We start from the raw sequence: 144,179 nt of genomic DNA, 5'->3' as shown, positions 1-144,179 counted from the left end.
CTTCAATGGCCACACGATAGCAGGCATGGACTGAATTAGGAAGCCCATCTATTCTAGCTTTTCTATCTTTTTCTATTCATCTTTACATGAAAATAGGTAAATAGTATTTCCTCTTTTTCTGAGTTTCCCTGGCCGTGCAGAAGAGATAATGATAATTATCTTTCTTTTTATGATGCTTTGAGATCTGTAATGAAAAAGTCAGTGCTTAGACAAGGTGACGGCGTAGGAGACTTTCTCACTCAGTCTGTTTTTCCTTCTACGTGGTGTCAACCTATGTTAGGTGCCCTTTTGAACACTGTCACCATTTCTACAACTACTCATGTTTCTTTTTAAATGACCTCAGGTCTCTTAAGGTCTGTGTCTTTTCATTCAATCCCTCTGTGAGTCCCATTTGCACAGGTGACCAGTGGGCACGTTTCTGTGCTGTCACACGATCCCTGGCTGTCACCTTTGGACTGATCAGACTCGTTGTGATGGGTCTCTTCATGCACTTGCTTGAGGGCAAGTCTTACATTTTGAAATGTATCACATCTGCGATAACGACCCGAGTTGTGGCATCAGACAGGGAAATGCATTGGTTTTGTGATTCAGATTTAGTTCTACAGTAGCTGAAAGGCAGACTCTTGCAGGGCTGGAACCAGACAGTTTTTAAACTAACCCAGTTCTTTTTATGCCAGGTAAATAACCAGCAGATTTGCTGGAGTTTGTGTGCAGCCTTCCCATGTTTGGGTAGGTCTGAAATGGAGTAAAACCCACTCCCATTGGTGCTCTCCAGTCTAGACTGCACTGTGTTCTTGGCACACATAATAACTATTTTCACTGCATCTTTGTCAGCTTGTTCTTCCAGGAAACGCATTCTATTTCCCATTAAATCCTTTTTGCATAAAGTAATGCTTACATCAGGTAGTCTGCCAAGATTTATTTATCCTTGACTGACCTTTGCTGGGTTAGTCTGGCTAATGCCTCGTCTATCAGCTCCATTACCCACAGTCTGGTGCCGTAACTGAGGGCAGTGCTTTCCAGGAAACACCGACATAGCTCTGCAAGCAGCAACTTCACTCATCTAATATCCTGATGAGATCTATGCGGTGTCAAAACCTTCATGTCTGATCTTAAATGAGAAGCTGCTCACATATTTCTGTCCCCAGTGCAATGCTCCAGTTCTGAAGGCTGCATTTCCAGCCTCCTCTGGATCGGAACAGGTCTGCAGCAGAGCCAGAATGCTTTGTTCAGATGGGGCTGTGCAAGATCTGTGGCAATTGATGTCATCTCAATCCAGTCTTTAGGAAGTGCATGCCCAATCTAAAAGCACTGCTGTTTTGATGATTTAACTAGAATCTTGGTTGCTCTAAATGAAAACTGTACAGATTTTTGCTTTCTGCCAAGGAGCACCGGTAAGTTTATAGCCCTGCAGGATCAAGGAGGTCATTCTGTCTAGCACCTTTTATCACACAACTTTGTGAATTTTATCCAGCTCAGGTACTGAACCCATTACTGTCATTACTGTAACCTTTCCCATTTGCTAAATAGTACAAAAAATTAATGTTTCAGGCTACCAATAGGCAGTACCACAGTACGTGCTTGGTTTTGAAATGAAAACAATACAAAGACATGTAAAAGAATGTAAATTGCATCACTGCTGAGAATCAGGAAAGCAACTCGAAGATTCCTTGTCTTTGATCTGCCTTGTTGTGTATTACTATATTTCTGAAATGACAGAAAAGATTATCATTCCAAGGCACCAAAATGTCTGAACTACGTAGGAATTGTCACCTTGAATCAATTCTGGTTTCATATACTATCTTCACAGGCATTGCTTCTTCCAAATCAATTCCATCTCTAAACTAACTGTTTAAAAACCATGACTTCATTCCCATCTTAAAGGAATATCTGTGGCTCTCCCAATTAAAATAAAAATATTTACAATAGAGCACACAGTGGTACTGATAGCAGTAAAAGTTTCTACACGCAGGTCTTTCGCTTTTGTGCATGCACAAAGTAGCTTTCTAAAGTCTGAAGTACCTATGTTAGAAAAACACAGGGTACCTACTTTAGCAAGAAAACCAGACATCATTTATAATTCATGTGAGTGTATTGAAGCTTTCCACAGCCATCCAAGAAAGACATTTTGAAATCTATGGAGTGCAATAAGCCAGTATTCTGTGTAGTAACTTCTATATATCTCATATAGATTTTACACAGGAGATCATTTCTGTACTGAGATCTTCTCTTCTGCAATGTGATACATTCAGAACCATCACTTTCTCTGCATATCTATCAGTGCTAATTTGTCAGTTTGTGCTCTGTGTTATTTTCATAAAGGCTTTAGGGACATGGATTTGTTAAACAGACTGAAGATAGAGTTAAATGGAATCCAGGAGTTATCAGAAGCAAGAGCAACCGTTATCTCAATATTACAACTATAGTTTTATTCATATCCAATATAAAATCCAAAGAGAAATGAATTATAGCTCTGATCAATTCCCACTGCACTGATGGCCTGATGCAAAATTGCAGCATATAACTCAGCTATTTCCTACAACCACACAGAATTTAAAAGCTCAACAAGCCAGCTGCTGATCTAAGGGAAGTTCGTTTCTGTTCAACCACAAACAATTCAGTCCTACTCAAACACAGGCATAGGTTGTATTTTCCAGCATGAGAAATTTGAACTACAACATCCTGCAAGGCATCCAACATATCCAAGACTACTTTATAACACAAAAGCAATTCCATTTTCAGCTCATTTTACCAATTCTCCAAAACATGCAGTCTGTTAAATAATCCTCTGAAAGTGGAGGGTTGATGTTAGATTATGTCTTCCTGTATAAAATCAAGTTTTACACTTTGATCAAAACTCCTGGAGAATTTGATTTCTAATAGAATTTCCCTCCATCGCCACAGCTGGTGACAGTATTTAGCACAGAGCAGAAAAGGCTACATACTGTATAATGCATCACAAATGACTTTATTGGCTGCCGTGTACTTTTAAAAAGCTTTGTTAGGCGCTTGATTAATTTGCAAAGCTGTTTATTTCAGATATTGAATCTGGTTGTTCTAAAAGATTATTAAAATGAAACAGAAGAAAGTATCCACTATTACCTAGAGATAATGAATGCAAAAGAGGCAGGCACTCGAGATCCAAGGAGGAGACATTAATGTTCAACATCTTGAAAACAGCAGCATATCAAATTATTGATGGAAAGCATGTGACGACTGTCTTTAGGAGGCAGGGACTGTCTAGATGTGATCAGATATCAAAGTCTACGAGTTTTGTGATCTGATTGTTGTGTTTCCTTTTTGCCAAGGTAAAGAGGCACCTGTCAGTATTTGTCAGGCTTCAGACACAATGATTACAACAACAACTGCTCTCCGTAGTACTATCATCCTCTGAATAACTTTGTCAGAACTCTGTTGCAGTTTGTTGACTCGTTTGTTCAGTGGTTTGTTTGGTTTTTATCTCTGATGGCAGGTAACGTCTGTGAATTGCGACTCTGCAGTCCCCATCAGACAGGGATTTAAATACAGACCCCAAACCAACCTAGAACCACAATGGAGACACTAAGTGGCAGCACATGTAGAAGGTAACTTATAAAATATTCCAGATCAGGTAAGTTATGCCTTTTTAAATTATTATTATTATTATTTATTTGGCATAATGGATGAAATCTGACTTAACTCTTCATGTGCACCAGAGAATTTCTCCTAGCTTCTCGCCTCAGGGTTGCTGAGCAAAACACAGGCATGATGATTATAAAAGTAACTCCTGTTTTTAACAGCAGCCTCTGATAATAGATTTCCAAGTGATATGCTATAAATTTAGCACATGCCAAAGGCAATTTTAGGAAGCACTGTGTGCTACTTTTATAATTATAATTCACTATATCTGTCAGTGTTTGCTTTTTTTCCCCCAAACTCCATAGTTGTCCTTTCGTCAACAGAAAATGGCAATACTTTCCTCCAAAAGAAAATTCAAAGTCAGATCATCATTGAAGTATGTAGAAAACACAAGATAGATGAAGCTACAATGAAAGCATTTGGTTTGTTTTTTTCCTTTGTAGCAGGTTGTGTGTACAGACCTTGCTAAGGTCAACGTGCCATGTTATGTGCCATACATAAGCACAAATCCCCAACTTGGTATTAGTGTTTGATTTGATTTAGGCAATGATGCTGATGTCATCTGAATGAATGCCTATGAGAAAAATAGGATAAGACAGCTGCTTAATGGGAGATTAAGTGATTCAACGTGGAACATCGCAACTGTAGTCTAAAGAAATAGAATGTGTTCTGATTCCTGAAACTGAAACTGTCAACACTGTATTATGTCCATAATTTTATTTTATATTGTCGTCTCCAAGCTTTCAAATGCCTCTTAAGTAATGCCATCACATGATGCTGTGTTATGACATTTAAGCCTCTGGGTAAGAATACCAAGCCTGCATCAAGTCATGCTGTCTCATACCCTGATGTTAAATCACATGAAGAGATTTTCAAAAGGCATTAAAACCACACTGTGCCCAGCTACTACTTATCCTTGGGAGCTGGAATTCTAACTCCACCTCTATGAAGACTGGTCTTCCCACTCATGAATCAATTTGAAAATACTGGAAAAATGATACTGTTCCCTCTTACCAAGAGGCCTTTAGACAACTGGTCAGTAGCTACTGCTTGTGGCAGCCAGTACAATCTTCTAGTAGAAGCTCAGAAAAATCAATACAAATAGGCTTTGCAAATCTCACCTGTAAAAGGTGTTTCTCAGCTTAAGGAACCTTTAGGGGTTAACCAGGGTGTTTGCATTTTGCTTTGCAGAGCCAGTGCTCTGCCTTGTTGAGCATTAGATGCACACGCATTAGGAAAATGTACTTGCCCTTATGAAGTTAACTATACAGATTGATCAGAAGGCATCCTATTGTCCCATTTCAGAGCAAGGAAATCAAAGGCATTGTGTGAAAACTGTAGCAGAGGCAGGAAGTAAATTCACTTCTAAATATGCACAAGTCATCTTTCTTCTGCATGAAGTGAGGGCAAGATAAGGAAAAGCTGTGAAAACTGCAGGTATTTAGGCAACTGGACAGGATTGAGAATAACCAGCAAGAGTCCTGTAAGCTTCACATTCAGTTGAAGTGTAACTGCTCTGAGGTCTGCACTCCCTGAAACTCATGGCACAATCCGGAGCCCTGTTGCTCAAGGTCTGAAATACAACGTTGTCACCGCTCCCGTGCTGCCTGTGAGCTATTCTCAAACCTTCACAGTTGCCATTTCTCTTATGGATGCACCCACTGGGATTTAGGTGCTTAAAGGTGCAATGGGCCGTATCTGATGTGTAGCAGTAGTGAATCCCCACATCACCTCTACTCACTGCATGACAGCCTGACTCACACAGAAGAGTAGGTATCAAATATGTTCCAGACCTCACTGGAACTTAAGAGATTGCAGCAACAAACCACTAGGGTGGTGGGAAGGGTCAGGAACTCAAACTGGCTCTAGTCCCAAGTAACATCCCAGCCACATAGAGTACAGCACCGAAGGCCTGGACCCACTCCTCTCCTCCCACCTTGCCAAACAACCCTCACAACATTGACTGTACACCCATGGGCTCCCTAACAGTGCCCAAACCACTGGGGGATGAAAGAGAAACTTGAAAATCTTGGTGTGCTTGTACATTTTTAAAAACTTTTACTTGCACAGCCAAAGTCCCAAATGATTCTGAATTCTGCAGCTCAAAATGCAGTGCTTTTTAACTAGCCTATATGTAGCTGGATTCCTACTTAGTCAAAGGTCAACCATGTCAGTGCTTGATGCACATCTTCCTTTCTAACTGCATAGCTTTGATTCACTATGGACTTCTGATACCTCCCGAACTTCTGATCTGTATTATGAATAATGACAGGTAAGCAGATAACATTGCCAGGCTGCCCTACATCCATCCCCATGCAGTGAACTTCTGCTTGTCAGTAGAAACACTGAACGCTTTTGTTTCTGAAAAAGCCTTCATCTATTAACCCCTTCTTAATGAGAAAAGCATGGCTAACCCCAAATGGGAGGGTTTATCATGCAAAGTTTACAACACAAAGACAGGAGTCATTATTTTCAAAGTTAGTTTATAGCATTGCACACAATTGACCACAGATGTCAATTGCTAGGAAGAAGGGCCACAGGATACTTCATGAAATCACAACTGCTGCTCAGGGGCACTTATATTTGAGTCTTTCTGACAACATCTACAACACTCTAATTGAACTGCCTGGACATAGAGGAATTGCTTCTTGCTACTGCAAAATAGCTAGCAGAATTACAAAAATGGTGTTCCAAAAAAATGTAGTGTATTTCCAAGCTTTTGAAATGTCACACTCCTGGGCACCAATTTATCTGAGTTACATTGCAACATTACAAATAGCCAGCAAGTCCTACAGGGCCATTTTTCACAATAAAAATACTTCCCTAACTGCTATTTTACTTCAGTAATGATTGTATAGATCTGTTTATTATGCATTTATGTTTTCCCCTAAATAATACCTTACTGTTGGCAACTTATTGAGGCAGAGGAAAGTGTAATATTAATGGGGCCAACCACTTGTTTCAATGTAAAAATATTTCCCTTTTTGTAAAAAAAAGTGGAGAAAAATAAAAACTTGTAAAAAAAATCCATAAAGAAAACAATCCGTCAGCTATTTTTCTCATTTAATATTACTTCTACTTGTATCAATTGTTTTCAGGACAATGGCCATTATGATCATAGTGAAAAGATTGCATTGATTGCAGAATGCCAGGAAAGGTACATGAGAGGTCAATAAAGAGAAGTGGTACCTCTCTGCTGGAGCTGTGATTCAGCCTCTTGAGATTACTTAAGAAATTTCCATTGCTTTCTCTTGTATGTAAGAGCACAGATAAAGTTGCCACTTTTATAAAAGCGCAGCCAAAAATACAGGAAATTCAGCTTCTGAATGCTTTAATGCACCTGTGCTATACTTGTTATACAGCACCAGTATTGGCATGGAAGCCTGTTTTTGGAGCCTTCCTTCATTAGCTGTTCTTGCTGATGCACATGCTACACTTGGCCAGGTTAGCTGGCTCCAAGGGCTTAAGCTAGGATTCCTAGCTCCAAATGCACATGCTGTAGAGCTAGAGTAAAAGTACAGCACTAGTGCTATGTCTCCTCCTTCCTCTCCTGGGAGGAAACAGCATGCCTCACCAAATACACTGATCTGAGTTTGACCATGGAATATACGTCCCTTCTAGTACCAGAAACTGCAGCAGTGAATTTACTCACTGCTAACCAAGAGCAATACGGAGCTGTGTGGTGCTAAGGAACATGGTTTTGTGGGGAAATAGTAGTAGTAAGTGAATGGTTGGACTAAATGATCTTGGAGGTCTTTTCCAACCTTGGTGATTCTATGATTTACGCCTATGCATCTAGAGCATTGTTTCCTCATGCACCTGTCCTGGAGTTACTAAGCAACAGTTATTAATAGTAAATTAACATGCAATTGGCAACAGCTAACTAATTAATACTCTAAGTTGTTTGCATGTGAAGGTCAGGACTTGATTCAATGGAACCTACATGATTCCAAATGCATCCTTTCATGTATGTCCACACTGTACATACATTCAGATTCTCCTAACATCAGGAATTAGAGGTGTAACTGACTGAACCTAACACACAATGGATATATAAGAATGGATTTAAAGTCATTTTCTCCTCAGTATACATTGAAACAATAAACTAATTCCTAATTCCTCATTCTTCTTTAGAAAGTTCTAAGCCAACGAAGAAATGAGATAAATTTAGCCTATTGTTTTCTTCTGACACACAAAGACTTTGTTTTCATCCCAGCTCATCTCAGTGTAAGCACGTAGCAGAGATGCTTGTGTTATAAGTGCAGTACACCTACATCCCTAGACAAAAGTTCTGCGTCTCCAGAAGGTGGCTCAGACTCTGTTTGATCTGAATCATACCTGAAGAAGTTAGTTTCTCTCCACTATCTACAAAAGTAGCCTCAAGGGAAGAAACATCTTAAATGCCACTTATAATAAAAGAGTATGAATACCCACTATGTCTATGAGCCAAAGTTTCTCTTACAAATGAAGGTTTGGGAAATCACTTCATTCTGGCTCCAAATGCCGGTAACTTTCTAACAGAAGGAGCTGTTAAAGGAATAGCTCTACCACTTGAAATAATGGTTGCTTTTCAAAGAATTAATTGCTGCCAGCTTGCTTGGCAGTGAGGGCAATTGAAAATAGCTGGTGTCTCTTACATAACAGCAAATTGAAATGGTTTAGGACTCCTTAGCCTCACCCTCTGATGTCACGCAGAGGTGAGAAGAGACTACAGATAAGTATTTTTTACACTGCAATAAAAAAGTTTAAGTACCAATAACTACTGTTCATTCTGTTGGCAGGATTTTAATACAGCACCCTTTGTCTTTGTTTTTTTAGAAGTGTGATACTGCAATCTGGAGAAAACATTTATTCTTTATACAGACATAAAGCAATTCTGTGCATCTATTCTAAACATATGCCTCAGCACAGACTACTATGCTGGCTGTGCATGTCTATAAAGTGGACTCTAAAATAAACTCTGGGAAGCTTCCAGACTAATTAGCAAATAAAACACATGGAAAATAGTTCAGACCATGGTTTTATATGTGAATAACATCCTCATTACAGTTTACATTTATTTTTACTTTTAAAATGTATTTTAGGAATTGTTTGAGGAATTACAACTGTTGCTATAGGGGTTTCCCCTATATGGGGACTCAGGAAGAGCCTTGGGATAATCAAAAACAAAACAAAACAAAAAAAATATGGCTATTTTGAAGTGAAACATGTGCGAATCCCACCATTTAGAGACAGGCTATCAGAAGTCATTAGTTTTCTCACATTTGTTTCTAAACTAATTTTTTGTATTTCTTTGATCTCAATGAGTTATTCCCTCTTTTTTGCGAAGAGAGAATGTATCCATGCAGCACAAAGGACACAGGCACAAATCAGGATACAGTGAGGAATGTAGAAATGAAGAGATGCTGACCCACAGTCAGTCTCATGGCTTTGAGCTTCAGAGCAGAATGCTCAGATTACTCAGAGGGATGCTGAGGCTGATATTCAGCAGGTGCCAGCCTATTCACACTTAGGAAGCTGACATTTGGGACATTTAACATGCCTTGTTTTTAGTTCCTGCTCATCCCTAGGGACAAAGGCACTTCCTGCAGCAGCTGTACCGTGACTTTGCTCAAGTTATCGTCTCTCTCACAGGAAAAAGTTTGAGTGACTGCGTGCTGCTGAAGAAACCCAAAAGGAATTGCTTACAGTTTCCTGCCCTTTTCTCTACTCTGAGTTGTGCTATATGTCTACCAAGAGACTGCATGCTTTACCTATCATTTGATGGGAAAGACATATTTGTTTTATTAAACAGTGAATAATTAAAAAGCAATATGCAAGAATGTAATAACTGTGTAACTAGTCAATTTTTTTTGTCAATGGCAATTCTGATTTCTAGAAAGTACATAATAAAAGTTTGTTTTCATTATCTACAAGATGGTTTGCATATAATAAAAATAATTCCATATGGCTTTGGGTCAGCAGATAAATATCCATATGAAGAGTTCATTGGAAGGTGATCTAGCTTAGGCACTGAACTGAGAAGTGTTATTCAGGGAAGATAAATCATAGTTTATTTCTTCAGGTCTCTAGCACATTGTGCAGAAATGAGTTTAGTTCCTTTGAGGATATCTGTCATATTCAAGCAGGGAAGAATACCTTAATAGGCTGTGCCCATTTCATAATGCATACAAGCGAGATGTCTCCAGAGGAAGGAGAGGAACTGTCTTATGTTTAAAAGTTTCTGAGAACAAGCTTTGATAGGAAAGTCAGAAATCAATTACAGAAACTAATCCACTCAATGAATTATTAGTGTTTGTTAGTAAAGCATCACTGGTGAGCCATAATTTCATTAACTATAACAATATACATGCTACACTTCACCCTAGTCTTCATTTTCTCTAGCAAGAATAGCAGCCAGTTTCTTTTAAAGCCTGACATCAGTCAATGACTGGCAACTAACCAAATCAAAGGAAACAAAAACACTAATCCTAAGGATTTTACTTCCAAAGGAATTTAAACCCAAATGGTACCTATCAGTTGCAGTGCTTGACAAGAGCACATACAAGAATAGCAAAAGCAGCCTACAGATTGAAGTGAGATACTTCCAAGCAGACCTCAAAAATGCCTGAAAACATTTCCAAAAGGATTTGTTTATGCCAAGAAAAACAGCCTTCTTTCCAAATGTTGCTCAAGGTGCCAAGCATGATACCAGATCCCAGAGACAAGGCCCAAAGCTGAACACAAGCAGCTCCTGTGTGAACTGGAACTGATCTGAAAAGTCCAGCCTGGTTTACAAAGCTCAGGCTGAGATCATAATCTCAATCTTCCAACTGCTTGAGTCAGTCTGAAATCAGGCTTCTTGCCCCAGACCCCTCCAGAGTTTGCTTTCTCTGAATGAACCTCTTATTCTGAGCAGAAACCAGGGGGTGATTTGACATGCAAACAAAAACTCTGCAGCAGCAAGCACATGAAAGATAATAAGCATAGCAATGTAAAGTAAGCATCAGAGTTTGTTTTGCATTCTGAGCAAGGACATAGTTACTGAGAGCAGCATTCCAACAGAGCAAACCTGACACAGAGGGAGATGAGGATAGAAACACTCCATGATGCTTTCTCCAACTATACAGATCCAACTAAAAGAAATGTCTGATTGCCTGTGTGTAGAGCAGTGGCAAAGCACAACATATCTCTCTCTATTTCAGCCTTCTGTATACCCTACAGAAATTTAGGCTGAGCTCCAGAAAATTGCTCCTATCCTCCCCCAGCAACCCCCTGCCTCCCTGACTGCAGTTGCACCATCCCTTGCAAAGACTTTGTACTGCCTCCAGTCATAATAAGGGAGGAAACAAATTATTACTTCCCCAGCACATCAGCAGAAGCACCACCGCTGGTTTCTCTGCAGGTGCTGCATATCTGCACTTCCATTAAAGTTACAGTGGAAATTTCACCCTGCTGAAGTCATCAGGAGTTTGGCATGCATTTCATCCCCTGCAAATGACTGTTACACCTCTTGAAAACACTGGCTAATATCTCAGCATCCCCAGGCAAGTAGAGCCAAGAACTTCTAGTTAGAAGATTATCTCACAGGTAGATTAGGAGGCTTTAGTTACAAAAAAAAGTTAGTGGGGACTGTTCAGTAAAGAACACTCTGTATAACATGAACAAAAGCTCCTCTCTCCATACCAGGCACTGCTTTCGTACAACTGCACACAAAATGTCATCAGATGACTCGCAAAAGCTCAGAGGCAAAGTGCTCAATAGCGAGCACGTGGCTGGCACAGCCCTGGCTCACAGCACACATCCGTCCAGCTGTATGCTGGATGTGGACACACACCTCCAGAGAGGCTGCATAAGGCTGCACAGCCTTCATCTGCAATACCTCCTCCTCTCTAAGCTTCTCTCAAAGGTCTCCAGCTCTGCAAGTCTATGTGTTATCTAATCCCAGGTGTTCTGGATACACCAGGCATTTTAATACACTGGGAAACACAGTGACATTTTGATGGAACATTCTCATCCACAAGCATGCAAGCATTTAAAAGAAAATGCAGCAGTGATTTGACATCTTTATGTTAAAATTAGTTAATTTGATGGTGTTACCTTCTGGCTGATGCTCATGACAATTTAGAGTTTGCAGTTACAGCCCATTATAAAAGGGAAGGGCTGAAAGACTGTGTTAACAGCCTATTTAGGACATAAAGCATCATGCAGTACACAGATTTAAATTCAGGTGCAGTATAAGGTCAGCCTTGAGTTGTATGTATAATATGTTTGTCAGGCACCCCATGTGTAAAACTGACAGCTCTAACCTAGTTGCCACAGGCTGTTTTATACAGTTGGGAATATTATGTCTTTTTGGCTTCGGTGATGTACACTTGAAAAGAAAATTGTTTTGAGGAAACTTGGAAAACCAGAGACTATTACAGTAATGAAATACAAAATATACTTTCTAGCTAAAAAGGCTACTTGGAATTAATTAACATAGCCCATGCCACAATTACATGCAATACCTACACATTAATAACAGTAATAAAAGAATAACAAAGCTCACAATCCAGATCTCCTTTTGGACAAATTTGTCACATGTGAAGCTTGCCTTTGCTCCGCTACATCACAAACGTGAGCTGAATGCTTTGAGCACTTCAGTCCCTGCTCAGTGCACAACCGAGAGCAGAGCAAGGAGCCAGCAGAGCTCACAGCTCACTGCCTCCTGAAGCACTTGAACCACGTTTTCTGCAGCATCCTGAAGTGCACACTGTGCCATGATTAAGGGATTAATTTTCCCTTGATAACTTTAAGACAGAAGTTGTTTTCCCCTTCACACCATCATCTTGCGGAGCTGGCAAGTTGTGGTCCTACTGACTCCTAGCTCAACATTTAGTAAGTTTTGTTTTGTCCTTGTTTTATACTCAGCTGTGGCAGAATAACAAGCAGTTTGAGGTGGGGCAGTGCTGTAGTCCAAGTAATTTGAATTTAAACACCAGCCCACTCCTCACCTACAGCAATCCTGCCTTTCAGAAAGGGTAGCTCAGAAGAGTGTGTCAGTGAAGACACTGAATCATACATTACCAATGGAGTTTGCCAAAGCCATATAATGAACCCAAGATAACATTTTTTCCTAATCTATGACCTCAACAGAAAACCTGATCTCCTGTGGTAATGCAGCCAGCAGGCCAAATCAGAGAAAGAACACTGAGCAGCAACTGCAGAAATGACAAAACCACGGGTTCTGAAGGACTCACCAGTGTGTCAGTGCTACGATATGTCCCTCCATTATGCCCTACAGCTCTCTTCCAGAGTACAACAATGCTGTTTCCCACCATTTCTCTCTCACTTTCTCAGAAGAAATTGCTGATGATTTATCAGGCCATTGCATACCGATTTAAAAAGTTCAGCTCTTCTTAGAATGGTCTGAAGATACCAATGCTTTTTTTTTTTATTAGCACTCCTGGCAGTCAGTTTCTCAGACGGTGCAAAACAACACTCAGTAATATCAAATAGGAACACGCCAATTTGCATCACCTGCAGATTTTACAGCTGTATTTCTTATATAAATGTTCTCAGTATCTTTCAGTCACCTCCCTAAAAGGTGCAGTTCAGATAGAATATTTATCATCCTTCTATATTTCTTATCTCCACTTTAAGATGGAATGGAACATAAGCTGTCTGCAAAGTAATCAATTGCTACAGTAAACATTACTTTAGCATACAATACAGTACTTATCTCTGTTCTCTTTAATTAAACCTGTAGTGTATGCTGTCATTTGTCTATGCAGAGTGAGTGTTCTCAACAATCAGAAAGTTAACTCAAGTAATTTAATCTTTGGTTTTAGAACAAAGTAGGCAATAGGTTGAATTAGCCTGATCTTCTTCAGATGGTTTTCTCATTTCCCATATGGCTGCAGAACAGCTATCTCTGCCCATCAACACCTCTGATGTACAGTCTGTGTTATTGATCTGAACAAGCAGAATTCAGCACTCACCTGTAATGATGGAAAAAATTTCTATAAAATAAGAAAGGCCACCTTTATGGGCTGTATTTATCTTCTCATGACGAAGAATATTCTAAATCTAATGTTTTACTGAATACATGAATTTTTAAGCTGGGAGGATCACACACAGGCACTGTGATACAAAACACTTTGCACCATTAGTCAAGGGCAAAAGAATGAACAAGCCACTCAAAATAGAGGTGAGACTGATAATTTCAAACATTTAAATGAGCAAATATTTAGATTTGAATTGCTAATATGCACAGATACATAAAATAAATACAAGTATGAAATGTAATGGTCATACGTTTAGCCAGTGCAAATCATTAAAGGTCCTTCTACACCAGAGAAAGCAGGCATATGTCAGCACAGTGTCCCATCCTATGATCTGAAGAGAGAGGCAGTGTGCTGCTGCCTGTGCAATGGCTTTAAAAAAAAACTGTAGCCAAAGCCAAGACTTCTTACCACTGGGAAAGCTCTTGCAAAGGAATTTTAACTAAAGAGTCTGGTTATTAAATCTAAGAAGTGGTTAGGAGTAGGATGTCCAGACAGAAATACATAACTTTCTTCAGTTGAGCCATTCTGCCCCTGTTCAGAGAAGCCACCCAAATGATGCAACAGCCCAGGAGCTGCACTGAAATCAATGAAAAATGAATGACACATCTAACTCCTGATCATACAGTTAGTTCTGGGACCTCATTCTGCTCCCACATACATTAAGGCCACGGCTCACTATCATACATGAAGCACAGTTTGTTTCTAAGGTCATGGGCAGTTGGACTTGATCTTTAGAGGTCCCCTCCAACCCCTACAGTTCTCCAATTCTGTGATTTATTGATTCAAACGCTGCACCACACCCCAAATAATCCAACTTCAAACAATTGGAAACAGTAACAAGTACATCAGTGGTTGGAAAACGTCAGTGCACTTCACAGGTGTGACATTTTCCTCTTGTGGAACATTTGTAACAGCGCAGTCACTCCACACAGTTAGTGCATGTTCTTGAGAGAGAGACGTGGGAAATGTGTTGTGTTCTGTGGTAGAGCCCATGGGCACTGTTATGATTTCCCTGCATCACAACAAGGCATTTGTAATATCACAGCAGAACCTATGGCTGAGCTGGAGCTGCACAGCCATCACAACACTGGTACAGTGCTGTCATTTCAATTTTTCATGCTTTTTCCCCCTGAGGAAAGCATCATCTCCCAAGTCTAATAGTATCAGCTAATAACCGCTAACAGTTGCAACAATGGAAAAAATGTACTGAAAGAAGAAGGAATGAGCTGCACTGATGAAACCAAAGTTCATACTCTTGGTCTGACCCCAAGTTGAGGGAGTGGGGCAAGAAGGACATAAAAGGCTCTTCTGATAAGCTACCTGAAGGAAAACCAGGAAGCCATGCTGTTCATTCTTCAGAGTGAAGTCGCTTAAAAATCAGTGTCACTCAAAGATTTGGGGTTATGAAACCAAAATGAGCAAGAGTGAAAACTTCTTCAGTTTAAATATTCACATCCTTATTGAACTGACATTTAGAAGTGCATTTTTTGATTTAAATTAAAATGTTTCCTATAGAGAACAGCTGCTTTCCTTACATAAGTACTTAAAACAATTGAACAATCAAAAATAAAAGTTCTGACAGAAAATTTTCATTTTTCTTGAACATATATGGATATAGCATGGTTGAGAATGGGCCCTCACAAATTTGCTGGGATATTACAAAAATGAATAGCAAAGTCACATACCACATCAACAGTCTCTGCACGTCTGTTTTCCATATCAAATTCTACTGGTACTTTTATTTGTGCAAACTCATTATCTGTTCCTGGAGTTGTGCTCATGAGAAAAAGATTCCATAATTGATCATTACAAGGGACAATACAACAGAACCTCCTTGGAAAAGTTTAATGTCTTTCACTAAGCATCTCTTTGACCTGCCTTCTCTTTTTCACCTCTTATTAAGAAATTCTAAAGGAGAAAGAATGAGATCAGACCCAGGGAAAGCACACAAATGAAGGAGCTCGTAGAAGGCAGTGCCACCTGTGCATAACAAATTGCATTTCCAAGCAATCTGCTTAGCCAGTAATGCAACATAGCAGGGAATACAGCCTTATACTATCTTTTCTTCAAGGACCTCATTGTGCTATAAAAGCACACATTTATTAAACCTCGTAACACCTGTATGAGGCAGGTAAAAGATCTGGGACTAGTTCACTTGTCTTTGATCAGGAGCCACAGCAGCTGTTTAGAAGTAGATTGCAGCATTACACATCCGAGAAGGAAAAGGGAAAGAATTAATATGCCCAGTGGAATACTTGAGGGAATTTAATTCAGACTGATCCTGCATTCTTACACAAACTATTCCTAAAGATTTATATGAATATAGGTCTCTTCTATATACCATCAGTTTCTCTGGAAGGCTCTGCTGACCATAGCACTGGGGCTCAGCTTCTCCTCCAGCTCACAGACAGGCACCGCTCGTTCTAGAATCAATTAGGCCTCCCTATGGAAGGGAGTGTACTGCATCTGACTGTTTTGTCAGTTATCTTTCTTTGTGAGTTGGAAACAGATTCTGGCATCAGCTACAACTCCTCACAGCACAAAAACCTCAAGCTTCAAACAATGGAAATAATGACCAATATCTGCATGCTCAGACTACCCCTTAATTATTCTCCAAGTAAACTTTACCAAGATTGACTTCAGTAGTTAAGGTTTAACAATAATCAAGAAAAATATGTAAACAAAATTAGATGTGTGAATGTCTAGCCTACCCTCATACTACTCATTCCTTGCTGCATAAGATGAAAAATTATGATTTCTTTCATAAAAAAATGGTAAACTAATGCACACAAAAACTGTTTGCAAGCTGCCGAAATTCTCCAATGATGCTAAATAATATTCATTGTCATTTTTACTTAGTATATTAAACTAATAAATTTGGAGATGAAATACTACATCATGCAAAAGAAAATATGTTTATTTTTCTGATAACTTCTATGTTTTTTAATCAGTTCAATGTGAATTCAATATAGCCAATTTTTTCTTGCTACTGCCTTCATTATTGAAATCAATTCTTCAAAAGGGAAGGGAATAAAAAACCAAAAGAGAATGTAAATGCCTGAGTTACAATCAATGGAAATAATTCCACAGTGCACTCCCACTCCTGAGAACCAAAGCAGCACCTTTAGACTTGTGCAAAGGTAGAAGTTTTCTTCCAAAAAAGCACTCAGAAGTGGCTTAGATGCTGGTAGGTGCAATTCAGACTGGTCAGTTAGATAATTTGCCTGGCTGCTTAAAGCACTTCTAATGACTTCTTTGTTCCCCACAGCCTTCTCATAAATAAATGCTAAATTCTTTCCTAAGTTCATGATCAAGACAATATGAAACTTCTCTCTCCTATTTGTTACTAAGAAACTATAAACCAGTGCCAGACACTACGTAGAAGAGACCAAGAGCTTTCACAATTTCCTACTGCTGGAAAAGATGGTCAATTGCTCATGATTTGTTATGACTATGATACAAAACAATTTTCAATGATTAAACAGCAACAACTCCACTCAAATAACTACTGGACTTGGTGTAATGGCTGTTGAATTACATGAGCCCTCAGCCAACTTCATACTCCATCACTTAAATGGAGACTCAAGAAGGGTAGAGAGGAATTACAGCCAAACAGAATTTTTTGGCATTTTATATTTTTTTTTAAAACCAGAACATCTCCAGAAGTTTGCTTGCTCATCTTTTTCTCAGTGTCTGTATGTTAATAGCCTTTGATAGTTGACGTCAGTTGATCCTATTCTCTTTCTACTAGAGACATTTCTCTAGAAGACATTAGCTCTTCCTTGTAAGCAAGAAAATATGTCTGTTCTTCATAATAATTAAACAAAAGTATCAAAAGGATTAGATTCATCACACTGCAACATTTGTATTCAGATATGAGTATCAAGGGAGTGAGGTGCATGCATCAGAGAGGATCTGCATGGCTCTGGAGCAGTAAGATATTAGGAGTAAGCCCACACACTCTGCTTATTTAGCTAATTGAGGACATGACATAGCAGATAGTATTATTTGCCTTGTTTTTTCCTTTTTTTTTTCCTTTAGTCTCTTGTATTGCCTCAGAATATTCCCATACACACAACACATAGTTCTGGCAACAGAATCTTCATAAATGTCAGTTCTGAAGCAAGTAGTAACAGAATTAGCCCCACCACCTTTACCCAAATGAGGATTCCCTCCAGCACGAGGTGTATTCTCAAGGTGTCAATCTGGCCAGTTAAGTTCATTCTGTACAGACTGAACTTAATGGACTGGAAAAACCTATGTTCAGTATAAGCAATTCTTATTCAAACCTAGAAGGCAGAAATTAGTTTTCCCTTTTTGAAGCTATCATCAAAATTCATATGAGGTTTTTTTTCTCCCTGCAAATTTGCCATAGCATGTAACGCTTCTTTCTCAGAGTGAAGCCCCGTGAAGGATTATAAAGAATTTCTGAAAATAATATAAAAATATTACAAACAAAGCCATTTCTGCTTACTCTCCAGTATGCCATTACTGTCCAGAAAGAGCATTTAGGGGCTTCTCAATCTTTCCTTCATGGAGTCCTGAATTTATTCCATTTTCTTCAAATCTATTAGTAAGTCAAGAGTTAGCCTACCATACATTCATCTACAGTTTGCTACTTGAAAGCATCTGAAGCCCAGAGTGAAAGTCTTGAATCAAACATTCTTGGCTGAAGTAATTTGGCTAGGGAACAAGCCATCCAGCTGGGGAGAGCTTTCCCAACAATAGTGGAAAAGATCAAGCGACCAAAGACCTGATCATCTACCAGTAATCATTAGCAGAAACGTGTAAAATACAGTGAAGATAGGAAGAAACTTCCAGGCAGCGAATACACTGGCTCAAACATTCAGCTGGTTCAATGTTTAGGTGCTATTTTCAATATGCTTTGGCAGGTAGGCAGACACCAACCACCGCAAAACAGTTGCAAGGTGGAGTGGAACACATTTTAGAAGGATTTAAAAAAAAAAAAAAAAGCAGAAATACAAGAGATTATGCTGTGTAAGGATCAAGTGATTAGCACTGATACTTTCCTGAAATGCTGAAATATTTAATAAAAGTAGCATCCCTGAACGATTTTGTCTTCACAGTCGCTGTTTATTCATTAATGTTCAATTTCTTTCATGCATTGCAGGCATTTTTGACATCTGTAGCATGCAAAAGTTAGTTGCACTCAGTCTGCACTTGAAGGCATCCTCACCTCTGAGAGGTTTTCTGAGAAAAAGCAACCTCTCCCCTCATACAGAAGTGTTTTGACTGGAGTATAAATGGAGTGAGATGATTTCAGCAGAACGGGTGTCTTTTAGAGGTAGACTCTTACATCTTTTACACCGTGTTCTTAATTTCTTTTGTGATAGCAGAAGCCTGAGTCTATTTATTCAATTACCAGGTGCCAGAGCCTACAGGCTTTGCATACTTCTGCCTAACTAAAATAACTCGCTCCACTGCTGAAATCTAATTGAAAGAGTTCTGTGCAGTCCCATTATGAATTATTCTGTGTTATGCTCAGAAGGCTAGAGATTGTGAAACTAGTCATAACAGCAAAGCTGGCATCTGATTTCATTAGCTTGCACTGTAATTGCTTTACATATGATAGGCCTGATACTACTACTGCTGCTCAGAGAATACTCACTGTCTCTGTGTCAGAGCTGTCAGTTCTACTTTGGGAGCTTATGACTGTGGTCCTGCACATCGTTTTGCTATCCAGACTACAATCAGCAGTACTACAATGTGTATCTGGCTGACAAAAATATCCCAACCAGTCAACATAGGACAAAGGACCATCTGTATGCCTAATAGGAAAAATGCTTCCACCAGTCTATCCTAGCCTAGCCTAGAATTGGCCTGCTCCATTTTGGACTGCTCTTGATCATTACAGTCCTTCCATTTCTTTAGAAAGGCTAAGTGTGACATACAGATGTGGTTAGGATGAGCTGAGGCCATTTTGCCTAGGAGAAACAGTGCCATTCTAAGCTGCATCAGTTGTTTGGGAAAAGCAAGGCTAGTCCATCTTTATAAGACCTTGAATGTCTCCTGGAATGGAGCATCCACCACCCCTCTGGGCAGCTTGTTCCCATGTTTCATTTCCCTTACCACAAAAACAAACAAACAAACAAACACAAAACAACAACGTCTTATATCCAATCTAAATTTGCCTTCTGAGTTTGAAATCATTTTCCCTTGTCCTGTCACAACAGATCCTTCTAAAGTCTGTTCCCTTCTTTCTAATAGCCCATTTCCTTGCTTTGACTACAATAATTATGTTTCATAATCCATTCATCCTTTCTAGCTCAAGGAAAGAAATCAGAATTCACAAGGATTTCTGCATGCAATCTCAAATTATAGCTGGAAGGCACGTTATTCTATTAATTTCTTAAGACTGTTCTCCAATTCTGTGTAATATTTACAGCCATCTTCTCCCACTTTCAAATTCACTGAGCTTCTGCAGCCATTATATTGTGAAAAATATATCAAGCATTTCAAGAAAATTGTGAACTTAAGTCCTCTCCTTGCTTCCATACTGAAGGAGATCACAGTATTCCTTCCTATGGAGCTTCAGATGATATGCACGAGGTCTCTTCATGTGCTGCTGACTGAGCTAAAGCTGACATGCTCCTGGGGATCTAGCCCACTAGACCATACCACCAGTACTAAGAATCACAGCAAGAATCACTACTGAACGCCTCCTAGAAGATCAACCCAAATCCTCTCAAACTAATTGGATAAAAATAGTGTGATTGCTGAAAATGTATTGCATTCTGTATGAACTCACCATCTCCTTTCAAGAATTTTCTTTCAAAGTATACACGAAGGTATAAAGTCACTGGCATCTTTAATGCATTGTCACATGGTTTCCTCTGCCTTCTATTGAACACTTAGGCATTATTTTGGTGTAGTAAACGCACAACCATTTTAGAAAGAAAAAAAAAGGTAAATCATGAATGGTTTTTTAGGCAACAGCTATAAAACAGTTTGTCATAAACCAGCTATCTGAGAACATAGGTTGCTTACAATATATACTCCATACTTACAATACATACAGAAATGTTATATAGCTGTGATATTAGCACATCTTACTACATTGTTTACCATTGCTTCTCTTGTACTCTAACTTTATTGGTATCTTCTACCTCCTCCTTCTACCACCTACATTTTATTTGACACTATGCACTTGTGGAATACTACTTTAAATTATATTTATTTCCATCTATCCTAGGATTATCCAGCTTTGTGTTTTTTTGTTTGTTTGTTTTGTTTTTTTTCCTATGTTCTACTATGAAATTATGATAGTTAATTCTTCTGGAACACAAAATAATTGAGTTGGTCAGACTGCCTCCATTTGCTACAAAAACTTGATCTAATGAGGTATAAATTGCTGATTGATCTTAAGGAAGAAGGCAGAATTATATAAACAACAATACAGTATTTCCAATGAAGAGCCCAGGATTGAGAAAAATAAGTTTTCAAGGTACCAACACCACCCTCTCAACTGATAGGGATGGCTGGCAAAGAAGTGCAGTATCACCTGAGAAAGAACATGCCTGAATCCAGAAAGATATCTTTCTGCATAGCGAGGCACTGATGGCAACATCATTAACAATGCTAAATCCAGAATCTAGCAGAACATTGACCTGCAGGACCTGAAAGCGCTCTTAAGACAGTTGGCCATCTAGATACCACATAGTAGTAAACTACCAAATATGCTCATTTTTTCTTAGTACACATTGCTATTGAATACATCCACATCCCACAGGTTCCTTCTTACAGAGCTTATTTATTTTATTGCAGGAGTAATATAACCAGTGAACAAAATAAAGGTACTCCATCTTCTCTGTGACTCAAATGCAGTAAGATTTGCTCTAAAAGAACAGTTCTAGTCCCCATCCCCACTGTTAAGATTCAGACTCTCTTCCAGGTTTTATCTGATAAAAAGCCTCTTTATCGAGAATCTGATATGAATTTATAAATCCTAGAAGTGTGCTCAGAAAAGTTCATACCATTCAACTAAAAACATTAAACAGAGCACAAAGGGAAAATAATCCTTTCAGGATAATATGATTTCTACACTTCCTTTGGAAAGAGTAACAACAGACCACAATCTCAAGGGAAACTAAATTCTCCAGGGAACAGACAAGATAGCTGAAAACTTTGGAGATTAATATTTGAATTAGAAGGTTTTAACAAATTAAATATTCACAATAGTTTTAGTTGATTTAGGCCTTTGCATTGTAACTATGTTAGACTCTAGTACAGAGATAAACAAGCAATAAACTGGAGACCTCTGGACCTAAATATATCAGCTATTTCTTCTCAAGTTTAATGACCAACCCTGTAGCTAAAAGCGGTAACAGCATATCATCTGTGGATTGGGACTTGAGAGAATAAGGGAAAGGTACTGACTACTGGCCAATAAACACTTAATCACATCTATCCATCTCTCTTAGGGTTTTATACTGCTGTCCATCACTGTACTGTGTGAGCACCTTCATGCAAAAATCAATAGCAATAGTGAATTCTCCAGAGGATGTCACAGAAACTCTAGCATGTCTTCCCTTTCTGGGTCAAACTTTGTGTTTGCACAGCCATATAGTCACGCTCTTTGATTTTAATGAGATATCCTTATGAGCTGTATTAAGGAAACTTCCTGTAACGATACAAACATTAAACTATTCCTCCAAATATTGCTGCCACCAAGAAGGAACAGGTTCAAATACCACCATCTTTCCTTAAAACTTAAAAACACATCCAGAATATAACTTCAGAAATCTTGAAAAAGCTAAAGCACCTTCTCTGAATTCCCCAATTCTTTCATACAAATGAAGCTGAAATGGAATTCAGCACTGATTTGCACCACATACTTAGCAATGTTTCTACAAAATGTTAGTTTTGTGGCACCTATGCAGAGACTTACACTGCGTATTTTGGTACATTCTATCACTTAGTTTGAACATCTGATGAACAAATGATTTCATAGTTTGCCCATCAGTCGCACCCTCTTCATCATTTATTATCAAAAAAAGGAAGAGACAGATCTAAAAATGCTTTCAAAAAAGCTGTCTCATTTCATAGAGGAAGCAATTTACTGTCTCTGCCATTTACATCCTTTGTCAGTGTTAATCCTGTATCATCATATCTAAATGATGCTACCATCATCTACAGTCAGATCGATGTCTACACTCCATTTCTCAGCACACTCAATGCATCACATCAGTTATGAACACATGTATTTACACATAGAGACTCAGTTTCATTTAGTATCTATTGAGATACTGAGGTTCCAGTATGCTAACCCTTCATGAGATTATATTTAAATACAATTCTGATTTTCAACAAATATAACATTATTTCATTTCTTTAAGTTCCCAGATGTTAACGATTCTCTAGAAAGAAAAAAAAAATCAATTAAGCTGCCTGTCAGGAAAACGGTGGGCAAATAAATACACCAATAAAGTATGTACATACTTCTATTCTTTGCTGTAATCTCTCAGTGAGCTGAAAAGAAATCCTCCCCTAAGCTTCAGAGCTGTCATTTTCATACCTGTATTTTGTGAACACAATTAGATATCATCTCAGAAGCATAACTGAAAGCTCTGATAACAGCTGAAAGATTTCTTCATGAGACAAGGCTTTGTCTCTTGCTATTGCCACATATGAGGAGCAGGTTAATATGACTATTGATACATTAACAAAACACCTTTATGAGCCTGGGTTGAAAAGGACCATAATGGTCATCTAGATTCAACTCTCACATAGACACTCCTCAGCTGTTATTCTGTTTTCCTACTGAAGTCACTGGTTACTGGAGAAAAAAAACAAAAGCTTGAGATTCCTCCCATTTCAGTGAAGGCAAAGGCAGACGGGATTCACACATAGGCAGCCTACAAAGATGCACAGATGCAAAGCAGCTGTCTGAGCATCTCTCCTTCCTGGGGCTGGTCAGTTAAGGTACCAGCAAATATGAGCAGTCCTCCAGTACTGTTGCAGTGAAGCAGAGGGAAGCCTTCCCTTAGCACTCAGTTCATTCATTACAATTCTGCTACTTAGAAACTGGATGGGAACTGAGTTTTTAAACCTCACAAGCTTAGTTTTAAGGCATGGTATCTGCAATCAAATACTTCATAGGTTTGTACAAGTATTTTCTGGATACTTGCAAGGGAATCTGGCAATCATTTTAGTTTCCAAGGTGCAGAAGAATACTTAATATTGATGGAGGAATCTTCAGTGGGTTTGCCTCTTAAAATGGCTTCTAACATATAACAATACTTCAGTAACTGAAATGGGCTGCCCAGAGAGCTGGCAGAGTCCCCATTCCTGAAGGTATTTAGGAGAAAGGTGGACATGGCTCTAAGGGACACGGGTTAGTGATATGACTCGGTAGGTGGAGGATCTTGAAGATGTTTTCTAATTCAGATGATTTTATGATTGCACAATTCCTCACCCTGCTTTTGCCATTTACCCCAAAGGGAGACACCTTGTTGCATGGAAGGAGGAGCCTTCAATCTCTAGCATTCCTTTCTCCTAACCCCAAAATTAGAGTTACATGTGCTCCTGTTTGCATGTTCCTTCTTTCCCTTGCTAATCACCAAACTTCTTCCCAGAAAAGTTTTGATAAATTTTTAGGGTTACAAAACTGCAGAAAGAATGAGAGAAAAGCAGTAAAAAAACATTACAGCATATCCTCTTGTCTCCCAGCACTCAACCTTATAATCTCTGTAATTAGAAAGCATTTGCATTGCTTTTTGTTTTTCTAGAATAACTCAACTTTAAGCAAACAACATACCTGGAAATATTTCTATGTTCTAAACATAGAAATAAAAAGTTTTAATGCAAGTTAAGCTGCACTCTTTCCTATAGCATTCCCCACTGTGAAGGTTACTGTTTTTAAAGGTCTGTTTATACTGCACCATCTGTTAGACTTCTTTAAACTCACTTTATCCTTTATTGTGTGCTGTAATTAATGCGGTTTTCTGTATTATTATCATGGTAGCTGATGTTTTCCTTTATAAATGAGAAGCAATAGCTCCCTGATGAAAAATTCAGCTTACTTCTACAAATGAGGGGAATTTCCTTGAGCGAGGACCTTTTTGCTTTGGTGCCATTGTGGTATCTGAGCAGAAGCCTTAGCAATAGTGCAGACCACCTGCCTAGAGACACCATGAGAATTAAGTTATAGATGAGCTGGATTCAGTTAGTATGGCAACATCTGCAAAGGAGAGTTGTCATGTATGACTACTGCATTGTTTGGCAGATAACAAAAGCAATGAGGCAAAATAAGTCAACATCAACCCCCCCCCCGTAAGCTTTTGCTTCATCCATGTTAAGTGGCTTTGAAGTACATCACAGAGATAAGGTCATGCTTCTAAAAGCCTTTTTTACTAGGATGACAGTTGCTGCATGCTCTTGTCCTCTTTTTTACTTTTTTTTTCAAGTTGCAAACCATCTTATCTTCCTAGGATACAACTGAGTGCTTACAACTACACCAGCATTCTTTGTAAGAACAGAAACTGAATACCAAACATGAACACTGGTCCAGTTTCACATAGCTAAGGGAGGAAAAGTGATTAAATGATTAAATTGAAACATGATTAAACAATCTCTGCTTTTCACTTCATCAATAAGCACACTACCCTAGAAGAGAGAGCTCTTCTTTCCCTTGAATTTGACTCTGACTTCATCTCTTTTCTTTAACTTTCATCTGTTTTAAGTACCCTTCACTCTGCTGTATGTAAGAGACTTTTGAACTTTCCATTTAGTGTTGGCTAAGGCCTAAGACATAATCAACAGTCTTAAATGACCTCTGATAGTTGCCTTTCAAAAACTTAACAGCCTACCTTCAAAAACACATTTCTCCATCTGCCCATCAAGAAAAATGACCTCTGATGGTCTACACTCACAGTTCACTGAGGGCTGATTTTCCCATTTGGGTGGGGTTTTATGGAGCTGATTCTCACTCTCTCAGCCCTTCAGGATCCTTAAGTACTACTTACTGTTATACAAGTTCAGTTTGAAATCACTGGACTTGATTAACAACATATATATGCAATTAGCCCTCACTTCGCCAGTAATAGCTAAAAAATTAGGGGTACACAGAAAGAAAATGGAGGGATTACAGAAAAAAATATTGCAGGCCTTCTTATGTCACAAAAAAAAAAAACAGTAAAAGAGATTTTTTTTTTTCCTCCTATATTACTATAAAAATGTCCTATCAATAAAGGACTGCATTATATATAAATGCACACACATAAAAATACATATATAGTGCTTTATAGAGTGCCAGAAATATTTGGCTTACTGCTCCCACTAGCCTGAAAAGAGTAAGAGGCTTCACCAGGATATAGTGATATAGAGAAGGAGTATTGCTACTACTCTGACCTGTACTTCTAATATAAGACAGCTTGAGCCTAGCTGTTCTTTATCTTGAGATATGAGACTTGCATAAAGACTCACTGCTGCTTCCCAGAAACTCTGGACAAGAGACAAATCTCTTGCCAAGCCTTTTCTCTGCCTGTGTATTGACTAAAGCTTGTATTTATATGCTGTATCACAAAATTATATTAAGTATTAAAGCTGACTGATTAATTCATAACAACTATTGCTAAACAAATTATTCTCTTCACAGAGCACTGAAGTATTTTTCAGATTCCTCAGTTACTCGTTGTTCTTAAATAATGAACTGAGTGTTTTCAGTTTCACAGAACAAGAACAGCTATGTTTTCAGTTTGAATGTCATAACCACTTGCATATGTTATTCAAGTCACACAGTACTGTTTCTTACTTTTTTTCTTGTACAGCAACATCATAGATGACTATTAAAAGAAATACTTATCAACTCTTACACAGAAACAAATTCCATTGGAATCTACAGCAGTATTTACTGGCAATATATTTGCAATTAAAAATATCACCTGATAACTTGGCACAATGCTATAATAACACGATAACAGCAGAACAACTGAGAACAACACCAAATGCAGCAGCAGCCACAGATGCAAAAAAGAGAAGAGCTGCTTACCTTTGAAAGGTGCCTTAAGTAGGTACAAATCTCCAGCAAAAGACATTTGCCTTCACTGCCAACCCTTAAATGAGGTCTGGGAAAGGGTGGATCCTGGCTCCACCCCTTCCATCATTCAGGTACACGGCATGCAGCTGAGCTCCCCTGGGTTGGCCCTGTGTTCTCACCAGGTGCTCCATCACTGGTTCAGGTTGTGACTTAGCATTTCTTCTGCGCTATGGTATTCCTACTGTTAAACTATAGGTATGCTCAGATTCATTTCAACTGGTTAACTAACACAAAGTAAATTTAATATTATGTATATATGGTTCACAAACACTGTAACAACTATGCTCCCAGAGACAAGCAGAGATAAGATTATCACATTTGTTGTTTCAAACTCTCCCATTTCTTGGGAATCCTCTGAATTGCATAAACCATGTGTAGCCTTGAGTAACGCATAGGCACCTTTCAGTATATAGCTTAACATTCACTAAAAATAAGTTAAAAATCTAAAGAAGCCAAATCTAGAGAGAATAAAACAAGTAATTATTTCAGAATGCTACACTTTAAATGCACATCACCTTAATTCTAAACATAAAATCATCACAGCCTTTAAATGAGCTGTCCTTGTAGATTTTCAATTGTTTCCCTGAATTTTTATTACTGTTTGCATTTTGAGCTGAAACGATCCTCAAAACAAATCACATTCCTCCTATGGCAGTTGTTTTTAATGAATTGGTCTTCACTGCTTTTCTGCTTAAGACAAAAATCAGCTTTTTCTGAAGCACAGCCAGAGAGTAAGCAAATACCCACTGGGGTAGAATTTTGATTGTAGACTCATTTTTATGCATCAAAACACATCCAGGCTTCATAAGGAAACAAAACCATCAAAATATGCTTGTTAAGGACAAACAAAACATTTATTAAGGACAAACAATCCATATAGCAGAAGCTATATCTGATTTGCGTTTAGGTTTTAAGACTTTTTTACACAGTGCTGCAGTTCTCCGTTAGGCTATTTAAAAAGTTTATGGTTTTCATGAACTTCCATAATTACTGAACCACTTGCTGATGTCCAGCCAGTTGTAATGAAAGTGAAACCTCCATCTATGCCAGAAAGATTTTATTGAAATAGGAAGACACAGCAAGCAATCTACAAAATCCACTGAAATGGTACCCCATGACCCCAAACTACCTAGCACAGAAAGCTACATTTAAATCAATACTTAATTCGGCAGAAAAATCAATTTCTCTCCCTCTGCAATCCATAAAATTCATCAGGAAAAAATTACCCCTCACATGTTATCAGTCCCTTCAGTCTACAGGTTTAGAATTTAATTAGAATAGGCAATTTCAAGCTCTGTAACAGGTTGGGGTGCTATGCTATAAGGTATTTTGTGATGAATCAATTAAAACATAGATTAGATGTGATGCTGTATGGTAACTGTTGAGTCACGGCTTGAACCTCTGATTGAGCACCTGGGGAAAGGACCTGGCCAGCCCTGGGAGCACAGGTGAAGGCAATTCAGCTGTGCAACCAGAAGGGATGGAGCCTGACTACACCTCTCTTAGATCTCATTTAAGGGCTGACTCCCACCAGGGAAGGATCTCTTCCTGGAGATCTCTTCTTGGTGAAGCTTTTCTCTGTAAACCTGCTATCTTCTGATATGGTTGAACAATCTTCTTCCTTGATAGTACCTCTCTACTGTGTTAGCCCTTTTGTTATCACACCTTTGTTGTAGCACCTTTCCCATTATATTGACCTGTACAGTTGCTACGGATGTGGGCACCTACAGCTTTTATAATTCTTCTAACCTTCATTTACTAAAAAAGCAAACATTGCTCATAGGAACACTTCAGTTTGAGTGGTCTGTAGTATCATGCTAAGTCCAGGTTCCATTTCTGGAAAATGCTCAGCTTTTTGCAGAGGCTGTGTAGGACTCAGACCATCCTATCTAACAATGAATCTGTTAAGATTTAGCTTCTCTTAAGGTAGGCCACTTTGCCTTTATTCTTCTAGATGACAATTCTAGCCCTACTGTGCAATAGTTAAAGAGCTTAACTGCTTGGTACGTGCAGAGACCTCCAATTCCTATTGGTAAGTATGTGCCCTTGGGTATGGATGTTACACGCTTAACTGGGCATCTTACTCATTTATGAACTTTCCTTTGCACTCTAGTTAGCTCGCTGTTAAATACATTTTTAAATATAATGTCTTAGTGATAATGTTTTAATGTAACTTACAAAATAATATTAATCATTCTGTTTCATATTTGATTAGCCAGTGGGGTTGTTTAGAATGCTTATCTCAGTAACAGGCTGAATTGCTAGCACATACATGATAGAGCCTGCTCTCTCATTACATGACTGTTTTGATGCTATTCTAACCTTCTGTCCTTTTCCACAAGTAACTCTTTACCTTTCCCTCTCTCTACTTTTTTGGGGGGGCTGTTAGATATTTCTTTCCTGAATTTAGATTGTCTATACTTTTCAAGGTCTTTGTGTGGATAGAGACACATCTTATCAAAGAGGTCCAGCCTCTGAGAGTTTTTCTTCCATTGTATCCCACAGCTCAGATCTCTACATTTTTTTCTATTCACAGTCCTATATTGTCTCTGTCAGAAGTTCAATAAAATTGTCTTTCTATCCACAGTATCAGGATTCTCAACATTGTGGGAACTGAGTGTTATAGACCTATAGTCTATCTCTGCTGAGAAACCTGAACTCCCCTGCCTGCCCTATTAGAGAGCAGGCCTCTGGCAAAAGGAAGATACCACTTGTATACTGCTGCATCACTTCTACTGTTTTCAGTCAACTAATTTATGTTATAACTCCTGAATGTTTCCTTTCCACACAGTCAAATGTTTAGATATCAAAAAGGAGGAGTTCTGCTGCTGCCATTGGTATTGCCTCTTTTGCTAAAAATAATTTTAAATAAGGTTGCTTTACTACCTTGTCTTTATTACTATGCTTTATTATTTAAAACCTTCCTCAATTTAGTCACTTATTTCCTGCTTCTAGTATTAACTATACAGTAATCACACAACGTTACAACATGGCACCTTGACTTCCACCCTAACAAACACAAAGTTCAGGGACTGTTTTAAGTCTCACTTTATTCTTTTGCTCCTAGTCACATAAGAGCTCCAGTAGATATGTCAGAAGTGCGTATAATTTGAAAATGAAAAATGCAAACTGTTATTTACATAGACAGACTGGCAATGCAGTAGTAGATAGAGCTCCATCAGCTCTATCTACTATGTTCAAGCCTGCAAGCACAAAATCCAATCCTACCTAGCCCTGAAGTATTCCACCTTTCTAGCTTTCTGGATCCCTTACACTATACTTGAGTAATTTTTTAACAAATGGGAATTCTGTGGCTGTGTGCAGTGCCAGAACTCATTGACCTAGAAGGTCATTTACAAATTCTAAGATTCTGTTTTTCTTTTTTAATTTTCAGTCTTCTTTCGTGTTCTAGCATTGAATGTGAAAAAAAACTTGAATTTTAACCTTCTTTTACCCTCCCTGCACTCACTGGTATATTTACCACTAGCCATGAAATTTTTCTCTCTTTTCTTAATTTTGTATTTGGAGGCAAGACATGAACAGAGGAAAGGGATGAGGAATGTGTGGAACTAATTCAGTGTTGCAGGCTGAATGGTACTTGCACATCACAAGGCTTGGTCTGTGACCTTATTTTCTGTTTTTCAGTCACCTTCAGTGGTACCATTCTGGTGGATTTCATGTAGTTTCACCACACCTGCTTTACTCCTGGGAATGCTGTGTGTGGAATGCCTTTTACACAGAAACACACTCTTTAGGAAATGCACGTGGATGTGAAGACTGTTCTGCAGCTGACACCAGTATGATTACTAAATAATATGTACACAGTGAAATGTCTTTCTGTTCATTGTTAACAATGTTCTGAAAACCAGGTTGCAACTCATCAAAAACAGATTAGGGCAACTCTATAATTAGTGGTAAAAAGTGCAAGTGTGAGGGATCATCTGACTAGGTACTTCACTGAAGTTGTAAGACTAATCACCTGAATAATGAAAGATTATTTGTCCCAATTTTATTTCAGTCTAAATTAGAAGACTATACTTTCTGTAAAAACACGAATGTTCCATGCTTTATTGCTGCAATAATGGTTTTGTTCCTGACATGGATCAGCATGAGCTCAGATATGTTACTTGGGAAAAATTAATAAGAAAAAACTCCATTCAGCTCTGCAAGCTATAATGAGCCTGTATTTGTCAAATGGCTTTATGGTGAAATGAAAAATTAATCATAAACAACCTTTCTGAACTGCTGGGTACACCATCCATGTGCTGGCTGTGAAGTCCATCTTTAGCAAATACTGTTTCGGGAGGTAATCTGTATGGGTGAGAAAATAAAAGCACAATTTCATTGTTAACAAGTACAGATGTAACGAACAAGAAATGCAAGAGCATTAAAAATATGCTTTTCTTTACCTGTGCTAACTTCTGTGTGTGTGTTCTCGCTAAATACTATCAACTACGTAGGATTAGGGATCAGATCATAAGAGCATTATAACATGCATTGTACAAGACCTTATTGAATTTCAAAAACATTACGGGTTGTTTTGCTTTAAGTGGACCACTGCTAAAAAGTTTAGCTACAATCTAGCTTCATATGCATTCTAGGGAATGCATATAAAGTGCTGCACTCCCAGGACAGGTACAAGGAGGAGTACTTAGAAGCCCAGAAGAAATGCGCTTTGAAATCAGTCTCCCTTGACTCTATTTTTATGTTGCTGTGAGGATAGTGCATTGGGAATGATCCTTAACTGATCTCAAAGTAGTGCACCCTAAGTGAGTTTCCCAACAATAATCCATACTGGCTATCTCATCTCTTAAACGTTGACACACATAGCCTTCTATCCCACACTGCAAGAAAGCTGGCATTTGCTTGCTTTGCTAACCATGTAGACCTACTTAATCTACATTTCTTTGGTTTATATTTATAAACAAGGAGACTAAACATGAAGACAGTTAATCTTTATACTTTTTCTCTTCATACTTCAAGAATCAGATATCTTCTACCTTAGCAATACACAAAAAACATCTCTCAGTGACTAATACAGACTGTGTGTTTGCAGTGTTTTTCCATTTACCAAATCTAAACAGTAGAAATGTAGTAAAGAAGGTTCTCCACAATTTATATTAAGCAGTGAAAGTGCTCCATATAGTATTAAATGATAGCGTTGCATGCAATCTATGCACATTATCTGAAGGCTTATATACCTGTTATATATCTAAACCTAATATAGACAGCCATAATAGTTTGTATGAATAGGAAACACTGTGCTTATTGAGCCACAGTTATGAAACTAAAAATGAAATTATATTCCTCCACCATAATAGTGAAGCCAATATATAACATTTTAAAGAACAAGCACACAGTAATACATAGGTTAATACTGGAAGCCACACATTATTGCTCAATGCTATCAAAAAGCTGCATCTTCAGATTCTTTATTGAAACATATTACATTACTTAAATTGTTGAGACAAAGACAAAATGTTCAATTTCAGCTTCTCCCAGATTTCTGTTTTTATGAAATTGCAGATTATTTTTTTTTTCTAATAGAAGTGTAATTTATTTCCTGATTAAATTCATCTAAAGATGTTCAGTCCTGATTTTTTTAAGGCCATATTTAGGAGCACAAGCCCTCAGCAGTGACAGCAGAATTCTCCTTTGCTCCCACTCACACCCTACATTAGAATTTTATTCCTCCTTTCATTACCAAACACTGAACAAATAATGTTGTGCCTTCTTACAGTGCTAAACTTTGCATTCTTTCATATAGGCGAAAATCTGAGCTGTTGTACAGATATCTCATTTGCTACTCAATTTTTCATGTTTTTTATTTTTTTTTTTTATTTTTTTTATTTTTTAAATTAATCACCAATGGTATGAATTGTTTGTACTCTCCATTCCACAAGCACGGATTATCCGGTGTGTTACCCAAAAACACACCTGGCTTCATGCAGGACCTTTGCCAAGACCCAGCCATGCAGGCACGTCACACCTGTGCTCACTCCATCCCCACGTGGATGCAATGAGGCGTTTTCACAAATTCAGCTGCTGGCATTCACTTTTGTGCCTGGGAACTGCTACATTAGACTTTATTTCCACATGATGAGCTACCAGGACTCTGATGTTCTGTACCGTCCTGCAGGAGGGCTGCAATTCAGCACCTCAGTTTGGGCGTTGAAGAGGTTTCACCTATGGGCGAAGCACAAACTGAGGCTCTTCTTGGAGTTCGAACGAAAGCGACTGCAAAGAGTCCCCAGGCTTCCAGCCACGCTTATTAGGGCTTATCAGCAAGAGTTAATTAAAAGGTAATAATTAAAGGAGTGCTTTTAGTCACGAGAACAACTAGTGCAGACAGCGCGGTACCTGTAGCAGGTGACCGCACCGTTCCTGCCGGGCTCCAAGATGTCCTCCCGTGCGCCCTCAACGCTGCCCCGAGCCGTGCCCGTCCCTCCCCATCTCCTCCCCTACGGAGGGATAGGAGCCCTGGGACCGCGCAGCGCTTCCGCCCGGGGAGCGGGGCAGGGCGGAGACAGCGGCCGGGGGGCGGGAGGGAGTACTGCGCGGTCAAGATGGCGCTTCCCGTGAGCGTTCGGGCGGGCGCTGCCGTGCGGGACCTGGCCCTGCGATCCGCCCGCCTGCGGGGCAGCTTCCCGGTGAGTGAGCCCTGGCCGCCGCGTCCTGCTGAGGAGGGAGCCTCTGCAGAAGCCGCCCTGCTCCCCGTCCCTCTGTCTGCTGCTGGCCGTCCCTAGGAGCGTTTCCTCTCGGGCTCCCGCTGGGCTCGGGGCTCGGCTCAGCCCGTGGCTGGAGAGAGATTTGCTTTCCTCTGGCTGTCCCGTGTGGCTGCTCAGGTTGTGCTGAGCCTGAAACCCCGCTGCGTTGGGAGCGCTGGAAACAAACAAACGTGTAGTGATAGAAACAAACATGCTCGTAGCATTAGGAGCAAGCAAACTCGCCCCTCTCGCTGGCCCGGGGCGAAGGTCCTGGGAGCAGCAGAGGGTTGGAGGGCGGCTCTGCCTGAGGCGCTCGAGGCTTAAATCGGTCTCTGGGAGGAACTCGCGTGGCCTTTTGGTGCTCCTCGTTAGTTTCGTTTGGCAGTCACTTGATTGCTTCCGTAGTGCAAGTTTAAGCGGTGTCTGGGGCAGCTGCGCTTCGCTGGTGGCTCTGGCTCCCCTCTTTGGGGCTGGGGCTCTGCTGGGCTGATGGCAGGAGGCCTTGGTTCAGCTCTGCCACAAAACAGCGGAAGTGCTGAAGATGAAATGAGATACATACATTTGGGTTAGTTCTGGTGCCTTCCCCTTTATTTTGTTTTCTTAGCAGATCAGCAACTGCACACGAGTCTTCTTTGGTCTGTGCTCTTGAATGTTTTCCTAAAAGCAAAAGCCTCCTGGGGTAACAAAGCTGGTTTGGAGCTGAGTGCTGCATGGTGCTGTTGCTGGGTGCTTGGGGCTGTGTGCCATCAGCTGGGCAGGATTTACACTGCGTACCTTTCGTACGGACTGCCCTTCAGCCTGGGGAAACTTTGATTTTCTGATGGTGGGTACAGTTGAGCAATTGGTTTATTGCACATCTGTTTCATATATTTGCGTGTGCACATTTAAATCTTCGCCTTGATTGGCAGTCCTGTCAGTTCCAGCAGTGTTTGGTGCTCATGTGTTATGTTGAAGATGTGTTTCTGTCATAATGGCTCAGATGACTCTGACCCTACAATACCACCCCCATAAGCAGCTTCTTTTTGATTCTATAGAGCCCTGATTGGGACAGCTTTTATAGGGCGTATCTGCTCAGATTCTCAAAGTTACTGAGATATTAACGTGTCAGCTTCTTGAATTTGTTTGTTACTTACGAAATAGTGCTATTGAACTTATATTGTGAATGACATGTTCTTGTGTTTGAACTATCAGATAGTAAGAGCATCTCCCCAGTTATGCTGCTTCCTACAGACTGTTTTCAAGAACCCTTTCTATCCAGTGTAACAATGAGTCAATTTTTTTTTTCCAAGTAAAACATTTTTTTTCTATGGAAAGGTCTTCATTTTTGCGATGTTGCATCATGGATTTATCCTTTACCTTTGATGGTATCAAGCTACAAACCTTTCTCCTGGTGTAGAGTCTGCATTGTGTGGTGCTACAAAGTAGCAAGATGAGGAATGTGAGAGGCCTTTCATTGATATAACTGCTATCATTTGACCCATTCCCTACTTAGTGTTGACTGGAAATTGCACCAATAATTTGATTTATTTACTATAAAACAGCAAGATCTGTTTTGTCCTCAAAGCCTGACACAGCAAGAAATAATCTTATATTTTTAAAAATACTTCTTCTGGGATTCTCCTCTGTTATTTCATGTTGGGAAAGCCTCAGACTTGTGACCAGCTGAGCGTTTGCTGGAGCAGTTTGTTGGAGCTCTGGTACCAGGAGGCTCAGGCAGGAGCACAGCAGATTGGTTTTGTTTCTGAGCCAGTGCCTTCTGGTGTTTTCGTAACCCTGTGTAAGTTGATGCCTGATGAGGTTCGAAATCTTTCCTCATAAGGCTGATGGTAGGAGTGGTATTCATACGCTTTGTTGCAGAATTACTCGCTTCAAAACCATTGGTGCTGCTCACAGCTATGTTGAAACAAGGATTTCGAGAAGTTTGGTTATGTGCACTCATAAAAACCCATGTGAAGAGGTGTTTTTTTTCTCTGCAACTTTAAGTGTGGAATAAATGGTGCTTGATCTTATCACCTGAAAATATTTTATCATCCTTCAGCTTTCCCTTTGTCTCTTTAACTTCTTATAACTTATTTTTTCCCTTTTTTTTCCCTTCTTCGTGGATTCAGTTCTTTGTGCTCTTGGAGTTTAAATCTGACCAAGTGTTTCAAGAAGATAAAAGATAAATTTCAGTTGTCTGCAGTGCTTGTGGACAAGCGTATTTAGACCTGCTCTTACTGGAGCAGTATTTGTAAAGAGCTGTGACAAACGCTCCAGGGACCTTTCTGCAGCAGAATTCAATCTTGTTGGCTAGCAACAAATAGGCTCCGTTGAAGGCTGTTTATTTGAATGGGAGTTGGATTCAGCCCTTTGGGAGAACGCTGTGTTTTCAAAATAGCTTCAGATGCAGTGGATTTCAGCGATGAATATAAATAAGGAACAATTAAGTCAGAATCATAATAAAATGCTTAAGGTAACTCTCAAATTTTCTAATACAATGATCAGATAATAGTGCATTATACAGCCCTATGCTGGCCTTCAAAACGTCCTCAGTCCTACCGTAACATTTCCAAATTTCACACATGTTGAAAACATTTTAAAGTAAGAAAGAAAAGATTGGACGCAGGAATGGCATGGAATTCCGGCTTTAAAATCTACTGATTTCTGTGGGGGTTAAAAATAGTCAAGATTGTTCTCTGCAGATGCTTTCAGTTCCTAAACTTGATAACTTGTGAAGCCTCGTTAATGCTGAATGGAGGAAGTTTTGTCTTTGTTAAGGAGTTATCAGCTGTAAGTGGAGTTAATGATCTTCCATGCAAGGGAAAGCGTTATTTTCAATAACTTGTAATTTATGACTTCAGCAGCTACTCATGTGCCAGAAATCTTGCTTTTTTTCTTTATTTTCTGTTAAGTTGTTGAAAGCTTCTTGAAGGCTCAGTCTGCTTCTATATTTGGCTTTCCCTGGTTGTCAGTTTCACTATAATTTCTAATATTTTACATTTAGAGGCAGGCATTACATGAGCCTCCTGACTTCCACAAGCAATAGTTTTTATTATGTGTGCTTATATTAAAACAAACAAACAAACAAAAAAACTACGGTCCCCTCTGAACTGTAGGCAGCACTGAAATGCCAATACGCAGCAGAAGTTTGGCCCACTCCTTCCTGGCAGTTCCCTCAAGCACAGTTAGAAAATCCTCGTTGGAGGATTTTGCCATTTTTATTGGCCATTCTTTGTAGTTCATCTAAGTACATTCAGAGGATAGGGCCAGTGAGCTGAGGAGGAATGGGCTTCATGAGTATGGCATGTAGTTGAGAATTGCCTGGGACATCTATGTTCTTAAACCTGGCCATGGACCAGTACACTCTTCCATCTTCTGATCTGCCAACCAGTTCACCCAAAGATAGCCCTTGCTTGGGTACATTTAGGATTAACAATTTTTTTCCTATAAAAGCAAGTTCTTCTTTTCATTGTTCAGCCTCCTGAGGTGTTAGTAGACAAACTCTGTTTCCTTTACAGGTGTCTGAGGAATTTTCTTCTTTCCTCCTGTTCTTTTTCCCTGGAATGCTGTCAGTGTGTGTGGCAATTCTTTATTTTTTTGTTCCAGTTTTATTTACTCTGACTACCAACAAGGATGCTCTGAGGGATGCGGGAAGATGGTGATGTTCTTTTGGGAATAAAGTGAGGTGTGCATGGAAGTGCTTGAATTTTGGTTGTTTCTTAAGAATAGATAATTTTCCCCTTTTGTTTTGAATATTCATTTTTAGTTGGAAGTCTTGAGGCACTTAACGGGACAGTTCTGGGATTACTGAACCCCTCCTGATTTATTCTTTTGTTGCTGTGGTCCACACCTGCAGCAAGCAGCTCATTATTGCCTGAGACAGTCCAATCTTTCTGTGCATGTTTGAGACTATAATCTGCAGCTTTATGCATATGCCCTAAGGATTTTCTACAGAAAATTCCGTTCCTTAATATTCTCTGCTGATGAAACCAGTTTGTAGCCATCCGTGTGTCAGGGCTGAATGCTCATCTCCCACCTCAGCATTTTAATAAAATACAGGACGCAGGCAGGAGTCAGGTTATCACCGCAACTGATTGTGATGGTAACTTTGGGAATGGTAATTAAGCATTGATCCATAATTAGTAGTGAGCTACTGATCTTATTTTAACCAGGTAAAAGTAGGTATAGGTATCAAACTAAGAGGAGAAGTTAAGATGGAATACTGTGATAAGTGCTGTTTGTCTTAAGGAGGGTGGGCGAGATGCAATATTGACCTTCAGGATATGGTGGGCATTAACTCAATGTAGAGCAAGTGGCTTTTTGCACATTTGTTTGCTTTCAATGATTAAATTCTAAATGGGATGATTTTATTTGTCTGGAAATGGATAGATATTTTGAGAGCATTGGTAGCAGCAACTTCTAACGTGCATTCATACAGCATGTGCTTATGATACTGCTGGAGCAATAAGCAAACTCGTGGGAGCAATAGCTGGGAAAGATGAAAAACAGCAAGGTATTATAGGGGTAGGTAGACTGAGGAATATAAGCAATGAACAAAAGTCTCAGTTTGTATCAGGATGACAGAGATCACTCTTACTGTTGTTACTTTGCTTTGGTGTCTAATTCCAATCCTCTTAAATTCTTTGGGAGATGTGAAAATTTTGTAGGAATTGCTTGGGATGGAAAAGTTAGGAAGATGTTTGATTATATTTGGTGGAGTTGTCTTCTTGCTCAAGACCTTTGACTAAAAAATCTGAAGCTGCAAATTAAAAGCCAGGAACAAGTCACTCATGGAATGCTGCTTTTTTTTTGGTTGGTTTTCTTCCTCTGAGGGGTCTATGGGCAAAAGAACAGCTTAATTTGACATCTGCTGATTTTGTCGCAGCCAAGAAAGCAGCTACAGCCTTGCAAAGAAAAAAAAAAAAAAAAAAAAGGAACTTCTACATAATTTTGGTATGAAACTGTCTGGGAAATTACAGTTATGGGAAAGATTACATATGCAAATTATAGATAAGTGATAGGTAAAGATAACACAGATATCTATGAAAATTACAGATGAAAGCGCTATTAAAAGCGGCAGAATACTTTTCATTATCAACAGCTTTCTTGCTTAGCTGTTTAAGGTCTGAAGATGGCTTAAGAAATTTATTTTCCCCTAAATTATTTAGCTTCTTCGACTCTGCCTCTCTAAACATGTTGGGAACAGTGAAGATATTTAATTAAATTATTTCATGCAGAGTTTCGGTCTGGGTTTGTTTCTTAGTTAGATGGCTCAGTTTAAAATAGTCTACAGCAATGTTGTAAATATAGGGAACAGAGGATCTGATATTCAGAGTTTGTGTTAAACATGTTGTGAAACACAGAGAGAGATGGGGCTGGGGAATAATATGTATTCAGTATTATTATTTTTTTTTTTTTTTTTAGGACTACATTTTATTTACCTAAGATCTGTGTTAGGACTGATGTAACTCTGGGTTTTAGGAGTTGCACAGGTCTTGTGTCAGATGTCAGCCAGAAATGAAGGAACCTTGCTGCATAACCTTCCCATCTACAGTCTTTTCCCATGTCCTCTCAGTAATTACTTCTCTATGTAGTGTTAACAGAGGTTATTTTGGTCAGTCAGTTTTCTAGCTAACCTGTAGCTTATACAAGGAGACAAAATCGTGGCACACAGGAAGCTGGAGGGTTTGACTTCAAGTCCTGGAACTTGTTTTAGATTCAGGGTTGCAACCTCTGGTCGTTTCTCAGTGCTTTTTTCCACCACTGCAGAGGTGGCTCATGTCACATCCCATTGGTAGTTCCTGTTAATATCTAACTTCATTTCACTCTTATGATTAAAAAGTAAAATGTCTTTTTAATTCACTCACCACAATAACCCACCTCATTTCTTTGAAGATTTAGTAACAAAGATTCTGAAAAACCATCCGTCATTCCAAGTTGTCTACAAATTTGTTTACAGACCGCTGCTGTGGCATTGGGGCTGAGTGGATTTGGGATCCTCACACAGGGTTTGGTCACAGAGCAGTGCTGAGAGTTGCTGACCCTACAAAGTTGGTGCTTTCCTCCTTGTCCCCCTCATGCATGGGACTTGTGACTTCAGTTCATTACTCTGCTGTCTTTTACGAGCAGCCTCTTGGGTTGACATTGGCTTTATTGGTGCCTTTGGATGCTTAGTGCCTGATTAATGTTATCAGCTTGCAGGTAGGTAATGTTTCTTAAGAGCTACTTGATGAACATGTTTCTGGTGAAGGATTGCTCTCCTCTACCCCTTGGCTCACTGATGAGCTTTTATTGTGCACTGCACTTCTACATGTCTGAAAGCCTCAATCCTTGCAAACAGCTGAGCGCAGGCGATGAATGCGCCTGAGTTTCCAGAAGGCAAGAAACCTGAGGTGGCTTTGTTTTAAAGATGACTTAAAATAGACTTTCATTTGCCTGGAATGTTTGATCAGTGGTGTAAGAAATGTAGAAATAGACTTTAAGGTCAGTTCGTTTGATGATGAAGAAATAATGCTGCTCGTGGTGTCCCAGACTTGCTTTGAGATTTGAGGATGGCAGCAGGGTGAATTTTCAGAGTGAATAATGAAGAAATATTAATAATAAAGAAAAAGTGTCCCACAGAGTAAGGAAAAATGCTCATAACCTTTGGTTTCCTGTTAAAAAGCATACTTTCATCCTCCCTTCTGTGACAGGTACTGATTTCTGTGCTGCTGTGCCAAAACAACCAGGAGCCTGTCTTTCCTCTTATATGTTCATTCCTTACATTCACTGCATATAGGTCTAAGTCCTCCTAAAACCAAATGCCTTTAACTATAAAAGGTGATTTAAACAAAAGCTGTGCATCAGTCAGTTTTGTGGTGCTTCTGGGTTAGAAAGTGTTGCAGTCCATTCCATACAGTTCAGTTGTTTGGTAAACCAGTTATGACTTACGCATGTAAGACTGTTACTGCATATACTTCTATATATTTCTCTACTGCTGTGGACATTTGCATGTTTATTGCTTTGGAGTGTTATGCTGCTTAGTGCTCAAAGCCATAATCTTTGTGATGACATAATTAGGTAGCGTGGAAATTATCATGATTTCACTGCAAGTATTCAAGAGCTGGAACAAAAACTGGGATTATGTTTCGTATTTGCTTCTGTATGTTGAGAAAGAGGGCTTAGGCTGTCTAAATTGATATTTAATTGGTGTTTCTCTTAAAATATCAGTGATTTCGAATGCTTGAGGAAGTATTTTTCCAGTGCAAGAAACTTCTTTGATAGGTGTGATTATCTGAGCCCTGAGTTCAGAAACATTCCTGATCAACCTGCTGACCATGCTTTGAGGTTCCAATAACTCAGGAAGCTTAATTAGAGCGCGCTGTAGAAAACGTTCATATTGGGCTCTTTATATTCATACTCTTTATATTTCATGGTTGGTGGCAATATAGTTTTCAAGTTATTATTTCCTGGCTGTATTTAATATGTGGGACCCTTCTTCATAGTTGCATAAAAATGTGATTTAAGTCTTGTAAAAATGAGGAAGCTTAAACACTTTGTAAGGTGAGAGCAGAAATAATGCATTTAAAATAAATGACTATTTCTGATTTATGGGAGGAAGGTAGCACTGTTCCCATTTTGGAGAAGTAATGCACATCACCAGTAGTTCTCCTTCATTTCCAAAGGCAGGTAATGTATTGCAGTATTTTCTGCGACTGATGACTCAGTTGTATACAGTGGTAAGTTGATTTTCATCAGGTACTTCAAAGCCTTTATTTTTAGGTCAGGAAAGCATGCTTTTCTGAAAGCTTTCAAGTTTCAAATAAATAAAGTGGGCCTTATTTGACTAAAATTAATTACTAATGCAAAAGAGCTCTATTGATAGATAGCACACTGACAAAAGGAGAAACTGAATCTGTGAATTTGTATTCTTCTTTTTGTCCAAGCAAAGGCTCTGAAAACCTATTCCAGAAGTGCCGAGCTTATGTGGATGTACAATAAGTATTTTTAATATTGTTTTATTTACAAGGTTTAATTAAAGAATGCAAGATATTGTTTGCAAATGGTTTGTGAAGTAAGCTGAGGGCATGCTGCCCATCCAGGGCAGGGGACTGAGAGCTCAGTGGCCAAGCAGGCAGCTTTTGTTTTATTGCCATCCTACTTCTTACATGGCCTTAGCCATGTTGTTCAAACCAGCAGGTTTCTGTGTGATCTTGTAGGATGAGGAGCTCGCAGTAGTTAGGCTGTGTTTCAGAACTCAGTGATTCACCTCTCAGCTGAACTTCAGTGGGATTTGAACAGGTTCAGCTCTGTGCAGTCAGCCTTTAATTGCTAAGTAGAATGCATCAGAGAACTTGTCGGTGACTGAAATGCTCTGGCACTTAATTTGCAGCAATTTCTATTTTGGTGTTTGTAAACAGAAGCCTTGCCACTCCCCTGCATTGTGGTGCAGAGCTGTGAAGGGTTTGGCCATGCACTCCTTAATTCAGGATGAACCCATGGCTGCCAAACTGAGTGCTGAGCAACAGGTGGCAAGGTGTGGCAAAGGGAGTCCTGAGGTCAGGGGCTTCCTGATGAGGGGCTTTTCTTCCTGCGTCGCTTCTTGCACCCCTGAGATCTGCAGTCCTCAGAAAAGCGTGTCCACACACACCCATGAAGATTGTCCAGGTGGTAGCTGCTAAAATCTGCCTCATAGTGCACAAGGAGGTGGGCTCAGATGCTGGTTTTTGAGGTAAGGAGAATAAGGCTGACAGCAAGAGCTCAAGTCTGACCCTGTGCTTGTTCTTGTAGTTTACAATGGAGCTTAGTGGGTGGGAGAGTGTATTTACAGAATAGCTGTCAAAATCCCTGTGTGTAAGCAAGCTGCAAAAAAAGTCTGTAAAGTATAATCATTACTGGAGGCTTTAAATCCGCAATAATTGAAGGACTCGCTTCCAGTTCATTCTTGTCTCTGCTTCTTTGCATGAGGTGTAAACAGAAGGGTAAATCAGAAAGCTGCATTTGTAAGCATGACTTAAAGACGTACTGGAACAGTATAGTGTTCTTATCTTTTTTTTTCTTGAGCTAATGGCCCAAGTGAGGACTGCACCATAGTGTGTCATTTCTAGGGCAGAGCAGAGGCTAAACTTGGAAACAATCAGTTTGCAATCAGACTGATTATAAAGGGACAGGAAGGCGGACAAGGTAAAAGCAAAAGGATGTGGCATGGAGTTGTAGAGAAAAATGTTCAGGAACTCTTGAACTAAAAGTGTTCCTTTTAAATGTTCCTCCGCAGCTATCAGGAGCATTCAGGAGAGCTGTTAAAGCAGGCTTTACAGTTTTGTAAAACTGTTTAGTTTTTTCCAGCCCCACTTCTACTGAGAGTTCATTTACTTAGAAACTGGCAAAGCTTAACTGAGCCGTACCATTTTATCTGCAATGCTGAGAGATATTCAAGACATAACTGAGATTGCCTCTAAAACTCATACAAAGACTTGGATTTTTATGTGCACCTTGCTACGACTGAAGTAAAATGGAACAGGAACTATCCTGGGACTTTTCCTTTTCTAATCTGATCTATTTGACTTTGTAGATTTGTTTCAAAATGGAGAATAATGTCAGCTAGTTTGGTGCTGTCTTCCTGTCATGGTTCCGGAGTCGTCCTCTGTGGTGTTTGTTAGAGCACTGCTCCAGATTGCATCTGCTGGGTGAAGGTTTAGAAGTTGGGCTTCAGTGAAGGAGTAGAGCAAAAAGCCTTGATAGCAACAAGACACTTTCAAGCTGATGGATGCACTCCTGGTGTTCCAACTTCCAACCCACCAACCAAAGATGGCTAAATATGTCTTCTCTAGCTTTTCATTTAAAACAGTAACGTGCCAATTTTAGAAACAAACTAGTTTATTACTTTATTTTTCATTTGTAACTGTTCTGATGTTTCCTGCTGGGATGTGCTGTGATTTCTGCCTTCCTATCTCTCCTTTGCAGTGGCTCCTAAAAGAACCTTGCAACAAATTTTTATGAAAGTCTTCAGAGAAGAATTTAACTAATCACTGTTTTTGTTGCATGAACTAGAATTAAAATCTTGATACAAACACCTCCTGTAATCATATATATATTTTAAAAACAACCCTGTTTTAAACAGGGAAACTGCAGCCTTGTGGCAGCAGACACCTCGGCTTCTCCATTCTTGTGATTATAAGACATCGTGTTCCTATTAACATTAGCAGTGGTGCAGTAAAATGCATGGGGCAATGTCAGCATTATATGGGCAATTGGTGGTGAAGTCTCAACCAATGTTAGGTGTGGTTGGAGAAGTGCAGAAAGGTGTGAGGCAGGACTGATGGCAGGAGCAGCTTTCTGGGATGGCAGGAGCACACGGAGCAGTTGTTTGATTGCTGAAGAGTGCTACTCTGTAAAAGTCACTGAACTGGACTGAGCTGACGCACTTCTCCTGCTTAAGCATGACTTAAGGGTGGATTAGTGTATGCAGAGACAGAATGCTCAGTTTTGAATAAGCTCATTTGGGTAATTGAAAAACAACATTGAGGCAATGCTGGGCAAAGATTTTCCAGTGCAGGATTTAACCTTAGGGTTTGCTATCAGGGTTTATTCTCTCAAGGTAGCAGCTCGATTTTCAGTAGTGTGAACTTCTAAACAGAAAACATTGCCTGTTCTGCTGTTTGGAAGCTTTAAATTCACGTGCTTTAAAAAAAAAAAAAAAAGACAACTTACAGTTTTGAAACTCTTGGCCATACCCTCCACCATTTGACTCTCACTTTTGTAAACAGTTCACTGGCAAAAATCCTAATAATATTAACATTTGATGCTGCTCTTTTAACCAAACCACCACTTGTTCTCCTTTTTGTCGTGCACGCAAATAGAGTCACTTTTTATTTAATGCAAGTACCTTGTTTCAAAGAATCACAGAGGTGTTAGGAGGAGTAGTAAGAATTCCCCATCAGAATCAACTGCCTGGCTTTAGTAAACAGCAGCAAAGTGCCGTATTTCCTGTTGTGTTTTTTTTGTTGGAAGTTGTGTTACATAAACCTAACAGCTGCAGCAACAGATCTCACTCGTTCTGAAAAGTGAGTCTACAGGTCAGTGGTGTAAAAAAGTAAATTGCTCCAGCAGTTTATCGATCAAAATGCTGTAGCCTTAAAGAACTTGAAAGCGTGAATGCTTTTTCCCTCTCTTCTTAGGAGGTATAGTTCATTTTACTGTGCAGGGTGCTTTGTGTGGTGCATTCTGAGTAGTAAATTTGGAACTGAAAGATTCGAAGCTGAAGCAACACTGCTTGACATTAAGGTGATTCATAGTGTTTTGATACTGATTTTAACAAGAAATAATTTCTAACCGCTGTGGGAAAAATATGTGGAAAATTTGTTTTATGTCAGAAAAATATTCAAGGCTTTGTATGAAAGGATAAAACTAATTTCTTAACTGAGTCAAATATATCACGGAAGCATGGAATGAAGTGTTGCTGAAAATGCCCACTGCTTGATCAAGGTGGTCTCTGCTAATATCAGAGTGAACTGTGTGCTGTGTTGCGTCCAATCTCAAGTCAGCACTTTGGGGTGCTGGTGGAAAATGCTTTCCTCTGTGATTCTGAAGTCTGGGGGCCTGCTGCTGTCTTGGAAAGTGAGAACTGATTCTAAGTGATAGCCTAGATGGTGTCACCTGGGAAGGACATTCTGCATCATCTGTGTTATATAGTTGCATGGCATTGGTTATCTTTGGGGAGAAGAGAATGTGTGGTTTGGCTTAACATAGCAGACCTTGGAGCCCATCTTTCTTACCAGGAGTCTTTCTATTTTGCTGCTTAATGATTTGTTGTCATTTCCATACATTTGCATTTTGTGACTTACATGTGTGATGAACTTTCCATTCAATATACTGCATTTCTCCTAAATTTTTGTTTCTAGTCAGACTAACACTACTAATACTTTTTAACATCCGTACTGCCAGCAAACTAAGTATTCTAGTTTGTTTTCAGTACCTTACGTGGCATAACTCAAGTATATAACATAGTAAAATGTATTGCTCTCTGAACTGGTTTATAAGGAAGCCTGCTACTTAGTTGTATTTCTGATGCTCCTTTTTGTTACGAACTTCTACTACAACTTTGTCAATTACAGCAGCTGTATGTCAATAAATACAATAAAAGTTTATTTCCTGTATTGATGAATGGTATGCTGTTTCATTACTGTCATCATGGTGTATCTGTTTCTTTCATATGCGCTTGGAATTGTATTACACAAATCGAATAAACTGGAATGCTGTAGGATGCGATGGGTAAGCAAATGGATTTTTGGCTGGATGCTTTTATTTTATATAATGTAAGTTATGCACACTTCTTAGTTTTGAGGCAGGATGCATCTGAAAGATTTCCCCGTAGAGAACCAAGTTTTTCTCCCCACATGACTCCTTTGTGGTACAACCATTACAGGGTAGTCTGTATTTATGGAACTTGATGTTATGTACATTTCTCATATAATCTGCATTCATTCAGAGGCTTTGTGTTGGTAGAACCACTTCATGCTGGGTCTGTTATGCTATGTCACTTCAGTAGAGCAGCAGAGGGGAAAATTATTATGTGTTTGTATTTGACCAGCTTTACTTTCAGGTGCTTTTAAGTGGTCCATATTTGTTTCACGTAGTTAATACTGGTTTTCCTGCTATGGATGGAAAGGGAACATTGGCTATCACTAAAGTGTCTCTTGCGTTCAGCATCGGTGCAATAAAGTCCATTAAGTTCATGTAAACAGTGGAGCTGTTCAGATTTTATAGCTGTGCCAAGGGATGTTCATTTACCCCTGAAATTTGCTGAATGGTGATTTTGTTGTTGTTTTTTAATAGTGCTGATTGTGTATGGCACTTTCTGAAAGTGCAGGGTTCCACCTGAAGAGATTTGCCAAGGGAAACTATGTCTTCAAGGTTACACTTTTAAAAGGAATTGTCTAAACGTGATTACTGAACTCAGTGTGGGAAGGCAATTAATGTACATTTGTAGCCAATGTATTTTCACGTGGAATCGGGCATCAGGAGTACAACACTTACTGCAACTAATTTCTTAAGACCAAAAGTTCATAGTAGTGATCAGCGTTGCTTTATGCACCAGATTGACCTCTCCGTCCTTCTTTTCCACTTTCTTCATGTAGTTGCACAAAAGGAGAGTTCAGCATTTCATCCATGCTGAAGGAAAATACACAGTGCTTAACAGTTCCCCTGCAGGTGGCTTCACCAAGGAAGCAAGAGAATGAAGGAATGAGCTGACCCCTCAATGCGCTGATTCCTAAGGGAGAAGTACTGGTAGTTCAGTTTGAAGCTTGCATTACTGATGCTCTTATTTGTGGATACGTGGAGCATTATTCCTGAGCAATTTTGCTGAAGTAGTTAACATGCAACTTGACAACTTTTTGTGACTACATTAGGGTTGTTTCTTGTGTTTTTTAAAAAAAGCACACACACAAAAAGCGAGCGCTGCAAGGATATCTCCTGGGTCATCTGAAAGATGTTGTGCGTCAGAGTAGTTAACGGTGCATATGCATAAGGACAAAATTGTCTCTTTGTAATGTTTACTGAATCTTTTTTATGTTTTGTAACTGATTTCTGCTGTAAAATGTGCTCGTAGTTCCACTCCAGATTAACGATCTATATAATTTAGCCTATCTTTTCTGTTTTGTTTCTGTTGCTAGCTGAAGAAATGGCAAACTGAGTAGTGGAGGAATCTAATCTGGCTGCTTTCTGAATGCATTATTTGTATGCTGCTCATAGTATTTTATATAAAATAAACCAAACCAAGCAGTGGAAAAATAAGAGGTTATGTGGGTTATGTGAACAATCAATTTTTTCTGCAGCAGTAGTCAATAAACCATTACACTATAAAGTACATTGCCTCGTGAAGATGGCCAAGAAAAGATGTTTAATTTCCTTGTATGCCTACCTCGCTGATTTTAGTAGCACTGTACATATGTAATTGGACCAGACACATGGTATCTATGTACATAAAGTAACAGAACATAAGGCTTGTTGAGAACAAAACAGGCAAGTAGTTACAACTACTTGTAACAGTGCTTTTCTGAAAGCCTCGTCTGTCTGTACGTACTTGCTCCATATTTTTATGAGTCTGACTTGGTAGCAAAACTCTTGTGAAGTGAAGAAGGGAAATGAGAGTAGAAGGGAACCCCGAACACATATGCTTGGTACTTGTGAGAAGTGCCAAGCAGGAGAAAATCCACTGTGAGACTTGTACTGGATGAATTGTTCAGTTGTAAAACAGCCTTATTTAAGTTTATTAATCTCTTTGATTAGAAATTTAATCTTAAAAGCTTCCTGATAGGACATTTTAAAATTCCTCCTTAAAGCTATTATAATCATTTAAAATCGTAAGCTATATAAAATCATGGATGTATCTGGTAGTGATGCTCTGCTTATTTTCATGAACTCCTTTATTTTTGCTTCTGCCCATGGTTTAAACTAAAGAAAAAACACCCTTTTAATCTACCTGGCATATATCATTCTCAAATAAGAGTTGTTCTCCACCAATGCTGTGCACATAAGACACTAAAAGCTCATATAAAGGCCCTTTTTTTTTTTTTAAAATTGTAGTAATGTAAGGTCTGAAGGTTTGAAGTTTTCAGTAGAGCTGTGAATACTTCCATCCCTTAATCTGAATTTAATTGGAATTTGCCTTTGTTCCAGTCTGTGAAAACATACCGTCTAGATTTTCAGTTCTTTCATCTATGTTCTTTGGAGTGATTTTAAGCGAGCTTTTTCCATAGAAATTGTAGCTAACACAATAAGAAACAAAATGTCATTTAAAAAAAAAAAAAAAGGGGGGGGGACAGGGGGTTTAGAAGCATTTTTAAACCTGCTTCCCCTCTTTGGACTGTTCAGAGCTTAACATAAAAACGTTGAGGTGTATTTACAGTAGAAAGAATACATACATTTAGTAAAATGTGTTTTAAATTTGTTTTGTTGTCAGAAAAAATGTTTAAGGATTATAGCAAAGTGTCACCAGTAGAAGGTTTTAAAGTCCTTGCCATCTTCTTACCCAAGTAAGTGCTCTTTAGGGACTTAAGTCTCAGCAAAGGCTGCTTACTGTTTGCAGCGCTTTCTCCACAAGCTGCAGTGAGAGAATTCCTGTGATGAAGTTTGTACTCCTTGTATTCCAGTGCAACTTTGCCATAAACAAGCAGATAAAACGTAGGTATGTCTTCAACTGCTTAAGCATATCTGCAGACTTGTGTTGGATGTCTGAAGGCTGTGTGTCTGTGTGTTAGCACTGGCAAACGTATGTATTTCTATGCAGGATGCCTGGAAATTTATGCTGCCCAAGAAACTTACACTGTTTCAAGGCCACCTCAAATTCTTATGATTGCTCGTTGTAAATGCTTTTGAGGGGGTCAGGAACTTCATCTGGCAAGGATTTTTCAAGAGTCTGTACAGATTCTTTTTATTGCTGTTCCTTTTAAATCTTTCAGACTTTTATTGCAACCAGAACATCTTTGTACTGGGAATTGGTTTGGGGAATCATGTTTACTCTCATTTCTAACATCTTGTGGTCACTTTTTTTGTGCTGCAAGCCTAAAACAAATGTTTACAGCAGTTGTGTGTTTTCAAGATAGTCTTGAAAGAGCAGTCATCTTCAGATTCAAGGCTTTTGCTTTATTTCTTCTCTTTATTTTGTCTGTGCTTCTCAAGACATATGGTGTGTATGCTGCAAGGGCTTTAAAGTAATTTTTTCATGTTCCTTGCTCTTCGAAGCTTCTAATACAGACTGTCAGTTTCCTCAATATCTTGTACTCTGCTATGCAATGGTAGGCTGTGCTAACTCACTTGATGAAGTCTGTCATTCGCAGCCAGGAGTCTGTCTTTTGTCAAAACTCTTGGCTGAAAGTCTTCTCTTGGCCTTCAGAAGTTGGTATAACATATATACATAACACTGAAAGAGACAAAGTTGTGTGCTTTCTAACCTTACGTTTGTAGGCTTCTCTTTTCTGTGCCAAACTTTCTTTGGCTGGATTTTCTTTATCACCCTCGAGACTGCTTTAATTCTTTGGAATAAATTTTCCTCTCATTACTGGCAAGGTGTGGGTTTGTAGCATCCACTTTTGGTTGAAATTCTCTGTCCTGTTCTAATGTGGGGTTAGAATTGACTTTCAGGTCCCCTCTTGGCTCCTAGCCTTAATCTCTTTGTGGGAATCATCATGGAGCAATAGCTGCTGGAGTCTAACAGAGATCTTAACAATAGGGAAAACAAACTAGAAGTCAACAATTACAAAAGCGAGCTTAAATTGTAATTTGAAGGCACTGCATAAACATAATGACACATTGTCTCTGAGTAACGTGGAGGGAATAAAGCATGCTGAGGTGCTGGTATGATACCTGGAATTAGACATAGCCATAGAACATACTGACAATATGCCACTGTATTCTTCTAAAATTTATTAACCAAGTTGCATGTAAAAGAACTTAAAATGTGTAATTCTGGCTTTTTGTAGCTGTTTAAGCTGTGTGGGAGTCAGTTTTACAAAAAAAGAACAAAACATGATTATATACAGCAAAAGATGGGTTTTGTATTGCCTTTATGCATCAGTCTTTTCTGTTATTTTTCAAAGCAAGTGGGAGCGGGCAGAGGTTTGCTTTTGATGCAATGGAACATTCAAAATTCTAGTGTTCTGATGAAGGGTATGCATTATTGAACAACTTTAGCATGGTGGTTTTTTGTTTTGACTATAAAGTTACATTAGGATAATATTTTTTATCATGCTGTTAGAGATGAAAGTGTACTGGTATAGTAAATAGTCCTCTTTGTCTGATGTTTCTGAATATGCAGTACTATCTTGCATACTGTGCTCCTGAACTTCAGGAGGAACCAAGAGCTGGCTGTGGGCTCTGCCAGGAGGGCAGCACTTTGTCTCTATGTGGGAACAGCATCTTTCTCAGGCATAAGTTGTGCTCGCACTGTCGCCAGCAGTCAGAATAACAGGATAACTTTTTAGGAGAACTTCTCTATTTCTCTTGTCTTTCTAGTTGATGATATTATTCCTTTATATTGTAATAGAGGGGCTTGACTGGTCCATAGCAATGCCTGAAATACAGCCTGTCTTGGATGTGTTAGGTCTGAGCAAACATGCACTCTTTGTGCAATTCATGTAATTAGCAACAGTGTTTTCAGGGGCGTGCTTTCAACTTCAGGGCAAAAAAAAAAAGGTCAGTTAAAGTTTCTTGTGATTAAAACTTAAACCAAATCTACCTCAAATGTTTTTTCAGAGCTGGGCCTGAAGTGTTTATTATCCTTGTTACTGACTTGAAACTAACAAATGCATTGCAGAACTGTAGTAATAACACAATGTTAACAGCTCCTTAACTCTTGTTTTTATCTGCAACAACTCACTGTGGGTGGAGGAAGGGTCCTTTCTGTATATCCTGCTGTGAGGAACCTTGGACTTCTGAAGTATCAACACAAAACATTTTTTACCTTCAAGACAAGCAAACATGATGTGTGTGCATGTATATAACTGTTATATCTTTGTATTTGTGATAAATATAAACATATGCACACAGAATCATCTAAGCGTACATGTTGAGAATGAAAGGTTCGAATTCTCTAGCTGCTGTTGGCCTTGCATGGCTGGTGCATTTGTGCTGGTTTCTTCTACAAAACATACTTGTGACCAGCTGAGCACAGGTAACGGACCACTGAAAATATCAGTATGCTGTTTCCTATATGGTGATACTAATTCTCTGGTTGTTTTTTTTTTTTTGGTTCTTTCTAGCTGTGCTACAGTGGAAGCATAGAATAAGTAGAAATAATTTTGCCAGGAGAAATTATGTAAAATTTAGTGTAAGTAAAGATTTAATATGAAATGATTTCTTTTTAAGGTAACTTTTTAAAATAGGATTTTTACAGCTTGGGTTAACATAAGAACGTAAGTGGTTCAAATGAAGTTTGCTGCTCTGTGTTGATAACACTAAATGTAAGACAATTTAGCTAGCCAAGATCACACAGGGAGCCTTGTATGGCTTAATATCTTCTGTAGCTTTCAGAGTATTTTGAAGACAGAAGTGCATTTTCTTAACGTTTAAGTGAATCAATAACGTATTTTAGCTTTCCTCTGAAGCAGTGTTGTTTAGCTGCTGGCTTGAGGTAACCACAGGGCTGAAGAGCTCAGTTGACTGTCTGATGAACTGTTCTTAATGAGCATTATGTTATTTTCCCCTCTCATTTTTCTAGGCTGTTCAATTAACCCCTAGACGATGGCTGAATCTGCAGGAGTACCAAAGCAAAAAGCTGATGGCAGACCACGGGGTTACAGTTCAGAGATTCTTTGTGGCTGATTCTGCAGATGATGCCCTGGAGGCTGCTCAGCGACTAAGTAAGTTGACTGATAATGGGAGTAATCTGCTTCACCAGATAGCAATCTGGAAAATAAATTGCTTCCTAATAAGTTGTACACAATCTTCAGATTGATGTTTATTGAAATGGCTTGATATATTGTCCAAACCATAAATATTTATTTTATTTATGATCAGCAGTGCTTAACAGAAATATTTTCTCTGAAGTTTATTTCTTAGGGGTAGGCAACATATAGCATGGAGTCTTTAATTGATACTATCTAAGTCATTTTGCCAATTTAGAATGGAGAATACCCTCGTGAGTACATGTTGTATATTTGATAAAATTTAAGAAACCGAAGTAAACAAACTTGTGGAAAAACAAGCATTTGCTCTATTAAAAAGCAAAAGAAGAAAAAGGTTTTGAACTCTCAATTTTTGAAGATACTCAGAGCTGAGTTGGATGCAGTCTGAGCAACTTAGTTTAGCAGACCTTGCTTTGAGCCAGATGGGGTGGGCAAGACACCTGTGGAACCTTTTAGCATCAGCTATTCTATCGTTCTTCAAAGAAATAAAATGTGCAAGAGAAAATTACATACATGTTTGTCCACGCATACTATTCCATCTGAGGAAAAGAGAAAAGGTGAGTTAATTACCATCACAAAAGGATTTGACAGTGGTCAGAAGAGAAGGTCGTGGTTCAGGAGACATCTTCATTTTAGTGTAATTAAGATGAGATTGTGGGTTAGAAAGAAGTTTATGTAACACTTGTCATTATCCAAAGGAAATGTGTTCAAGTACGTTTTCCACCCATTTCTGGATGTAAAAAAGTTCTTTACTTTTCTGAAGTTAATAACAGTATTTTTTGTAGTTTTCCACTTTTGATTTTTTTTGTTTAAAATGAATATACCATAATCAACATGCCAGAGGACAAACGTTATTGTAGTCTAATTGTCTAATAACAGGAAGTTTTTTTAATGTTCTACTTAATGCACAAGCCACTTAGTTAAATGTATTTCAGTTTTACACACTAGAAAGTAAATAACACAATTGACTGATCTCAGAGATCTCATCAGTCCTCAAGTAGCTGAATAGGATTAGCATAATGGCTTGATAAATCTTTATAACGTCATGAAGGTGATATATTTTCCAGTAATCAAAACCTTCTTATGTCAATTAGAATATTTGAAAATATATTTGAAGCAAAAGCATTAAATGGTACCGTTATGGTCATTTGTTAGTGCAAAGTGGGAAAAAATGATGGCTCAAAGCAAAGCTCATAAAATCTGAGGATTTCTTTGTGTGTGGACATCTGAGAAAACCAGGAAATGTCCTATGAAGCTATGGCAGCTTTTTTCCACAAATCTTTCAGTGCTTAAACTCTCTTTTCCCTGACTGAGCTCATAAATGGATTAGCCTATCCAATAACTGTAACTATTCTAGATCCCTTTAACTATTTGCAGAAATAAATTGCTCCATTAAAGGCAGTAGACCCTTTCTGTTCTGTGATGCCAGATTTATTTTAAATAACCTTCTGTAGGTTGGTTGGTTTGCAAATCACTTCGCTCTATTAAAAGAACCTGTTGAAATTCAAATAATTGAAAAATATTTGTTAATCCAAGTCAACTGCATGCTTTTTGACTGGGGTGGCTTGTTAACACCTTAAAAATTACAAGTCAGAAGTAGCTTTCTTCATTTATAGAACTATATTCAACAGTCTGCATTGCTGTGTATTAAAGAATTGTGGTTTAGGGTATGAAAGCTATTACATGTTGAAGTGATTGACACACACCCCATTGTTCCACTAGATAATTAAGCATCCTTGTAATCATTCTGATATTATGCTGTTGTATTTCTAACATGCTTTTGAAAACTAAGAATCAAAAACATGTTCTGTTTCTGTTGTCATTGTAGCAAGATTTTATCAGATTTATCTCCTTTGTGATCCATCAGGCAAATAGTATCTCTATCAAGTATCTGCATGATGTGACGTGAGCTGTTGTCTTCTGAATGTGGAACTGCCTGGTAAAAGGTTTAGAGCAAACCAAAAACCTTCAGTTTACCACAGGCACAAAATATTCCAAAACCAAATATGGAGTGGAGGTGGCCTTGGGATATTTTTGATAGATAGACATTCTGCAGTAGAAGATAATGAAAGGAGAAAACAGTCACCCTTGCTAAGGCCTACTCAAAAATCTGGTGCTTTGGGTATCATATGCCTCAATGCAGCTGTCCTTCACTTTCACTTCTGCAGGCAGGAAGGGATGCTTGGCAGCATATTCGAAAGGTATTCATACATAAAAGGTACTTTTGGGGGAAAAAAGGTTTTTTCTGTAGGTGTATTTCCTTGAATAGAGGAGAAGCAGTTTGTTCGTGGGGATAATCGTGCAGCTTTATATGATTGTCATGGATCTCTGTATGTGGTAGAATGATGCAAATAAAGGGGCAGAAATTCCTGATATTGAAGATTTGATCAAGTGTAAATCTGAAAATGAAGTAAATTCATGGTTTTCTCAAAAAGAGAAGACTGAGCATGTTGTATTGCTGCAGTGCCTGTAGTCACCAGTTTGTTGTTGGATTTCCTGTTGATGCGATGGGATTAGACCATTTTTGCTGCTGTCTTCACTTGTCAGGAAGGTGTTTAAAGCCTTTCAAGAACACGTGCATTACTTTCACCTGGTATCAGCAGTTTTATTACAGTTTGCTCATTTCCTCTATTGCTCTGTTTTATTCATGTGGATACTGAATACACTGAATATTAATTTTTGCAGAAATATTTTCAAAACTTACCAATGGTACAAAAGGCAGTCTACAAGGAATTTTTAATGGAATTAAAGGATTGCTTTTTTTCTAAGATAAGAATGACAGATGTGAAGAAGATTAAAATGACATCATTAATATTGACTTCAAAAGAAGTTGAGTACAGTAAGGAATACAGAATTAGACCCCAAGGAATTAATTGCCTTTTACATGCTAAGCAAATTTCAGCTGTAAGTCTTGTAAAGAAGGTAGCATTTGTAGAATATCAGGAAATGCGGTTGCAAATGGCTTCATGTTTCATGCTGAATTTCCAAAGTTTTCAAGAGTGAAAGAAAAAGGTGTTGTGCTGTTTTGCTGGATCAGTAAGGTACTGCTTGATCTGCCATCTGAAGAAACACAACCTGTAAACAAATTCTTACAGTTCAAGTACCTCTATTTAATGGAAAACAAAGTGAAGTATTTGGAAGCTGAGCGTTTGCTAGAAATGTAAGGCAATCTAGCTGTTCCTGTACTAACTCTCAAGTCTCTTGATCTGATTCTCACTAAATATACATTCAGAGCTCATTAATCTGGGGAAGGAATTTCCTTTCTTTTTCACACAGTATCAATATGGGAGGGAGAAAAAATATCCTTATCTATCCATACATACACCCATGTTATTAGGATGTGAGCATTTTCACTGCTTGCGTTGGACATATGCGCCATGCAACATTTAGGATCCATCATTTTCCCTTCCCCACCAAGGGTACTTAAGTCTACTTCAGCTCTTGCATTGTGCTTTATGTTCTGTCTGATAGTGAAGTTGTTAAGGGGAACCATCGTTTTAAACCAGTAGGTGGACAAAGCTGAAAGGAAATTGTAATTATGCTGGAGGGTGTTACTACGTACCGTCAATTGGCTCTTTGAATCAGTAGAGAACTTACAGAGGTGGTTGAGAATGTTGAGTATCGTAAATGGATGGTAGAAGCTTGGCATGCTTCTGGCATTTCTTTTCCTGATTTTTAACAAAAGCAATAGAGTGCTGCCTGTTGCCACTTAGAGTGTTTCATTACATTTAGGAATCAGTCAGGTGCAGTGTTCACACTCTATCACAGAGAAATGCAATTGAATTGAGTGCAAGGCCTTTGTTCACTCTTTTTTTCTTTTTTTTCCCCTCAAGAAAAATATAAGAACATGTAGTCTCTGCATATCCTATTTCTATTGTCTTATGCATGACTGAACTGTGGACTAAAGGCAGGCTTTTTATATCAGACTAAAGAGGTAAAAGTACTTTATGAACAACAGCAGAGGATTCTGAAGCTTCTCTCTATGAGATAATTTACCTGTCAACTATTATTCACTATGTTTTACAATGTGGAGATTTCAGTCATGTGATCCCTATTCCTTCCTGTCTCATGCAGGGCTTTTTTTCCTTTGCTGTGCTTACTTATGGATAAGTCTAAACTTGTAGGTGTTGTTTCACATCCCTTACCTCAAAGTTCATCTCCAGAACAGGTCAGAAAACCGCTTGAAAGCAGTGTATGTGTAGAAGAAATCAAATATTGGTCCTTAAGTTGGTAATTTTCTTTTTTTCCATAGAAACCCTAATCCTACAATTAACCTATACTTACATGTTATTGTGTGGTTCACTGTGTAGTAATAATTTTTCACCTGTGCGTAACATTTCATTTCTCCAAAAGCCACAGGGTACTTAGTGATTTTAACTAGTTACTTTTTAAACCCCCAGGATTTTTTGCATCTGGTGAGCAATCACATGCTGTTAAAACATGCTGTTCCATAGAGCTGTGTGCAGCAGCTTGGCTTGCTGTTATGGAACTGCTCTCCCAAAAGTCCTCTTACATTCTCTGACAGCATTTATTAAAGTTCTTTGTACCTAAGTTATGTCTTTCTAGAACTATCCTTTCAGACAAGATGCTGCCATAAGTTATGGGCTAATATGATTCTATTCTCAAATGGGTAAGCATTTAGAAAACAGTCTTTTATATTTAATAGAGAGCTAGTGGTAGTAGAATTTATTCTGGACCTCATTCACCATTATTGAGAGCAAACATCTCCTGCATTAAGAATCCAGTTTATTGATGACCTCTCAGGTAATGGATTTTGCCTAGTTTAGGTGGTGAAGTCCAATACTAGAGGATACCTGCATTTTGCTGGGATTTAGTATTAGGAAATACCTATTTTTACCCTGTTGCTCCCAGTCTTCTCCTGGTGGATGCCTCTTGGATGCAGTTTTGTATTTCATCATCCTTTTCAAAGCTTCACAATTTGCTGAGGTCTGTGCTTTTGTTATCTGTCCCTTTTCCCTTCTCCTATCCTTTTCTTAGAACCTTTTCCTCTATTTTGTCTCTTTGTACTGCCATCTCACCTTGCGACTTGATTGAGAGCTGGCTCTTCCTTTTTTTGTTGTGCAGAAGTCTGCCATACTGTATCTTGTTTACAACAAATTAATGCAACAGCTGCATTCTGCTGGAAGGCACTGTGTATTCGTGCACACTCCCTGTTCTTTTTTCCTGAAGTCTTTTTTTAGACTGCCATTTATTTGACAGGCAGTTGGGATACGAATGTTCCCGCATACGATCACAGATTAAGTAAAGATCACTAGCACTTCTAATAATATTTCTCTCTCTGTTGGTTCACATTGAAATGGTTTGATTTTGTCAGATTATTTTTTCCAAGTTCATTTGTGCCAACAATATTGAAAATCTCACTCATGTCTGAAAATGATGCAAATAATAAACTTGTGTGTGTGTGTGTGTGGGATCCATAATGACCACTATGTCAGCGATCCAATTTGCTCACCCCGTCTGCTGGATGAAGAAATCCAGTAGAATCAGAGGACCTTTCTCCTGGACAGAAGCCCTAAACACCACTGCTGCCTCCTCTTCTTGTGTGTGGTTGGTTTGTTTATGAGTCTTGTAATTCCTGCTGAGTTCTGTGCAATGAAACGATTTCACAGGCTGCTGAAAAGGGGCAAAACTTTAAGCCCTGCAGTGTTTAAGCAATGTCATGTCCTCAGTAAGCCCTGCAAGGGCTCCCTCGCTTGGCTTTATGCGTACCTGCACAGAAGCCCCAGGCACCTGTGTGGAGAGGGGCAGCTTTCCAACAGCACGTGCACTTGTTGGTAGCAGCCACACGTGTTGTGTCCTGCATGCCAGAAACACTGACAACGCAATTTCAGCTTTCCTAGCTGCAATTTCGGGTTTTATTCTTTTTGAAGCAAAATAAATGAAAGGACGTTGTGCAGGTTTACCACTGCATGTTGTGGTGTTTCAAGTCGAGCCTTTCAGATCCAAGTAAAATTATCAGTTTCAATGCTTTTAATATTTTAGAGATGAGAATTCTTCAGGGGACCCTGAGTCTGGTGAGGACTTTCTGGAATAGTTAATTTCCAATGCATGGTTCTGAAAAACAAATGTTTTGTTTGTCTTACCTGCTGCTTTTGTTGGAAAATTACATGCTGAATATAAGTCAGTAAATGCAAGCTGGAAACTGCCTACAGTAGTTGGGTATTTTACAACTATTCTTTGTCATCAGATGTCTTCATATTTAATAGATTTATAGTAATATGAGTAATGGCTTGGGGGCTAACAAATCAAAATCTCATTTCAGATGTTTGACACTAATGTTGTTCTGACTTATTGTTCCCTGTGTAGGATATTTTGATCAAATTACTAAAATAGCTGCTTGGAAGTAAGAACACAAAGGAAAAAAGGCTCTAGAAATGGGGTACTGAATTTCATATTTAAAGCATGCCAGAGAAAGCGGTCACTTACAAATTTCTGTTGAGTTGAATGTATTAGTGGATTTTTGTTTATAAAAGGAGGAGGTGGCAGAAGCCATAGCTCTTGATACGAGGATTTGAAGAGGTGGTAAAGAAGTGCAGTGTGTCACAAGGAAGGTACAAAATGAGTGCTGATGCTTATTCTGGGTTGCTCACACCGTATTTCACAGTTCTTCAATGTAGCTTTGCAGCTGCAAAACAAAAACCAGATGTGTAATTGGGAAGCAGCTGCATGAAATTCTCCTTTTTTATGCATAAAATCAGAACCATTAGATGTGCTTTATGTATAAGACAGAAAAAACTAAACAACTTTTTTTTTCTCTGCAAAGGAGAGAAATCCCTCCAGTGCTCTCTAGATGCCCATTTGCTTTAAAATGTTTGGGGCTGATTACTTAAGCCAAATTCTGTTGCTCCTTGCTTCTCTGACATGCTCTGGAAATGTGATAAAGCTTGTGTGTTGTTTTTAATTTGTAAAACTCTATTGTAAAAAATCCATCTGTGACACCAAACAGCCATTTTTCAAATCCACCTGTGTTTGTAGTGTACTTTTATCCAAATACCACAGTGTATCCCCTCCTGGGGGTGTCTGCTTCTGATGGAAGATGAATGAGCTGTGCTGGATTCTTGGTTTTGTTTGTTTTTGTTTAGGATTCTGCTATCACTGACTGTATTGCTGAGTACGTTTCAAGGTAGAAAGGAATACAAATCTTTCATGTGATAGAAAGTATACAGTACTGAAAGAAATGCCAGCTTAGCTTAATGATCGTTTAGTTGTCGTTAGTGTTTTAACAAAGTATACAGCTCAAATAGTACTGTCCAGGAGCCATATGTGACTTTTACTTGAGAATTCTCTTACTTCCTCTGAAGCCTGATTAATTTTTTTAAATAAATATCACTGTTGATATTAATTATAGCTGAGCACATTCTGATAACAAACACGATGCTATTGGTTAAACCTGTGATGGAAAGATCTGCTTCTCAGCTGGCAGCATGCAGTTTGCCCTCTCTGGGGCTCATTACTACGGCTGTGTTGTGTTGTGATCTTTGGGGTGACCTTGATCACAGGAATTGCAACTCTTCTGTTTGCATGGAACAAACTCTCAGCAGGAGGCATGTTTCATGTATTAATTTTGCAATATTGGCTAGAAACTGGAAATGAGATGACAGTTCCTCAGATTGATGGCTGTGTGATGGTATTTAATCCCATGTATAGGAATGTAAAATATGTAATTGATACTTATGTCTGTACAATGTTTCATTTTTACTTCAAGCTTTTCTAATGGGAATACAAGTAGTAAAATTACGTTGAATTAGTATGGAATTTAAGAGTAAAATGATGACTGGAGATGAGAATGGTTTACAATTAATCCCTTTTTATAGCATCTCTTAGGTCCTTAGTGACTAAGCTTTTTTGTATGGTCAGCAGTTTGGTAGTAGTTGCTTGGGTGAAATAGCTTATTTATTCCTTCCTCCACACTGTGGACGTTTTTACACTTGAAACTGATTTTATTAGAGGCTGCAATTTCATCTGGAAGGGGGCAAAGATGACAGTAGCTCTGATACAGTCTCATCATTAACTGTTATCCTACAAGTACTGTCCTGCACTTGCAGAGACCCTTCCTTTTGTAATCAGAGCTCAGAAGAGGGACATAAGAAGGAGCAGGAGGAACCAGGCCAAATGTAGCGAGAGTTAAACTGAGGAACTTTGCAAAGAGTGAAGTTTGAGTAGTTATAAATTCTTTCAAATCAATACTTAACATTGCACTGGAAAAAAAAAAAACCAAACCAAACAGCTCTTGTTCAGATGCTTTTGTTTGACTGAATTCTGAACTATTGCTTTTTTTTTTTTTTTTTTTTTTTTTTTTTACTATTCCTTGTGCTGAGTCTTACAGATGTCTGTTCTGCTTATTGCCCCACTTGGACGCCTTTGTCATTTTCCTGCTCTCCACCAGCATTCCAAAGGTGACAGAATGTAGCAGGAAAGTACGGTTGTAAGATAACCACTTTCAGGATGCAAGTTGAAGAAGTGGCACCCTTTAAGTTAGTTGTTTCTGTTTAATATATTATTGTGTGGTCCTTACGGAATAGGGGCTGTTTTAGGAAGGGCTGTGATTGATGTATAAGGATATTAACCTGCTTGTTTGCTCTATGAAGATGTGCTTTTGAAACAAGCCAGAAATCTCTGTCACAGCTGACCTTGCAAGCTGTGCAATGCTCAGCTCAAAACAAGCACCAGGAACACTGCACATGATCTCCTTCCCCTCCCTTTCTCCCCCAGCCTCCTCTGGCCTGTGGAGTAAGTTTAAGTGTTATTTTGCAAAGGTTAGTACGACTTGCAGGAGCTTTTTTCGTCTTTGAAGACAGAAGGAGTTTACAACCTAATATTCTGAATACATCCAGCAATTGAGAAGTATGACCATTAAGAAGCTGAGATATTTTCTGTGCAGATAATCTCTACCTTAGATGATAGGGCAGTCATTTGAAGCTGAAGATGATCTGATGTTCCGTTAATCTGCTGCCTCGTATTTGAGAAAGTGCTGTGAATTTAAAATATGTTTATCTACATTTCTTTAAATATTTGCAGTTTAAGAGAAGTAAAACGTTTAAACACACTCATGAAAATGTAATGTGTCTTTGTAACTGCTGAATTCAGTCAGGAGATGCTATCTAACTTCATGTACCATGGTGTATTTTAAATGAGGCATTAACTCTCGAGAGTATCATCATGAAAAGCATTTTAGTTCCAGAAGTTAGCTGTGCTATTATTTAAATGGTATTTGTTTTCTTACAAAAATTCCAAGTTGACCATGTTACCTATAAGTGGTGCACTGTCCCCTGTCCTGCTGTTCAAGTCAGCTATTGCTTCTTGCATTATTGTGAGGGAGAACATTTTTCTTGCACCTCCCTTGGGCTCAATTGTACTGCTCACCTGAGTAAGATAAATAGGGCCAAACTTCAGGCTATAAATCTTCAATATATTTATTGTTCTAAATGTTTAAGAACAACTCAGGATTTTGGCAGGGAGAGGAAAGTAAGGCAACCTCGAGAAGTTTACAGTATAAATAGTAAACTATATAAATGGTAAAAGAAAAATAAGGAGGAAGAGGAGGTGGTAGATGGCAAGAAGGAAATGTTACAGCAGTGCAACTGATGCATATACAGGATTATTTTGGAAGATTTGAGGGAAAAAGTCAGATGCTTGAACAGCTGAAATGTTCTGTGAGAAATAAGAATTTTTTGTGGTAGAAGCATCATTTCATTGCTTAGTGTATTTGACCAGTTCTACCAGTTTCTCATGCATGATCTGTTAGTACTGTTTGATTCTATGCTCATTTTTTGGGGAGGAGAGAAAAATCTCTTCATTTAGCCCCATTCTAAGTCTATTAAAGTCACTGGGAAGCCTGTTCATTACTTGTTCTCTCCTCCACTCCTTGCCAAATCTCATGCCTTCATCCCTGCAGGTGTTCATCTGTGTGTTTGAGCAGCAGCTTTCTTCATCTCATTGCCTGTCAGGTGTGTGAGCATTGTGCTCCACTGAAGAATTCTGCAGCTGCTTGTCCAACATCCACTTTTGTGCCTGTTACATCAGAGGAATCTTCTACACAGGGGTTCTGGTGTGGTTTTTGTTGTTGTTTTTAAAGCTCATTAAAGCTTGAGTAAGTGTGCTTGCATTTTCTCTTGGCTACTTGTTTTTCTACATCTTACCTGTGGTATAATGCAGCTTTTGTTTTGTATGTGGTTGGGGTAAAAGTGGAACAAGAGACTTGAGGCAGATTACTGCAAATTTAACTATCTGACAGTAAAACTAGTTTCTTATACAAATCTTCCCCCATAAATAAAATATTATGTCTCTTACCATAATCTGTCATTTAGGTGCAGTACTTAACATGTATTATAAATAGCTTTTGAGTGACAGTCTTATTTGAAGTCCATATGCAGATAGTATTTATTTAAATAATTGTTTCTTTAGTCTATAAAAAAATCGTTGCATGCCTGAAGATCCTTTCTTAGTGAAAAGTCACTTTGCAGTTTTGGGATGAAAACCATTTCATGTCCCACCATGTTGCACGTTGTTCAGTTCCCAAACAAGGCTCTTGCCTCTCCTGGGTTTGTTCAGCTTTGTGGTTGTTGTAACTGTCTGATTGTTATGGATTCTGATTCATGGCTGTTTTTACACTTTTTGACACCTAGTATCCTGTAAATAGCAATACACTTTTCCACAGAGTGCATGAAGCATTCCTTCAGAAAGCAATGAGCTACTAAAGAAAGGAAGTAAATGGGTCAGCTTAAATACTAGGGAGAGACTTTAAATGGCTAGGATCAGAGGTAGCTTAGCAAAACTACTCAAGTTGTCTATATGATGTTGTACTTGTCAGTTGTGCAGAAAGCAATGTAATTAGTGCAGTCAGCAGCAGGTAGGGCAATGTTAATTATATGTTCTCTTGCCTTTCTGTGAATTGTTTTAGCAAGGTGGGTAAATTATGTCACAAGAGACATTATGGGAGTTGGCTGTGATCACTGTTTCCACAGATGTAGTTTGTGCTGCATCACATAGAGGGTCTGAACTTGATCTCGAAGTAAGAAGGCTAAAGTGGAAGAGGCAGCAGAAGCACGAGTAAACTGGTGCCCAGGATGCTTGCCTTATCTCACAGGACTGAGGAATGTCTACATGGGACAGCATAATGTATGAGGAAGGCAAAGAAAGCTTCTAAATATCCAGTTCAACACTAATTACGAGGCTTGCAAAAGTGCCCAGTGTATGCAAGGGCTCATGGCTTTCTGTCTTTCAACCAATCAAAAAGAGCCTTTTTCACTACTAAATTTTGGTTGTCTAATGCATCCTCCTTTCTGTAAGATTTAAAGAGGTAATCATATAGCTTAAGGAGAGTCGCAGTCAGTGTTCTTTGGCTTGAAACTTGTCAATGGTTTTGGTCTCATTACAGATTGCTCGGTCACAATTACACAGCATTTGGTATGCTATCCACCCACAGTTCTGAATAAATCCTGCGTGACAAATCAAATGCTGAATTGATTCAAATGAAATGCTTGGGCAAAGCTGTGTAAGCCTTCCTGAGTCCGTGGAAGAAGATTGATTAGAAGACTGGAGCAGCCATGGGAGACGGCGGATGGCTGCGCACAGCAGAACCTGCAATGGGCACGGGCTGCTCGTGCTCCCTATGGGAAATCATGAGCACGTCCAAAGTTTTTTTTGGAGCTTCAGGATCAGCTCAACACACTGTGAGCTCAGCTTCCTTCCATAAGCTACAGAATTTATGCAGTCTCCTATTACCAGTGATGCCTGTAGGTTTTAGGGAACCCTTTTTTATTTTCTGACTATGTCAGCACTTGATGCTGAAATGTAAATGTAACCACAAAGGAATTAATTCCTAAATGCAGTACTCCTGGTGATGCAGTGAGGTTAAAATGTGTATTTAATGATCTATTAGTGTGCAAAATATTTCTCATTGAACAATTAACTGCTGTTTTGGAAGGAGATGATAAATGGCATGGTCACCTGCTGGCTTAAGAGGCTCACAGAATGCAGCATCAGTATGGGGAAGCTCTAAGATTTTAGTTAAGTTAGACAACCTATTTACCTGGACTGCTGCTTTCCTGAAGTTCAGCTTCTGGAGCTCCAGCAGGTTATCGAGGTATGTGCACTCCTCCTCAGGAGACCAATTTAGGGGGTTTTTAGCCCCGATTTTTTTTTTTTAAGTTTACTGTGAAACCACAGTCAGTGCACTGAGAGCATTCCTTACCTGAAAATACTTTTTGCCAGAACAGAAACACCAGTTTCTTTTGTGTATCCATAAAGAAATAGGCTTATGTGGGAGACTGAAGGATCTTACATAAAGTATTGTGCTTTTTTTTTTTTTTTAATCAGTTCTACAGGGAAAATCAATTTTTGGTTCTTCAACTGCAGGGAAAGATCAAAAGATAGAATTGACAATCTAAACAAAGGGTGAGGTGGGATGGGCTGCTGGCGCTCCTGTTCCCTGGTGTGCTTCATGCAGGCATTTTTCCAAGCAGAGTACATTTACAGAAGAATCAAGTTGTGGGTTTTTTTTTTCCTGTATTTTTTTCATCTGAATCAATAGTGTGGGGAGTAAAAATGTAACTTCAACATAAACGTTTTAAAAAAAAGTTTGTATTAATTTTATGGACTTCTGTTGCTGTTATAGGCAGTAGTTCTGAGATATATCAGGGTTCTCATTGCACAATACTTACATTATAAAGAATTATCATTGATTTTACTTCTCTAGTATCCTTTTTTTAAGGGCAGTACATAACACATTTGATATTCAAGCCCATGCACAGCTCAGCTACTCTTACTCTTGCTTAAATGCTTGGCTGGATGCATATTTGAATCATCATATAAAAGCTAATTTCAGTCACTGTGTTTGGAAACTTTATGGAGATTGGCTTTTCTGCTTTGTATTCAATCATATTTTTATATTTAATAATAAAACGTGATTTATTCTTAGAGGCACATATTTACAAGAGGAGGATGTTAAATTGTCAACAGGAAAAAACAGAAAATGGAAGAGCGTGAAAACTTTAAAAGCCCCAAACTGAGAAACAACTTTGAAGACATTCCTTTAATAAAATGTTATTTTCTTCATAAATTAAAAATGAACAGATGTGGCAAGTTTAGCTCAGTTGGGAAAGCAAAGTTTTTGTTAACGCTGTGAGATACTGCAGTTATCTTGTACACAAAGGGGTCTGGAGGCATCATTGGCCCCTGTGACTGTGGGAGCCTTGAGACTCTAAGGTGTATGCTGAACTGCATGTGGCTGAATTGCTTTGTTGGGCAGAGAATGCTAGAAGTATTGGGAAGTTACCCCTTGACCTTACAATTTGTGTTGTGTTGTTACAGTAATTCAGCATGTTTGAGAGAGTAAGAGGTGCCAACTGCCAGTTAAAAAAAAATAGTTTTGTTTTTTTTTTAAAAAAAAAGTGCTTGACTTGAATGTGCTTCCACTTTTTGAAGTGGATTGTTGTATGGGCAACCCTGATCTCACCGTGTAATATCTTAATTCAGTGAATACTGTAAGCATAATAAATAGGCTGCTTCTGACTTGAGGTGCATCTTTGCAGGAAAATACTATTTTTAATGTATCTTTTTTGTGTCCATATGTTTGTGTCTTTACCCATGCAGTCAGAAGGTGTTTACATTTGGGACTCTGTACTTTGGCGTGTCTTGGCATGGTAAAGGTGCAGAGAACTGTCTACAGAATGCTCATTTCAAATACAGATGGTCTGGAGTTTCAGAAACGGCAGTATTATCTGGCAGCTCTAGGTTATTTTGGAGTCCAGGGTTGTCAGGGCAGGGTACTCTGCTCTGTAGCATCTGACCAACAGAGCCTTCATATAAAAGGCTTCCAAATGATTGCTAGAGATTGAATGATTTATAATGCTTAGCCTGTGATTTTATTAATTTTTTTTAATCTAGGCTTCCTCAAGCACTGAGAAGCTTCATGTACTCCTTCATCAAGTCAGATGTATTCAAGGAAAGCTTTGAGAGCAAACCCGCAGACCTTAAATTTGGCTGTCTGTGAGAGAGCTGTGCAAGGCTGAGGTCAATAAGCAATAAAAGTCTGACTGTGTGTTTGATCTGCATAGATTTTGAGCCACTTTAAACTACTTGTAGCTCACATACTGCAGAATTAAATCTTAATTTTTGATGGCTGTTCTCAATTAGGGGACTGATGAGAAGCCATTTTGAGGAATGATAATAGTAATAAACGTGCATGATCCTTCTAAGTGCTCGTTTGCAGGATTTCTCTTTCTTTCTTTGTTCATTGAATTGTGTAGCAGAACAGGTCCTTGGAGACACTGACAGGAGGCTGCCAGCTCTGCCCACTGAGCGTGGGGTGTCAGGGGATGGCATCTCAGTGCCACTTCACTGCTTGGACAGAAGCATGTGTAGTTCTGCTGAAAATATTCCACTCTTAATTCTTCATTTTATTTATTGCCCTGTTTCTTCTTTCTTCAGGCTAGGGCAGTTGAGAGCTTCATGAAAAGTTTACTGCATGAAGCACAGCTCTCTAACCTGGATGGCCAAGGTTACAGCCTCAGGTTTCTCGTTCTCTCTCCATCAACACCTTTCTCTGCAGTGCTGGCTGAGGCTTTTCTTCAGAGCTGCGCTGTGCAGAGCTATGAAATATCCTACTCCTAGAGGAAATTACTCAATTTCTCCAGACGATTCAGGTTCTTCACTCTGATATTTGTCTCTTGCTTCCATGTTTCTTTCCCCTCTGCCATTTTCTTAGGTTACAAGCACACACATTGCCCTTGATCCTGGGCAAGGCACACCTCTGTGCCTTGTTCTGTTGTCTTCTCACTTGGCCTTTGGGATATCATAACAGGCTGCCTTGGAGGGTTTTACACAGGTTGTTATTCTGTGACCCACCAGGGTTTTATTTAAATCAATTTCCTTTCTAATAATGTTTCCCATGCTGAAACCCAGGAAGCTGTTGATATTTTAACTTTGCTGCAGGTAAGCAGGACCAGACCTCAGTTTACTTGCTGCTGCTTGAAAGTCCCTTTGGCAGATGCAGACTTGGTTCTGTGAGCATCAGTTGGGGTAATATCAGAAAAGCAGGTTGTGTTAGTCAATTGAAAGAAAGGACGTGATTGTAGTTGTTCAGCTTCAGATCAGTGGTGTAATAAAGTAAAAGAAAATTACTTGTATGTTATCTGATTTCATTTCTCATGTATCCAATATGCTTGCCTTTAAAACTAGTCCAGAGGCTGTGTGTCTGATTTGCTTTGAAAAAAAATCTGTTGATATCGGAACGGCTACGTTTGTGACAAATCTGAAAAAGGCTTCCCTTGTGAAACAATAGAAATGGATGTATAAAAGGGGGGAAAATAGCTTGTGTTAGAAAAGGAAGTGCTAAGAAAATGAGGAATGGCTTAGATCCATTTGTTCAGGATGTGTGCTAGAGATAACGTTTCTTGCATGGTGAAGTTGGAAAGAGTTTGATTAATAATTACTTTTATAAACAAAATCAATTACTGATCTTAAAAATGTCACTTTGGGATGAATGACTGTACACTTAGGCACACTTTTTTGATAACGGTGTTTTTGTCCGTAATTTAGCAAGTAGAATGCTGATTTCCAGCATTTCTTAGTTAAAACACTACTGATGTTTATAACTAAGACATAGAGTAACTTTTTTAGTAATTAACAGGGCAGTATAAAATGTATGCATATGTGAGAAAGTTGCTGTCTTCATTCAGACTGCATGTATTTTCTCAAGCAATATATAGTATTTTTTGCTTAAGTATACGTGGAATATTTAAAAACCATTCTGAAGAGCAAAATGTATTGTTATGACTGTGACTGAGGCTGTGTATGCTCAGAGAAAAGCTGCAGCTCTTGTCTGATGATGAAGCATCTGTGGAGTGCTGTTTTTGTACCAAAGTGGTTGCTGTGTTTTTCATAGCATTGTGTGCCGTGTCCTACCACTGATGGAAATGTGTAGGCCGTGTTGCAGGTTGTTGTAAACCTGAAGAAAATGCCAGTATGAAATGCCCAATAGAATACCAAGGAAGGAAAAACATGAGCAGTGATCATGGGATTTGATTTGCCCCCCTGGTAGAGATGTTGGCTTCACATGTATCAACTGCTATAAATACCTTCCCAGGAAAAAAGGTCCCAGCTTCCAGGGCTCGCTTTTCTGTGTCTCCAACATTGTATCTACAAGATCAGGGATTTAAACCAAATTGATTTTAATGCAGAAGTTGAAGTATTCGCAACTGGAGATGAACACATTGCTCAATAATAAACTTTGTTCTAAAGTAACATTCAAATTCCTATTTGTGACATGTTGCTTAGATGTAAATGCAGGCTTGCCATTGTCATTTCATAACTAAGCAAGGGAACACAGTATGGCTGGCTTGATGCAGTTTGGGGAGATATATTAGACTTACTAACTTGGAAGTGCTTGTAGATTTGAGGAGATCTTCATGCCTTCAAGCAATTGCTGAGCATCTGTACTCTTTTAATAGCCAAAATTATAAGGTATGTTTATGCAAAATATTGTATGTGTGTGTATGTACAGAAGATACACATCTTTAAATAACATCAGACCTGTGAAGTTCTTAGGTAGGTATCTTTCTTGCAAAGTACTTTTAGTTTATATTACTATTAACTGAGGTTACAGGCCTGACGTTAATTGAATATTTTTGCATTATGCAAACAACAGTTAAAATTGAAACAATTTAAAAAATACAATGTAGAGCAAGATTTTTTTTTCCCTCTTTTGTCCCTTAATCACCATAGTTTTTGTATTCTGTACTTTAAAGTATGACTATTTTAAGTTTTTATATTAATGAAATTTTTGTGCTAGTAGATCTATACATGTATGTGTATAAAATTATATATAAAGCATGAGCATACATATAAAAGTAGCACAAAGATTGTTAGGGGAAAATAATCCCGTGAATATGAATGTGGAAGGATGCTGCATTTTATTCTTTTTGGCTTATCTTCAGCATAGCCTCAAAATGTCTTTCCATGAAAGATGAATATGGCAAAACTACGCTCTTGAGAACTGACGAAGGTCATAGCATACAGCATTTTTGAATGAAATAATTCAGCAGATTTAAAAATAGGTATATTAAGAAAGTCATGCAGTCGCCCTGACTTTAAAGTAATCCATTGATGCCTAACTATAGAAAATATTTTCTTCCTCTCACTCTTGCTTAACAAAATCTCTTGCCAGTTTTATCCCAGTAGATGTGCAGATGATAGGAATCATTTGTATTGTGTTCACATCTGTCTGTACTGGAGGTGAATTGCTTTCTAAGCACCCAACGCCAGTGTGGCTTCTGCACATCTGGATGCTTGTGCCAAAGACAGAACTGACTGTCCATCAGCGTGACTCCCTGTGGTTGGGCAGTAGTGAAAGCTGTCATCCAAAGTGCTTCTAAAGAAAATTTCCCTCAACGTATGTAGATCTTACTCCAGAAATGTCCAGTAATGTAGGTAGCCATGTTATTTCCATCTCGCAGAGAGGGATTTCAGTCGGTAAAGCTGAGTATCACAATCAGAACACACAATGTGCTACATAGATCTTCGTACAAGCTGTTGGTATGAAGTTGCAGTTTCAGAAGACCTTGATGATGAGTTTTGAGGCATACATTGTGGTTAATTGGATTATCCAAAGGTTAGCACAGACCAGAAATATGTGAACGGGCAGGAAGCTGAGGAAGTCCTTGGAGCTTAAAGAACAGCTGCAGACATTCCAGAGCTTCATTTTCTCCCTGCCCTTGTGACCGTAAGTATTTTTGTTTTTCTTTTGTTCATTTTTTTTTTTTTTTGTGCACAAAGATTAGAAAATGACTCTTAGTTGTTACTTATGAAGCACCATATGGCTGTGTAATTTTGGTTTTCAGTGGAATGGGGAAAATGAAATTAATTGAAAATCACACTCGAAAATCAATTATTGAGTTAATGGAGCTAACAGCTTGCCCAGTGTCCTCATACAGAGCGTGCTGTAGCTTTGTATAGTAACAAGCAGCTCCTAAATAAATCCACAAAGCAAACTGCAAGGGTAAAGGGAAGCTGAGACAAGAAGAGACTACATACATTGGTACAGTGGCGTGCTCATGAATGTTGTTAGTTCAGCTAGAAAGCCATTGGTTAAAACTAAGGATACTGTGTGCTTTGGTAAGTGTTTTACAGTGTGATCTAAATAATTAATTTGTGAATGTAGAAACAAATACACATCTCTGGGGAGAAAAGGGCTTTATTCCATTTGATTAGCTTTACAAAGGAAGAGAAAGTAAAAACTGGAAACTTGTTTGATCTACACAACCAAGTAGTTGCAATCTACCTTCAAGGAGCAGCAGTCACAACATTTAAAACTTGATGTGTTTTTCTCTTAACCTTTCTTAATAGACAGCAAGTCTTCACAGCTAAGCCTGTAGCATTTACATTATCTTGTTTCCACCAAACACTCAAAACTGAAGACTTTTTCTTAATACAATAGTTAAAAAAAAGAAGAAATCCCAAGATAAGAGTAAAAATTACCAAATATTTCTTGGCTTAACTGGAGCACTCCCCAAGTTGCCTTTCTGTGGTATGTTGGGAAAGCGTCTGCAGATGGTGTGAAATTAAGAAAAAATATCAGAAGAAAATGAAGGAAGAAAAAAAAATCTAGAGAAAATATTAAAAGGTGATTATTTTTCTTAGATGGCTTATTAATATTGGCAGAGATGCATTACTGGGCCTGTGTTTTTGAATGGTTTTGTGTTGAATGCCTCAGCTTACTGCATGCATGTGAAAGAACTGTTAGTTTGGTCGTCTTTGTAGATCTATAATGATTGTCATTCAGATGGTAAAGATTTGGCCCTATCTTCTAAACAGAATTTTTCTTAGGCTTTGAATTTCAATTCACCAGTTACCACTGGCCAGAGAGATGTCCTTTTGGAGTAATGAGTGGAAATTAAGTCTGGAATATTGAATTAGGTAATAGCAAATTTAGGTAATTGCTCTCCTCTTTAAGCTTTTTCCAATATTAGATTATTTTGGCCATCACCCTTATTTCACATATGATGAGTAAACAAAAACAAGCAGAGGATGATAATACCTCCTCTCCCTTGTTAATTATGCTTATTTTATTACTGATTCAATCTTACATTAAACTATATTGTTATATAGTTGTGCTTGCCACAGATGAAACTTAATGCTTGCAGTACTTTGCTTGCCTGTTGCCAGAGGGCCAGGATATTTCTTTTTCGTACTGCCTAATGCCATCATAAATATGCTTATTTTCCTCCTGCAGTGTTTCTGTGCTTTAAATACGTATTTGTCCTTTTTTTTTTTTTTTTTTAATTTCATCATTTCACCATTTTTTAAGCCTTATGATGATAAGGGTGTGTTGTTTTTTTTTTTTTTCCGCCTGTTTCAAACTTGGTTAACTTGATTTTCTAGATCTGGGCTTTGAAAATGAATAAGCTTTTTCTCAGAAGTCTGCCATTATTCAACCTTAACTGGAATGACACATCAGAACCAATTCAAATCAGTTTTTTTCTGTGGCTTTTCTTTTTGCACTAGGGTGATATTTATTAATATTCCAGATGGCCAGGGCCATACCTGTTCATCTGTGAAGCCCCACTTACATCTACAAAAGAACTTATGTTTCACTTAGCCTTGTGCAAACCCTTTGCTTAGCAGCTCTGCTCCTTGATTTTACTTCATCTGGATTTCAGACCTGTTATCAGATGTCTATTAGAAGCCAAAAAAGCCCTATTATTTTAAATGAATGGTAGTTATTTTCATTACGTGCTTTATGACAGTCTTTTCTTTGCCAGAAAGAATCTGTTTCCATAAATTAGATTAGATTTCTGTAACAAATATTTCCCACCCAGTTGTAGACTGGTCATCACCCAGGATACCATGATTTTCTTCAGAGGATCAGAAAATTTTCAGTTTCAGCAAAAATCTCCATAATTCTATCTGAGCTGGATGTTGGTTTGAACTGCTGGAGCACACAGCAATACCAATGGACTTGGTTCAGATCAGAATACTGCCAGATTCGCTGCTCCTTTGCATGGTTGTGGTATTGGTATGAATTCATGGGTGCATGGTCTGAACAGCCATGTCGTGTTTAATGCAGCCCTACAAAATGAAACAACAGCTGAGGGCTGCAAGTCTTAGAGGCAAGCAGAATTGCTTGTTGGTGACTGCCTCAAAACATTAATTTTGCTAAAAATGCAAGTTTTCAGCTAAGAATTTTTACTTAAATCAGTAGAGAAGTTTTAGGTGTGGAGCTTCATTAAGAAATCTTCATGAAACATGTCAAAATCCCAGCTCGTGAAATATTATGCGTGTACTCAAATGCTAAGACAGCATTAGCGCATGCTTGAAATTAAGGAGATAATGAGCTGTTTTGGTGAAAGTGTTTCAGTATTGTGAATTCGTGCTCATTGCTCTCAGTTATTATGAAGCGGAGATGACAGCTGCTGACGGCCGGGCAATGCACGCACATCTTGTGCTCTTGGGTCAGTTGGTGTCAGGGCCTCTGTCCTCCCCACTGCTGCTGCCAAACATGTAGAAATTGGGCCAGAGGAGCTTGTGATTTCTTTCTCATGTGTTCCCATTCCTTCAAAGCTGTTGATTTGGTGCCCAGTGACCACGGTGTGATGGGCTCCGGATTTCTTTTGGCTTTGCCCTTTTTTGTTGTTTTTCGTTTATGTAGGTTTTGTGTTTCTACCATGTGAATTCCCTGCTAGTTTATTCGGCCTTCTCATTTTATTCTCCGTGTTTAAACACGTCTTATCTTCTATTGTAACTCTTTCATTCCTCAGAGTGAATTATGAGACAACTAATGCACGTTCCTCATTTTTTCTGTTCTCTACACTAACCACTTATTTTTCAAAATAATCTCTACAGTTCAGTAATGGACAAAAGAAGCAGAATTAGTCAGTAGGACTTTTCTCTTTCTGGCTTGTCTTCCTGATACCTAATCTCAAAGAATGAAGTTTTGAAATCCTTCCAGAAAAGCAGGTGTGTGTATTGTTGCAGCTAGGGGTGAGAGCAGAGTTGGTTCTTAATGACTGCTTGACTTCAACACTACAGATTGCATGAAACCTGTTCTCTGAATTGCATTAAAACAAATGGTGCTGTGGTATTCAGTCAAGAATTTAGGATGCAGTGGAACTGCCTGAATCTGCTAACTTCTGAAATATGTTTATAAATATTAAAAAAAAAAAAAGGAGAGAAAGCAAAGGAAACTTGAATCCAAAAAAAGGTTATAGTGAAATGAATTTAGTGAGATTTTTCTTTTCTTTTTCCAAGGTTTGTAGTTTTTTCTAAACCTTGGGTCTATTGCAGAGTAAAATCTTCATTAAAATTGAGAACTTATGTTGAAAAGAGAAACTCTTAAAGGTTGCAAAATATCACAAATAGGATGACTGATTAAACATAAAATGTCCATACAATGAAATAATTTTAATGTGGAAACTTTCCCGTTTTGGATGTCTGCCTTAATGTGCGCATTTTCTTCATTCTAACGGCTCTTTGTTGTATAAGTAATTTATCAGCTTTAACTTAAATATATAAGTTGAGAAGACCTGATTACTTCCGAGGTTTAAAGGTGCAGTATTAAAAGTGAGCTTTAGCATAGTTTTTTATCTAGCTTTAAAATTTTTATCACTTGTGGAGTATGTAGTAATGGCTATGAAAGCAATTAATAACAACACTGACAGAATCAAGAGACTGACTAATTTATCATTATAGATTTTAATGAGGCTTATAATCTGGCAATAAATATACAATATATTCAAAACCATGGAGTCATGAAAAGGATGATTTATTTAACTTTAATTCTAAACTTGTCTGAAAACCAAAGCATATAGAAAGTAGATGAATAAGAACATAATTCTTATAATTTTTGGTTTTAATGGGGCAGAAGGGTGGGAATAACAGAGAAAAGGAGTTTAAATTAAAATCAGAAGAGGGATGGAGAAACACAAATTGATTTTTTTCAACTTTGTTCTAAAGGTGTTTAAGCACAGCAATGGCTTGGTAGATGTGGGAGGAATCTTCTTGTGTTCAGCTCCCATTCCCCGTGTCAGTCTGTGTATTTGGCAGAGCTTGAGGAATGATCTTAGGCATCCCTGGAGCACTCAGAATTTGGGAGCAGCAGGAGTGGCAATAACTGCTCCTCGGGACAAGTTGCCCCAAATTTTGGGGCAAGTCCATGTAAAGAGGCCTAAATACGAAAAGTTCTTAGGGAAACTTGAAGATTCAGCGTTCAGTTTGGGAATTATGCTGTGCTACTGTTTTTAACTATTATTATATTATGCTTATTATCCATCCTTGTAGTTTTTATGCTTCTCCCTCCCTTCTCATGCTGAAGCAAATACATGACCGTGTCTCTGGAAAATAATGTGAAGAACAGTAAGCATGTGGCAGGATTCTGCCTGAGCAGTATAGAGGAATTGCTGTTCTTTCCTAAAGGAAAGCTAGAAACTCCTGCATTAGTGTTTAAAAAAACAAACAAAAACAATAAGAGAGGACAAGTGAAACCTGGGAATGTAGTTTCTTTGCTGAGAAGGAAAGTTTCTATTATCAAATCAGATTAGGTCAAGTTTGAGAGTTGAGTTTCTACTGCCTTCCACATCTCAGAGTTCCCTTTACAAGCTTTAAACTGCAGACACCATTTGGGGGAGATTGGGAGGTTATCCAGAAACCTTAAAGGGCACATTTGGGTATCAACATTAATGAGGAAGCTGAAGCAGGAAAGGCTTAGAAAAATCACAAAGCAGGTTGGACTAACAAATGGGACCATAAACACTTGGGTCAGTGAGCAGACACTGCTTTTGCAAGATGTGAATTAGGCCTGTCCTCAATGTGTCTTCATCACACTGTTCCCATGGGTTACTTCCATATCTTCTGCAGTGTGTCCTTACCTCGTAACAGGAGAGGTGCCTGAGTTTGGCCCTTTTCCTGTCATCAGTTGCCTTACACTGGGGCAAAAATACACAAGTGTAATACTGAATCAGGCTCTGCACTTTCAAGAGGTGCCAACGCTAATTAATTTTCGCAGAACCCCTGCAGACAGAGAAGCTGAGCTGCAGAAGGTTGCACGGTGAGACAGAGATGTCATTAGGATGCTGTGCGAGGCCACCTCCTGCTCAGCCCTGTGCTCTCACTGCCATGTGTGCTGCCACTCTGGAGTGCTCTGGGGTGCAGATCTGTTGTTCAACAGGCAGGAGTGAGGTCTTGTGCTGTGCAGGCTTACATTCCTTATTCTTTAGAGCAGCTTATTTTTGGTAAGCTACAGCGTGCTTTAATGTGATTGTTAACATGGCTAATTTGCGATCACGCAGTCGTATCAATAATAATGGAAAGTTGTTCACAGGTAATAAATTAACATACCATATAACAAGCAGAACTGTAGTTCTTAGTATATTGTTTCACAATCAGGAATTCAGTAGTTAAATATACACAGCAGTGGGCTGAGAACAAGCTGTTTCATTTCTGCTGCATTACCAGTGGACCAGAGTAATCATAGCTCCCAAAAGCAGGACTGATTTTATTGATTCTAAATAGGCTTTCATTATAGAGCTGAGCCTGTTGCAATTGCAAGGAGCAGCTCTGCCATTGGTATGCACTGTGCTGACTGCAGGGAAGGAGATGTGTTGCTGAATGCAATGTGGAGGATGCTTGTGCCTTAGAGTTTTGTATTCTGTTCTCCTGAAACAATGGTATTTAGTTAAAATACAAGTACTTACGAGTTTTTCCTCTGTTCTTAGAGGAAATGTTAGAAATGAACATGGTTGGAACCAATTGCAGTGTTTAAATTTTAAACTTGGGGAATTACAGGTCTGTCGTACTTAATGGCATCTGGCTTAGCTGTATTTTGGTCTATCTAAAATATATACGTGTATGCACATATTTGTATATACATGATTTTTTTCTGCAGGGTAATGTAAAATGTGTATGCATATGTGTATATGATTCAATAGAAAAACTGTCAAGTCTGAGATAATAATGCATTCAAGTTAAAATTAGTTAGGAACGCATACTGTTACCAGAAATGTGTCATTAATCTGCGTGGAGAAGTTTTCAACTGTTTGCTGCTAAACTAGTGACACTAAAGTCTTCTTTATTATTACCTTTAAGGTTAAAGAAGATCTTGAATCTGTGGCATCAGATCTGTATGCACATAAGAAACAGTCTCTGTGGGTTGTTTTTGTTTTGCTTGCCTTTTTTCATTTTCCATCAATGGACATAAACAGAAGTTCATTGGAGCCTTAATTACCAAATGCAGTGCTGTTGAAAATGTTGCACTGTGCTTTAATGGAGTGTAAAGACACGTTGTTTCTGCAAGGTTCTCTTCAAACACAATGCTAATAACTACACAACCGGCCCTGAAACATTTTTCCAACCTCCCTACAGCAGTTTGGAAGGCTTCTAATTGAAATTAATTACAGCTTTTTTGTTTTTAATAAATGTAATACTGACTTTATATACTCCTTTTTAGTTCTTGTTTGTTTTTGCTAGTGCCTACAAATGAAGGTGAAGGTGAATTAATTGCTTTACATATCCCAGCTAAAACCAGATTTGTCTTTTGGGGTAGATTCTCACAGCAATTTGGGAACTCAGGCAGAAGATGGCATTCAGACAACTTTATGTGAACGTTTCAGGAAACCAGCTCTTTAAATAAAATGGTGTTGTTAAGTAGTGAATCAGCTTGGTAAGTACTGAATGATCAGGCCTAGTTACTGTAAAATAAGATCTGGCTGGTTTACTTCATTTTACAGAGCTTGGGCAAATAACTATTGAATTAAATTGCTTCCTCTTGGTTTCCCTAGGGCAAGGAGAACCTGCTGTACCGTGCTCTGCCGAGCTCCCACATTGATTAGTTCCTCAGGTCTAATCTTTACGTGGTTATGCTTACTTTCTAGTGTGCTTATTTATGCTTTTGATAGTTGTTTTTCTGAAGTCATTGCATTGCCTTGATATTTCTCTAGTGGATTCTAAAAACGTAGACATTAATTCCTTTCTCTGTCTTCGTTTGTTGTAGCCAAATGAGGATAATCAACACTCCATGACATGCTGTTAGGAATAAAAAGGAGCTGCTGACCTAGGATCTGTGCACAGGGGGGTGATCAATGCTCCCCTAACTGACATTGCATCTCACTGACATTCCAAACCCGCCCTGTCAGTGTGGTCAGCTCATAAACTGATCTAATTAAATGTTTGCCGCATCTATTAGCGATGCATTAACAATACTGTATCAGATTCTTTATCACAGCAGCTACTGTAACATTAGGGTGTACTGCTGTAGCTTGGAAAATGATTTATAGTTTTAATTCATCTTAATAATTTGTGTGCTTAGAAAATGCTTGATATAAAACTTTTTGTTGCATTTAAATTTCCTTGTTATCTGCCTTGGAGTGGCATGAATAATAGGGAGCTGAGAACATATATTCAAATGCATGGAGTACTTTCAAGGAGGCTTTTAAGGTTCAGAGTGATATATGTCAGGTGTTACTGAACAGATAAATACGTGGAAGGATTTGGGCTTGAGCAGCTTGGAAATCAGTCACTCTCAATACAGTGCCTCCAATAGCTGTTTTAAAAATACGTTTCTGCCTTAATGCACAAAAAGGAATATTTATTTCATAATATTTATTCTGTCCTAAGACACAACTTGCTTTCTATTCACTGAAGTTTATGTTCCTGGAACTCTGAAATGATGCTGTGTTAGAACTGGTCTTCACCAAAAAAGACTACACCTCCAAACTTGTATTTAGTCATTTGTAAAGCGTTTGCATGTAATACAAGCCTTGGAAGCCTGTGTTTGTTTAACTGTAAGTATATATATCCTGTGCCATGTAAGCAGCAAATCTGTCAATTTAATGTGAAATTACCATGTTTTCTTGCATACTTGAAGCAACCAGTTTGATTCAAGGTGTGACCTCATCCAGACATCGCTGCAGTCAGATCTCCCCTGAACTCAGAAGGAACTGAGTCAATCACAAAACAAAAATGTTGTGTTCATAGTAGCGTCTCGCATGTTGCAAAATACCTGGTAGTATTTTGGGCACTGAGAGTAGTGTCAGTACATATAAAAATCCTATAGCTGATATCTGTGGTTCAAGAAGTGCTTTGAAGTTTGTCTTGGTTTTGGTTGTTTTACTCAGAAGGATGTGAGGAACCCTTTGGTTTGGAATGTGGATCTTATTGCAGTTAATTCTGTCTCTGTGTCTCGCTGCACTTTCTTGTCACTGTTATACTCACATTACCACAGATGGAAATGATGTCTTATCTCATGAACAAGATAACATGTTTTCACAGCTAGTGCCCTTGCTCTATGGTTACCTGTCCTTTGGGGAGGAAGATATCTTCTTTTATGACCACATCCATAGCCTTGCCTGCGCGTACTCAGAGAAAGGACTGGAATTTATTATCCTTGATGAGCATTTTTGTTCTGCATTCAGTACAAAATATGGCTTGATATATCCTTTAAGAAAGCCGTGCTAGAGTGTAAGTTGTCAAACTTACTGGTGATATGGCTTGTTGTGCAGGTCCTGTAGTATTGATAGCATGATTTTCGTCTAAATACTGATGTATTTGTCCAGCTAATAGGTACTGTCTGTTTATTCTTCAACATCTGGTTTCTTTTTCTTTTTGCCAGGTGGCTTTACAGATGGTAGATTTAATTTTCTCTTATTTTTTGAACTTCTCATTGTTTTTAAAGAATCTAACCTGGAAATGCTTTTGAAACTTAAAATAACAAGCTCAGTAAATGGCACATGGTAGAAGAGCACTATTTTTTCTTTTACAGAGGCAAAAGAAATTGTTCTGAAGGCACAGATTCTGGCTGGAGGGAGAGGAAAAGGTACTTTCAACAGTGGATTGAAAGGAGGAGTCCATCTAACTAAAGAGTAAGACTTGAAAATTGAGAAATTATGCATAAGCTGCTTCTTTAGTAATATCCAAGCTGTCTACAATAGCTACGTAGGTGTCTTCTAGTATCTTTCAATAAGCTAACCTTCCTTTGTTTGTAGCCCTAAGACTGTTGAACAGCTTGCTAAACAGATGATTGGGTACAATCTGTCAACAAAGCAGACTCCAAAGGATGGTGTGAAAGTGAAAAAGGTAAGGTTTTGTCTCTTAAAAATCAAGAACTGCCTGGCTGCATTGTGCATTATCATACTGGCGTGTATGTCATAGATTTATTTTTTTTCCATTCCTTTACCAATGTCACATTTATTTCATCCAGTTGATGACAGAAAAAAAAACAGATAACTTTGTGTACATGTGTTTAGTCTGTCCATTTCAGTATACCAAGAAGTGGAAAAATATCTTCCTTTTTGCCACCTGTGATGCACAGAATCCTTTCTCATTGCTTCATCCTTCATCAGATGCATACTCGATGCTGACAGAACTCCATATGAGTTCTACATGCTCATTGACTTTCCACTAAAGGAAGTAATATATACCTGGTAATTTGCAGTATAATGATCTTTAATTCATTCACCACAAACTTTGGGAATGAGTGTGTCATTATGTGTTGATCTAAATCACTGAAGCATAGATACCACTTCAAGATTTATTTTTAGCTTGATGAAAGTCAGAAAATCCTAGCAATTATATACCTAGTATATATATTTTGTCTTGTTTTGATTTACTGAACAAAGTTCTTCAGACAGGTGTGTAGTTTAGAGCCACGCTGTATCTGATGCCAGGAGATAATTTGGCATGAGCTGAAAGGAACTGCAGATCACTTTTTAATATATTGTGAACAGCTTGGTATTAGCATAGAAGGGGAACACTTATCTGGAAAGCTGCTGTCTAATGAGGGCTGCAGGAAAGTGCTCAGGTGATTCTTCTCTTGGGGAGCATAGACAGCAAATTACCATCACTCCTGATAAGGTGTTGTTAAAAGAAATACTAGATATTAAACAGGAGAAACGTTATTAAAGTATGTCTGTTAGAGATTGTGATGACACTAAGGATATAAAAAGGGTGTGTGTGTGTGTTTAATTTCCCATATGAAGGGACTGTGCTTTGAAAACGTATTGTTAAAGCAGCTTTCCTGTATAAATTATTTGATTCTGTCATTTTCCCACAGTTAAACTACTTGGAAATGTCCCATACTGATACGTTTTTCTCTTTTGTCTGAGTGCCAGTCTGTTCATTCAATTGCATGTTTAGCTCCAACAAAGAAACTTCCAGATTTTTCTTTGAAATTGATAAAAATGAAAGAGAAGTCTGTTTGTTTATTATTTTTCCAAACAGAAATTATGTTAAGATGCCAATTTACCACGTATAGAATAGCTAATGAGCATATATGAAGCTTAATATGAAGTCTGTGCTACTCAGTTTCAGTGGTATAGGAGGGAAGCAGACTTGATAGCATGTTTCTTTTGCTACTAAGATATAAGGAAGCATTGCAGGAAATACTGTAAGCATTTTAACTGGATGCATGATAAATTGATGCCACGCTTCTGACGAGGAGAAGTGGATCATCTATTGTCAGACATTATACACTGATGATACAGTTGAATTTTGAAAGTCCTAGCTTAATTTGTATGATTGTCACACATTCCTTTCTGCAAAGCAAACAGTGAGCTAATGTCAAGGCAGAGAGTGGAGGTCACACAACTTTTAGATGTATTAGGAAGGGAAAAAGATTTTTTTTGTACTATTAGAGTAATATGGAACAGAAAATGAGTTTTCAGCTTGCTTTCTCAGCCTGTGCAACTACTACAGAATTTAAAGTGTGGTTGTGTGTTTTCAGATTGATGTTCCTTAAATAAATAAGTCTCCTCTAACTTCATAACTTGCAAGCTGTTTTGTAAGTTTACATAAAATCCTCTCGTGGCAGCTTGGAATTTGGAGAGCCTGGTTATCTGAGAAGGCAGTTTTTTCTTATCGTGACAACCTGAGAATTTGCTACCTGTGTTTTTTCCCCAAGCAATAGCAGAATTAACGTTTTGAATATTTGATTCAGTATAAAAGAGCTGGTACAGTTACACTCAGTAAAGTAGATGTGACATATTTTCAGGTGATGTTTTTAAGAAGGGAAACTTGAAGTTATCAGGAAGTTTTGGGGAAAAATTATTTTTCCCTAAGGCAGTTTTAAAATATAAACCAAATGTGGTAAACTAGCTAATAATACTTCACATTCTTTGTCATAAGCAAAACAGGCAAAATATTAGACACATTAATGGCTTGTATATTCAACTGCACCAGTCTTAAATGCTCATCAATGCGTTGTTTTGCTTTAGTTTTTGTCATGTGAATGGTGGGTAGACTTTAACAAATACTGTTTATAGACCTTGAATGCCAGTTTACCTGCTTTTGCTTTGCATCAGACAGGGAGGATGGTGTAAGAAAGTAACTTTTTGCTGGGAGGTGTGACACATTGCACAGCCTGACAGCAATTTGTATTGGCTGCTATAGAGTAGACAGACTAGCAGTAATTTGGTGATGTTAATTCACAATGGTGAGGATAATCATTTGGATCTGAAGCAGCAGATAACAGATTTAGTAGCGTAAATCCAACGTGCTGTGATGAAATTGTAGTCCTTAAGGTTTGTGCTGATTTCTGACCTGAGCCAGGCCTGGATCCTGAGGGCTCTGGAACTACTGAACTACTCCAAGAAGCTCCAGTAGGACCAGGTGGTTTTGTTTAACTTGTGTCTAAAGCAATTGACTCACATTTTCCAGATGCACTGATACAGGATATGTATGAAGGTGAAACTACGCATGCAGGTAAAAGGTTTGACTGTGACAAATTCAGATTGTTTTGCTTCTAGTTTGATGAATAGCAGCAGGTAGCTGAGCTATGTGTCTGAATTGGGCTTCTAGCATCCCCTTATTGAAACCTTCAATAGGCAGATGCTTCTAAGAAATGTGGTATGGTAGTTTTCTGTATTCATAGTTTATCTCCTTTCCCTGAGTTTTCTTTAGTCTACTCTTGAATAGCTGATAGTTTGAGCTGTTGCTTCACGTTACCCTATGTTATATGTTATGTATATGTATTTACCTTGCTTGCTATACATGAAGCAAGGTAAAAAAATTACTGTAAACGATATTTTCTTCCAAGTCAAAAGAATAAAGAAATAGCATCTTTCCTTCCATTCTGACCACAGAGGGCTTCATTTAATTTCTTCTCTCTTACTTTTTGTTTCCTGTTTTGTTAAGATGTACAATCTGGCAGAAGGTAAGTACATTCTTTCTTATGTACTCAGGAGTAGAATGTCAAAAAAGCAAGTTGGATGAAAGTACAGTACATCCTTCTTGTTCGTAGTCCTTGAACTATTAAAACCCCAGAAATATTTCCATGATGGAACACTTCTTGCTGGGTAGACAGTTTTAATACCTACAGGTGTGTGGTTTCCTTGTGTGCTTCAAGAGTTTGAACTTCTGACTGATAGAATGAATTTCACCTTATGCTTCATTCAGAGTGGTGATCTTTGTGGTCATTTTTCAAAACCATCACCTGACAAATAGATGGTGTTAGAAAGGCAATTGCCATCTACTTTTTTTAAATTATATTAATCTTAAAGAAGTGTTTTCCATAGTTTCTGCTGCTTCCATTGAAAGATACAAAATAGTAGCTCTGCTGAGGAGAATTATTGTCGGAAAGAGAAGCTGCAGTGAGAATTGAAGTGCAAAGGTGACTGCTTAGCTTATAGAATGAAAAGCAAAATGGTAGAGCAGCACCTTGGTCTTTGCACTTGAGATTGTGGCACGTGTTATGATCGTAGGAACAATTGCTCATCATTATATGCAGATGTGTTTTTTTAAAGATGAAGAATATTTAGGGGAATTTAGTATTCTTTCATCAAAACATTGAATTTTCCGAGACGTTTTCCAAGCTATAAAACTACTTAGTTTCTGAAATGACTTTTAGAGATGCATCAGAAAGCCAACGTGCAAAATATTTTAGAGTTCTCACTATGTTGATACATTAAGGAGATGAAGCTGTGTTCAGATCAGATGGCACCAGCTCAATGGACCACACAGAACTGTTCTGTTTTCCTCTCCCCTGTATTGATTTTTAGGTGATGGTTGCAGAAGCACTGAATATTTCAAGGGAAACGTACTTTGCAATCTTGATGGATAGAGCCTGCAATGGACCTGTAATGGTTGGCAGTCCACAGGGTGGTGTTGACATAGAAGAAGTTGCAGCTACAAGCCCGGAACTTATCTTTAAGGTATTGAAATAATATTTTAGATCCAACATTTTCCTCATCAGTTATCAAAAATAATATATTGTATTTTTTTTCCTTTTTTCTTCATTCACACCACTTCCAAATGTGGAAAGAAGCTAGCAAAAACCACAGAAATCGCATTTCACTAAATAAGGGGCTGAACATAACCATCTAGTAAAAGATGAAGTGTGCATGACACTTGATTTATGTCAGTATTTGTGTCTGCAGCTTGATCACAGTTAGACTGGATGATCTTGTAGGTCCTTTCCAACCTACTCTATTGATTCTATGATTCTGTGATTCAAAGAGTGTAAATTTGGCTGTTACATGACATGTTAAACTTAACATATGAAATGTTTTATGAGTGATTCAATGCTTTGCTTTCAGGAAGGTACACAGTTCTTGCACAAGTGGGCCATTGCCAGTTGGATTATTTTTGTGCTTTCTTCTAATTGACATAGTTGTTAATTATTTCTTACTACCTGGATGACATTTGCATTTGCAATACATCTGCTCTAATTGTTTTTTTTAACATTGATTACATTTAAGATTTTTTTTATGTTACTGAGGCATGATAATGAGTACTGAAGCTGTTCATCTGGGAAAATAATTGATAGAAACAAGGATAATTATGCAAAGAAATTATAGAAATATTTAATGTATATTTTGAAATTATATAAACTTTACAGTGTTACTGGGCAGTGACACCATCACTTTGAAAATATTCCAGGAGATGTCATAAAAATCAACAGACTAAATATTCGTCAACGCCATCTGTACAGTAATTAAAAGTGAAAACTGGTGTCACATTGTCTTGTCAGCATGCCATCCTGAAGATTTACATATTTTTTTGGAAGGACTGTTTCGTAGATAGTGTGGCAATTATAACATACCCTATAGGCAGCTGCTATAGCCTCAGTCTCAGAAACTTTGGCAAACAGCCATATTTTAATTACTAATTTGCAAATATATACTAAGTGTTTTCCTTTTGAAGTTATAAATCTCCATTCGATTGAGTATTTAGCTACATTTATGCATATCATTGTTACAGGAGGAAATAGATATTTTCGAAGGCATACAAGATCATCAGGCACTGCAGATGGCAAAAAATTTGGGATTCAAAGGACCTCTGCAACAGCAGGTGACTTGACTCTGCTTCCTTGGCTTTTACTGAAGACATTTTAGCTAAGCTATATGGTAAATGATTTCCAAATGGACACGAGATGCTAAGTTTCTATTAGATCAAGACCATTTTGACATTTTAGATTCTAAATTGTACCCATACTTGTCATCAGGATTTAGCAATTTTAATAAGGTTTACGAACTGTAAATCCTTGGTCTTAGAAGCAATTGATGACAAGCTGTTACACCGTGTGAAATTCTTTTGGTTCTACTGGAATGCTATTAGAGCTTAGTGAATAACATGGGTACTTTTTTGGAAGTACTACTTTCCCTTAACATGAGGAAAAGCAGAAGTATATCTTGTTATGTAACTGAAACTTTTTTTTATTACTTGAACTCAAAAATAAGGTGGACGGCTAGCAGCTTGTTGTATTTTCTGTATCTCTTTTACTTACATTTATTGGAATTCCACACAGGACACAAGTACTCAAGAATTTTGCCTTTATGTATCATTTTGCAGAGAAGAAAAAGCTTGTTTAGTTTAACATTGATAACTGAAAGGCAGATACAATATTAAGCTGCTTTTGCCTGTTGTTTTTTTTTTTTTCCATAGTATCAAACTGTCATTTTTGTAGAACTCTTTTATTTTTAATTCAGCAGTTTTAATTATTTTCTGTCCCAACTGTGCAATTAACAAATGCATAACCATTAAGTTGATTAACACACATTTGAAGAGTTGGCTGTATATTTAATGAGGAGGAATGATTTTGTAGAACCTTTCAACCCTTGAAGAGTTCTAGTACTTAATAATTAACAACTACACATGGACTTCTCAACATTACATTTACATAATGCTCTGGTGCGTGCATTTCTTTGTTTGTGTATCAGCTCCTCAAAGGAATTCACTGAATCACAGGGACGTAGGTTTTATTCAGATGAATCCTAGTGTTTACTTATGCATTCAGTACTTCAGGGTTGGGATTTTATGTTTTGCCTTGAAAAGGCTTGAAAGAGAGAAATGGTGACATTAAGCTCCCCCTGATTCTCCCTGATTCAGTGAGGTGCTGAAAGGTAGAGCAGCCCTTAATAAAACTTAAGTAATTCTGGTGATGTGCTAGGACAAAAATATAATTCTTTAAAGAGTCTTAAATGTGTTGGTCAGAGGGGATGTCTGGAGGTCAGCTAGTCCGTTCTCCAGCTCAAAATGGGGCTGTGGGAAACGTGAGATCTCATCAGCTGTGACTTCATCTAGCCAAGCCTTGACAACCTCTAAGACAAAGAGGTTTCCTGACCACACTGGTCGCTGTTCTCCAGTGGTCTAGAAGCCGTTTAGCAAAAAGCATTGGTTTTATTCTGTTTTTCCCAGTATTCAGTTTGAACCTTCCCAAGGCACAGTTTGTGGCTGTTGTGCCTTTTTGGTATTGTCTGCCCCTGGTAAAAAGAGTTCAGTTCCATCATCTTTGTAACTGTTCTTCATAGCAGTTACAGGCTGCCGTTACATTGATCCTCAGCATCCTCAGAGTAAGCAAGCCCAGCTCCTCAGCCTCTCATTGCAGGGCATGTGATGACCAAGAACAGTTTTGGAAGCCTTCTTTCTGAACAACCTGGGAGTATGGAGTCCAAAACTGGACGTAGTGCTTGAGGTGCAGCCTTATCATCACTGAGTAGAGGGGGACGGGGTCATCCCTCAACCTGCTGATCACATTCTTCCTGATGCACGGCTGCACTGGGGTTGAGTCATTCTGTTTATAATGTTTTCTCTTGCGCGTGAAATTGTGGGGGAAAACTGACTTCTCTTTTGCTTATTATGAGAGGTCCCAAATGTTTTTTGTTTGTATTCTTCAGTCAAATGATCAGTAATGAAGGAACAAATTTGAAGAGTACTTTATTAGTGTACTTCTTCATCTGCAGGCTCGTTTCAGCTAATAGCTTGTTGCTGTATAATGAAACAAAGGGTGTTTTATTTTAATGCAAGTTTGTGTTGCTGTTGTTGAAGACTAAGCTGTTCTTTTAATGGAAGAATATCATATGAATAAGTGGCTTGGTAGTTAGTAGGCAGTGGCAATACTCTGACCCCAGAAGTAGTCACAGAGAGAGGCGGTAAGAAGCAGTGAAGAATAAGCAAGCATATCTTCTAGGGAATAAATGAGCATACTTCTGATGTAATTTCTTGAAAACATTAGAGAGTGAGGCGGGAAGAAATGCATATTGTTTCTAAAGTCACTTATATACACGTACTGCTTTATGGTTTCTGAATTCAGACTAATTAACGTGCACACAACTTAGATCTGGGTGTACTGGAGAATGTGTCATTATAAACTGCTAAATACTTTTGAAATTAAAGTTGTTCGTACCAATCACGCTGTTTATTTCATAGAAAATCTCGTTCATGTAGTCTTTAAATGCACATTTACTAAGTGTTATGCAGCATCATAATGCTACTTTATTGCTATTTTAGGTAGTATTTATATTTATAATTAAAACAGAAATAAAAGCCATAATTATCTACAGCCAGTGTGCAATTTAACACATTAAAAATAATCAATATCGGCTTACCTCTGCCTTGAAAACATTAACTTTTATTTTTCTGTGTGGTAATTGTAAATCTCTTGATCAAATTCAGGCAGCAGATCAAATTAAGAAGCTTTATAATCTTTTCTTGAAAATTGATGCCACTCAGGTTGAAGTGAATCCCTTTGGTGAAACTCCAGAAGGGCAAGGTAAGAAATTAAAGGAAACGAACGAATGTGTTAGAACTCTTTGTTTATGCAAACTGTAAATTAAATTGCATGGAAGATCGTGGCAGCAGCTTTGCATTAATTTCATTTTGTAATGTAATTTAAGCAATATTCATAAACATTCCCACAGCAGATTTTACATTTCAATATCTTTTGTTATTTAATTCAAATAATGGAAGTATCAGCTTCTCCATGTTATGCATGGTAAGAGACAGCAACGTTTTTTGCTGCTCTTACACAAAGGGTTGTTTTCATTTTATTTTGCTTTACTGTTGTTTTTTTATATTATTTATATTTACTGCTAGAATTACTGAGATTGTGAGGAAAAAATAGGTTAATTTAGGTTTATAAACCTATAGGAGAGTTAAAATTCTAAGTGCATGATTCCACAACCAACAGGAAAAATTCCAGCTGAAACTGTTAAATCCTTTGGGAATAAAAAGGGATAATTGATCTGGAATGTGTGTCCAAGAAGAAGGTGCAGGGAAAACAAAAGGAGCTGATTTAGCTTTCACGTTGTTCTGCAGGTTGGTTTTCCAGCTGACCAGTTAGCTTGGTCAGAGGCAGAGAAGAGGAATTAAAAGAGGCTGTTTTAAGTATGTAAGTACAGTAGGGCTGATCCCAGTAGATGTGAATTACCACCCTGCTACCAGTGATGTCCTAGAGAAGGCCTTGCCTAAAGTAATAGTGCAGGATTGAGAGAAATCTTTGATAGTGGGAAGTGGCAGTGGGTATTTCTTGAGTACTTGAGTGTTCTCAAGTGGGTTTTAAGACAATTCCAGCTTATTTTGAGCTTTAGGAAATACACCTACAGATTAAAGTGGAAATCAGAAAGCGTAAGGAGAAAACTTTGGCCCGTTTTTTGAGACATTAGGAATGTAGCTGTTTGCTCTTCCGGAAACTTTTGGAAAAGAGATCACTGCTTTGTCAGGTAAGACTGTGAGCTCCTCACTATAGTCAGTAACAACTGAAAAAAATACTGCTTTTAAAGTACCTTTAGTGCCTACAGCTAGTTTGTAAAATAAACAGCTTTTCACTAAAAATCCATGGTTTTGGCTCAGTTGGTCAGGAATTCAAAAGCTGAATTGCGGCCAGAAACAATGTCATTCTTCCAGTTTTCTGACCTTGATTTTTCCATTTTTATGAACAAACCAAATGCTAACAAATTGGCAGAGAGTTTTCCATAGTTTAACATGAAAATTCTGCTAATCACAAACTCAGATTTCAAACAAATCCCCCAAATTTCATTGCAGAAGGTGCTACATTCTGTCATAAATGCAATACTTCAGTGCTTTAAAGTAACGTATTCAAATACAACGAAGAAATATTGTTTTATATATGAGAGTAACTCAGTGATGATGGTAATAGTGATCAGAAGTGTGTCCAGGTTGCTTTTTCTGGTGTTTTATTTTTTGACTTGATGAACTGAAGTGAGATTGAACTAAGGTAGAAGTACTGCCAAAGTGCATGAGTTGTGCTTTGATGGCAGAATTATATAAACTCCCTTTGTGTTCTGGTGTCCATAATGCTTTACCTTCCTGGGTGGTGTTTATACTTTGAGGATTATTTCTGCTGAGTACTTTTAACTCTCTTTGAGAATCTTTTGCAGCCATGTGTGCTCAGATTTCCAGCTCATTTGGCGTACCATAATAACGTGCAAATTGATTCAATAGTTGCTGCATTATAAACCTCACTCAACTTGATAAATGGAAGTCAAATTCTTAGCAACTAATTCTAACTCCATTGGTTCTTGGCCTATTTATGAAGTGTGTACTGGGGGAGAAACAAGCTTTTCTGTCAACCAGTGCAGCTCTTCTGTACAGGCTCTATTTTAAATAGAAATAGAAAAGTTGCCTCAGAGTAGGTTGTTTGCTTACCCCCACTGTCTATAGAGATCCATTGGCCTCGTTAGAACCATCTGGAAATGAGATTTTTATTGTGTTGCACAGTAAATTTATAGCACAACAGTGAAGTAGTGACTTGTAAAATGAGTGATCTGGAATTTTCAAGTTCTAGCAATGTGCACAGGTGACATTTTTGACTTTTTGAAGTTGAATAATTCAAATGAAAAGAAAAAGAAGTACTGGAATGTTCCTGCAGGCTATGAAGTTCACTTCAATACAAATTTACTAGTATATTTGTTTGCTATAACTGATGTACTTATGTAGTATGTTTTCTGGGTTCAAGATAACCGATGTTGGAAAAAAATTTAAAATATGTATTTATATACTTTCTCCTAAAAATTGGTTGAACAGTTGATGACTATGCTGTTTTGGCAGAGGAAAGGGCTAAATCTCCTGTTCAGCACATACATCATCTCAGCAGTGATTCCTGCAAGAAAGATCTTTAAGTACATCTTGAATAATAGTGAGTGATCTCTGTGGACACATGAAGGGCGCAGACTGTGTTGTCAAGTAACCACAGAAAGGGATTTTATTTAGGTGCTGAGGATTGGCCAATAAGGAAAGGAAAGCTGGAAGAGAAGCAGGGCAAGTGAAGGGAGGGATGTTTGGGAATGAGAGGAGACAAAAGTGCTGTGCACCTAAAAGCTGATGTACAGGACCATGGTGGCAGTAGCTTTGCATCCTTGCTTGGAGGCCTTGGGGGGGTTGGTGGTTGTTATTTTGCACTCTGAGGCAGCACTGTGCAAAAAATGAGTAGATTTGGCCAAGCTGCAGTAATGAGCAAGGCTCAATTTGAAGGATGCAAAGAGTTTTCACAGGGCTTTTTCATCCTTTTCTCCAAGGTTTCTCTGTGCATTTCGCATCCAGAAAACTGAGGAGCGTCAGAAACAGAGCAGGCTTCAAGCTGTGGAAGCCGTATTGCTGGCAGACATAAACACATACTGCCCTGTGCTCATTTATTTATTTGTTCTGCCAGCAGTTTCTCCATTTGAAATGTCTTAAGAATAAAGATAAAACAAATGGAAGAACCATTGAGCAGCCTGAAGCAGTTATTTCTAATGATAAAATATAAGTCTGCATATGAAGAGCATTATTCCTGTCAAAGCAGTGGTTAAGATGGATTTATTTCTTGCTGCGATTTGTGTTTTTCAATTGTGTGAATTTCCATTAGAAAATACATTATCTTATGTATTTCCTTTTGTTTAATTCTGTGTCACATTCTTTTCGTGAACGCTCCTGGGTCAAAAGCCTGTAACTGCCAGGGTTTTTTGGTTTGTTTGTTCTCAATGTAAGCTGCTGAATTGGCAGATGACATAAATCCTATAGTGCCATACAAAAAAAACAACAGAAATACTCCATGAATATGAGTTGGAGCTTTTTTTTATATATTTGTTCAGAAGAAAAATTCATTTCTAAAATCTATCATGCATGTAACAAAACGCTTTTGATGGTGAAAATGGTTTGATAAATATTATGAGCTGTTTTTTTGCTACTTGGTACAGCACAACCTTTGTTAAAGATGAATTTTCTTTAGAAGTGAGGTTCTATTGCTGTGCCATTGAGGATGTTCATGTCTAAGGCAGACTTAGAGCTCTGAGGACTTACAGCACATTTAGTCTAGTTTTGAAGGTTTTGATTTTATAACAATTTAAGGAACAGAAAGCTTGAAGAGGAAAAGTTGTACAGGTCTCAGTTTGTTGTTAACAAAAAATAGGCTTAAGGTATTTCTCCATTCCACATGAGTCACAAGGTAGGATCTAGACTCTCAACAGAGATTTATTACATGTGAGAATTTGTGAACAGTTTTCTAAAACTGAAGTTTCTGAAACTAAATTAGATCCAGTTTTAATGTAATCTGTTATTGGGTACAAGTCACAGGTTTTGGGAAAACAAAACAAAAAAATAACCCACAGAAAAGCAATCAAATAAAAAAAAACAACCCACCAACAAAAAAAATCAAAACCAAGAAGACCTAACACAAATCAAGCAATTAAATGGGTCTATTTTTTGCTTGCCATGGTATTTTTCTCCAAGTTAAATAGTTACATTCTTCTTCTGAAAATATATTGTGTTTAGACATTTTAATTAATGGATAGCTGTATCAAATTGTCTACTTGTTATTGGCCTCTAAATGCAGAGATGTGTGCAGTGCTCATGTGTGTGTACTGTCTGTGTATGTCAAAGCAATAAAAATCAGAGCAGAATGGAAGGCTACTAGATTTTTCTGGATGCAACATTTAAAGAAATTTAAATCTGGCTGGTTTGCTTTGAGAAATCAGTTATGCTGCAGTCAGTAATTATCTGGAGCTAGTACAACCAAGATTATGGAAGTAGTAAAATGATAAGTAACTGTAAGACCATTAGAACAACTAAATCTAATGAGGTATTTGCCCATTCAAACCCATAAACAAGTTAGTAAATAGGCAAATAACCAGTTACTCTACCTGCATTTCTATTGCTGTTTGGTTTTATGTGAGTATTATGTTTACTAGCTGGTTTCTGGTATTAATATAATCAAGCATAGACAGGTAGTTGGTTTCTTTTTTTGCAACTGTAGTGAATGTTGACAGAAAAATCATATTTGGATCATTTTTTTGTTCAAAGTTATTTCAATTTGGATCTCTGGGGAAATAAGGTATGTATAGATGATAATATTAAAATTCAAATAATTCAGAAATTTCAAAAAGTTTCAGAAATTCAAGCAAGTGTCAGTATTTGCTTGGAATTGCTAACCTGTTTTCAGTTAAAGTAGACTGCCTTATGAAATTGCTGCAGACCACCTGTGCAGATTGAAAACCTGCCTTTGTAACTTAATTCCATGTAAAGCAAACACAGAAAATGATGCCTTGACAAAGGCACGTGGCTGCGTGGTGTGGAGGCACTTGTACTTTTTCCCAGTGTAAGTTTGAAGAAAAGCTTGTGCTTTTCTGTTGGACTCAATGCAGGAACTTCAGCATCAAACCATAAGGAAGCCTCTCCTCCTGTAGCACTCAGCAATGGTAGTATTTCAGAAGCTCTAACTAATCTCTAAATGTCTATGTTTTATATTTTTTCTTCAGTTGTTTGCTTTGATGCCAAGATAAACTTTGATGACAATGCAGAATTTAGGCAAAAAGAAATATTTGCCATGGATGACAAGTCTGAAAATGAGCCCATAGAGAACGAGGCTGCCAAATATGACTTAAAATATATCGGACTGGATGGAAATATTGCTTGCTTTGGTAAGAACAAATAAATCCGAAAGACATTTGAAGGCATTCATGTTTGTTCAGTGTACAGGCTTTGTTTACATTCTGATGCTCAATTCACCCTTGATAATATTTCCAGCAGAAATGAAACTGAAATTGTGCGGAAGCTGCGCTGGGGTCTGCAGCAGGCAGGCAGGGTGTGGGATGTGCTGGGGAGGAGGAGAACTGTATGGGGAGCTGGTGGGGCTTCTCTGTTTTCAGCTTTTAAACAAAGTCAATTGATCTTGCCAGTAATTAAAAACAAAGCAAGAAAAGCAATCAGGATTTGATTATTAGTTGTAGGAAATGAGGCGGTGTAACTTAGAAGGCGCTGCAAAAGCTTGTTCATAAAAACATGGTGTTCTCTTTTCAAATAAATACAGTGAGATTTTAATCTCAATATAAAAGAGAATTGGCAACGCTGCTGTAATTTTTATTATTACTATTATTATCTAGTATTGCCTGTTTCTGTTAAATTCCAGATGATACAGAAGCCTTATTTTATCCATCAGGGAAACATACCAGGGACAAATAATTCTCATCTACCGTAGCTAACTTAGAGGGTGTTTGTGCCTGTCACACTGCTTCTAGACTGGTACAAACACAAAACAGAAGGCAGTTTTAAGGCTCATCTGATACCTGTCCTCAAAATTTAGTTGTTTGTTTCATAGTAATACTAAGCATTATCTCTCGCTGTCAAAATGGAGGGAGGGGAGCTCATATCGAGGTTGCTGTTCTTGGAAGTTTTTCTTTAACAACTTCCATTCCAGTGCTCATATGAACCTAAAAGAAGGGGCATGAGTAAGTCATAAAATCAATAAAATCATAAAGAAATCTAAATGTTGTTGTGTGTGCACCTGACTTTAAACAATGTGTTGTAACAGATATCCTTGAATAGATATTCACTTCTCTGGATATTCTTGAATAAGTACTGACCTATGAAGATGTATTTATGAAGTATGTTGGGCCACGTTAATGTGGCTGCACTGATGCCTTTAATTCTTTTCACACATTACACGTTTCCAATTATAGTGAATGGAGCTGGCCTTGCAATGGCAACTTGTGATATAATATCTCTGAATGGAGGAAAGCCCGCCAACTTCCTGGATCTGGGTGGAGGTGTGAAAGAAGCACAAGTGTATCAAGCATTCAAACTGCTGACTGCTGATCCGAAGGTAATAAATAAATAAAAAGAAGCAGCTCAGCACTGGTTTTGGTCAGGAAGATCCCCTGTGCCCTGCTATGTTCCAGAACTACAAGTAGTATGCTGAAAATACAGTTAATAGCACGTTCCTCTTTCCTTAAGTTCCTCTTTCCTTAAACAATTGGAGAAGACTCTAACCATTGTGTTGAGCAGAAGCTATTTCCAGAGATGCATGTTAGCATGCTGAGGTCACTGGCGCCCTTTTGCAGACAGAAGCAGAATAGCTAGTGAGAGGCTATTGATCAGGCATCAGCGCTGGAGCAGTGCCAGCCAGCCTTGCCAACACAGAGTTGTGCTTTTTTGTGTCAGAGCCTACATTGCTGTAGATTTTTCTTTTGCTCATGAAGATCTATCAACTATCAAAGGGCTTTGATCATCATATTCATTTTCTGCACCTAAGCATCTCCACTGAAGTCCCAGTTTCAGCATTTTACTACTTTTTTGTGGATTTGGCTTTTTTTAATTCTTCCTTTGTCTCCTTCCCTTTTCCTTACTTTCATTGTATGCCATTAAACCATCTAAATGTCACCTTCCTGTGAAAATTATATCACTGTAACTATATACCCTGGGTAGCAGTAAGCAACAAACTGATTTTTCAGATAGAAAAGGGCTGCAGCAGTAGTTCAAGGCAAAATCTGGAAGAAAATCTACAGTAGAAAATAATCACATATAGACTTCATATTGTAAACCCTTAGAAGCTGCAACTCTTCTTTTATATTTTTAAGGCATGCAGTACCTGGATGTCTCAACTCTACTGGAATCATCAACAAGATTTGGAACACTGCATCTTTCTACACTCTCATAGACCTGGGTAGTGCTGACTTTTTGTCTGTGGAGGTCTAGGTTTATGTTGTTCCCAAGACCCTCAGTAAGACAACCTGTTGTCTTATTCTAATCAGTAATATATCTATCTAAAAGACCATAGCCTTGAAGAAGTAGAGAAGCAAGTTATCTTGTGTAGGGTGGAAGGGAAATAGGATGGGTCTTGGATCCGTGGTAGAAAATCTTAGTTTCCTGCATTGCCTGATGCTAGTAGATACTGACATACTTGTGTGCATTTGTGTCAGTTTTAGTTATTCTCAGGACATTATCAACAGATTTGTTTGTGTTTGTGCAGTGCATGCTTAGTATGATGATGAAGATTTGGCTGAGATGTAATTTAGTTCTGAAACTTGTGTTAGTGGTGGAGAAGCAGGTGCAGTAAAGGTCTAAATACACAGATTGCCTTATGATTATCACTATGCTAATACATTTTTCTGTCTGCTGCAGCATAAACAGCAGGTACTAATTTTGGTGATGAAAACTGAGTTTAAGCCATCTTGAATCAAAAAGGCATTTCAGTAGCTCTCAGCTATCCTGTATCTGCATATGCAATATTAACTTGTAAATCCCTAACCTCCTTCTATTCGATATTCCCTTATTTAGCACTACCAGTGATAACCATGATAACATAATGAGAGATTGTAACAGCTCTGGCAGTTATACCAGCCTAACCTCAAAGCTCTTGTAGCTTTTCTTACTGCTCTGCCGTTGAATGTTAATGGAAGTTAACTGTTAAAAAATAAAAATCATGTTTTGTTTCGTTCTGCTCAGAAAACTTGACAAATCTCTCATTTCATTTCTCCAGCTGTTTGTTAGTTAAATAAGGTAACTGAATGAATCCTTTCTTTTCTTAGGTAACATTAGGCTTTCAGTCCTAAGACATAGTGTTGTCTAATGTAGCATTCGCATTTTGGTCAGTAATTTGGTCAGTAATTTCCCTGCAACCTTTAACCTGATTCCCACCTTAATTGAGAATATAAGATCTTGTCCTTGGGAATTCTGAAGCCAGTTAATCCTTGCCCAAAAACATCGGGCTTCTGAGGAGTGAATAAAACAGTCTGCAGGGTTCAACGTGACTGGCTGTACTGAAATATGGCACTGCCAGTGTTAAGGACACTGCAAGAAAGGAAATCTTCCAGAAGAAAATATTCAACTGCACTTTCCAGTAGATTTATTTTCCTGTATTATATTGAAGAAAAAAAAAATACAGATGTGCCACAATTTCATTTAGTAAAATGGGTTATTGCTTCTGAGGGGAAAAAAGATCTTTGGTTTGCTTTTGGTTGAATCTACCTGCTGTCAGTGTTTATAATTCTTTAAAAAAGAATAGGGGAAAAAAGTTGTGTTTGCTGCAAAAGGTTGTGAAGTGGCTTTTGGGTGGAAATGCTGTCTTTGGAGTCAGTGACCCTTTTATGCTCTGCTGGTCTTGTTTGCAGTCTGCCATATCCAATACTTCCTGGGTCGGACAGGTCATTGCTATGGCTCTGAATTCCTTTCTTTTCACAATTTAAATTCCAGACTTTTTTTTTTTCCTTCTTGCCTGTCTTGTTGCTCTGAGTTTGTTCAGTGTGTCTGCTTGGCAGGAAGGAAATCTTACTTACTGAAAAGGAGAGACAAGAATGAGGAAGAGGGTGTGGATCTGGGAGCTGGAGCTGCTGAGCCTTTTTTCTCCTCTTTGTCCAGCAGTATGTAGAAAAGGTTTTAACTTCAGTGTTTCAGGCTCTGAGTGTTGCCTGGCCCCTCCCTGTGTGCACGATGCAGTGGTGTAGCTGTGCTTGCTGAGGTCCCCATCTTTAAGCACTCTCACATGCTTCCAAGCTCAACAGGTGCTCATTTTTATTTACAGTGAAGATATAGATTGTTGTGTTTACCATATAACTGTTCATAGCATTCCATGGTTTCCAAAAGGCTAAAGCTGAAAACATGGTCTTGTCAATAAATTTGCTGTCCAGGACACTGCAGCTTAGTGACCATCTCAGCCCTTTGCTTTGCCTTGGGGCAGCTCACAAAGCTGATGTTCCTAAACTACCTACAAGTTTTTCTCTCAGCCTTTTAATACTCACTGCAGAGAGGAATCTTCATGGGAAGTTTTGGATGTCATGAGTTTGAAAACCTTAGTGGGAGCCCATTGTAGGTAGGCTCTTGGTGGGTAGAAGTTAGAAGCATCTCATCTACAACCCTAAGCCAGTCTTATCCTCTGGCATTCCTGTCTCATACTGTTATAACAGAATAATTGAAATATTGTGTAGGTTACTGGTATAGGAGAATTGCCCTTTAATGCTTGCATAAATTGTGATGTGCAGTCTGTGTTTTTGGTGGCATGCCTTGCCTTTCCCTAACAGGCACTAAAATACCAAAGTGTAAACTGTGGACAGGTTTGTCATGCCACTGACTGCCTGCACTTACTGATCGATTCCTAGTAGAAAGTAACACTGAAATACAGGAGCTTAAAGGCTGAAGTTGTTTGGATTTTTTTGGCTCCTGTCTTTGGTGGTGCTACAAAAGATTTACCAAATGAATTGCTGTTAACAAGTGTTTGCTTGCCATATAGGCAGAAAAACTATTGACAGATTGACAGACATTTCTCTAGAAAAAATGCTCTGTATTGACATCTGGAAACTGATATCCAGGGAATAATTAATATCAAGCACACACAAAGCTTTTGATTTCCCTGTAGCCATTCCTTGCTCCAAATTCAGATTATTGTTTACTCAATGTGGAATGTGTGTTCTTACTCCTGTCACTTTGCTTTGCTGTTTGCTTATGTCAGATGCATCTCGCTGTTCATCTCAGTGATGGGAGAAGTAACAGCACTGATGTGCCTCATTGTTTAGTGGCATTGTGTGGAGCAGAAGTCTCAGGGTTGGTATTTTCCAGGCATGTGAGAGAGTGAAGAGAATTCTGAAGGAAAGTATCATTAAATGATAATTTTGCAATTCAGTTATTTTCCAGCTGTGCTTGGTGTGAAAGTGATACTGCTTATTCATCCCTATTACATAAGGTATTTTTCACGGTTTATCCTTTTGGCTTGAGGGATTTTTGGTATTACTGTTGTTAACGTTGCAGTCCGTTATCTGGCAGCAGAAGGCATAACTCTACTAAGACAAAAGCTTTGTGATAATCTTTTCTCAGATTTCAGAAATGGGGGTGGGGAAAAAAAAAAAAAAAGCTGTCTTCTGTAACCAGTTTTATCCTAATTTCAGTTCTGAACTAATTCAGAACTAATTGGATGAACTAGCTCAGTTTAGGCAATTCAGAAAATCTGGAAGCGTTCAGGCAGTTTGAAGTATAGTGACTGCTGGGGTGATTCTGGGCTCTTTGCTCTTATTCTGCTTGAAACAAAGACTGGCTCCCAGTTTTAGGGGAAAAGGGTCTTTTGAGTATGGCTCCAACTGCGCTTGACTATAGAGCAGAGAATTTTGTCCTGGAAGTTATGCAAAAATCTGTCTTATTCAGTGATCTGTGCCTGGTGTTTGTCTGTAGTGTTACAAATGTGAGCCAAAAAGTAGTTTTTGGCAGTGATTTTTTTTCTTCTTAGGGGCTGCCAGGTGCTTATTGCGTTCCCAACTAATTATTCCATGCAGCAGGCATAATCTTGGACAGTCTCGGAGGTGAGCATAGAGACTGGAAGAAGGGAGGAATGAATGCTATCATGGGGTGTACCTGATCCACGATGAGACAGTGTAATCACAGCATGTAAGAATAATACCAGCAGCCAAATTGTGAGTGCAGACAGCTTGCACAGCTGTTTAATGGGATCTGCTGAATGTCTGTTGCAATATTTGTCATGCCAGTCAGTCAAGACTGTCAAGTCTGTCTTATTTATGATGAGTTGCAGCTTGAGCATCAAAAGCAACATCCAGAAACAGAAAAGAAACAACATGATTTTCTACTAGGGTTGCCTTTGTCTTTTGATGAAAGTGGCTGTTATTGTTGTCAGTTCTGGTACTTCTGTGTGGAGTGAGAGGAGGATGCACTGGGCAGTGGGAGGGGTGCAGACTGTTAAGTTGTGAAAGTCAAATAGGGAATCGTGTGCAGAGGTTTTAACAGTTCCACAGTTTGAATGGCCACTCTTGCAATGGTAGTGAGCCTTTTCATAGAGAGCATGCTGGATGTGAGTCGTTTGCTGCTCACTTCCTGCATTTCACTGACAAATTGCTAGTAGTGGATTTCTCAATGTTATAATAATCTATAGAACCAGAGAACCTTCTCTGTATCACACACACAGCCTGTGTCAGCATGTGTACAGTTGTGAATAACAAAATGAAAGGTAAATAGCATTTGGTTATAGACATATAATAGTGTTAGCGCTGGATTTGTTTGAATTGTGAGATTGCATGTCATTTCAGGTAGTGCAGAGGAACCCTATTCCTTACATAGTCATTAGGAATCCTCTTGCTTTCCCGTTCAAATATCATGCACCCTTTACACACTTCATTACCCAGCTCTTCTTTACACAGCATGAAAAATCTTTATGCCTTGTGTGTTTTTCTGATTCGCACAAGAGGGTGAAGCATTCTGTGCTGTTTTGAGTATTCTAAAAACTGTAGGAGTTATTGTGGAGAAAAATGTGTAATAGGCAGCATGTCAGCAGTGTTAGACCTGGAAGCAATTCCAAAAATTGGAACTGACCATCATTCTCTTGCTTTCACCCAAACTAGAGCACCCACTGGCACACTTCAGCTGGAAGTCTCCTTCCTGGAAGCCTCTTCTTCCAGTCCTGCATCCTTCATAAGGACCTCTGTGTTTTCTGGCAGTGCTCTACAGAACCCAGTACTTCCACGGGTGCTGACTACAAGCTCTACGTGAGCTGTGCGTTGTAACACTCATCTTCCATAGGTGATGGCTCTCAGGACTGATCACAAACTTTATAGGCTGTTAAAAGAATTCAAGTGCTATGGAAATAATAAGTTATTGCTGTTATTTTACTGCTTATTGCACAGCCATATCCTAGTGGCAGTTTTGTACTCACCACTGTTTTTGTATAAATCAATATGCAATTTAAAAAAAAAAGTCATAATCAGTAAAATAGTGTTTGTGTTCTGACTTTGACATTTGTGCAAGGTGATGTCTAATGAATTATTGCTGTATATCAGTTTTCAGAAGCTGGATCTGACACCATCATCTCAATGGTATCTCCCAGTAGCGTTGAGGGATTCCCTTTTGCTTTAGGGTGCTTGAACATGTGTGGTGAGACAGTCCATTTCTCTTCAAATGTAGAAGAGACTTGAGCTGAAAGGACGAGGCACAGCAAGGTGAAGGAAACCAGTTAACCTGGGCAGTCTGCCCAGTGTTACAGGTTAATGTCTGCTGTGTGAAGGCAGCAAAGGAAGCTAAGCTAGGTGTTCTGGAAATTATTCAGCAGAAAAGCTGATCGAGTCCTTCAGTAGTTTACATAAGGAGCTACAAGACTATCTAACACAGCAAGCTTTTATGAACTGCCCTAAAAACTTACCCAGGGTGTTTCAGGAAGAACTGATCACGCACTGGGGCCAATGAATGGACTTTCTTTTCCTCTTTCAGGCAACTGCAATTGTCCTAAATTTAAAGCCAAAAAGGGTAGTTTTGTATGGGCTTTGGCTTTTTAAGCCTTCGAAAGTTTAAGATGATATCAGAGGACAGTTTGTAGATGTAGAAAAGACCAGTTAGAGCACAGAGACATTTTGTAACGCTGAGCATAGTTGAAAAAGGCACAGTCTGCTTTCTATCAGAAATTTGTACAAATACTTCACCTTGTAACCAAGGGTACTGGAGCACAGCTGTCTGAAGTGTTAACACTCGTAGTTCTTTTCCAGATGCTACAGAGTTTGGGCTTATAGGAGTAATCCCAAATTTTTATTAGTGTTGCTTTGGTGAGGAAGTATAGGCTAACAGAATTTGAGCAAGGATTTCAGCTAATGTGTCTGTGCAGTTTTACAGGTATTAATTTAAGGTGGCTAGTCATCTTGTAGAGCAATTAAAGTATTGAAAAGGCGTTCTTTCATTCCATTTAAACGTTTTAATAAACTCTTAGCATATAGCCAATATTTATGAAAAGGTGAGGACAATTATGCGTTTTCAAAATGTATAATGGAACTTCTTGATTTATAATCAAGAATTGCATATCTTTTAGGAGCATATGTATTATTGAGTTCTAGATAATTCACGTTAAAGCATATTTACATATCAATTTGCCATTCTTTGTAGGCACTAGGAAATTGAGTGCCTCTTTTTTAAGTCTGACTACAATGAATCTTAAAAGGGGGATTAAAAAAAAAAATGAGCAAGGAAAAAAAACTTGCAGAGATTTTGCACTTACCTCCTGTGTATCAGAAAGTTGGGCTGGAGAGGAGTGGTGGAAGTTGGTAACCGCACAGTGGTAGTAAAGATCTGTTATGGACTGTGCTTACTTCAACTGCCAGTATAGGAAATACTGGATGAGTGTGACAGCTGGGGCTTGTAACACTGGGGAGAATCTTCCAGTGTTTAGAGAAGAAATATTTCCATCTTGAGAACGTTGTGGTGTCATCTGTAGTTGCAGAACGCCGTCTGTCGCGCGTGCAGCACGATGTGCAGTGGTTTGCGTGTTAGTATTGCTGGGTTACAAGAAATGCCATGCGTAATGCATTGGAACAGTGATTAATCTTTTGCTGTACTTTACAAACTGATTAAATCTTGAAAATTTATGTGATTCATTCCACTGTTACTGAGGATAGAGGGGACAGATATTTTGGGAATCTCCATTTGGCAGTTCATCTGGGCGAGATGAGTAGTTTATTATGAATCTATTTATAGATTATCTAGCAGAGAGAGAAATGAGAGAATAATCATTTAATGATACAAATAGGAAATAATGTGTTCATAAAAATTTTAGTTTCCCTACTTAAATTCTGCTGTAGAGAAAATCACCTTTTATTGCTTATTGTTTTTAAGTGCCTTGAGGTGTCGTGGCTGCCTAGGAAGGTGTTTGATCTTTCCACCAAAATGAAGAAATCTAATCGCCTCACCCCCATCTGTTTCTGATAGAAACAGACCTAGATGATGAATTGTATATTTCAGCTAGGTGCTCTTAGCCATTTATGCTGGGTAGAACGTACTCTCCTGGCTGTGAAATGAATATCAACTGTTTTTAATTATAATTTCCAGAGCACCCTTGATGGATGGAGTACACATAGAAGGAGTAGAGGTTAGTTGAAGAATAAGACTCGATTTTGAGGGGGAAAAAAGGTGCAATGTGATAAATACAATTTCCTCATCATAAAATTATCTTTTAAAACCAAAGAATAAAGGGGCATGATCTTGCAAAGATTTTTAGCATAACAGTACGTCTATACTGAAAAGGGGGAAAGTGTGAAACAGCACTGTTTTTAAATGAGCTTCTTGTCTTTCGTCTCTGCAATAAAAAAGAGACTTAATTTTACCATGCCACGTTCAGTGATGTGGTTATTGGAAAAGAGGGGAAAATTACATGAATAAATACAGATGTATCACTCATCTCTGCTGTCACACTTGCGCACTGGCTTGCATCCTAATATAGGAAATAAAACAATATCACCTATCATAATCTAAGTTATTATTTATCCCATATGCCATCTGAAATGTCTGGCACAGTGATGTGACTAAGAATAATGTGTGGGGCTGGCAAGTAGGGAGCTTTTAAATTCATTCATATTTTGGGGAAAAAGATCTGTTAGAGCATCCGCCCATTTCTATAGAAATGGAGATGCTCTGAATCTTCTGATGCTTTCTGTATTCCTCTGTATATGCCTCTTCATACAGCTTTGAGGTAGGAAATATATTTTTCTGAAGTATGTAAACTTCAGTTTTGGAGCAGGGTGCACTCTGTCTTGTCAGAAGGGTGTATTTAATTATACTTGAATGAGAAAAGTATTCCTTGCCTTGTGTTCATCCATTCATTTGCACTGAGGAGAACAGAGTGAAAATGCTTTGGAAAAGACGAAAATTATTTGAAATATGGCTTAATGAAAGAGGGAAAAGCTATTTCTTTCCTTTGAATCTCTGTTTTATTTCAGGTGAGACTGAATTATTTCGTGACTTCATTATTCATGCTCCAATTCAAGAAGATATTCAAACTTGTTTCAGATTTTAATATTTTATTATCTATTATTCTGAGTGGATGGATAAAGCTGAAATAAATTAGTCTATTCACTTTTAAAGCTTGTCATGTTCTTAAGTACTTGGTAAATCAAGTCCACATCTACTTCAAATGAGTATTTCTTATTCTTGTTGCTAGAGGTTTAGCTTCATCTTCTAATAGAAGAAGTATCTCCATTATAGGAAGACAAAAATTAGGCCTGTCTCAAAATATGCTGGGTTGTACCCTTCAGTATTTTACTGTATTAGACATTCCCTACAACAGGGTGTTTTCTTTAGAATAGGGGACAGCTCATCTCCTTTATTGCTCGTACTTGACTTCTTAATGCAGTCTGCAGAAGATGTGAGCTATTCTATCTCCTATGGCTCAGTTCTCTTGTGTGTGTACTCTGGGAAGGCAGAGAAATAGCAGGAATATTCCCAACCAACCATGGTTCCTTCAGTTGCACGAAAGGTTCAACTGATTGGGGTGTTTAGCTTTCATTCTGCTGTCACTGGGTGGGAGTAGTGACAGTCTGTGTAAAGCAGAATAGAATTTTTGCAATGGTAGGACCTAAATAATAGTGGAAATGGTCACTTTGTGTAAAGGGTTTTATTTGAAAACAGATTTTCCATGGAAACTCGTGTTGTTTTTTTTTTTTTCCTTTGGACTGAGGGATGACTACAAGTATTTTTCCAGGACTGAATGAAAAAGCTGGCTTTGTGCAGAAACCTTCACGTGAACTACAGATGCATGGTAGATTTGGGATTTATCATGGTATCAGAGGGGGAAAGAGCAAAAATATCTCTTTCAGGAAACAAATGGTATACATGCTTATACAGTGTAGACAAGATTAGAACTTGAAAATGCGGCTAATTTCTTTTCCTTAACTAAATCTTGATGAAATTGCCCTCCCAGAACACAATTATAGGCCTGTAACTGGCAAAAAATAAAAATAAAAAAATTTTAAAAATCAGTTATTGAATGGAAACTAATGAGTGTGCAGAGTCGTTATTTTATGGTAGATGGTGAAAGTTGGATGCCTGATGCCCAGCAAATCATTTGATTTAAAGGTTTGGGACTGCAATGCTTGACTTCTCATTGAAGACATATAAAAGAACAAATTACTGTTTGCTGGAAAGTCACAGAAACCTTATCAGAATTGTTTAGTTTCTGCTGCACCCTGGAGGTTTTCCTCTTCAACCACTGATTGAGTATGTGTTCTCTGAATTGTGAAGGATTTGTCTTTAATCAAAACTTTCACAGGGCCCAATGCAGCTGTTTTGGGTGGGTTATTTATTTATTTTTTTTTTTTTGTATGTATTAGGAGAAAAAATAAGTTTTTGTTTTCATTTTTCATTTCATAATACAAACTATGGAAGGAATTGAACTGAAAAGATAAAATGGAAGCAATTTTAAAACGACAGTGCATACATTTCAACAATGTTAGCTTATCTCCCTTAATAATGTTAAAAAATCTGTTGCACTTCAGTAACACAGATGAATTCAGTCCTTTCCATTGCTGGTAGAACAGATTTTCCCTTAACTGACCACTGCAGATTTTAGGCTTTTTATCAAAGAGCTTCCTTCCTCTGTGTGTGCTATCAGCAGTCAGTGCAGGCTTTCCCTTACTTGGAGGCACTCAGGTCTGTGGCATTTTGAGCTTATCTAAGTTAGTGCTTTTGTTTGCACCTTCCTTCCCTGGATGTGCCCTGGTGCTCATCCAACAGTGCAGCGAACAACGGGGAGCTGCCCTGGCAAGACTAAAGCTGTAAAAACAGGAATAGATTGGCTTCCTACACTTTGCTGGATGGGATGAGTGGCTCCCAGGGGATGGTGCTGGTTTAGGGATGCTTCAGCCCTGAGCTTTGGTCTGTTAGCACACTGGTATTTTTTCATGCATCACGTAATGCCTCCATCATTGAATGCTGCTGTTGAATTGAGGGGAAATAGTTTCTCCTAGGATGTTGTTTGTCATAACCTAATCCAAAAGGAATCTGATTCATTAAGGGAAACTCATCGTGTCATATTGTTGAGGAGGAGGATAATTTCTTTGTAGAAATCAACCAGCATTCAGCTGTCCAGCAAGAGAAACAGAATTATGTATCCATTGCTAGGCTCTGACTAGGCTTGAGCTCTGATTAGAACAGGCTTCCTTTCTTCATTTCATAAATCACAGGTAGTCTGTGTTGCTGGGAGTTTTGATTCAGATCCAAGAAAAAAATTGAATTTTGTGTGTGTGAATATATTTACATATTTAATGTCCTCAGAAAAACAGAATTAAGCCTTAAATCTAGAGAGAGATTTTCTGCATTTCACTCTGATTTGTGATCAAATGTGTTGTGCTCTTCCGCTCTGACACCTGACTTGGTAATTAATTTGTTTGTTAGCGTTGCTGATTTGAAGCGGTGTGGTGTACCATGGAGTGCTCAGTTATGCTCACAATCAAGTCGCCAAATGTGCATTATTCATAGTTAACTTAGAAAACTGCAGGAGCAACTTTGTACATCTTATTGAAAATAGGTATATGTGGCATGTTGGTGCTGTCCCATACTGGGATGTCATCTTTTCTTGCCCATTATTAAGTGGAACCACGAAGAGCATCTCCACTGTTGACTTCTCGGATGCAGCACTTTGGCATGTAACTGTCTATGTTTGCTACTGTGATACCAACCTAATAGCCTTTTAGTTATATGATAGATAAAAAACATGAAATACTTTGGTACTATTGCAGAAATTATGGTCACGATTACTCAATAGCTTGTATTATTCTGTACATTTGATACAGACCTAATTTTTTTTGTTGCTCACGAAGTCCCTCATTTTCCCACTACTTACAGTCATTGGTACCATAACACCCCCAGAGAATTCACAACACAATGCTCATCAGAGCATGATGCTCCTCAGGAACAAGGGGAACTCAGAATCAAGCTGTGTGTAGGTGTTATTTTTTTTTTCTCTTGTAAGAGAAGAGATGAAAACTTTTCAGTGAGAATGATTGCATTATCTCAGCTGCTTCTCTGTTTCTGATGTACTTTTATCAGCTGATTTTCTCCAAGATGAAATGCCTGAAATGAATTGCTGTAGTACGAAAAAGATGCTGTTTTGGTCTGTGCTTCTTTCCCCAGCTGCGTGATATGCACTCATGCCATTCTTTGGTTACCTCAGGGAGCTGTGTGGCAGAAACAGGGAGCTGTTTTGGAAGTCAGATTTTACGTTGCCTCCAATCTGTGGGGAGGAGGGGTTGGTTGGGTTTTTGTTTCTTTTTTAAAGCGTTTTTTAGGGCAGAACAGTTCCAGAGGCTTTAAGTAAAGTGCTGATTGCCCTGTCAGTCAGGGCAGAGAGGAACTTGGAACTTCACAGATTGATGCTTGACAGAATAATTAGAAAACTGTCACTTGAAGTAACCACTCTGGTGTTCCCTGAAGAAATGTGCCCATGCCAAATGTGTGCTGTCCAAATCTAGAGGTTAAATGTTCAGTAAGACAAAACATAGCATGTCACCAGAGAAAATTACTTGCAGCATGCTGTAGAAGCGATGCCCCTCAAGCCCCTAAGCAGAGCCTACACTGTTTATTGAACTTACCTGCTTTGATCTTGCTTGTATCCAAGAGCTTTTCAGCCCTGAACTATGGGTTTTAAGGTAACAAGGCACTGAGGTATTATCTAACACCTCAGATAACACAGGGCCTTGAAGGGTTTGAGGCAAAAGCACTCACAGCTTTAACAATGCTTTCAATTCTGCGGGTTTTACAGCAATTCTCTAAGTGTTTTTGAATACCTTCCACTTAAATAAGAAGAGGCAACTTGTACCACACATGCTTCTTTCTTCATTTTCAGCCCATAAGGAAACCTGGATGTATTCTCATGTTTGGGGTTGATTTGGAGGTTGGTCTGAAGAGTGCAGGAGGGGAGCTGTAACATTTCAGCATGGTTTGGTTTGTATTTGTGCTAGCACTGCATTATCTGGTAAGTGCTGGTGTGGCAGAGATGTGGGATTTATGCTGGGAAAGGATGCTCTTTGTTGGAATTGGTTCTGGAATCTCAAACTGGAAAGATTCAGTGAACATAATAGGTTTGTCCTGTGCCAGCTGGACTTGCATACTTGTTGCATTGAGATGTGTCTCATTTGAAGCATGGAATTTCAAATATAATTAACTTTTTCAGAGTTAGTATTTTAGCTGAATTATTTACAGACTTTCTGTGTAATAAATATAAAGGATGATTTTAGATTTGAGTTGAAGGCATATACTTCTCTATTGACTTGGAATATTTTAAGAACTTGTGCTTTATATCACCACCCATGATCCTACATGATAGTGGTTTCCTGATTACTTGTTAACTGAAGAGCTGTATCTTGAATCTTTCATTTCTCTTGATAGAAATGCAGAGGAAAACCTGCTTGAGTAAGTTAGACTGACTGAGCTTTGGACGCTTAGATTACATTTCTCAGCCTTGGCTCTGGGGCTGCTGAGGCTGTATTTGCAGTGGATCTGTCAATTAGAACTAGAAGTGTCTTTTTCTTAAATACTGCAGATGCTGAAGGTCAGTGATTCTGTGGATTTAACTAAGCATAGTGTTCAGATTTGGTTTTTTAGAGTTACAAATGAAATTTCATAACTGTCTTAAGATTTATTTCCATGAGCAATCATGGTCTGATTCGTCTCAGTGTCTGCTAGCTATAAAACCCCTGGTACTTGAGTGTTAGTGCTGTTGTGTATTAATCTAACTGAAATCAGATTGGGTTCTTAATACCCATGCAGCTCTTTCTTCTGCAGAGCGAACTAACTTGATCTTTTTCCAGGGAATGCTGCATGTAGTTTTGTTCATGCACATGTGCACAGGGTTTAGGAGTGTTCGCGTAACTCTGAATTTTGCAGGAAAATACTACATGCTGGCATTGTGACAGTTTAGGAACACTGTTTGTTTTCATAACCACAGATTCCTCTTTGATTTTATTTTCCAAGTAGTATTTCTGACTATAATTTTTGTAGTATTTTTATAGCTTCAGTTTTCCAGAAGAAAACAGGCTGTGATGGGGACAGTGTAGTACAGCCACCAAATGTTGAAAATGCTGCTTTGGTGGAAGATGAGAATTTCAACCACCTCGCTAACAATACTACAGAGTTTCTGTAGTCACAGCAGCCCTGTAGCAGCACATCTTAGCAGGAGAACAAGAGATGTCTCCTATGCTGACATAAAGCTTTTGCTCTTTTTTCCTTTTCTTTTCCCATCTTATTAATATTTTAAAGGAGTTTTTTAGAGTTAATATTTTACAGTTAATCTCTTTGTAGTGTTCATTGCAGAAAGGAAGAGATTAATTTTCCTCTGTGTTTATTAATTTCTATCATTTTTTTTTCCCTAGTCAACACACAGTGTTTCTCCCTTATCTTGAAAGCAAGCTTTTCCAGTACTGGAGTAAATTTTCTAATTGAATAGATCCAGTTGGCATTCTCTAATAGCTTGTCAATTTGCACATGTTGTTGTCTGACAGCTAGCCCTGTTGCCTTCACAACTAATGCTAGTCGAGTGCCAATATAAATGAGTATGATAATAGTCAGATATGTCTAATCTTCTAAATGTAATGTCACCACTTTTCTGTGCGCTGTTTTCCTCACAGAAAAATGATTGAAAAATAATGACATTTTGCTTTGTTTGTCATAGCTGTGGACAGTGAACTCTCGAATAATTTTTTCTTTTGAGCACCAGAGAATTCAAGTTGGGAGTGCCTTGTAAAACAGGTCTTATTAGCCAGAGAATGACAATGGAAAATGAATGTAAATCTTGATGTCCATTTAAAATACTAGGAGATTGAAAAAGTAAAAGGCAAAAAAAAAAATAAAAAAATGGTGCCCTTTAAATGATTGATGGGCTGCCTAGATCAGGTACAGTCTGAATTAAACGCATTTGGATAATTGATCTTCTGAATGAATGCAGATTAAATTTGATTCATTTCACCATTTGAATAAAGACATTTATTTTTGCTGGTTTTGCTGTTTTGTTCTGCTGGAATCCAGAGACAATTAAGCAAGTATTTTACCATTTATCACAACTTTCAAACAAAAAAAAACAAACCCAAATGCTTTGGAGGAAGGGTAATTTCTCACATGCTGTAGTGCATGGTGTATGGAGTACTTCCATATAAACATTGTGTTTAATGGGCCACTGGAAGAGATTTGTTGTAGCTGTTTACACTGAAGTAGTGAATAGAAGCCGTGGGCTGAAATCGAGGTTTCTTACTCAAAATCCTACAGAGAAGAGCTCTGCTTTTTCATTAGCTGTCTTGTCTAAACAGGTTCAGCAGGAAAAGAAAAAGGTCTCTGGAAGCAGTGAGACTTTCCCAAGGTTACTCAAATATCGGTGGCAGAGCCTTCATTGGAATCTTTGTTGTATGGCTTTGAGTCCCGCAGTGCCACGTCCTGTGGACTGTGTTATGTTCTACTGCAGGAGGTCACTGCTGCTGAGTTTGGGGGAGAAAATGTAAAAACATATGCATACGTATGCATATTTATATAGGTACAGAGATCAGTGGCATCTTCAGCTGAAGTGTGGAATACAAGTAGTTCCTCTGTGTTGTGGTTTTTCCTGTGGCAGAAAGAAACTAATCGAAGGCATTCTCGCTGTTGCTTTTTCTTGCCGACATGCTGGCTGAGGAAGGTTTGTGATGCCAGTATTTTGTCAGGGAATTTACTGAAATGACAAGGAGGGAGATGTCATTTATTAGTGTCCAAAACAAAGAAATGCAAATAAACACAAATAAATAGTACTGTTTTGCAAGGCTGAGAGAATGCCTATAAAAATGAAGTCACTAATTTCATTTTGTCTGTTTTGTTGAAGAGAGAAAGGTTACTTCTTGAGATTTAATGCCCTGAAAATTTACAGGCGTGATGCTTAAGCAGTAATAAGTGAAGCATTAAGGCATTTCGTGGGGATTAATGACTGGCTGGGAGGAGTTGATGGCTCGAAGAATAGCTAAGGACCATTAACCTCCACTGGTCATTAATCTTGGAAGACTGCCTTGAATGCTGAGGTCATTATTGCTATTAGAAAATAAATATTTGAGGAGGGGAAGAGAGGAAGGATCACACGTGCTTCTAAAATACATGGTTTGAATGGCTTAGTAGCTACCTCGTGTCTATTGTGTGTCACTAGCAGCATTAATCTGCAGGCTTAATAATAGTTTCTGATCTCCACTGCTTAGGTTGCTTTTTATTATATTCACTAATTGGGGCTGTAACATCAGGATAAATTCAGCTTTGGAAATGTGAGTGGAACATGTGTACGGCTGCGTGCTTAGAGAACAGGCCACGTAGCAGTGCTTCAAAGTTAGTTTTCATGCTTAAATGGGATGTCATAGCAGCCAAGTATTCTTTATTCTGCAGCCCCATTTCCTCTTTAAGCGTTGGTATTTGCTTATGTCTCATCTACCTGAACGTGTGAAGGCACATATCTTTCCTTGTCTTTAGCAAAGATATTTTCAATGTTTTTTTGGGTTGTTTTTTTGTTTTTTTGCAGAACAGCATGGTGTAGCATTTTGCTGCCTGCTAATTGGACTTGCTCTGTATATGAAAAGGTCTAAAATTTACTTCTTGTCTTAAATACAAGCAAAAATCAACTAGTAACACTGCTGCTGTTTGCAATTTGTGACCTACAACTACAAGCCACAGGACAGTGTCACCTGGAGAAGTGTTAAATGGAAGGAGGTGTTTCTAGCAACCCCCAAAATGCAGTATCCAGTACACTGCTTGGAGAATGTTTGCAACGTGAGGAGTGTTTTGCATTGTTACCACACTTTGCCCTGATAAAGGGATAATGTCAGCTGAAAGTCAGCTTGTCTTTATCTTTGTTAGGGTTACGAAACTGAGTGAAGGAAACTTTCATTTTTTTCATCTGTTTATCTCCATTCAGCATAGTCTTTTGTAGGTGCCTGCTTTTCTAGGTTAAACTTCCTTCATGTCCTGCCATCACAGTGAGCTGTCAAGAGAACAGCTTGTGGGTATGCTGATGATCAGTCATCTGTTCTCTGTGTACGTAGATTGCCATTGCTGTTAGTGCTCCATAGGATGATGCTGTGTCACTCTCTTACTCTCAGTACTTTGTAAATGGTACATTTCACCAAGATACTCACTGAAAGTGTGTTCCTTTTTACTAGATGCCACCTATCAGACAATGTTTCCAGCTTTCTAGGACTACTGAAGGTCAGCAGAAGAATTTAGATGGATCTGTTTTACTGTTAAGTGTAGTTCTACCTCTGAAAAGTGGGAAACCCCTTGCTCACATCCAGAACTCACTTAAGTCAACAGAAGATTCTCTTTTGGGATGTTCCAGAGGTTTTGGAGTGGCAGATAGATGCTGCATGGATCATCTTATCCTTCTCTCAGCTGAGAAAGCACCTGCTGCATGCTCCTGTCACTGGGTATTTGCTTGCTCAGAGTGTTTAGGGAAAGAAAGAGATGGAATGCTTGAGGCATCTATGAAGAAGGATCACTGAGCTATAACTTTATAACCTTTAGGTTACTACCTTTATTTTTTTTTGTGCAGAAGACTGTGCTTAAATTAGTGTCTGCATTTTTAAAGGGTGCATACAAAAATACTTGGGAATGCAGTTTATTTTTTTAACTTTACATTATTTGTAATACAAGCTTGAAATTAGAGCTGCTTTCCCTACTGATTTCTCTTTTTCTATTTGGCAAAATCTGATTTCCTCCCCACCCTCTGTGTTTCTAATGAACCCTGAAATTACCATAGCCTCTTTTGTCTCCTTGATGCGTTGTCAGCATCAGTATTACAAAAGATGCCCTACTTGTTACTGTTTATCTGACTTTGAGTGAATATCCACAGAAATACGAGCTTTGATTCCCTTTGGTTGCTTGAGAAACTCTTGCAGTCAACGCTGTTATTAATGTGTATAAAATATATTGTGTCCAGGACTTGCTGTTCAGTTCAGTGTTTTTGAATCCAGTTTCCTTGATACCAGCAGCATTTCAATGAAACAATCTTAAAAATTGTGAATCAACTGTTCACCTAGTATAGTTTTCTAAATGAAAGCAGGTAAGCAGGCTTGCATGTGCTGCTTTGACACCCGTACCTACTTCCATGGGGGAAAGCCAGGTGCCATCTACTCTTTCTGCTCAAAGACAAAAGCAAATTTATTACTAGTAATATGCTCAATGCTTTACCATACTCAGGAGTTCTACAAAACTGAATCTGTGTGTACACCTTGAGTCACAGATTTGAAGGTTAGGAAAGATCTTTAAGATCATCTTGTCTGACCTCCTGCAAACTCCTGAGTAAAAATTCCTGCTTTCAATTCGAAGCCACGTGGCTGAATAAGCTGCATACTGTTTTGTAGAAGAAATTCTCAATCTTTGTATACAAATGTCATTAATTAAGGAGGGTACCATATATGTACCTGTAAGCTTTTCCATGTTTTATCAAATTTTATACCTGTGATTCCGTTTTTCACATTAGAATCTTCAGTTTTTGTTTTCAAGTTGCAATATATTGTTGCCTTCTCAAGTATTTTATGGGCAAAATTTACTCTGGAATCTTCCATTCAAAAATGTATTAGATTGAGTTTCTGAAGTCAAGTCAATTTTCATGTTTTTATTATGGTAGAATTCTTCAACTCAACTTTCTTGCAAAAAGAATAAAAAGTGAAAATTACAGTCAGTGTTCCAGTCACCAGAAAACTCCAAGAGGAGAAATCCCTGAGACAGCCATTGCTTTGTAGTGTTCTTGCACAGAAAGGAATTGGGAAGGAATATATGGAAACCAGATATTTATGGAGTTAGTAACAGCAAAATTAAGTTAAAGACCTCCTTAACAGCAGAGCATAACACTGTATTTAAACTATATATGCAGAGCGGGCTGGAAGCATTCTTTCTGGTTCAGTTTTTAAAATCTGCCTCTTCCTACTAAAACATTTTAAATGGAAGACTTTACTGCAAGTGGAAGATGAATTAATCAATTTAAGCCTAAGGCAAGACAAGGTATATGTCAAGCTACAAGTTTTTGGTGAAAAGCTGTCTGCCGCTTTGGCTGATGTGTGCAAGTTGCATAGCAAGCTATGCAATGAAATTGAAAGCTTAGAAATAAATACGTGTCTGGTGTTGAAAAGTGAATGGAACAGACTTGTACTGCCACAGAACACTCCTAGAAAAGACTTTTGCTTGTAGAAATGAAAAATTAATGAGAAACAGGCGACAACTTCAGCATCTTGTTATACTGAAGAAAACTGCTACTTGTAGCTTTTTCATAATTGGAAAACCAAAAGAGCTATCCAGAAATCAATAGAACGGTTCTTGTTTCTTTGAGGTTTTGCATCAGAGTTGCAGCGCTCCCAGCTATGTGCAGTGTTTAATGGATTCCATGCTTATTTTTTGATATATGGGTAGTCTGACGTGGCTTCAGATGAGTGCTTACATAGATACGACAAACAAGTGAAGGCTGGAAAATGCTCAAGCTTAGGGCAGTGAGTGTTTGTTCTAATGAGTGCTAAAACCAGAGGTGTTTAGAACCAGGATCCAAGCATCCTGGTGAAATCCATATCCAGCAATCCATGAGCTGAACTGTTGCAGGAATCCCTGTTTTAAGAGTTTGTCCTGCCTGTGCCTCAACTGGTAGGATAACTTAAATGTTGGCCAGTGCAGTCTTCTGATTTTCTGAGCTGGCAACAATTAGATTCTTAGTTCTTCAGCAGCAAAATGTTTGAAAGAATCTTAGTGCCATTTTCATGTGAGCCATTCACTGGGAGCATTCACAGCTCTCCCATTAGATGTGTGTATGGATCCCATTTGTTAAATAATGAATATGGGTATGAGAGAGGGTTGCAATTCCAGAGTATTGAGTATGGCGGAAGAATTCAGACAGATTCAAATAACAGCACTTGTAAATTCTTGCTAGGTTTTGATTTTAAAGCCTGATCAGTAAAATAAATAAATATGTCAAAAGTAGCTTTGCAACTTCTGCATGAATTTTATGCCAACGGGAAAGCAAGCTGTCAGTGCAGAACTACTTCAGCATTTTCTGCCAGTTCCACTGTTCTCTAGAAGTCATCATCACAGCTGTAGCTATAGGCAGAAATCAGTGATATTGGATTTGCCGAGGTGCAGGTAATCAAAACCTAGCAGGTAATAATGGAGGCAGGCTATGATGGTGATTGACTGGACCACAGTTGTTTTGCAGGGAAGGAAATTTTTAAGGGAAATTGAAGTCCAGGCCAGAAAATGACTGAGATGATGACATTGAATGAGTGCTCATTTTAAGTAAGTGCAAAAAACAATGGCCGTTTCAGAGGTCTAACTGTTTAGACTAAGAATTTAAACACCCTGGGAACAGTGATACGACTTGTTCTTGGTCTTCCCTTGGCAATTTGCTTGAATGAAACTTCCTTGAAACATCAGTGAGCTGCTGCATCCAAAGTGACCTGTCCTTCAAGGAAAAGTATATAGAATCAGTAAACACCAGGTATAAGCATTTGAGTCAGAACTGTCATCTCTCCTAGTCACTGTGTCTCTGACAGTAACCCGTAACAGATAGCTCCTTCCAAGAAAAAGGCTAAAGACACCCCATGTGAAGCAATTAAAAATCTAAAAAATGTAAAATAAAAAATAGTAAACTGAGTCATTTCAATATTTCTCCCTCTAATTTTCATTGACTCTCCCCACCTTGCTTCCTTTACATTCTTGGCTATGTAAGTTCTCGCCTTTCTAGAGAATTTCTGCATATCTTGAGTGAAACATTGAGTTGTTCACTCTAGATATCTGCTAAAATAAGCACTGACCCTTTCATTCTGCTCCTCTCTTTCTGAATCCCACCTGGCTTTATTTAAATCCATCATAATGCAGCTTCTTCCACACTGTTGCTACTTTAATAGTCTCTTGCAGAGGAACCTTTGGAAATGCTTCTTTATTTTAATCATAATGCATGAGCGGCCGTGACTGGCTGGCACAGATTGTTCTTGCTTTAATTCTGAGTTCTGAAGCCTCTTGGTACGTTGTTAATCAAATGTTTGGGTTTTGTCATCTGGCTAGTTGAAAAATCAAGAGATGATGACAGATGTGAATGGAAAGTTTTGGAGCATTTATGAGTGAAATGTACTGATTGTCTCAGCAAGGACCTCGCTTGCTTTTCCAGTACTTCTCATTCCTGATTTGCATCAATTTTGATTGCAGTAATGTGTTGTCTGGAGTTGCAATTGGGAATCCTCCGATTGCTGAGATGTGCTCCACGAGGACATGATCAAAGCTTTTGAGAATAACTTCACTCTGTATGACTGGAATAATCCCAAAGGAGAGGAATGATGCAGTAATCACTGCACCATTTACCTTGGCTTTAATTATTTTGTGGGTTTTCTTTTTTTTGCAAAGCATACATTCTTTGTGCAGTTTCAACTGAGATACACCCTTGCTTTTGGAATGGAGAAGAAAGTTTAGGCAGTTAAATGTTTTTTCTTTGTGGATATAAGCAGCAAGGTCCAATTTATGGTATATAGGTGGGGAAAAAAAAATATTGCCAGTGAAATGGGTTTAAAAACATTTATTTGGATCCTACTTACCAGACGGTCTTAGAAATTAAGATATGCCTCACATTTGAATCAAAACTGGAACTGTCTAGAAGTTTGGAGAGCAAAGGTACTTTTATGATGCTTTACTTTTAAAAGCCCTACAGTTTTTCATCCAGATAGTCTGTAATTCTAAACTGAATTGGCATTCCTACAAATGCAAGGAATAACCTGTTTGTTCTTCTGCTAAGTCGAACATTGGGTTTTGCAGGTGTCTTGAAGTGAGGTTTTGAACCATTGCCCAGTCAGTTGTGGAAAGAATTGAATTCATAGGCTTGGGTTGAGGGACTAACTTAAAAGACTTCTCAGTCTGCAGCTGGCAAAGGATTATAAAAGAATGTGTCAGTCAGCTGCAGTCAGTGAAGACGAACGACAAAAGGAAGCTTTGATAAGTGTATTATCATCTGTTGTTATTCAAGAATCATTCAGTTGACTTCCTGAAGTATGAAGTTTAATTATTTCTCTTCCTTTCCCACTCGTCTTTCCATCACATCACTGAAAACCCGTCTGTGATACTGCAGTGACTTACAGGTGCATAAATTAAGTGGCTGGCTTCTAAGTTAGACTTCTAGAGCATGCTGATATTGAGTCCCCAAACAAAAGATTTGGGTTTTTGTTAGTTCAGGGGTTAAACATCATGAAAAAGGGTGTTGGCGTCATGGTGTTCTAGTCAAGGTTGTGGCATGTGGTGAGTTCTGTTGTCTTCAGTGGTTTGAGTCGTGGTTTTTATGTGTGTTTTTACCAGCAGAAGCTTTTTACTGTCAAAGGTGTCACTTGCACAATGTGCCTGCGTGCTGTTTTTATTCTGTGAGACTGCAGAGAGCTTGTGAAGATGTTGTGTATCTATTTTTCCCTTTTAAGCAGAGCAGAAAAAAACATACAAACAAACATTATATTCAAAGCCATAATCAAGCAATGTATTACATTTCTGGTCTTATTTGTGTTTAATGTAACATTTGTACAAAGAACTTAATCTTTTTACATGAGCAGCATAGTTCTCAATGTCTTCATATTGGCTCTTAATTGTTGCATTTCAGATGAAAATACTGTTTTACAGGAATTGTAATCATACAGTTTCAGATTTAAACATCTGTTGATATAAAAAGCAAACTGTTCTTGCAAATTATTTAAGACTGTGAAATTAAATAAGCTCTAATGAGTATTTTTTTATTTGCAACTTAGCTTTTGTGTTGTCACAGTAAGACAGGGTTTCAAGCAGTCAAGCTGTGAAAAGTTGTCACTGGAATTAAGCATTACCTTATTTTTCCAGAATTAATCTCAACCTGTGGCCTTTGACATTTTACCCGCTCACACAGGCGTTTCTCAATTAATAAGATGGTTGGCATCTTAGCAGTGAAGGAAGCCTGCAATTAATAGATAACCTGAAACAATAGTTTAAATAGCCCATGATTGAGCTTATTTAATATGCAAGGAGATTTTCTCACTTAAAACAAAGCAGAAGTGAATGTGTGAGAGATTACCAGTATGCACCAGGGGTATGCCATTGTCTGGGCTGAAAGGAGCTGCGCATCTGTAGATAGCTGATAATTCAGATAATTATTCATTTGCGTGTAACTGACTATTTCATAATGTGAAAGGGGTACAAGTTTGGGGTTTTATTTTGTCAGAATTAGATAGGGAAATGATTAATTACAGAGTTGTATTTCGTGTCAAGTTGTGAATAAATATGTTTAGCATTAGTATGGTTGTTTACAAACAAGAAACCCACATCGCTTGCCAACAGTTAGATTAAAATAAAATTATTCAATTCATCACTAATTCTCTGTAGGAAAGATCTTTACATTTGTGTGGTTTGGCACATTGTAATTAAATTCCTTTAAAACATTTTAATTAGGCTGAAGTAAGCCAGAGTCCTCTTGTTTGCTGCTTGTAAGCACTCCAAGGTGTCACTGAGGCAAGAGGTGCTGAGTGCTGCAGGGTGTCTTGGTTTTAGAGGGGCTTTCAGTGTGATTCTTAGCATGCATCCTCACTTAATTGATAGATGGCCTTGCCAAATTGAACTACTTCTTGAATTCAGAGTTTTTTAGCTATGTGTTGGTGCCCCAAAGACCAAACGTAGCACACTACTTCAGACTGGTGTCCCATGGAAATGGGATTACTGGTGAAGTTTTGCTTCTGCAAAGGACTTGTTGCAAAGGTGTGCAATGGATGAGAGTTTTTGGGACACGCCTACGTTTCACCTTCTTGCTTCTCAGAACTGTAATCTGTCTGCTTATGGATGGTACTGGTGAGAGTATGTCCATACACTGCTGTGATGCTGGCTGCAGGTATCCACATTTGTTCGGCATTATCCTTATGGAGGTGAACTGTAGCATTAAAATGCCAACTGCAATGAATTAAAAGACAATAGCTTGAAGTGCACACGGGTTGGCTTTCAGGGCCAGTACATTAGTTCCCTGTTGAACTACGGTCGTTTTGCAGCTGCTGGATGAGGCTAATTGCTGTTACAGCACAGTGTCATTACTGCCTGTATTTCTCTTCTTGCTCTGGCTCTCGATGGCCTAGGACCACTGTGCCATACAGTTCATCGATGCAGAATAACATCCAAGTCTGTAATAAGAAGAGCTCTGAGTCTTAGGAGATGATTTTGCATTGCAGGTAATTCAGGTGAAAAGGTGAGATCTTGCTTCTCTCTCCTTTTATTCATGCTTGGTTTGGATTCCAGCCATTTCAGGAACTTGTGCCCTAAGGTTCCAGCATGATCTAGGTTGGGAAATGGAGATGGAGAGCAACAATCACAGCCTTGTCTTTGTCACACCCAGAATTCTTTGAGGATTGAGGTTACCATAACTAAAAGGTGTTAGTGGAGTGGCATTGGGAATCTTATTGGAAAGCTTCTCTTAGACGTGAAATTCTGGGTAAGAAAGTGTCTTAGGCTGGCTGTTTCAGCTTAGCCAGTGGCAGGCATCAGCTGGCAGTACAGAATGGAGGCAGGAGCAGCCTTTTTGGTGCTTGAAGAAAGAGGGTGGGAATGGGGGTGGTGTTGGGCCATTAAGGAACTAGAAAGTGAAGGCAAGGCTTCCCTGATTAATCAGGGCTGCTATGGCAGACTGCAGCTCAGCAGGAAACACCCACTTGGAAGCATTTGTATGTAATCTCTCTTTCAAATTCTCTTTAGCTACTACTGTGTTTAAGTACTTAAAAAGTAATTAACAAAATCTACACCCAGTACATGCATTAAACTGTTTCTGCCTGCATCAATTTCCTTACTTATAACCATTTACATTGTTATCTTTGAAATAGAGACTTTGAATTTGCATTTATTTGTACAGCTTTCCCATCTGTGATAGGTTCTGGGCACTTGTCTGCAAACAAGGCATGCTAGGTGATGAAATAGACTCCAAGATAAGGACAAACTTTCCTGTTCCACGTGTCATCCAGCAAAGGAGTACAGAAAGTGGCCACAAGAAGTTCCTAAACTTATGATGTCACTTTTATGGTACCAGTTTGTAGATGAAGAAATTGTTTTGCATGTACTTGTTTAACTGACTTTGAAACTAAAACCTTAGCATGTAATACTGCAGTTGAAATAGAATCGGGTTGGTTCATTTCCTGTTTATATTCCTACACCAAGGAACCAATATTAGGTTCACAATATATCACAGTATGGATCACTGCAGAAGATTTGAGTTTGGAAGTCAGTTGCTCAAGCCAAATAAGGTCTTTGGGCTTTGAGGTAGATGGTCAGCTTTTGACTTTTTGTTTTCTATTTAATGTGGGAGTTGAAAATTTAAGATTTTCTGCTCCTCACTGAAGTTGACGGGCATCTGGATTTTTTTAGGTACTTACAGAACACTCAGCCTCGCGCTCCTAAGTACTTTTCCTTGCCCGTACTGCAAAATCTCTTGTCAAGGAGTGTAATATGGTTAAGTGAGAGAATTCCAGTTCTTTATGTTGCTCCATACAAGCCTGCACTGAAGTATAAGAAGCAGACTGTGATTTACATGCTTCTCCTGCTAATTTTTATGTCTATGACTCCCCATGGCTGCCTTGAGCATCTCAACCTTGATTACTCTAAAGTTAAGTTCCTTTATGCTGGCTTATCTGTGATTGTTTTATGCTCACTCCATCTGTTTCTTAATGTAGCCGTATAACTTCTTTCACAGTTCAGATTTGCTGATTATATCACTTTGGAATTGTGGTTAACAAAATTCAACTCTGCTTCTATTATAAGATGCTTTGATAAATTTGTGAAAAGTGTCTGGTAGTTCATTATCAAATAATTATTTCTCTGAAGCTGATTCCTTTTTTCGAGGCAGAAAATAGGTTAAAAAAACTTTACTGGAAATGAAGATGAGAGTTTAGATTATTTGAGTGAATAAGGTAACGTCGCTGATGTCTCAGGGCATTTTCCCTCCCTTAATTCTAAGGGAAAACAATAATGTTAAATTGCATTTTATGATTTCACAAGTAGCGAGGCAATCGAGAAAGAATGGAGAGCCACTTCGTCAGCTTCTGAGTCACCCTGTTTCACAGTAATACAGTTCTTAGCTTAGCATCCTATTTGTCAGGGTGTTATTACTGGCCATTAATTTTTAAAACTGTCACTTTTAGTTTAAATTACTTTAAATAAACCTTGCAAATGATAAGGATCAACATCCATCTTTCAGCAGTCCTGTTCTCAGCTAAATGTCTACAATATATAATGCTGGACAGGCCAGTTTTCCAAAGAAGTTTCTGGAACAAAAGTTCTCACCATTGTGTAGGTGGCAGCAAGCCTTTATGGTGGGGTATTAATTACCTATTCAATCATCTGCCAAATGGACACATTCTTCAACAGTTAAATGGTAACTGCTGAAATTAGGCAGTACTGTAAGCAGGGATACAGATAAAGGAACAAACATTCAAGCACTAACTGCTTTGTTATTTAATTTGAGCAGGGAATGCATAAGAATAATAATTAGAGATATACCAGTTGTTTAATGGAGGAACATATCTGCACTGAGTAACATTTGGATCTGCCTTGATATATCATCTTATGTCTCCAAGAGCAGCCAAAAGCCAGTTCTAGAAAAGAGCATTAGCTGAGGACGAGCATGTGAGGATGCTTTTTGACACATGCCCCCTGCTTTCAAGTGATCTTTGATATCCTTGTATTTACCAACCTTTGCCTTTCCTCCATGAGTTTATGGCTGTATATTCTGGACTCGTGTAAGCTTTTCACATCCACAGTATGCTGTGCCAGTCCTCACAGTAACAGTAACAGTATTCTCTATATAAAAATGACCAAGCAATTGATTATCCTTTTTCTTTTTTTGCTATCTTTGGCGTTGCCCAAACAAAGAGCTGGGCAAGAAAGATCCCTGGAGGCAGGCACTGATTGCACCTTGCTCCTTCTCCTCTCGCTACTTGCGGTCTTCCCAAAGTACTGTGTTTCAGCTTTCATTTTTCTAAGATGGAAAACCCTGTTTTATTTGCTTGTTCCGTATCCAAAGCTTGTTTGGTATCTTTGTTACCCTTCTTTGTACCTTCCTTAGTTTTACTGTTTCCATTGTGATTTCATTTATGTGTTAATAGCTGATTTTATGTGATAGTAATTCAGAACCTAATGAGCACAGCAGTTTGGGTTTTTGATGACTAGCATGTTACCATAAAAGAACTGCTTCTAATTATTTGCAGATTTCAGACGTGTATATGCAGTTCAGTACCCATGACAATGCATTTTTACACATTAATTAAGCTTCTGGAATTACAAAGTCCTTTTATAAAAGTTTCCATTGTCTTAGTAAGAAAAAAGTGTGACCTAGTTAAAAGCTTGTATAGCATTTATGTTTTTCTATGTAGGGAATACATGCCAGGGATGGTTCCCAGGTGAAAAATAGGAAGATCTCAGGTTCTCTACAGCAAAATATTCACTGTTCTTCACGTTTTCTCCTTTGAGTTGGTTACAATCAGTATTTTGATACTCTAGATAAATACAGTACTCCCATTCTCTCTTTAAATATACCTTTGGGGATGAAAATGGTTTGGATGGGTGTTAGTTTCAGGAAATAAATCCCTTGCCATAATGGTTGGAAAAGTAGCAGCTGGACCTGTCCCTTACTCAAGAGAAAGTGTAGAACTGAACGTTGGGAAAAGTGAAAGATAAGAGTAGTGTGATGGCTTAGGGTGTGTTAAGATACGAAATCAAACAGCAAGTGAAATCTTCATGCAAAGGGAGTTCCCAACTTTCAGTAGGTAGAGAAGCCCTGAGACAGCTTTATAGGCTAAGAATTATTTTTCTTCTTTTAAAGCAGTTTTAAAAATAGGTTAAAATAGTTTTTACGTGATGTGTTGAATTGTTGTGCTTTGCTAGGAAACTTGTCTGGTGTTTCTCAAACATTACATCAAGATTTCAGGCCCCAGTTGTTCCCACCACTTCTGGACTTTGAAGTTAATCTCTCAGTTTGCAGTAAAGCACCACTGAGCTGAACTTCATGTCAGAATCACATCCGTGGCCAACAGGTTGAGAGAAGGCACGACTGAAGATCTTCACAAATGGATCATACGAATTTTTAACTGAAATAAAAGTGAAGGCCTGAACTGATTATCAAAACAGCAGGTCTATGTAGTCAAGTCATTTTGTGACTATTCCTGATTGCAAAACTTAATTGTTTGGGTCGTTGGCTAAGTTTTTGTTAACATACCCAAATGCACTGAGCAGCATCACTTAGTGTGAGCAATTCATCTGGCTGCCCCCGCGCTGTGGTCGGGTATTGTGCTCGCTCCATTTTTATCTATCCATCTTCTCCCTCCTTCCAGGAACATTGCGTTTTTTGAGTTTGAATGATGTAAAATCATTTGGCCTTCGGCCTTTGAATGCGTCGTAAAGCCCAGCGAGACGGTGCACAGATCCATCCTGGGGCACAGCGTGCTGCTGAGATAGCAGGCGCGCACGCACCCTGTCGGATGACATTGCTCAGATGAGGATCACTTTGCTGCATTATTTCTCAGAAAGCTGATTATTGTTTGTCAGAAATCCAATTTCAGCTTCAGACGCTACGAATGTTACGGGTGGCACACAGTACAGTTTCTCTGAGAAATTAAAAAGTACGCAGGCAAAATTCGGCAAATATTGGATCAATTTTAATAGACCTTTTGTAGTCTATAAACCACCTTGGGTAAGTGGGTTTGGAGAGTATTTATAACTAATTATGCTAATATGGTGCAGTCAAATAACACGAATTCCCTAAGTGTTTAATGACCAGCGCTTTCCAAATATGCCTGTGAGAGGGGTGGATGGCTGCGTCATTTCTTTTCAGACCTACACATGCATCTACCCTTGGTTCTGGGGGTGCAAAGAGAGAGAAAATTTAAAAACGTGCAATATTGCACCTTTGATGCAGAATGGTGTGCATTTTTATGTTCTTGCAATATGCAGTCGTGGAGGTAGTCATCATTACCCCTGAATTTTATTTTGGTCTGCATGGGCTCATCCAGGGGCTTGATCTCTCTGATGCTCAGATATTTAAACAATAGTCAGAACAAATTTAATTTATGCTTTTTTATTCCTTGTACCCATGATCATTATCTTCTCATACTGGCACTGGAAATGCAATTGTTTTAGCCACTGCCAGCTGCATTTCATCCCCCGAATGACAGTAAAAGCTGTTCTCTCAACTCTCAAATATGTTTTAGAATAGCACTGCGGCCTCAAGATTTTTCCTTCCCTCTTTCCTTATTCTTGTCCCTTATTACCATAAATAAAGATTACACTGGGACATTGCTGTGCTTCCTATCAGTGAAAACATGCCTACATGGTTGCAGGCACTCCTCTGCCCGCTCTGCCTGGATTCTGAAGTAGGATTAATTAGCTCATGTTAACGCAGTCGAGAACATGGTTTCAGGACAGGGACTGACTGATACGTTGTCAGGCAGTAGCACAGGCACAGAAAACATGGAAAGGTTTACATCTTCCAAAACACACTTGAAGTGTGATCGTGTGCCACTGCACAGCAGTGATGGCATCGTTGTGATGAGTGTGTGACCACATGCCCAGTGTGTGAGCCACAGATGGGAAGCCTTTCAGAGGCCTTCTCCATTGACTTGCCTCACTGGAAAGTAATGCTGAAGTGAATATTCCAAAGGCTGCTGTGGTGGCTGCAGTGGTGTTTGGGAGGTTGAAGGAGACTGTGCACATAGAATGGGAATATTTCTGCTCCCAAAGGATGTACAGCAGCTGATGTAGCAAGAGCCACACGTTCACTCTCTGTGAGACACACAATCCTCAGGAACCTCTTCAATAAAAGCCAAAATAACATAACAATAGTAAGGGAAATGCTGACTGTGCTTTTCCTACTTGTCAGCCAGTCCCCCCGTCCCAGAAGAAAATCTGAATCTTTGGAGGATTCATCAGCATTCCTTTCATGCTGTGATATAATGGTGTGTTATAGTGAATCCTAAACCCTGACCCATTTTAGAACAGTCAAAAACATTCAAAATTGCATGGCACTGATATTTCTTGACTGCAGGCATTCTTGCTTTACTTTTGGATGACTCATCTTCCTTAATTTTATCACCTTCAGACTTTGAAAATTCCACCCTAAAGATGCAAAATATCACTTTGCCTCTCATTTCATAAAGTAAAATAGAGTTCAGCTTTTAAGTAGAAAAAATAGCCTCGCTCTTCCTTCTGAAGGGATTTTTGTATTCCCTTTCCACATTGAGTTGCACTGTCCTCCAGTGGATGTCTGAAGCAATTGTTTCTGTGTCTGTGACTCGTACTGCTGATACGGTAGGCTTCATCTTTAATTGCAGATGAACCATGAACATTGCCTGATAAAAGAAGCTAGTAGATGACGGTAAGATTTCAGTACTGGATAAGAGTAAATAGCTGTAACTTGGAACCAGAGTAATGTAGGGACGTTTAGAAATGTTTGGGTCAGTTGGAGCAGAGAAGTGGAGCAAAGATGCAAAATGTACGGCATTTGTTTTGTTACATGATGCTGGGAGTTGCAGGCAATCTGATTTTCTCACTTTAAAACAAGTGTTTTACAACTGTGAATACATGAATATAAAGACCGATGGAAAAATAGAAAGGATTAAATGTGCCTTATTAAATTGAAAATTAAGATCTACATCTCCCATTTTCTGCATGTATGTTTTTTTCACCTCAGTTTTGCCTGACAGCATATTGCTGGCTTTAGCTTGTTTAATTTTGGGTGAATCTGTGGATGACTTTGGTAAAATAACGTGTTTTTGAGGATGCAAATTTAGACCATCAGGACTGAGGGATAAGATTTGTGCTATATCCTTGGGAAGCACTGTAAGTCTCCAGGCAAGAACAAGCTGGCCAACTGCAGCCCATGGATGGACTGTCCTCAATGCGGGTGTGAACTGCAATGTCCTTGCGAACAAATCTTGTGACAAATGCGGGGTGTTTCAGAGAGTCTGTGTGTGTCTTTAGCTGATGGAAGAGCTAGGAGTGGTTAATAAATGAATTCAGTTAGCCAGTAAAGCTGGGTATGTTTTGTGTGTTCTCTTTTTTTCTGGCAAAGCATGAGTGAGCTCGTCGCTAGCAGAGCTTTTAATTTGCTGCAGGTGCGGTTTTATTGATAGCTGCTGAGTGGCTACTTTTAAAATAAATAACAATTTACACAAGGTCAGAGATTATACAATAATATTTACAGTTCATTGTGAATACTCATGCATCTGTTTGTGTGTATGAGGGAAAAAGATGGAGGAAAGCAAGACAGCCCTCACTGGTGGCCACCTGTGCTTGTTTCACGTGGTTGTGAAAACTCAGATTAATGAGCAGTCATGGTGGGTGTTTTTTTTTCTGTGTGAAATTTGGGCTTTTGTTAGAGTTGAAGCATCTGCCATTGGTCTGTACATCTACTTTGTTGGTTTTTGTTGGCTTAGTTTTGTTTTTCCAATGTCAGGTGTTTAGAGCACGACTGCAGGCTCTGTCAAACCTTGTCAAGGCTTACTTTAACAAAAAGTCGCTGTAAATTAAAATTGTTAGTAATTAAGCAATATAGATGCAGCTACACATAAATATTTCTCGTATAAAGAGAGGGAAGGCTCTGTGTCTGTTTGTATGTACATACAGTATTTAGGAGCTGTGAAATTAATCGGGAGTGCAGCATTTGCAATGCCTCATGCTGTACCTGGCATGAAGACAGCAGTAATGCAGCTCTTACTTAAGTTTCCACCCCTTCTGCTTGGAGCTGGCAGCCTGCAGGTTGTTTCCACCATTGGTGGTGACTTCTTAATGCTGTTGTGGGTTCTTCTGTTTCTCCAGAGGAGTCCGTAATTAATTCTGAGTACATTTGAGGGTGATTTCATATCAGTTGTTTCAGTGGATGGAAAAAGCCCAACCTTTGGATATGCTGGTATCTTGAATTTCCTTGATAATGTCACTGAAATACAAACTAATTTAGTAAGGGGTACTATTGGATAGATGTGGTAATAATGCTACCAAGTCTTGTATTGGGCAATTTACCATCTTGCTATTAATCTGCCATTCCATGTGCATTAGATACTGAACGCACATTAGATACTGAACATGCAGAGATTCACATTCTCTGTGCACCTGAAATACTGAAAACCTTTCCATCTGTATGCTGGGTCTGAATGTTAAAAGTTCTTTCAACTAGAAATGCAAGATCTCGTCAGTCTATGCAAGCACATATAAGAATGTTCACAAGTTTCAGTGAAGTTGAAGTGAATCTCAGCATCATTGGGACTGATGTGTTGGCTTATTTGGAAGATTACGATAAAACCCAAGATTGAATTCTCCACCTGAATCAGTTTCTTATTGATTGAATCCTTTTAGACTCCTCTTTAATTTAACAGTGTATTTTTATTAAAGTCAAACACACAAACATCAATTATTCGAGCTGCATCTAATTTCCCTCAACTTTTTTTTTTCCTTTTGCTGCCAATGGATTAGAAGACCTGATTAGAATTCAGCTTGAAAGCTAAAAAGCAGATCCTTAAATGAGAATGTCTGCATTAGGAATTAAAATATCTGTACTGAGTATAATATCCTCCTCTTTATCTCTAATAAAGTAAATACCCTTGGTTAAGTTGATATGTCACATGCCCGATGCAATGGCCCTGATTTAGGAGCATGTGTTAGGAAGGGCAAAGCAGTGCCTGGGACTTGTCCTCCTAGTTTCAACATCAAAGCATTTTGCATAGGTAGCTTCCTACCTTAGGGGTTCATGGCATAAGACTTTGAAGGGCTCTATTTTCCCTTGATGTTTTTACACCCCGAGCCCATGAATCTTTGCATAGGTAGGTAGAGTTGGAGGAAATCAGAGAAGGAGTCCTGTAAGGTTTCATCTTCTACAGAGGGAAGGACTTTCTGGGAACACAGAGGTGAAAAAAATAGTTGCAGTGCCATCACCATAAAACTCTAGACTGGTGAATGTATGCATTTAACGTGACATTAAGATGTTGGCCTGTGTTTAACAAGGGCAGTGTCATGAGAAGCCTTGGAACTGGGAGCAGCAGAAGGTGTTGAGAGAAGTCAGCAATGTGCTCCCGCTGTCAGCTTCATTTTAGGGTTCTTGAACTGGCGTTGGAGATCTGCATTGCACTGCACATGCCAACAGTAAATGATGGCTTTGCACTCTAGGTTTCTACTGAAGGATAAAGATGAACTGATTACTTGTGGGAAGTGATGCATATGTTAAGATTTTTCCCCTTTTCCTTGCAGTATTGTGGATGGCAGTACTTCTGGCTGTAGTGAGATGTGTGACTGCACATCTCCAGCGCTAGTTGTCACGTTTTATCTGCAGAGGAAATCTGGACCTGGTGGTGCAGAACTGCACACGTGTGACTGCAGGGAGTGTTCTCAGTGCCAGCATGAGGCCATCTGCCTGCAGGGCAAGGGGAATCTGTTCACCTTGTGCTGTGAGTTTAGCATAACTGTGGTCGACATCGTGCACAAGTGAGGTCCAGTGTTGTTTCATTCCTTCAGACCTAATCCCCTCTTTTTATTTCATCTTCCTGTGAGTCAGCGTGATTCTGGCAAAGCTTATTTGTGTTGCTTGGAGAAGGTTACTGTGGAGCATCCTCAGCCCTCCAAGAGCCTGCCATGGGAGCTTGGATTCAGTGTTGTGCTACCTTGACATAATTTTATGTGTGTAGAAGAACAGTTATCTTTCTAAGGCATTGTGCTGTGCTGTTTTCTATTGCAAACATCAAGGTAGCCCTTTGTTGTCAATTTTTCTTACCTGTCTTTATTATTAGTTTTTACTATTGCTGTATTTGATTTCATGAAAATCAAATGCTCCTTTCAAGCTGGGGACCCAAAGCATCTGGGTGGTGAAATGGGTGCAGGAATTTCAGTTTCTATGAACTGATGAACAGTAGCTGAAGTTGTTATCAATTAATCTGTAGCAGTGAAAACTCTTCTTTGCATGCCTCTCCTTTTTAATTAGAAGGGATTTTTACTTATCTTTATCAAGTCAGGGCAAGTGTGTTATCATGTCCTCTGTACTGCTTATAATCAAGCATACATCTGTATTATTTTGTGAAGTGTGCATAAACAAATATCCAGTCTGTCTTGAGCTCCAAACTCTGAAGATTCTTCCAAATCCAAAGTGTAAATTATCTGTTTTTATTTTATGAGTAGAAATTCTCCTTTTCTGCTTAACAATGTCTTTTATGATGTAAATTGCAGTGCCACTTTAGACTAAGGCATTTAATCATTGCAACATACTACAGAAACAATACACTCAAAATCCACTTCTTCAACTACAGCCACGAAGCTTCCAGCCTTCTGTAAATGAAACTGTCTAACAGAGGAAGTTTTTACCCTGCTTTGGATCTGGTACACATGTTCATTGAAGATAACTGTTTCCCACTCTTCTTTCCCGCAGGTTGAAGCAATACTTGTAAACATTTTCGGTGGTATTGTGAACTGTGCCATTATAGCCAATGGCATCACCAAAGCCTGCCGAGAGCTTGAGCTGAAAGTGCCTCTGGTGGTCAGGCTGGAAGGTGAGTGCTGGTGGTCCCAGACAAAATCCTCCCTCACGCTCACAGTGATCACGTTTTCAGCTTTGTTGGTTTCTAAGCTCAAAACTAAGTCCAGCACGCTATGTTTAATTCTTTATCTATGGCATGACCTAAAGCCAATAAACTCTCTTTCCTTGTGTATTTCTGTATCCCTGGTGTACCAGGTGGTATGCAAAGAGATGAAATTTTGCAATGAAAGCATTATGGTTTTGCTTGTAACATTTGCAATGCAAATAGAAATGATTTTGATGCAAGTTGCTACTCACTGGAAGGTATTTCCTTTTCATGTGTTTTTTTTGCTGAATGCATTTCTATTATTTCTAAACCCGCAGCAAAATAGTTTTCTTAATTTTTCTCCAATATAATTAAAAGAAAGAGGTTAGAAGTAGTATTTCTCAGAGAGCTTACTGCAGTGTGTTCTTCAGCCAAGAATTGAAGTGTCCATTAAAATCCATTAAAAAAATGAATTTGCTAAAGATATAGAATAATTTTTAGAGGAAATCCAGTAAAGAAATAACGAAGAGGTGAGGAAGAGCATTCCTTGGTGGTTACTGGCTCCTCTTCTTTCCTTTGCTTTAAAGGCAGTTTGTTTCTGCTATCTGAGAAATATCCTGAAGGAAGAAGAGAGATTTCTGCCACTAAATAGAAAAAGTATACTGTCTGAAATCAGCACAGCACTGCTATGCTTAAAACTTCTCTTTTTTACTTAAGTAGCCTTGGAAAAATAGAGTTTTTATGGTCTCTTTAAATATTCATGCTTAGGTGTATGTGAAAGGTGCTGCTCAATGGAGTTTGCCCGGAAGTAGGGAGGATCAGGAGAGCTTCTGCCTTGGGGCCCATGGCCTATAGCAGAGCCACGTGCTGCTTATGCACGGGGATCAAAGCTCAATCTTTAGCAAGTCCAGCACATCATTCAATGCAAATATCTTGCATCAGCTGTCTTCCTGTGATTGCACACTCTTTGCTAGGCTTGATTATACTTTTCTTGGGCTTCTTGGTCATGCAGTGGATAACGTTGCCATGTTTTCTTAGGACATTGTGTCCCATTATAGTACATTCAGCTCCCACTTCTGCATGATGTTTACCTCAAAAGCATTTTAATTCTTTCTGTTAGTCCTAGTGTTCTCTGTGAATTCGTTCCAGATGCTGACCTCTGATGTTTACAGCCTTCAGCAGTCACACCTAGGAGCTGTTAGCATGTAACTCCAGCTTTCTCTGCTCCTTCATCACCCAACCCAACTGTACATGTATTTGGTTCTTTTAATCTTTCCTCAGAAATCAATCCCTCTAGATCCTTAATCATCTTCCTTGTTCTTCTTTGAACTCGTACTGGGTTATCCAAATATATGACTATGAATTGATAATGAGTACGGTAGAGGTAATAAAACTGCCCAGGACTTTTTAAAACATCACTGACAACACTTTACACTTCAAAAGGTGAAAAAGGGACAAGCCCTTTTTTTTGGATTTCCATTTTTCCGATAGAAGGTTCATGGTTATTTCCGTAAATCTAACAGATTTGTGACCTGCACTTTAAAGACTCTTTGCCCACATGCCCTGTATTACAAATGTCGTGATGACTAGAGTTTTAATCAGTCAAATCTGCCTTGATTTAGCAGGATTCTGTGGACAAATCTTTGTTCTCAGTTGAATTATAATTACAAGCTGTTTTACCAGTGGATAAAGAAAGGATTACTCTTCTCTTTGAAAATGGTAACTTTATAATTACATGTATTTACTTGCCTTATCAGTAAAGAACTCACCAGCTGAGACATGGGATTATTGTTGTTTGAAAGGCTCACAGGCAAACGGAAAAACTGCATATTCTGAATTTTATCTCTTACAGATGTCGAAAACTCACTTCTGCTGTTTTAATGCAGGGCTTTTTTTTTTCCCTTTAAAATGTAATGTATTTCAATTAAGTTTTGTGAGAGCAAACCAGTAGTGCTGTATGGAAGCCAAAAATTGTTTCTCACTTATGTAGCTCAGTCTTTGATGAAAATAGCAAAGAATAAAAAAAGAACTGTGAATTAGATGTCTTCTTCCTGTGTTGGAAATTTTCCGTTCTCTCTCAAAGAATGAATTGTATTTTTCTCATCCTAGGATGAGAAGAACTGGGAGGAATTAGAACTACTTAAATGTGGAAACACGGAATCAACCTGGCTTCTATTCAAATGCCTAAATCCCTGACTTCTTATATTTAGCCTTAAGATCCGTGATCTGTATTTTTCAGCATCTGATGATTTTTCTGTCTTTATTTTCCTATTCAGAAATCTTTTGCAAGTGGAATTTTGCTGTAGCTTGTCTGTCTCGCTCCCAGTGGCTCATCAGCACAAATGTGGTCTAGTATCTATTAGCTGTGATTTTAGTATGCCACATTACCTACCAATAGTAAAGAATGGGGCATTTCAAGGTCACATTTAGAACTTATTTTATATCCATCTCTTCTGGCATCCTGGCTTTAAAATCCTGTTGCAGTATGATTGGGTGTTTTATTTTTTGTTTTCATTCAACCCGTGCAGTCTCTTTCCTAACAGTGTGTGCAGGTATAATCCTACAATTGTGGAATCATGCCCAGATAGAATATTTATTACGAGGAGCAATGAGTTGAATAGATTCACTTTGCTGGAGAGAGCAGAGATTTCAAGGTGATAGAAATGTAAATGTGACAGATTACATGTACACAAATATTGAGGTTGTTTCAGAGTTCAGGTTTCCAATAGAATATAAAGTCTTGAAAGTATATACTGATAAAATTAGAGCTTTCTTGTTTTTCTTTGGAGTGTCATTGGTCGTAACATGTGTCAGAAGGAAAAAACATCTTTTTTTTTTCCTCATCAGAGAGGCATCCTCCTAATAGCAATCAAGTCTAAAAAGCAGAACAAAGACAGAAGCAAAAAACAAATGACAACAAGAGAGGAAAAAACAGCAGCAAAGCCCTGCAGCCTTCAGGGCTGTGCATTTTCACTTCCTTAGTGATGGTGCAGGTAAAGAGCAGGTTGCTTCCAACAGTCTGCATAAGGGTTCTGTGTACAGTTCTCTGACACCATCCAGTGGCAGGAGGTTAATGTCAGAACAGTGGCATTATTTATTTGTTTATTTTAACATCTACTTTAATAAGATGATGTCTTGTGTACACTCTTAAATGTTTCCACTATTTCCTGAACATTTCATTTTAAAACTCTGCTTTCAACAGGACATCATTACAGTTTGCATGCCCTCTGTGTCTAAAACACTCATCATGATGAGATAAAAAGCGTCCATTTAAAAAGATTCTGCAAATGAAATACTTGAAAAATGTTTGGTTGTGTGGCCTGCCTGTAAAGCAGTATAATAAATAATGTGTGTGACCTTAGTGTTCTGACAGCAGTGAGATTCTTTTAAGCTTTCATATTTTCATTCATCTGCATAAACTCCTCCCTGCCTTCACCATGTTGATTTGGTGATGCATGTTAGACAGGCGTTTGCAGAGCAGTCAGTGCAGAGCAGAGCAGACCCAAGGTATTGTTTGGTTCACACCTGCTGATAAATGAATATTTGCCTTTTGGTGACCAGCACATGCTAAATATGTAGCTGTCACAGTGTTTGTTTCTGTGTGGGAAAATTTCCAGTAAAAATCTCTCCCTGTCTCCGTTTGTTCTCCTGATAACACTTGTAGAATCCTATTTGAGAGGCTGGTATCATCTCAGGTGTTTAATGTTTATGACACTAAAGTAGATAAAACCTTCGGGACTCTATGGGAATTGCTGTACAAATGTAAGGAACTTAATGGAGAAGAGGACCTATGCAGGGTCTTATGACTTTCCTATACAGTTCTTTGCTGGCAATTAGCAACTTCCACATTACAGTGTATGGGATGATTGAAAAACCTCAAACAGCGTGATCTTGTTTGAGTCACTGTGCTCTTCTGTAGGAAAAGTTCTGGACCATTCTGGATGTTACTGTGCAACCACATCTCCCTCCTGTCAGAAACTGCAGATGTCTTTGACCTTCCTCCCCAAGGTGCCACTGTCTCACAGTGTGTCCTCTGCAAGTCAATGACCTCTGTGGGCTGCACCATCCTCCACCTTCTGTGCCCATCACAACGTGCTGGGGCTGTGCTGTGGGGATGTCTTTGGTTTTCCAGGAGTGGGAACCATGACTTGGCACACTGCTTAGATAAGCTTTGAAATTTCTCTACTTATGCTGTATAAATTCAGACATTGTGTAACGACTGACAGAAAGCAAACAAACAAAAAAATCACCCCTTAAAATGAGCTTTCTGGAAGTTGTACAGTACAGAGAATGCTTCTTGCTTGGTGAATTATTAAGGGTGCAATTAATGTGTGGTTCCAAGTATAATTAAAATTCATTTTGATAGGTCTAGGAATTACAAAGTAATTGAATGGTTTGATGTGGCAAACGAACAAGAAACTTTATGCACAGGAGGGGGTGGAAATGATCCTAAAAAGGATCGAGTTGGGGTGCTGTGTGTGTGACTGCTGACACAATCCAGAAGGGTGGATTCCACTTGCTCAGTGCAGTACCTGACTTGAAGTTCAAAACATCAGTGATCAAAAGTGTCTTTGCTGGGGAAAGCTCCAGAGGATTAAGATTTTCATCAGTACATCCTTTATACTTCAGGGATAAGAGTGGATGGTGAATTTCTAAGCATCGTAATTGCCTTGTACACAATCCGTTACGTACTGCTCTTGCCTGTGGGATCTTTCTACCCCTTCTGCTGGGTGTTGGACTGACCCTCTAATCTTTACCAAGTCCCTCTTGCAGGGAGGAGTGCTATCATGTTGAGCTGCCTTTCCGAATTGTCACTGAAGTTGAGTTCCTTCCTCTCAGCTCAGTCTAAATCAGTCATTGAACCTGGCGTTAACTGGAATATTGTGTACTTTGAAGCATCAGCACTTCTGATAGAGATTTAGTAGAAGAGGCTCATTTATCCATTAATATTAATTACTAATTATAGCCAATGTTCTTTATTAGGAACAAATGTTCACGAAGCCCAGCGCATCTTGAATGAAAGTGGACTCCCTATTACCTCTGCAAGTGACCTTGAAGATGCAGCAAAGAAAGCAGTGGCGAGTGTGGCCAAAAAATAATTCCTTGAAGATACCTGCAGGAAGAGTGCATGTTTTATAAGACATCATCCCTGTTGTCTCTTCAGAAGGACTGGTGGAATTTTCCTAGGCTGTCATTGGTGTATGGGGGACTTTCTTTGTGACACATGGCAAATGATAGCCTTGCAAATTGGGCCTCACAAATTCTTGCAGTTACTTTCTTGAAAAGTATATCTTCACCTAGCTTTGATAATTTTGGTATTAAGGGTTTTATTAATACTTAATTTCATAAATCTTTTTTTCTCCTTTTCTTCCAGAATTTGCCACTGATGAACACTGAGAAAACTATTTCACAATACTGTCAATCATCTTTTTATATTGTAAGGAGTCAGCAAACTGATAATGGGTTTATATTTTTATGGATTTTTAAAAGAATGTAAAAAAAAATTGTGCTCACAGTATCTATTTTTATTCAAATGAAAGTTTATTTTCTTTTCTCTCTGTTTTTTTTAGAAAGCACACGTTTTGCCTTAAGATGACTTTCTTTTGTAGATTCACAAGTATACCTCACAGTAGAAGAGACTGAGTAGTTGGTAGGGGAAGGACTTTCCTTTCTTATACTGTACCTGTAAATAGGTGGAATGTGATTTATCTTCTAGGTTTTGGAAATGAGGTGCAGTGTTTCTAAGTGTGACCGTGGCACATAAGAGGGGTTTGTGAGGAGAATGTGTGCATCAGGCAGAAAATGGCTGCTCGCTTTTCAGAACAACCACTTTCCTAAGTAACCACTGCTGTGAGGTCTTAGAGTGAGGTGAGATCCTGAAGCAGTTTTCTGTTAGGGTCATGGAATATTCTTAAATTGAAATATCTTCACCCCCCTAAAAAAGCATTTCTGATTCATCGAGAATAAAACACACACAAACGTTTCCAGTTTTAAAGTATTTCATTTCTATGCTATCAGTCAAAATCTATATCAGAAATGAGTTTCAGTACCCAGATACGGACTGAAATTTATTTAGCTTCTATATGCTTCTGTAACAGTTGAAATTCAAGCTGTTAGTTACATGAATCATTCACTCAGGGAACAGAAGACAATACCAGTGGCTTGTGTAACTGCAGAAATCAGTACAGATCTCACTCAGCACAGGGACTGCATGGAATCATCAGTAAATTGAACGGTGAACAAATGAGTGAGTATTGCAATGGGGTCTTGAAGATTTTGTAAATGGGCAGAGAGGTGAGAATTTGTCTAATAAATTCTTAATGATGATTTTTGAGCAGCTCTGATCAATACCACGTTCTGCTTAGAAAAAATGTAAATGATTTTTTCTTGACGTTGCCCTTAAAACGATCACCTTCTAAATAAATTGCCTGCACTAATCTCTGCCCCTTCACACAAATAGTGGAGACAGGCTGCTGTCATCAGTTTCTGTAGGTTTTTCTTCTCCATTCTTCTCTCTCCCTGTTGCTCAAGGCAAAAACTTACAGCCATTAGGACAGCAGTGAATATGCCACTGGGTCTGCACTTAGTGACTGAATGGCACAGAAAGTGTCATTAGCAGTTCTTGTGAAGGTGCACGGATGTGCACAGCTTTGAAGGAAGAAATGTTTACCTCACCAGGATAAATACAAAAGCCACTCTTTTCTGTGTTTAAATACTGCAGCTAGAGGCATTCTGTAGGAGAGCTGTTTATGCAATGTTGTCATACACTGCCTATCTACTTTGGGTCCCAAAACCACTCTTGTGTGTGTATATGATTATTCTGCAAAGATTAACATTATCTACACCAACTGTTTGGTCAAATAAATGTAAAAATGAACCCATTTAATGACTTTGTTCTCTCTAGAAAATACATTTAATTTGTTGTATTTTGTGTTCTTCCATTCAGCATTTTGTTAGAGATTGATGAAGTTAAACACATAGGAATTTATATTCACTAATGCAGTCTACCTTACACCATAAAAAATAATCTTTCCCCCATTTCTTATACATAATCTAGTGACAGTACACGTAAATTTCACTCCTGTTAAGCCATAAGCAGAATAGAACAGTATCATTTTTACTTTTCAGCTGTTACATTGAAAGTTTTCTTAGCTCTGGGCGTGTGTTTCCAAATCAGCATGCTGTGCTTGTGCCATGGCACCGCTGGCTTTCTGTAACCAGAGGCATGCTTTGTATGCACAGCTTGCTGTGTGCGATGCTGTGAACTGGTTTGCTATCACTAGGTGGGTTCTTTCTCTCTGCGTGGAAACGTGAGTAGCTGGTTCTGGTCTCCCTTGCTTCTAGTTACACTTCCTGTTGTCTTAGCTGTTGTAAATCACAAGTAATGCAATACCTGGAAGGGATGCTCTTTTTGCTCTAGCACACAGAGTTGCAGCCTGGCACAAGTGAGGTTTGCTGTCCCCAGCCCAATGTCCTGCAGTTAGCACTGAAAGCTGGAGGGCACCGCACACGGGAGCATCGCCCCTCCTGTGGAGAGCAGCAGGGTGGAAGCAGCAGTAAGTTCCACTTAATCCCCTTTGTGAGAGTTTAAGTGGGATTTAGTTGCCTTTGAATCTTTAGATTTCAGCCTGTATTAGTAAAGCTCTGTAGGATTGGGCATGTAGATGGAAAAGCAAGAGGAAGCTGTTAATGCTGACATTGTGTTGTCTTTAACTGGATACCCTGAAATTCTCACAGCGAACAGCATGTAACAGCTGGGAGTTCTGGAGTTATGTCCTTAACATTCATTTGCTAACCTGTTTGTCAGAGCTTTCCTTCCCTGTGTCTGGAAAAGCAGCTGGCATCACCAGAATTGCTGTGATGGGAACGGCAGGTCAGTGTAGATATGTTGGCAGCGCCTTTGCTCCACAGCGCAACCTGTTGCCCCGTAGGGAGCAGAGCTATGCTGCTTGCCCTGCCTGGGAACTGCTGGCATTCTCAGGCCTCTGGTTGCTGTGGCAGCTTGGTCTGGATGGTGCCAATGTGCTGGATGGCACTCAGTGCTTGGTGAGTGCACTGAGGGTGGTCCGAAGCACAAGTCCAAGCCTTTCCACTGGGCTCTGTGCTCCAGGCTTGGTGCTGGCAACACCGTGTCCTCTGAAAGGAATCTGCTTAGCTACAGAAATCCACCAGCCTATCAGGCTTAGTGCTTCTCCAAGGAGAAATAGTTTTTCTTGCAAAAAGGACAAGCATTGAGGAGCTTTAGCTGTGGCAAAGGACATTTAGGCTGAACTTATAGGCAAGAGGTGAGCCAAGGAACGAGCTGTGAAATCATCAGTGGATGTGTTTTGGAGTCAGATGAGCATCTGCCAGGGCTGCTTTAAGAAGAGTTGATTTTTGCCTCAGGGCAGAGGGATGGCTGAGGTGACCTTCCAGCCTGATTTGCTAGGATTTAATGCTTGTTGGTAAGGTTTTGTTTTGTTATTTTTGTCATGAGTTGTAGGTGCAGGGAGGAATCAGAAGGACAGATCTGGTGGATTCTTAAAAGAAACTGTTTTTAATTTAGTCACTGAGAATGATCTGCAGCTGCCAGGGAAATGAAAAGCAGATTATGCAGACTCAAGACTTTCCCTAACAATGGGAACAGTGTTATTGCAATACATAAAAGGCTGAGCAGAGAATTAGGGGTATCTATCAACTTTAATATGTTTAATTTAAAAGGGAACAGGTTGCACCAACAATTTTTTTTCACTTAATGAGACCCATTCATAAGTAGAATAACAGGATTTGTCTGTCACCCAGAGGAAATCATGGTATTCATATTTCTACTTTGGTGCAAAACTTGTGTTGATCGCAGTGATTTAAAACTTTTTCCAGCCCAGCTGCACTCAGTTTGATGTCAGGATCCTTTCATCCAGAGACAGATGCGTCCCTGGTAGAATCCTGAACACATCTTTGTTTTTGTTCAGCCTCAGAAAGTACCAGCTAAAGATTAAAAACAAAAGTGTACGTGGATTAATGGATGTTATTATTCATATCAGATAAAACTGCCTTATTCAAGAGCTGGTAGCATGTGTGAATTTGTGTTCTGTATTTTCTGCCCATGCTTGTCAGTGCCGAGTGTTGTAGGAACAGCAGCACTGGAGGAACGCAGGTTTATATGATGCTTTCCATTTCTTGTGGACACTTCTTTCCAATAGGCCTTGGATCACTCAAGAGGGAAAGGTTATGGCAGCGATGCCACCTTGCTTGCAATGAAGAAGTTCCATATTGGAATCATGGCAAATTTCCCATTGCTGTCCTCCACGTGTCCTTGGAGCGTTCCCACGTCATGAAGGAGGAGGAAGGAAAAGCAGTGCCATGAGGAACATATTGCCTTTGCCCACCTCCTTGGGACAGGAGATGTCTCATTCCAAACTTCCTTGAGTCTCTGACAACAGGATAGTAGCCTGGCCCCCAGATCCCAATTACATCCCAGCTAATTTGAAATGAAGCCTAAAAAAGTAGCCAAGTCTGGGGAGAAGGAAGCAGCTGACAGAAGTAGGTTACTCCATTTTTAAATTGCTGTTGAGATGTGCAGCATGATGGGATTTGGAAACTAGATCCTTTGTATTTACCTGAGCAAGCCTTCTGAACGCACGCATGCAAGGAGACCGCTGTCAGAGAGGTGACAGTGACAAAGTATCTGTAAGTGAATATGGGAAAGGAGGGCTCAGAGAGATCAAGTGTAAGAGTTTTTGCATTGCTCTAGATAGATGGGAAAATGAGGAATTTGATCTTTCTATTATAATCGACATAAAGAATTGCAGGGCAGCAAAGGGCCATCCAGCTAAACAAAGCTGTTCCCTTTATTTCAGATGCCTCTGTTTCAGCACGGTGTCCTTCAAGACTTTCTCTGTAATTGCATCTGGCAGCTTCTTTGCAGCTAGGTGCCGATTGCTGCTCTCCAGCCGCACCAAAACAGAAATAAAAAATAACAGGCAAGAAAGGGCATTGCAACAAGTACTTGCAGTGGCGTTCCTCCTTTGTTTCCCTGATGGGTCGGTGGTGAGAATTAGAAAATGCCATTTTGTACCTGAGCACTGCTCTGGTTGGCCTCGTGACCGATCATGGCCAATGCAGGGCAGCACAGTTCAAGAAATACATGGCATTCGGTGCCCTGCCTTATGTGGGCAGCTTGCATAGCAAAATGGATGTGTTTCCCAGCTGGTTGTGTCCAGAGGCTTCATTTGAAGGCTATTGACAGCAGCATGGTATTAATCTCCTACAGCTGCAGTATCGCAGGCTGTGAATGCACACAACCTGAAGCTTTGGAAGGATTCGTGCTGCCTTTCAAATAGGAGAGCAGCAGCTCTGCCATCAGACATCAAAGAGCTCATCCTGCTTCTGCCACCAAGCAAGGTGTGAGGTAGGGTTTGCATAACAAACACAAACCTGGGTTCTGCCCTTGTGCATCTCTCTGCACATACAGACAAGCTCAATGAATCCTTGTTCGTTTTTAATCAGTAGAAACTATCAACCCTAGAATCCTCTGCTCCTATGTAGATCCCTAAGTGTGCTTGACTGCTCTGCAGGGCTGGTTGATGCTGGAGAGACTTCAGTGAGCTGAGCCAGCAACTGGCCCTTCCTTTCCCTGGGCCATCATAACCTGGCCATCACCTGAGGTTTATTGATTAGCACGGCTCAGCCTAAATCTGAGTTCCTGAAGAACTGTAAGCTTTTCGTGCCAGCAGCCTTTTCCACTGCTTTCCCAAGTGCTTTTCCCATATTGCACAGCAAGACTACCACTTCAGATGTGGAGATGTTAATCCCCTTTGAGTTGTGCTCTGAAGAAGCATCTGCAAAACACGGGGAAAATGAAGCATAAATTATTTTGCATTTACCTTTCCATAACTATTGTCTTGTAGCCCTGGTGAAATGTTTGGCTTAACTCACCTCCACAGCTTGCCCACAGGGCAGCTGGTAATCACTCCTTAGATTTGCTTCAGAGAACAACTCAGAAAGTGAATTTTCTCAGACATGCAGAATGTCTTCTGTGAGAACGAATCCTTTTTTCCATTATTTGTCTGACGGGTGCAAAGCAGTGCTGTTTTCACACCAATGTCCAGAATGCTGAGTGCACCCTCATCAGGACAAAACGCTTTAGGACAACACCAGGCTGGCATCAATTCTCCACGAGAACAACTCAGCCTTAAAGCTTCAATCCTATTGATTTCCTTAACACTACCCATCTATTGATTTTTCTGCTATTCTCTGGATTATACCCATTTTAGAAATAGCTGCTTGTAAGCCTAAAGAATTCTTGCTGTCATGCTCCATCTGCTGAAGGCAGCCTGTTCTTGCATGACAGCTGCATTGGCTTTTCTAGCTGGGAAATTCCCAGATCCGTCCTCACGAGGCTGCCCTTTGAAAATGGCTTACTTTCAGGAGATACGAAGGGGTCTGCCAAAGCTGTGCCTCCTTAAAGATTGATTTCCAGGTTTCATTATCAAGCTTGAGATCTCTCACATCACAGAGTTCTGTCCCAGTTGTTTCCGGATCTTGCAAAGATCTGAAAATGCAGCAACAGCAGCAGAAGCACAGCCTGACTTTTATGTGTGGTCCCTTTTGTTCTGCTGTCTGTTGCTGGTATAACAGAACCACCCACCCACTATGTTCGAGCCTCTTCTAAGATGAGTGCTAAAAGCAGCTAATTCAGAAGGTGCCTGTGTGGCTCCCAGCATTCAGGACCAGCTGTGCAGTATCTCTGCATTGGTCCCCGGGCCCTAGCTCAGCCCTCTTTGTTCATTATTCACAATATGACATTAATTTGGCAACTCAAGAGTAGGTACTCCTTCAGAGGAGGATTGCATGAACACCGTTCCCTTTCCTGGCAGAGCTGTCCTGTTTCTGCTCTAACCCACACCTGAGGTGCCTCCTGTTTCAGCGAGGCTGAGCTGAATCCAAACTGGAAAGGTACTTGCCAAGTCCTTCTGCCTGATATTTCTACACTGTGGGTGATGGAAACTGGGAAAAGATGCCTTCTGAATGCATGCTTTCTGCATGACAAAATGTATTCCTCTGTCCCTGGGCAGCAAGGAGCTCTGAAAAGACCTAGGGCCCATAGTACCTTACATTATCCAAACAGGCAACATAGAAGTCAGCGCCTTGGAATGCCAGCAATCCTCGTCTGGTCCGTAAGTCTTCCCCTGACTTTAAGCCTCTCCTCACCATTGGTCCCAGTGATTTTCAGTAGCTTCCCAGCCTTCCTCTTCCTACCTCAGGTAGCACCGTGGAGCAGATTTATGTCACATTGTGTTGGTTTTTTTAACCTATTTGTTCATATTCCCCAGCCCATTTACCAAAGTAGGACCTGCTTCCGTGGGTTTAGTGCTTGCCACTGATAAAGCTCATCAAGAGATTTATAAAAATAGCCCATTAAGATCATTGTCCATCAAATGTCAATAAGCAGAGTTAAGAGCTCAGCACTGCAGTTATGGAGATCCAGCAATTAAAGTATTTGATGAAAGTATTTTATTGGAGTATATATTACCATTTTGTCCAATTATTCTGCCATTAAGCATTAAGAATAATTGGACCAAATGATACCCAATAGAAGGAATACATCTGCTGTGATGAATTCCTGCCAAAAGGCACTGGGAATCTTAGCACAAGAATTTTGTCAACCGAGATAACAGTATTTTTCTCTCTAGCTGATAAAGCAGGGCTTTTGAATCTTATTTATGATGTATAAATTGGCTAATTTGTTACCAATATCAAACAGCCCAAAGAATCAGGCAGTGTAATAGCTAACAAAACACCGACAGCTTCATCACTTGCTGCCTGCATGGAGTACAATACATGCTCAATTAATACAGAGTGCAATTATCACAGAAATTGCAAGCAAGAACTAATTATACAGAGGCCTATCAAAAACAGTCCAAAGGGTGGCGGGTTGTATTTCGAGAAACTTAGGAGGTTTTTTTTTTTTACTGTTTCTTCTTCTTTTTTAGATTTCTTTTTTGCTTTTCTTCGCTTTCTTCTTCTTCTTCTTTTATTTTATTTTCCTTTTTGTCAGTGTTTCCCCTACCTTGATGAGAGACAAGGGGATGTGGCCTCAACTGGAGGACCAACTCAGCTGAGAGCCTAGCAGTGATGCTGTGGGTGAGCTCTGACACCAGCTCTAATTTTTGTACATAAGAGAAAATCACCGTGTTTTTCTGTTTAAACACGTAGTAATTATGATGAATCTAAGGATTACCAAAACACAGCTTTAAGAGAAGTTCATTTCTTGGTATGCCTCTTTTTTTTTTCTCTAAATGTTGCAGTTGAGGAAGCCTCTTTAAACCCCTCGGAAGAGCAGCTTTTAATCTTGAGATAAATGCAGCATTGGTTTCTTAACTGTCTGCTTGTCTCTTGGATTCTCAGTAGTTTCTTAGTTAAGAGGTGCTTCTGTTTTCTTTGCTGTAGTTGCAACAAATCAACCAAAAGTCCTAACTGAAGAAAACTGATTTGAGCTGTTTTCCTCGGCTTTGCCTTCCTGTAGCTCTCAATTCTTGGGTCAAACTTGGAAAGAAAAGTAAATCTGTAGGAAAAAAAGAAGAAAAACAGTAATAAATGCAAAGCATGCAAATACCTAAGAGATTTCCAGTGTTTTAGATACTGTGAATATCTTCAACAACTACTAAATAATTAAACATTCCAGACTCTAGAATTGTTTAAGTTTGAAGATTTTAATTACAAATACTTGTATCTTTTGCATATCAAAGCAGTTAATGGCCAAAAAAATTAATGCAGTGTGAAGCAAAAAAAAAAAGGAAAAAAAATTAATCCTAAAGCACTTTAAGTCCATACACTGGCAGACAAAGGATTCTGCTGCTCCACGAGCCCTGCCTGGAATTAGGAAGCAAAGTGTTTTACTCACAGATGATTGAAAATGGATTTTCTTCTTCCTTTTAGAAAAATAATGTTAATTTGAAATACTGTAGCTGAAGATTTGTTTTTGCACTTGGAGACAAATGGCCGTTTGGAATGGATCTTTCTCACTGGAAGTGAGGAAATGATCGTTCACACTGAAACAAAAGTAATGTTTTGCTGGTGTTTGATTGATTCACATGACAAAACCATAGCAGAATCAACATCTGTTTTTTCCTGGTTGTTTTCCGGTTTTGATGAGAAAACTTTAGATGCACAAATTGTGCTCTACCTGTGATGTTACATTATGGAAACTATTCTTCGTCTTTATTGGAGAAGAAGATGATGGTGCCAAGGGGTACGAATTGGAGGGAGGGGAGTCCAAAATCCCAACTTTTCTTTAAGTTTGTTTTTGTTTTTATACCCAAGATACTTCCTGAGATTCTGGGGCTTGCTACAAAACCACAACCTGCATTTTTGCATCCATGTGTTCTCTGCTTAGTGCAAAACGAGGTTGTTTACTCATGGAAATGATCAATGGATCCTGCAGGCCTCAGTTCAGCAAAGACATCCCTCTGTAGGAAACCACTTAAATGTGTGCTTTGCCATAAGCAAAGATGAAAGACAGAGGTTGTGTTCCCTGACAGCTGATGGATGGATGCTGATGTCTTTGTTAGTTCACTTTATCCTCTGAAAAGTTTAGACTTTCACATACTTCCAGCTGTATTGCTACCAATGCCTGCAGAGGGGTTTATTGTTTGTATCCCTTCAGAAGAGTGCCTCGTGCCTCTGCACTTTGGCTTTCAGTGCTGTCACCCAACAATGCTGCTTTAAACTTGAGCCCTGGGACTATTTCTGCAGCAGAACCTAAAGCCATGTATTAATACCTGGTGACCTGATCTGGTGGATAGTCCCTGTCGTGACACAGGGTTGTGCTGCACTTTGCATGGGGCTCAGTGAAAAATCCAGTACAGGTCTTGATACAATTGAGATTTGGAAAATAGAATTAGTACTGCCCTGTAGGTGGGAATTAGCATTTGTCAGCATTGTATGGCTTAGCTGCATGCTTATGTCACAGAGAGAAGAGCATCAGCTGGAATGAAACCGGAGTTCATCCCTCTGCAGAGACACTGCAGGAGCTCAGCACCTTGCAGAACTGAGCTCTGCAGTATTACTTGGTGTCGTCAGCAGTAGATACACAACCGTGGACATGAGCAGTGTTGCTTAGTAAGAAAACCACTGAAATGCAGTGTGTAGGACCTGCCTGTTTGACTCCCAGCTAGCATCATGGGGCACTGAGGGAAAGAAATTCAGTTTCTCATCTGCCAAAGGACATTTTCCTTTGCTAAAGCTTGGGCTGAAGAGTGATATTCCTATTTACTGCTTTATAAAATTCACCATGGTTAGCTTATTCAATGCCATTTGTCCATGACTTAAAAATTACTCTGAGTGATTGTATTTATTTTCTCCAGACCTTTGGAGTCACAAAGCCTTTTCAGTTTTTCTGACAGCTACTTAAATCCTGCTTTTTTCAGTCTCTGGCATAGACTTCCAAAGCAAGAGAAATGCTGGTATGCTAGGTTAAATAGTCATTTGATGCTCAATAACTTTGTACTTGCAAGTTCTCCAAGAACAACCAATCGCAATCCTCAAAACTCCAACATGAGTTTTCCTTGGTCTATTTATGATTAGTCACATTGGTCTTCTCTGTGTCTGATACTCATAACACAGCCTACCCACAGTATTTATGAGAAGCACTCTCAGAGCAGCAGGGAATTTAATGTGTACTGATGCTCCAAAATATTTAGCCTTCTGCTTTACCTCTGCTGAAAGAAATGCAAGTGTTGCTACGCTTGGCATGGAATGTGAGGCTTATAGGGGAGGAACAACCAGGAAACCATAGTTAAACTTTCATCAAAATGAATTAGAGCTTCTCATAAACATGTCTGGGTTCACCTGGTGCCTGGGTGCAGCTGTCTGCATTGCAATCAGCTCACACAGGTCCACAGGGCTGGCTCAAGGCTCCTCTGTAGACAAAATCAGAAGGACTTTCTGGTTCCCCTCTTAAAAATAACATTTCACTGGCATGTTTATTGGGCACTGATCCTGCCAGTTGGGAAGAGCCAGCAGGGGCATTTCTCTCCCAAACTCCCAGTTCATTTATCTACCCACGCATGAGCGCTGCCTTTACAGCCCAGAAGCCTCTGCATCTTTGCTCTGAGCAGGTGTTAATGCTTTGCTGGGTCAGAGCTAATGCAAACCTGTAAGCGCTTTCAATCAAAAAGGGAATATAATCATTTAGTCCAGACGCTCATTAGCACTGCCACCATTTGTCAAGAACATCTTGCAGTTCTTTCTGTTTCGCGACGCGCTCTGTGCATATTTGATGTTCATGTTTCCATGTATCTGTCATTTGTTCTGTGGACAAACCTCTCCCAGGGTTCAGGGCCTTGGTTGGGGGCAGCCAATTCTTTGTGTTGTCTTCTTCTAATGGGATATGAAGATGTATGCTTGATCTATTCAAGTACTAATCAAGGCTTGAATGACTCCCAGTATCACTCCTGTTCATTTTGAATTGGAAATACATTGACAGCAGAGCAAAACGGTGTTTCTCAGCAATGTGTCATAATGATTGGTTATACTGGTGTCACAATTCTGTAAGAAATACAGTAAGTACTGAACAGTAAGTTCAGTCCTATTGTCAGGAGCGCTGCCTCACGAGGAGGCATTTGTAACTAAAAATGTTGTTCATTTGCAGAATC

At 38.8% G+C, this 144,179-nt stretch overlaps 1 protein-coding gene across 2 annotated transcripts; it reads left to right on the top strand.

The window, feature by feature from the left end:
* The first annotated feature begins 33,245 nt into the window (after window positions 1-33,245).
* SUCLG2 (succinate-CoA ligase GDP-forming subunit beta) lies at window positions 33,246-134,426 on the top strand. 2 transcript variants are annotated; one of them, XM_042880841.1, is made up of 11 exons: window positions 33,246-33,353; window positions 51,586-51,727; window positions 78,543-78,642; window positions 78,766-78,856; window positions 82,774-82,926; window positions 83,975-84,064; window positions 86,669-86,765; window positions 91,747-91,908; window positions 92,947-93,089; window positions 127,413-127,533; window positions 132,529-134,426. In XM_042880841.1, the coding sequence occupies exons 1-11, from the start codon at window positions 33,270-33,272 to the stop codon at window positions 132,642-132,644; spliced, it is 1,299 nt and encodes a 432-aa protein (XP_042736775.1). In that variant the 5' UTR covers window positions 33,246-33,269; the 3' UTR covers window positions 132,645-134,426. The 2 variants fall into 2 exon arrangements, with proteins under 2 accessions (XP_042736775.1, XP_042736776.1); XM_042880842.1 differs by lacking the exons at window positions 127,413-127,533; window positions 132,529-134,426 and adding exons at window positions 93,844-93,929; window positions 97,479-97,548.
* Window positions 134,427-144,179: the final 9,753 nt, after the last annotated feature.

Source organism: Lagopus leucura, unplaced genomic scaffold (assembly GCF_019238085.1).
Source record: "Lagopus leucura isolate 7727_CA_CO unplaced genomic scaffold, USGS_WTPT01 Super-Scaffold_100028, whole genome shotgun sequence".
NCBI lineage: Eukaryota > Metazoa > Chordata > Aves > Galliformes > Phasianidae > Lagopus > Lagopus leucura.
The sequence above is the reverse complement of the archived record's forward strand: the minus strand, read 5'-3'. Positions and strand labels throughout refer to the sequence as shown.

Coding starts and splice junctions, on each gene's coding strand:
- SUCLG2 (XM_042880841.1), top strand. CDS start 33,270: ATGGCGCTTCCCGTGAGCGTTCGGGCGGGCGCTGCCGTGCGGGACCTG. Junction 78,857..82,773: donor ATGGTGTGAAAGTGAAAAAG/GTAAGGTTTTGT, acceptor ATTGATTTTTAG/GTGATGGTTGCAGAAGCACT. Junction 82,927..83,974: donor GCCCGGAACTTATCTTTAAG/GTATTGAAATAA, acceptor TCATTGTTACAG/GAGGAAATAGATATTTTCGA.